General features: G+C 38.8%; 9 protein-coding genes across 13 annotated transcripts in view; 5 read left to right on the plus strand and 4 right to left on the minus strand.

The window, feature by feature from the left end:
* drd4b (dopamine receptor D4b) overlaps nucleotides 1-5,556 on the plus strand; it is a 12,067-nt gene extending 6,511 nt beyond the window's left edge. The window contains exon 4 of the mRNA XM_084405655.1: nucleotides 4,510-5,556. Coding sequence (XP_084261781.1) covers nucleotides 4,510-4,712 — 203 coding nt within the window. The 3' untranslated portion in view covers nucleotides 4,713-5,556. The remainder of the gene's footprint in view (nucleotides 1-4,509) is intronic.
* Nucleotides 5,557-13,036: 7,480 nt separating this feature from the next.
* sirt3 (sirtuin 3) lies at nucleotides 13,037-21,046 on the minus strand. Of its 2 annotated transcripts, none has more exons than XR_014626746.1 (8): nucleotides 20,832-21,021; nucleotides 20,441-20,534; nucleotides 20,193-20,360; nucleotides 18,734-18,966; nucleotides 18,549-18,649; nucleotides 16,488-16,649; nucleotides 15,306-15,540; nucleotides 13,037-13,327 (listed from the first exon to the last, which is right to left on the minus strand). XR_014626746.1 is itself a non-coding variant. In XM_084404291.1 (8 exons), exons 1-8 carry the CDS (start codon nucleotides 20,920-20,922, stop codon nucleotides 13,304-13,306), a joined length of 1,086 nt encoding a protein of 361 aa, XP_084260417.1. In that variant the 5' UTR covers nucleotides 20,923-21,046; the 3' UTR covers nucleotides 13,037-13,303. The 2 variants fall into 2 exon arrangements, 1 of the variants encoding a protein (XP_084260417.1); XM_084404291.1 differs by having other exon boundaries at nucleotides 15,306-15,518; nucleotides 20,832-21,046.
* Nucleotides 21,047-21,750: 704 nt separating this feature from the next.
* On the plus strand, nucleotides 21,751-28,580 carry LOC311288038 (uncharacterized protein). The gene is made up of 3 exons (XM_084405244.1): nucleotides 21,751-21,796; nucleotides 25,788-26,044; nucleotides 27,013-28,580. Exons 2-3 carry the CDS (start codon nucleotides 25,963-25,965, stop codon nucleotides 27,894-27,896), a joined length of 966 nt encoding a protein of 321 aa, XP_084261370.1. The 5' UTR covers nucleotides 21,751-21,796; nucleotides 25,788-25,962; the 3' UTR covers nucleotides 27,897-28,580.
* A 6,022-nt stretch (nucleotides 28,581-34,602) lies between these two features.
* On the plus strand, nucleotides 34,603-47,684 carry jph3a (junctophilin 3a). Its single transcript, XM_084404563.1, has 5 exons — nucleotides 34,603-35,784; nucleotides 38,641-39,403; nucleotides 41,052-41,176; nucleotides 42,657-43,972; nucleotides 46,176-47,684. Exons 1-5 carry the CDS (start codon nucleotides 35,406-35,408, stop codon nucleotides 46,254-46,256), a joined length of 2,664 nt encoding a protein of 887 aa, XP_084260689.1. The 5' UTR covers nucleotides 34,603-35,405; the 3' UTR covers nucleotides 46,257-47,684.
* Nucleotides 47,685-49,479: 1,795 nt separating this feature from the next.
* Nucleotides 49,480-55,150, plus strand: znf319a (zinc finger protein 319a). Its single transcript, XM_084404462.1, has 2 exons — nucleotides 49,480-49,671; nucleotides 51,504-55,150. The coding sequence occupies exon 2, from the start codon at nucleotides 51,744-51,746 to the stop codon at nucleotides 53,499-53,501; it is 1,758 nt and encodes a 585-aa protein (XP_084260588.1). The 5' UTR covers nucleotides 49,480-49,671; nucleotides 51,504-51,743; the 3' UTR covers nucleotides 53,502-55,150.
* A 1,624-nt stretch (nucleotides 55,151-56,774) lies between these two features.
* On the plus strand, nucleotides 56,775-81,026 carry csnk2a2a (casein kinase 2, alpha prime polypeptide a). 2 transcript variants are annotated; one of them, XM_084404465.1, is made up of 12 exons: nucleotides 56,775-57,673; nucleotides 59,052-59,163; nucleotides 59,767-59,868; nucleotides 61,349-61,399; nucleotides 62,358-62,417; nucleotides 62,497-62,580; nucleotides 62,673-62,783; nucleotides 63,385-63,486; nucleotides 63,573-63,673; nucleotides 64,442-64,590; nucleotides 66,013-66,100; nucleotides 80,249-81,026. In XM_084404465.1, the coding sequence occupies exons 1-11, from the start codon at nucleotides 57,573-57,575 to the stop codon at nucleotides 66,084-66,086; spliced, it is 1,047 nt and encodes a 348-aa protein (XP_084260591.1). In that variant the 5' UTR covers nucleotides 56,775-57,572; the 3' UTR covers nucleotides 66,087-66,100; nucleotides 80,249-81,026. The 2 variants fall into 2 exon arrangements, with proteins under 2 accessions (XP_084260591.1, XP_084260590.1); XM_084404464.1 differs by lacking the exon at nucleotides 80,249-81,026 and adding an exon at nucleotides 68,003-68,501.
* Nucleotides 72,292-80,579, minus strand: kiaa0895l. The gene is made up of 6 exons (XM_084404463.1): nucleotides 79,814-80,579; nucleotides 78,174-78,317; nucleotides 77,955-78,087; nucleotides 73,645-73,950; nucleotides 72,693-72,790; nucleotides 72,292-72,595 (listed from the first exon to the last, which is right to left on the minus strand). The coding sequence occupies exons 1-6, from the start codon at nucleotides 80,546-80,548 to the stop codon at nucleotides 72,434-72,436; spliced, it is 1,578 nt and encodes a 525-aa protein (XP_084260589.1). The 5' UTR covers nucleotides 80,549-80,579; the 3' UTR covers nucleotides 72,292-72,433.
* Nucleotides 81,027-87,081: 6,055 nt separating the features above from the next.
* nqo1 (NAD(P)H dehydrogenase, quinone 1) lies at nucleotides 87,082-106,344 on the minus strand. 3 transcript variants are annotated; one of them, XM_084405592.1, is made up of 7 exons: nucleotides 106,217-106,344; nucleotides 96,436-96,590; nucleotides 95,879-96,046; nucleotides 93,467-93,597; nucleotides 93,172-93,285; nucleotides 92,966-93,067; nucleotides 87,082-87,968 (listed from the first exon to the last, which is right to left on the minus strand). In XM_084405592.1, exons 2-7 carry the CDS (start codon nucleotides 96,449-96,451, stop codon nucleotides 87,660-87,662), a joined length of 840 nt encoding a protein of 279 aa, XP_084261718.1. In that variant the 5' UTR covers nucleotides 96,452-96,590; nucleotides 106,217-106,344; the 3' UTR covers nucleotides 87,082-87,659. The 3 variants fall into 3 exon arrangements, with proteins under 3 accessions (XP_084261718.1, XP_084261716.1, XP_084261717.1); XM_084405590.1 differs by lacking the exon at nucleotides 106,217-106,344 and adding an exon at nucleotides 104,150-106,140 and having other exon boundaries at nucleotides 87,117-87,968; XM_084405591.1 differs by lacking the exon at nucleotides 106,217-106,344 and adding an exon at nucleotides 96,697-97,006 and having other exon boundaries at nucleotides 87,117-87,968.
* Nucleotides 106,345-143,516: 37,172 nt separating this feature from the next.
* Nucleotides 143,517-144,179, minus strand: part of LOC311288018 (beta-1,3-galactosyltransferase 2-like) — a 2,905-nt gene continuing 2,242 nt past the window's right edge. Inside the window, exon 2 of the mRNA XM_084405225.1 lies at nucleotides 143,517-144,179. This exon is cut by the window's right edge and continues 1,504 nt beyond it. The gene's annotated coding sequence lies outside the window, so the exon portion shown is untranslated.

The raw sequence follows: 144,179 nt of genomic DNA on the forward strand, positions 1-144,179 counted from the left end.
CTCAATCCCAAAGACCCCCATGTTAAAATGCCCAACTTTACTGTAGATATAAATTTGTTTACAGCCTGGTACAAAAAGTGGTTTTGTCTATATAGCTAATTTTGCCCTTCATGACAACTGTGAGGGGGGTGAATTTTTTTATAACTCATCCATTTAAATTATATTAAGTCTTAAAGTTCTGCATAATTAAGGGCGTGGCCACTTGAGTGACAGGTGGATTGCCGCTGATGTCACTACTAGCCGTTTGTCTGCTGTCTGTTAGCGTCACGTCACCTCAGCTAATCCGCCTGTTTGCCCATTTCCGGTTATCCGGGAGTGACGCGCTGCCAAGATGGCGACGGCCGGCTCCACCCACTTTGGGCTTCAATAATGCTCTTCAGAAACACTATGGGTGACGTCACGTACACTACGTCCATATTTCTTTACAGTCTATGCATCAGACAAACGGCTAATAGTGACAGCAGCGGCAATCCACCTGTCACTCAAATGGCCCCACCCCTAATTATGCAGAATTTTAAAGCTTAATATGATTTAAACCAGTGGTTCTCAACTCCAGTCCTCGGGACCCACTGCTCTGCACATTTTGTATGTCTCCCTTATTTAACACACCTGAATCAGCTCATTAGGAGAGACTCCATGAACTGAACTGAGAGTGTCAGATAAGAGAGACATACAAAATGTGCAGAGCAGCGTGTCCTGAGGACTGGAGTTGAGAACCACTGATTTAAACGGATGAGTTATAAAAAAATGCACCCCCCTCACAGTTGTCATGAAGGGCAAAATTAGCTGTATAGACCAAAAACACTTTTTGGGCAAGGCTGTAAAAAAAAATTTTTCTGTCCTAAAGTTGGGCAAATTAACATGAGGGTCTATGGGGTTGACTCTATTCTGGAGCCGGTCTCTAGTGGCCAGTCGATGAATTGCAGTTTAAGTCACTTCCATGTTGGATTCAAGAGAGACACCGGAAGTTTGCCGCTTGGATGTGAGCAGAATGAAAGAAGACTTTAAAATACAACTTTTGAGCTTTTATCAACAAAGCAGTCTAATTAGTTTGTGGATGTAATTATAAATGTCTAAGCTTTGCAATGAAATTGCCACAGAAGTTGAATTTCCCTGGACCGGCGCACAGATAAAACCAACTACACGCAAATCCCTCTATCCAATTATGATGTCATGGTTCACCTGGTGCCTTGACCTCATTTCTGGGACACCATTCACTAACACAGCAAAGACTAGAGTTGCATTTTACAAATCTTTGATCCAGATCCTATTGTAAATAATAGTAAAAAAATAAAACTGCTGTTCCAATATTACCCCTTAGCAGATTTCGACTCGTATACAAATATTTACGTATTTTAAGAGCGTAAAAAAAGATAGTCATTCGCGGTGCTTCATGTGAGTGGGCGGAGCTAAAGAGCTCTTTTGGTGTGTTTTGCCTGTTTCGACTCTCTGATTGGTGGAATTTTCTGTACAGCATCTTGGGTAATGTTGTTTTTCACCACGAATTCCACTTTCAAACTCAATTATTTTAAGAATAAGTTGAAATAATGCGGGCTCACGGCATCAACAGAAGAAAACACCATTGATTAACAACTTAGGGCTGTCTTTAAAGATTCATAATTTAACTTTAAAAATCAATTTCCCTATGGAGAAAATAAATTGAGTTTTTACTTTTGGAACTGTTGCACTCTATTCTGAATATTAAACCACAGCTGATTCCTATCAAAGGATAAGTATATTTCTATTTCTATAATCCCATATATTATTATATATTATTATATTAGGCCTATATTATATTACATAGGCTTTCTTTGTTCATAGCAGACATCCTTGAAATATAATTTTACTTAGTTGTGACCTCATTTTTACTAGATTAGAAGAAAACCTAAATTGATACTTTACTCAAAAATGAAAATTCTGTCATGATTTACTCCAAACCCATATGACTTTCTTTTTCTATTCTGCAGAACATATTTTGATGAATGTTAGCCAACATTGGACCCTATTTACTTTAAAAAAAAAACAGACATTCTTCTTTTGTGTTCCACAGAAGAAAGAAAGTCAAACAAGTTTGGATTGACATAAACGTGAGTACATAATGATGGAGTTTTCAATTTTGGGGGAACTATCTCTGTAAATAAAAAGTGGCACAGCTTACCCCACTATATTTCTAGGACATCCTGAAATGTTTGTTGTGTTCTGTTAGTCATCAGACAATATATATCATATTCAGACAATGTAAAAAAAAAAAAAAAGTAACATTTAACCTTTGTCAGGTAACCTAAAATGTGCTTTATGTGGTAAAATCCTAATGAACAGTTCCAAGCCGAATTTGGAATGTTGTGGAATGTTTTGGAATGTTGGAATGTACACAGTACAAAAAACATGGAGAAACGAGCGATAAAAGCATTGCTAATACACGCTGTAATCTTATTAAAGAACACAATTTTCTCAACTTTCTCAAAAAACATATGTCTGAATATGACCCGGTTACTGGTTACATCAACATGTCAGAAATTACTCCTTTAAGTAACAAGACATTTTCCATACTTTCCGTGTACAGTAGAGGAATGTGTAGGTTTTCACCTCCTCATGAGGATTTAAAGGTTGGGGGAAGTGATAACTTTTCCAAAGATGTAAACATTTCTTGCATCACAGAAACATGCAGTTATGCTGATGATCTGAAACTTATTTTAACTCCATTACTGGGTATTTATAGAAATACCATTAATATACTTGAATAATTCAGCAGAGCAGAGGCCACTGGAGGAGCACATTAATATCCATAACATACATAGGTTGATTTATATGTGCAGCGTTCGTCCCGCGTTCTTCATAACATTTGACTTAGTTTGGTCGCTTTCGCAAGAGATTCTAATTGCATAATGCAGAATGAATGAGTGTGATTTTGCAGGTTTCTGGGTTATCCTAAGCTTTCCAGAGCTCTTAAAGTCATTCTTGAATATTTTGAGCCCTGGCTGCTCATTTTTCTTGCTTTATCAGAAAAGAAGCAGGACTCTGACCACAACGTTCATGTTGGCATGTTGTCATCTAACACAGAAAATTATTTTCAATTCCTTCAAGCTTGTACAAACAAACAAAAAACAATTTACAGTAATGGACAATAGGCATTCCAGTGGGTTTAAAAGCAAAACTGTGCAACACTTTATTTTAAGGTGTCTGTATTACAGTGTAATTATACATTTGAGTACTGAGTAATATTAATGAACTACATGTACTTACTATAGGGTTATGGGCTGTGGTTGCATGTAATTGCTACACTGAAAAAAATAAATGGTCTAGTATTTACTTTGAAACAATTTGCACAAATAACTTCTTTTTTTTGTGTGTGTGTATAGTAACTACAAGTAACATTTTACAATATAAGTAAAATATATATTTTTATACACTTTATGTAATGGTAAAAAATGCACCAAATGTCTTGTGCCTTAATTCGACTGATGATAAATATGTGATGCAGTTTTATTTTAGTTTTATTATTATGAATTAGCTTTTATCTTTGTATTTTTAGTTGTCATGTTAATCATAGTTGAATTTTTTGTGATGTGCTTTTTTCATTTTATAAATGTATTCAGGTTTAATTTCTTTTTATTTCAATTTCACGTGTTTGATTCAGATTCAGTCAGATGGTCAGTTTACACCCAGATGGATCAACTTACCCCTAACCTGGGGTAAATTGAGCCACATAAACACTTTTTTTTATAGGAAGCCATACTTTTAGAACCCTTTGTCATAGATGTTCTCTGGTCATTTAAAAATAATAGGAAACATCCTGAGATTTCTTTAGATACTCTCATTGTACTTATGCCTAATTTTCTCTTATCTTGAGGACCACATAAGTAAAAGATGGCTCATCTTACCCCACTCTCCCCCAACTTTAAATCCTTTCAGTGGGCTCCTCCCATGGGCGGAGTCATGTTTCATATTACAAAATTTGCTACACTATTTTATGATCCAAACAAAACACATGTTGTCGGAAAGGTCTGAAACTCAAGGTTCCATATTTAGCGACTGTTTTGTCATAGAAGTGTGGATGTGACAGAAATGGATTAATTTGTGACAGGACGATGCATCAAAAGAATGTGTGCGTCACCTAGTAGTGGCTACTTCAGTTTTTGTGATATCAACTTCAAATTTGGATCACAATTTGGTTAGACATGTGGCTTTAATTTTATAGCAATATTAGAGTCTTCACTATTTTATAAAATATATATTGTATTTAAAAAAATGTTTAGTACAGTGCATTTGCTTTACAGTATTTTCAACTTCTTTTCACTTCAGCAATAATCTGCTGAGTGTTTTCTGTCAAAAGAGACCAACCTTTGGGTAGTGCATTTTCACATCAGTGCTCAAAAAGCGACCTGACAGTTCACAGGTTCATATTTCATTTTATTTCAGCTTTATTTCAAATACCAGAAATGTTTCTAGTAGTTTTAGTGTTTAGTTAAAGATAATAACCCTTATGTGATGTGTGATCTCCACCTGCAGGTGTCTTCCTCTTCTGCTGGACACCGTTCTTCGTCGTTCACACGACTCGAGCCCGGTGTGAGTCCTGCCGCATCTCTCCAGAGCTGATGAGCACCGTGACGTGGCTGGGTTACGTCAACAGTGCTCTCAACCCAATCATCTACACGGTCTTCAACACCGAATTCAGGAAGTTCTTCCGAGGATTTCTCCCCCGCTGCTGTTGACATCCACCAAGCGCTTCATAATGCCATCGTTTATGCTAAAGACATTTGTTCTTGAGTGCAACTGTTTTATTTTGTTGTTTTGTGTTAATCCTGCCAGTACTTTCTTTGTGCCTACCATGTACTACATCCATATTTTATACATAGTGGACTTATTTTCAGTAGTGCCTGGAACATTTGTGGATCATTTTATAATGTGCCATGCTCTGTTAAAATATGCCTCAGTCCGAATTAAGCTAAGATTAATGATATAAAATATATAATGCATTGCATATTTTAGATCTGTGACGTGTTTTTGCCCATAAGAAGGATTTTAAATAAATAAATAAAAAAAACAATGTACAAGCCCTCATTCGGCACTGCATATTTTGGTACATTTGATTTTTGGTAAAGCCTTTCAAATATTCTGTAGATACCGTAGAGCTTTGAGTTTGGATTTCATTCATTTGAACTTGGAGCTGAAAATGACTATAAACAGAAATGTGCGATAAAACCACTAGACGGAGGTTTGAAACGGGTTAAAGCTTCTCCGTGAAGGTTCAAAAACATCATTAGAAAGTGTCTAATGAAGTTCCAGAAAAGCCCTAAGGATTTGACCATAGTTGGTTTCTAACCTTGTAATCTTCGAGCTCATCATCTGTGCGCAGTGAAAGAAGGATCAGACACCTAGGCAGAATTCTCACTTGTCTCTCTTTTTTTTCCCTCTCTTATTGAATTATAAATAAAATGTCTGCATGATCAAGTGCAGCTTCTCCAGTATGCCTGACGCTGGCATTTCTTAGAGAATTAAGAATCACCAAGATCTTGTCCTTTCCAACTATCCAGCCCTGTTGACCAGGTATCTTCCAAAAAAAAATTACTTTTATTGAGTGTCTATCCATCATGGAGCTCACCAGTCTATGGTCTTTACTTTTAAAATAAAGCTTCCAAAAAGCAAGGGTCTGAAAGCATGATGCCATATGATAATGGTCATAAGTTCCTTAATTTGCTGTGATGCCATTGTAGAACCTTTCTAAGTTCTAGGGTTCTTTAAGGCCGTGACACACCAAGCCGACGTCGAAGAACTAGAGGCGACGAAAGCTGAGCGCGTTGTCTTTTGAACACATCGCAAAGACTATAGCCCGACTGCCAACTAGCACATGCGTTCGGCGCCTGATGTAAGGAAATAACTGTCTATATCAGCAGGTGTCAATAGTCTATATTTGCCATTCAAAAAGGAACACCGAAACTAGGGCTGCAGATATACAAAGCAGCTCTTGCTTAACATTATGAATATCAACAACTCATGTAATGAAATATTCATGCATTTGAAAATTTGAATGCTCAGCTCAGATGACTTGAAATTAGATCAGCTTTCTGTCTATGTCGTCTTGACTTCTTTGCTCGCTTTCATAACTTCAGATTTTTTTTCTCATGCACTATTCGCTAAACTGAACAGCCAATCAGAGTTCTCTCTCTCACTGACGTCCCAATGCTGATTCAACATTTTTTGTGGACGTTTTGTGGACTGTTTTTGAGCGTCGGCAGATCTAGTTTTTCGGTGTGTTCCGCTCTGTTGGCTCGAGTCTAGTCGGACTATTGGGGTTTATTTAATTTTTGGGGGGCCGATTCAACATGTAGAATCATCGTCGGTGTGGGAGATAACTCTGATTGGCTGTTCAGTTTAGCAAACGAGTCAGTGCACGAGAATAAGAGCAAAAGTAGCAGCATTTCCATTACAGATTTGCGCAAAACTTTTGCGATATTTTCTAAATGTCGATAAAAAAACTATTGCGAAATGACGGCGTTTCCATTAACTGATGTTATGCGACTAAAACATCATTTATTTTTCTTGCGATAAGTCATTCCAAATATCATGACAACAGATGTTAGTAGGTTTACGTATATAGCAGCCACCGCACTAGCCATTATTATTAATGGAAGGAGACGTAGGCGTGTTATTCAAGTATTAATGGCAAGGAAAGCCTCTGTGAGCGGCACATATGAGGTGTTTCTGGGTGTTTCTCCCTCATTTCTGCTTCAGGATCTTGATTGTGGCATTTCTTTGAGGTTTATAATCCAGTATTCCCGTAATTCCTTTGTCTTTTATGAGTTTAATAAAGAACTCTGTCTCGTCTTCTGTCCAAACACACAGCGCCGCCTTTAAAGAATGATCGACTGTTACGTACGTCAGGTGACCTGTAAATGTGAAAAAACTGTCTACATTGCAGTTTTGCGAAATATAAATTTTTCAAATTGCCTGAAAAACCACCTCATATGAGCGTAAAAACATTTTTGCGCTATATTGGAGTTTTTGCGAAATTGACGTATTTCCATTGGGCGCATTTTCAATGCACAATTTAAGGGTAATGGAAACGCGGCTAGTGATGAAAGCGAGCAAAGAAGTCAAGATGGCACAGACAGAAGGCTGTTATAATTTTACATGAACTTACCTAAGCATTCCAATGCGCAAATATGTTCATAACATGAGTGGAGCGGAATTAAAAACGTGATCAGCACGAATGATATTCAAAACGGGAAGTCTAAGTATCGTCTTCCCTTTCTGAATGACGAGTACAGATGAATATATCTGCTTAAACAGACGACCATCAGCTTGGTGTGTCGGCCCATATATTCACTGTGAAGTTCAGTTTCATTCTTCACTTAGGGGAAAAATAAAGTTTGAAATATGTAACCAGCGGTTTACTGTTAGCAAACATCCCAACACCACCTACTCCGCAGAGAGCGCCATTTAGATACGTATGTAAACATGTGCCACGCGTTTTCCTTTCCACAACTAAAATACACACACAACTAAAATGACAGCGGTGAGAAAACAGCAGTTAAGAAAGCATCTGATGTGGATACGTTTGCACGAGCTCTGCGATTCAGCTCTCCAGTCAAGTCAAGTCATCTTCATTTACACTCATCTAAAGGATTATTAGGAACACCTGTTCAATTTCTCATTAATGCAATTATCTAATCAACCAATCACATGGCAGTTGCTTCAATGCATTTAGGGGTGTGGTCCTGGTCAAGACAATCTCCTGAACTCCAAACTGAATGTCAGAATGGGAAAGAAAGGTGATTAAAGCAATTTTGAGCGTGGCATGGTTGTTGGTGACAGACGGGCCGGTCTGAGTATTTCACAATCTGCTCAGTTACTGGGATTTTCACGCACAACCATTTCTAGGGTTTACAAAGAATGGTGTGAAAAGGGAAAAACATCCAGTATGCGGCAGTCCTGTGGGCGAAAATGCCTTGTTGATGCTGGAGGTCAGAGGAGAATGGGCCGACTGATTCATCTGATAGAAGAGCAACTTTGACTGAAATAACCACTCGTTACAACCGAGGTATGCAGCAAAGCATTTGTGAAGCCACAACATGCACAACCTTGAGGCGGATGGGCTACAACAGCAGAAGACCCCACCGGGTACCACTCATCTCCACTACAAATAGGAAAAAGAGGCTACAATTTGCACGAGCTCACCAAAATTGGACAGTTGAAGACTGGAAAAATGTTGCCTGGTCTGATGAGTCTCGATTTCTGTTGAGACATTCAGATGGTAGAGTCAGAATTTGGCGTAAACAGAATGAGAACATGGATACATCATGCCTTGTTACCACTGTGCAGGCTGGTGGTGGTGGTGTAATGGTGTGGGGGATGTTTTCTTGGCACACTTTAGGCCCCTTAATGCCAATTGGGCATCGTTTAAATGCCACGGCCTACCTGAGCATTGTTTCTGACCATGTCCATCCCTTTATGACCACCATGTACCCATCCTCTGATGGCTACTTCCAGCAGGATAATGCACCATGTCACAAAGCTCGAATCATTTCAAATTGGCTTCTTGAACATGACAATGAGTTCACTGTACTAAAATGGCCCCCACAGTCACCAGATCTCAACCCAATAGAGCATCTTTGGGATGTGGTGGAACGGGAGCTTCGTGCCCTGGATGTGCATCCCACAAATCTCCATCAACTGCAAGATGCTATCCTATCAATATGGGCCAACATTTCTAAAGAATGCTTTCAGCACCTTGTTGAATCAATGCCACGTAGAATTAAGGCAGTTCTGAAGGCGAAAGGGGGTCAAACACAGTATTAGTATGGTGTTCCTAATAATCATTTAGGTGAGTGTATATAGCGCTTTTAACAATGTAGATTGTTCCAAAGCGGCTTTGCAGAGATAATAGGACATTAAAGTAACAGAGATTGTTTTGGCTTTACAGCAGCTCTAGAATAAAGTTATTGTCCAGCTAAAGTTAGTTTTGATTGATTCACTTCCGTCGCAACAATCATTAGTTATTAACCTAGGGGCCGCTAACATGACACCGTTTTAACAGAAAACTCTTAAGTTCTTTCTGCGCAAACTTTAAAAACGCGAACCAGTGAGAACGCTGATGGTGTGCACATGCATATTACGAGTTCAGTCAATAGGTATGTGCGTTTGAATATATGTGTGCAGGCGTGTAGTCCTTCCCTACAAACCAACCCTCAACAAACTATTTGTCTGGCCTTAAAATATATAATACAGAATTTGTATCGCTGCTGCGTAGCCACGTGAACCGGAATTATCCCGACAACGCTTTATCTGTAGAGAGGTAAAGGGAGGGGAGGGAGGCCTTCACAGGGGAGAGACTAGTTGACACTTCAGGACTGCGTTGTCGTCGCGTCCAGGCGCAGGTCCTTCATCAGATCTGGATACGGCCTGAATCCAGCGTACTGCGGTAAACCTCGGGATAAACAGAGAGACTAATATTAGCGTAGACGCCATTCTCCTTATGATGTAACAAGTACATCAGGATTTATGGGAAGTGTTCCCAATTCTGGCTGACCTAATCTATGCAGCCTAACATTGAATTATATAAGTCTATAATGTGTTATGTGTATGCTAGGTCAAAGAGATGTGTTTTTAGTCTAGCTTTGAACTGACAGAGTGTGTCTGCTTCCCGGACAATGTTAGGAAGACTGTTCCAGAGTTTTGGTGCTAAATAGGAAAAGGATCTACCGCCAGCAGTCGATTTTGATATTCTAGGTATTATCAACTGGCCAAATGATTCTAGGTATAGGCCTTTATCTCAATCGCCAAGCAGTGTACTCGCACTTCCGCTGGTTACTTAGTTACCTTTAGATGAAAAGTAGGTCAGTAAACTGAAATAAAATTGCGATATAGACCAGTGTCTGTCAATATTAAACTGCATAAAGACTATTTAAATAGGAATCATGCATGTTCTGCGCGTCTCTGTGAATGAATGGCACAGACGCGCTGTTTCATTTACCACACACACACTGAGGCACGCATGACGCTCGCGATGTTTTCAGCTTATATGGACATTAATGCACTTCATCAACAGCCGCTCTGAGAGTCACTTCAGCAGCATTTTAGCTTCATTTGAGAAAAACTATCGTCATACCATAAAACACAGGAAGACTCAAAGGTCTACACCGCAACCCGTCAAAATAAAAGTTTGGTTTAACCTTTTAAGAAAGTTTAGCTTAAATCATTACATTTCAAATAATTGGTTATAACAATTATAATTAAATTTAATAATTTTTTTCGCGGCTACTTCCGCCGTTCTATTGTGATGCAATAAAGGCCTATTATCAACTCTCCAGTCAAGTCACGTGATGTTTATTTATAAATCACTTTATACAGTGTATTGCTTTAAAGCAGCAGATGTACAGTATTAAACATGAAAAACAGTGTCAGTGTCTCTTTCAATAAGAATTACAGCTTCAGTTTCTACTATAAAGCGTCTCTCCAGTGTGTTCATGTTTTTACCATAGACAGTATATAAACTGGACACAGCGACCCCATAGGTTTCAACGGAGAGAAGTGAAGCACATTAGAAGCCCTCATTTCCTGATTGCCGAGCGTACTGCGCAGACTCAAACTGAGCTTGACGACGTGGATGTGACGTGAGCAGCCTGCCTGACAGTTGTAAGTTTTCTAGTAGCTGTGCCAAACGAAATCTGAACCATTCCCTTCCGAATCTTGCAGAGACGGAAAGCGTGAGTAGGAGCTGTCCATGAGCTAGGAGCAGGAGCAAGGTCATGACTCTCTATGGGCTTCTCCCTTGACTTTATCGGACTTTATGCCTCCATTTCCCCCCGATTGTCTGTGAGCTTTTCTTCCTGTCTCTACGGTAATTTCCAGAGAGTCGCGTGGTTATGACGCAATCGTTAGCCTACTTTTACAAAAACTGCTTCTACGGGCCATAACGTAAGATACAAGGTAATGGAGCCTTTTATACATTTTTGTGTTTCTTTAGAAATAAACCATGGACAAATGGAGTCTTTAAACGCCTCAGATGTAAAGTTATTCGCTGTCAAAGTGGCGCCAAAATGAATGGGAGTCAATGGGATGCTAACAGCAGGTGAAGGCTTGTTAGCCAATGGCGGCTCCCGGGGGTGGTACGGAAATCGAGCGCTCAATTACCCCCCTGGTTTTTACTCTCATCTCTGACCTTGACCGACTGAACAGAAGAAATGAATCAGAGAAGATTTCCACGTCAAAAGAGGCGGAGCCTCAGAGCCACACCCATCTATTACATCATCACAATGGACCAATCATAGTTTGAAGTTGTTTGCCAGGTGGAGTGAAGTTTTCTGAAAAGTTACTTTGAACTCCCAAAACAAACTCCAACTGGAACTTCATTTTGGCCTGATTTTGTTCATTGACGTCACACCACTTCGCTCTTTGATTTTGCCCTTTAGTATATCAGGGCCTTTAGAAAAACATCTGTGTACCTGCACTTCAGTAAGGCGATGACAAATGGAACCAATAGATATTAAATGAAAAACTTTTTTCCATCTCCCAAGAATTATATATAGTTGACAACTCAAGATCCCAAGATATATAGAGTTATACTACAGTTTGTGTGTGGGATAATCATGTTTTGCACCACATTATGACAACAGTCATTCAGGCCCTACTGCTTCATTTGGAAAATAAGGCCATTCTTCAACACTAAGCTATTAAGCTCTTTTGTCCGGGCCACAGCAATCTCATGGCTTTCCTCCATGACAGCCAACCTGCAAATTTATACGTGCCCGTAAGTGCATCCAAAATACCGCTGCTCGACTTTTGTTTAACCTCTAGAGATCCTGTTGTATCATTATATTATATATATCTGCTCCGGTCTCTTCACTGCCATCATGTCAGATGATTTTCTTCCTGAAACATGGATTTTTGTTTCTTGGCATCTTGAATTGTCGGATAATTGAGGGCATTGTTTTGCTTCAGACCTTGTATAGTACCGAGCAACAGACCGAACTGAATTAGCTAGACGTAGTGTTCGTCACTTACTTGGCATTCTCAGACATTGAGACAATGAACTGATCAGTTCACCTTCGAAACGGACGAAACAGACAAACAATGAGTCCTCGGCTTCTGAAAAAGTCATTATCAGCCTCCAACTATTTTCCTCATTGTGTGTCAATTCATGGTCGTTTCTGAATGCGACAAGCACAGAGCTTTTCTTTTGCCTTCAATCAAGCGTTGTCAAAACCGTCATGCAAGGCGTTACATGTCAAACCAAGCTAGCTAGACATTGTTATTTTTACTGCAGAAGTGACGCATCTAAATGTGGGCAAGGCCAGTAACTTGAGCTGTGATATTAAGATAAAGTAAATCAACATCAAGAATGGTTACAATACTGGAAAATGTACAGGGCAAAGTATGTGAGTACATTTGGACACTTAAATGTATGAATGACAATACATTAGCCAAGAGAACATATCAAACCAAGTGTGTCTTTAATCCAATGATGATAGAGCCATTTCTGGAGTTGCCAACTGGTATCAAAGTGGTTTTTAGTGGATGTTTTTATGACTGTATCCAAACTCACAGACTGCGCAATCCTTTAAGATCATTACAAATCACACTGTACAACATGGATCTAATAAACTTGAACGACATGTGTGTAGACTGTACGATGATGACGCCTACCAGGCTAGTCTATCCTTTACAGCCTTGTATTAACCCATGTAAAATTCATGCCCTGACTAGTGTCTATTGTCAGCTACATTATTATTGTATTTATCATTTTAAACAGTGCTTGTGAATTTTTACATTGCTTACAGTATGTAGAGTATGTACTTAACCCTTAAACGCATACTTCGGGTCTTTATTGACTGGGATGTCATTCACTACACTCCTAAAGTTAGATATCAACCTTGAGCATTCCTTAATCAATTCATTATAAACAACATAACAAGATTTTTTTTTTTTTATATATATATATATATATATACATTTTGTGTCCTTATTTTTCAATATAGGAGGTATGTAATAGTGTAAGTATATTTTTTGCCCTACAAAAATACAATCTCAGACTCAGTAAGAGCAATTCACCTTTATTCCTCAAGGTGGCGATGTCTGATACACAATGATGAGCCAAATGCTGAATGTCAGATACACGTATCATGCAGATTCATTTAAAACATTCACGCATTTATGGGTTAATTAGTACACCTAGTCAACAAATGAAACTCACTCCCACATGTGCACTTCTGCTCACTACTGAGAAAGAGCTCAGCGAAGGGGTCGACGAACAATCAATCCCATTCTGGGTCTCCAGATCCGTGTCAAGATGAAATTTGGTTGTTCACTCCTCCTTGTTTATTGAAGCCTATCAGGAAGGACAGAAAAAAAACTTCAGATGCCCGGGGCTTCCTCACAAAGAAAGAAACAATTCAAGTTAAGCTTTAAACTGTTTTATCAATTGGACTAGTCTTTAATATTAAAGGGATAGTTCACTTTGAAATTAATTTTTGATATGTTTTAGCTTACCTCAAGGGCATCCAAGATGTAGGTGTCTTTTTTTCCGCAGTAGTTTCAATTTTGATATTTTTAGGTCAAACCGTTCTTGTCTGTCAGTCATATAATGCAGGTCTATGGTCACTGTCTCAAAACACAAGCACAGAGTCCAAATTAAAACAATTCCCCATCGTCCAAATGAAACAATTCCCCATCATAAGTACACATTGATGGCCTAAGACACGAAACGAGCGGTTTGTGTGAGAAAACGAACAGTATTTATATCGTTGTTATCTCTTGAAAACAGCACACGTCCAAATGATCTGACGGCGCGGGCGGGTATACATATATACATAGATGTCGCCTTGGCTACGGTTTCGTTCCAATGAACTGCAGTAGCGAAGGCGACATCTAGTGTATACATCTATACCCACCCGCGGGCGGGTATAGATGTATACACTAGATGTCGCTTGGCTACGGTTTCGTTCCAATGAACTGCAGTAGCCAAGGCGACATCTATTTATATATCTATACCCGCCCGCGCCGTCAGATCATTTGGACGTGTGCTGTTTTCAAGAGATAACAACGATATAAATACTGTTCGTTTTCTCACACAAACCGCTCGTTTCGTGTCTTAGGCCATCAATGTGTACTTACGATGGGGAATTGTTTAATTTGGACGATGGGGAATTGTTTTAATTTGGACTCTGTGCTTGTGTTTTGAGACAGTGACCATCGACCTGCATTATATGACTGACAGACAAGAACGGTTTGACCTAAAAATATAAAAATTGAAACTACTGCGGAAAAAAAGACACCTACATCTTGGATGCCCTTGAGGTAAGCTAAAACATACCAAAATTTTATTTCAAAGTGAACTATCCCTTTAAGGACATGAAGAACATTCTGGCAAATAATATGCAGTCAAACCTTCAACATTTCTCACATTATCACAGTTTATTCGCTATAGTTTAGAAAATGGTAATAAAATATGACAAGAATCAGTTGATATTTCACTGGTTTTGTCCATCCTTCTGTTAGACTGTCTCACACATGAATTATGTTGAACATCTGTCAGCTGTTAAATTTAACTACACAATTTAGCTCCACCAATTACCAAGCAATGCTTAATTTTGTTCAGTCTGTGGTGTAAAAAGGTCACATTAGCAATTAAAGAAAAAACACTTCAGCAAAACATGTTCATGTCAAAGTGTCTGAGGAATTTTAAGTCTCAAATTTGTATAATTTTACTGGTAGTCACTTTATGAAGAATTTTTGGGTTTAATATGTCACAGTTTATTTTGCTCTCCTCACTTACATAAGTGAACTATATTGTCCTGCACACACTAGTAAAAAAAATATAAAAAATTATATCTGGTGTCTGAATAATTGGTAACACTTTACAATAAGGTTCATTAGTTAACATAAGTTAATGTATTAACTAACATGAACTAACAATGAGCAATACATTTGTTAGAGTATTTATTAATCTTTGTTAATGTTAGTTAATAAATATACAGCTGTTCATGTTAGTTCACAGTGCATTAACTAATGTTAACAAACACAACCTTTGATTTTAATAACGTATCAGTAAATGTTGAAATTAACATTAAGATTAATAAATGTATTGTTCATTCTTAGTTCATGTTAACTAAGGATGCTAACTGATGAACCTTATTGTAAAGTGTTACCGAATCATTTTTTGGTTTGACTGTATATGAAAGATGACAGCGAGAGGAGCATAAAACATTTATTCCTCCATTATAGAATACAACATTTCATGAATGTTCAGCTGAGCACAGGTATGATATGATTTATATATGTAAGAACAGAGATTGATTATAACTCACCTTGTCTCCTCCGCCAGCATTCATTAGGGTTTCTAACTCCTGCTTCCAGCCAAGGAGCTCCACCAGTTTTTTTACTCCACTAACTACGTCTCCCAGCTCGGCCACATCAGTGTGACGGGACCCCCAGGAAAACGGCCCCACAAGGTCCCGATTTATTAAAAGCCGTGACACAGAACCACGTACGGCACCGGCCAAGCTGGCGAACGGCTCCACCTAACAATTCACATGAACAGGCCTGTGTAAAAGCAGTCACCAGATTAATCAACAGTGACATCTGCTGGTGATGTGTTTCCTTAAAGTCCTTCCTGTGGTGAAAATCCAGCTTTTAATGTTGTTTATGTGTCTATGTGGTGTTTTTAATCTGCTTTAAGACAAACCATGTGCAAATTCATAAGTCGACACCATTGCTGAGTATTTTCTCCTTAAAACTGCAGTTTTAGACAGTCTCAAAAACACACGGTTTGAAATCGCTGGTGTTTCTGACGTCACAAACTACCTTGTAACCAATCAGGTCAACTAATTTGTGCATATTTAAACGTTTTTTCCTTGAAAACAAATGTCTTCATGACATAAATTAGCTTTGAATGTAATAGACACCCTTGCCTCATTTAGTATACGTGGTTCTATGAATATGCAAATGAGCCCCGCCTCCACTCACTCACTCAGCTCAGAGATCCACTGGTTGACGATCACACGTTGATCTGATTGGTTAGAGACTGTCTTTGGTTCACTGCAGTTTTAAGGAGAAAATACTCACCAATGGTGTCGACTTATGAATTTACACAAGGTTAGTCTTAAAGTATATTAAAAACACCACATAGACATATAAACTACATTAAAAGCTGGATTTTCACCACAGGGGGACTTTATTTATTGAATTTGAGTACTTAACTTTGACTTTATATGTCATAATTTTTACTCACTATGTAATAATATTGACTTTTCGTTTAATAATTGTGACTTAGTATGTCATAATTTCAACTTTTTATATCCTAATGATTTACCAGAGCATTATTCTGTTCTCGTGTGGCAGAAATGGGCTCCCATACGATCCAGACATGGCCCACAGACACATAAAACACTGATTTTATATGTAAAGTATGGTCTCGGTCTCACACTGCAATTCATTCACTGCAAATCTTTCCAAAGAGCTCATGAACAGACGCCGCCGCTTCTCCTCACCTCTAGAGATGTTCCCATGACTATGAGTAGATCTGCTATTGGGAAGTCTCTCAGGTAACTGAAGAACGGCTGAGGAAGCTCCTCGCCGAAGAACACGATGTCAGGCTTGATGACTCCTTTACAAGTGGAGCATTTGGGTATTTTTCCTTCCATGATGTCATTCTATTGGGAGACAACCATACGTCAGGAGTAGCTTCACAACCATCAAAAATACATTTCCAAATCACAGCAAAATATTTAGGTTGTGACATGCTTGTTTTTAAATGAGTTGGTCAGTTATGGGTTTATTATGTTGTCTTTATTATATCTATCTATCTATCTGTGCTGTTAGCAAACATGTTAAAAAGTGTTAGCAATGTATTAAATCACATTACCAACATGATAGCAGTGTACTAAATCATGCTAGCAACATGCTTAAACATTTGATCAACATGCTGAAACATACTAACATGCTAAATCATGCTAGCAACATGCTAAAACATATTAGCAATATGCTAAATAATGCTAAAACATGCTAGAAAAGTGTTAAATCATGCTAACAACATGGTAAAACCATAGATATAGAAATAGATATAGATATATACATAGATGCCTCATTAGCGGTTGTTTCTATGGGTCGCTATACGTTAGCCGTCTGCCATATTGGAACAGTCAAAGCTGGTCCGTAAACATTCGAGAGCAAGTTGACTGAGCGTCTGCAACTGTAGTTAGACGCATGTATGAATAGCAGAAGATTTTGTTAAACTAACATAATACAACATGAAGGTGTCAGCTAACACGACAGTGTAAGTTACCATAATAAAAATAAAAACATTAAAAAAGTACCATAGTAAACGTGTAATATTGAGTTCATATATATAAAAACGAAACATGCTAGAAATGTTCTAAATAATGCTAGCAGCTTGCTAAAACATGCTAGCAACATGATAAAACTATCAATGTGCTGAAACATACTAGCAACATGCCAAATCATGTTACCAAAATGCTAAAACAGCAATTAAATCATGCTACAAACATGCTAGCTATGTGCTAATCACGTTAGAAACATGCTAACAAATGGGCTAAATCATGCTTACATGTTAAAACATGCTAGCAAACGTGCTAAATCATGCTAACATGTTAAAACATGCTAGCAATGTGTTAAATAATAATAAAACATGTTAGCTATGTGCTAATCACGCTAGAAACATGCTAGCAAATGTGCTTAATCATGCTAAATCATGTTAACAACTTTCTAGCGTTTTAGTAAGTTGACGGCATATTTGAACACATTGTTGACATGTAATAATGTGTTAAAATATGTTAACAACTTGATAAAAAAATTAAACAATAGGTTAAATCATGCTAGCAACATACTAGCAACGTGTTAAATCATGCGAGCAAATCTTGCTAAAACATGTTAGCAATGTGCTAAATAATGCTAACAACATGATAAAACATTCTATCAATGTGCTGAAAAACTAACAAGATGCCAAATCATGTTAGCAACATGGTAAAACAGTAATGTGATAAATCATGCTACAAACATGCTAGCAACAAGCTAAATAATGCTAAAATGTTAAAACATGCAAAGAATGTGTTAAATTACACTAAAACATGCTAGCTATGTGCTAATCACGTTAGAAACATGCTAGCAAACATGCTAAATCATGCTAAAACATGTTGCTAAAAAATGTAACGTGTTAAAATATACTCGCAAATGTCTAAAATATAAGCAATGGATTAGAACATGTGAATAACATTTTATTGACTTCTTTGAGCAAAATCTCAAAATTCGTTGAAAAAGTTATTTCAAACTTTCAGTTAAGGATTTTGTCGAGCCAACACCAAAGTTAGTCATCAAACTTTACTAATCTAGTTTAAAAAACTGCAGTTCCAGGGATAAAATATTCAATACCATAGATTAATGTAGATAAAAAATACTTTCAATTTATCTTCAATTTGGCAGTCTTGTAACACCCTGAAGAGTGATACTTTTGCATAACTATCTACTGTAACATAACTATAACTATCTACGCCCCCCTCAGAAACCACTGCCATAGTTCAGCGGAAAATACTTACCCGGAGTTCCTCTCCCTTGTAATCCCTTCGGCAAACTGTGCATGTGGCCGTGGCAAATGTTCCATGTGCCTCAACCAGCATGTTCGGGGGAATGCCAGCCACTGAAATCAATGAAAGGCAAATAACATTTATAAATGATTTACACCGATTCCAGGCATACACATGTGGACGTCGGTGTCACTCACTTCGTTCCAGTCCATCAATGTTTTGCGTGTACATCCTGAGCAGTTGCCCCTTATCGTGAAGCAGGCGAATGAAGTAGTGTGTCAGATTGGGTTGGTAATTACCGGGATAAAGCTCTTTGGCTAGAGCGAAAAAAGGGTTTGGATTGTGATGGAAGTAATTTATTTCAAATATGGCCTCTGCATAGGGCAGATTGTACTGTTGAAGGTTGTCATAAAGGCCGCTGCCAGGCGATCTGTGGGAGAAATACGATTAGAGAAAAGTCACAACCATCTCAAAGGTGCATTAGGGGTGTAACGGTTCACAGAAGTCACGGTTCGGTACGTATCTCGGTTTTGGGGTCACGGTTTGATATGAGTTCAGTACAATAGATAAGATAAGATGAGCTACATTATCATTATCACATATTATAATTACATTATATGTAATAATTATACATTCTTGCATACAGAGTTGTGTACAGTCATAATAAAAACAAAACATTGTGCTTTTGTAAAATAAAGAAAAAAACAGGATGCAACTTTCTGCCATCCCGGGTCCTTTCCATGAAGTTTAAATTTAAATAAAAATTAAAAAATGAATCGAAACACAGCGTATTGGCTACTTAAATTAGTAACTAAATCAGTAACTAGATAATAAATAACTAATTTGTTTACTGGATTTACTAAATCGTGCGGACGATTTAAAAAAATGTTTCCTTGATTTATAAATCATGGGCACGATTTACTCTTTTTTTTCTTGCATGTCATGGGCGGGGAACTCGTTTTGAGTTTGTGCATAGATTATCTCTTCTTCTGCTCTTTTTCCTGTTGTAGTGGTTAGCAAACAACGTTGCATTACCGCGCGCGCCCCCTTCTGGATTGGAGTGTGGATTGCCTGTAACTGATTCTATTCGTTGTCTGACTTAAAGCAACACTATGGAACTTTTCCTCTGCGGCCCCCCTACAGGTTGGAAGCGGAATTGTCCATTACCGCTGTCGTAAATCATTTAGCCTACCGCAGCCTGCTGTCGCACGCACGCCCACTGTTTATCCAGCACCGGCTTTGGAATGAACGATGTCCACAGACAAGGTAGAGTATGATGCATGATTTCATGAAAGTATGATGTATTGCTACATCAGAAACGAAGAAAAACTAAACTAAAAAGACTATTGTAGCGCTTGCCGTAAAGCAAGTCAAATTTGTAGTTTTCTTATGTCTCATTAGAACTACAGAAACGCTACCCGATCTGGCATCACCATATCAGTGTGGTAATAGCAGATAAAGGACCGCAAAGCGGAGGCATAAGTGCCTTTCCCTGTTACGACTTGAACCACTGAAACGATTTTGGAAACATTATTTTAAGGTAAAAAAATGTTACATAGTGTTGCTTTAATGCACCGAACCGTGACAGTTTGGATTTAATTCGTGTACCATTACACCCCTAATTAGGGGACAACAGTCTTTTGAGTCCTACTTTACCTGAAGTCTGGGATTCCACTGGGAGTGCTAATGCCCGCTCCCGCCATCACCACAACTCTTTTGAACTTGCGTTCTCTGATATGTTCTGCAATATCCTCCAGGGTCTGCTGGTGAACATTGTCACGGCTTCCTCCAAACAGCCCTCGTCGTGTTCCCCCACATGCAGTTCTATCAGGTCAAAATGTTTCAAAAATTCACTTTCACTGAGAAATTTCTGTAAAGAAAGAAAGAAAGAAAACAATACTCACGGATAAATGAATTGTGAAAGAAATGCAGCATTCTTCTGTGCATGAGGGAAATGTGTCAAAATCTTTTGATGGGGAAGGTTTGTCCTTGACAGATCTGAGGAAAAGTATTATTGTAAGACTCTGGGTAAAATAAATAAATAACAGCATTACAGACCAACCACCACCTACATTACTGTCTGTGCACACTACACAAATTAGCAGTTTTGCTGCTTCTCCGGTAGGTTTACCTCGTTTTAATAATGTTTTTACTCGAAGATAAAGACTAGTGCAGAAACAGTTATTAATAATCACAATGTTCTCTATAAATGTGCACGGCTGTCACTAATGACATTGCTATCTGAAACATGACTGTACAGCAAAAACATAATGACTTTTAATAACAAGAAAATACTTTGTGTAGTTGACAGTCCTCTTCTCGACAAGAATTTCTCTGTAAAACACCATCTGCACAGATTTAAAAGGGAGGGTTTATAGTACAGCATAATTGACAATGGCGAAGCTCGTTGTTTGTCAAAAAGCGTACATTATTTCGGCGAATTTATAGTAGTAAACATATAACTGCAGGAATGGCCAGCGGGTTGCCAGGTCTGCACAACAAAACCCGCCCAATTGCTAAGCAAAACAATCCCAATCACTGCAACAGTTAGGTTAATTCCGTAGGAAAACCACGGACTTGGCAACACTGACATCAGACTGGTGACGCACTTATTACCGTAACAGATCTATCGCGTTTTCATCAAATTATGTGTCGGTCGAATAACACATATTGTCCATTCATTGACATTTATGTATGCACTAAAATAAATTCTATCGATAAAACGTGGTTATTTTATGGTTACTGCAGGCATTTAAATAAGCTTAATGTTTGACTGATTTATGTCAAGATTTAAAGTTCGTAAATACTACAGTACTTACGACTGGAAGTCGTTCAGCTAATGCAGTCTGACAGTTTTTTTTATTTTTTATTTTTTATTATCATTCTTGTTGATGGGATATTGCAATTATGATAAAAATAAACATTTAAATAGATGAATTGTCAAAAATATTAAATCAAATAATTTTTCATTAAATGCCATATGTTTGTAGGCTAGTATGTGTTTTTTTAAGTGGTAGTTGTAGGTCACGGTCCATATTCTAATAGTTAAATATTTGTTTTTCACCAAAAACATGCGCCCTTTGGTACCCTTGTAGTTGTAGACAATTATGTATTATGCTTAATGCGATTTTGGCTATATTATCAGCTGAGTAAAAGTCGGACTTTAATTTTGCTTTTTGGGCCGCTTGTGCTGTGACGTCACTACGGATGCTCCGCGGACGGTTGGTTGGTTGGTTCATCAGTCTGAGGAAGTAAGCGAGGTGAGTATTCTTCAGTGTTTCCAAGTGCATAAATCGACAGAAAACGTTTAAACGTGGTTTTGCTTTTTATAAGTGTGCTCCAGCAACATGGCAAAATTAATGAAGCTGTTTTGCTTTTGTAATGTAAAATCAATGTGGAAGTAATATTGCATTGCCAAAGACTAAAAACATTGATGCCTTATAAATAATGACTAGCACTTTTATTTTTCTTGTATTACCTATTTCCATCAACAATATGGTTTAATTCAAATCATTTAATTATTGTCCATGCGGAGGCTATTCCATTTTATTTATCCATAGGACTTATTTAAGCATTATTTCATTTATTTGTAAGGACTTTTTTTTTTTATAAAGAAAGTTGGGCAATAGGATGTAAAATTAATTTTAAAACTTACACTGGTTAAAACTAGGCTACTGTATTATGTTGGATTTATGTTGAAGTGCTTGGGACATGGCTTAATGATGACACTTTTGTTTTTGTAATCAGGCTCTCAAACATTATATCAAAAAAATATATATATAGTAACAGATAAATCATAATATCTGTCTCCAAGTAGACGACCAATACAGGGCTCCAGTGCTGTTTGCAAGACAATTCCAGGCTGATAAACAATAGGCGAATAAAAATAACTCAGGACTCCAGGGCTGTGTTTAACTCCACTTTAGACATACACTCGTAAACTTCCCTAAGCACTTCCCCTTGGGGAATACAGTGAATGACAACCAGTGATATCCCAGTGGTTTACATCATGGCCAGTTTTAATTTAATTTACAACTAAGCAAAAGAAAACATAATGCATTGTTTTTTTTGTTATTATTTATTTCCTTATTGCCATATTACATTTTTAAAATACTTGCTCTGCAGTGCTATTGCAGGAAACTTGGGTGCGGCTTCACCAAAGGCAAATGTGAAAATAGGAGTACCATACTCATAGAAACTCCCACATTTACATGAAAAGGAATCGCCGGTGCAGCACAGATGTCTTCTTATTAAGTCCTCTAGTCCTCGAGGACTCTGATGAAGATGTAACTTTACATCGAAACGTAAGTCATTGTTATGCACCTTAAATAAATTAATTAATAAGAAGACATCTGTGCTGCACCGGCGATTCCTTTTTTCTGCTTTGTTTTGTCCTGCCCTGGTTGCACCAGATTGTTGTGGATTGCAGAAGCGCAGAGAACCTTCTTTTTCATTTTACCACATTTACATATCAGCTGCTCTTAGACCTCTGAAACCCATGATGAGCCGCATAAGTGCTTGGATTTCATGTCATTAGTCGCTTTTATGCACCAGTTTTGAGGCCCACGGAGGAGCTCCGGAAGGATAAAAAGAGGAGTGGCGACAGTGGAAGATGAAAGCCTTCTCGCCTTTTTCTTCCCTAAGCTTGAACTTTATTACAGTGGTGCCGAAACCTAGGGCTGCACGATTAATCGTATTTTAATCGCGATAACGATATCTGCCTCTCTCGATTAATAAAAAAAAATCGTTGCGATATTTGCCCGCTCGTTTTTTATCCTGAAAACGCTTTTTTTTTATTAGACTTTTGCATTATCTTGCATTGTTAACAAGTCCCCACTAGCATTTATGTTTGTGGTTGCCAGATCTAAATAGCTTAAATCTCCCAAATCACCCAAACAGAGCTTTACTCTTACATTTTATGCCCAGTGTTTTACTTAATCAGTGCAATCTGGCAACCCTGCGCACACTCGCTCTACACTACGGAAAAAGCTCTGGGGCCTCATTTATAAAACTGTGCGTAGGAACCTTACTAAAAGTGTACGTACGCACAAAAGCCAAAAATGGCGTACGCAAAAAAATATTCATACTTATAAAACCGTGCGTACGCCAGTACCTGCGCAGAATTCACTTTATAAATCCCAGTCAGCGGAAGATTGTGCGTACATGCGTCTCCACCCGAAATAACCATATATGGAGCTTACAACGCCTAGTTTTACTATGCAGATCCTCATCTACATATCATTTGCATATGATTATTCATCCACGTGATAACTTAAACGTTATCACGTGGATGAATAATCATATGCAAATGATATAAACGGTACAAGAAACATTACATTAATACAAATCAAGTAGTTATCCTTGCCTTGTTTTTGAATAGCCTACATAAATCAAATAGTGTAAAATACATTTCAGAGAAAGTTTTTCTCAATCTTTTCCACTTGCCGAATTGTATTTTTAATTGATTTATATTTTTAATGGAAACAGATAGGCCTTGGGCATTATTTGCACGAAACTATTTTCTCAGACAATCTGGTATTATCATGATAAGCAATTATCTCTGTGGTTAAAACATTAAAACGCAGCACGCCACAGGAAAAGTGTTCAAAAACAATCGCATCCACAACAAATATTTCTATTGATTGAATTGAATATAAAAAAATGTTGTAACTTTTCAGTATGATTTCATGTTTAAGTGTTTAACTCCATAATTTGAATGGCATATTTAATCTAAATGTTTATATCAGAAGTAAAACATAGTTTAAATCATTATTTTATTTATTTAAACTGCGTCAGTTTCACTAAACGGCCCAACGCGCTCGCTGGCGCGGACATAAGAAGGAATGGATATTTGCTTCAAGTGACAGGCTTGGTGAGGGAAATTATATTTGTATTATCTTTCTGTATTATGTTTAATTTTAGTTCTAAATTCTAAAAGTGACCAAAAAGACATTTAACTCCAACTCACCATCGGTGTCGCCAAACTGCTCCGTCTCCAAAATGTGCGTACGCATGGGTCAGAGTTTGCGTGTAGGTGCGCATATTTTCACGTCAAGTTTTTCTTCATAAATCCCACCTTTTGCGCAGGAACTGGCGTACGCATGTTTTCAGCTCCGTTTTGTGCATACGCAAGCTTTATAAATGAGGCCCCTGATCTCCACAGCGATTGAAGATCTAAGCGGTGTCGCTTAGAAGATCTAATGTGAAGACGCATCACAAAGCACTCATCTAACGTAAAATCATGCCATTTGTATTGACTTGCTGTCTGAGGAAGTTGTCATAGTTGGTTAAATGAAGTCTGATGCTTTGAAAATAACACCCGCCAACCCGCCAAATGTGCCTAAAAATGAACTTTGGCGGGTAACGCTGTCAAATCACTGGCCAATTTGTCATGTTATTATGTTTACTCACTTTGCTGGGGAAATTCGTGTAAGCCAAATCTGCGCGTATTTTGCGGTTTATATATATTAACCGTTAACTGTCTCTTCTCTTTCTCTGTAGTTTCTCAAATGAGAATAATTTTGAGCAAAATAATCATGATTATCAGTTTAACCATTATCGTGCAGCCCTACCGAAACCCGGGAAGAAGGAGGCGGGAACCAGGATCGCTCCGTTCCCACAGCTCTCGGCCACAATTACTATGACAAACAAGTTGGCATTTAAAAGAACAGCAGGCACTGCACAATTTCTATTGATGCGAACAGTTCTACGTCAACGCTTCCAAATGCCTCCCAGATCTGTTTCAATACCTGTGGGAGGTACTGAAACAGATCTGGGAGGCATTTGGAAGCGTTGACGCAGAACTGTTCGCATCGATAGCAATTGTGCAGTGCCTGCTGTTCTTTTCACTGAGGGTTCATTATGAGCCACTATAGCCACTGACACATCTGTTGCTTTTTCTCTCTGTAAAGTCTACATGGCAGCTATCTGCTATTTGCTATCTGCATGCCATGTGGTATTTGAAGTTGGTATGGGTACAGTACATCCATTAGTGATTCATGAGGGAGGTACACAGCATACACCCTAAGTGTCGTAAGTACATTTACATTTATGCATTTGGCAGAAGCTTTTATCCAAAGCGACTTGCATTGCATTTCAAGGTACACATTTACATTCTTATCAGTTCTTGCTTTCCCTGGGAATCGAACCCATGCACCAACGCTCTACTGTTTGAGCTACAGTAACAATGTCATCCGACTGCATGTTAACAGGTGGCAGTATAATATAGGAATTGGTTATTTATTTCCACAGGTTTGATCCTGTAGTCCTCCATGCCAAACAGCAAACACAATATGGAGTGAAGCAACTCACACCGCAGTTCGCCAATAAATGCTGGAAGTATTCCCTCCAAAGGGGCCAATTTGGTTCTAGCCAGCAAGAATCAAGTCTGGTGTTAAAACACATTCTACGTGACACTGTCCTAAAGATGGAATTCGTTGAAGAGAGTGGAGAGATCAATGATGCTGAATCATGCGAAATGAATGATGAAGATGTGGAAGAACAAAGAGGTTGGTGTCCATTTATGATTGCTTAGTAATCACTACTGTGGAGCCATTAATGCCTCGTTCAGACTGTCAGTCCAAATCAAGATTTTTGTGCATATCCGATTGAAATCAGATCAGATTTACCAAGTGTGAATGGCAAAACATCTCATGAAATGTGATTTTTACAAATCCGTTTCGAGCTACATTTACATGTGGTTTGAAATCCTATTCAAATCGCATTTCTGGAAATCCTTTTCAGTCTGACTGCTTTGATTGGATTTTGCTTAAATGTGACTTTCTCATGCCACATAAAACATAAAGGTCAGATGCTGTTATAGGAAACATACTGAAAGTCTCTGCAGGAACAGTGCTGCATTGTCAGTCATTTAGATCAGTTTCAAATCGGATACACAATCGGATTTGGACTGCGTGTGAACGTAGCCTAAGGCACGTCTCTAACACTCCTCCTTCATTGTGGAGCTCCAGCCAGCTTTAAAACACCAGGCCGGGAGTTTTTAGTAATCCTGAAGACCTTGATTACCTGGTTCAGGTGTGTTTAATTAGGGCTGAAGCTAATTAGGGTTCCCTTCCAGGAACTGTTTGACAACCTTGCATTAAGGCAGTGGTTCTCAATTCCAGTCCTCGGGACCCCTTGCTCTGCACATTTTGTATGTCTCTCTTATCTGACACACTCAGTTCAGTTCATGGAGTCTCTCCTAATGAGCTGATGATCTGGTTCAGGTGTGTTAAATAAGGGAGACATACAAAATGTGCAGAGCAGCGGGTCCCAAGGACTGGAATTGAGAACCACTGCATTAAGGTAACAAAGTTTCAGGCTGTTTACCAGATTTGGTGGCTTTAGTTATAAGAACTGTATTACTTGAACTGCATCAGTTGAATATGTGTTTATGTTTATTGCTAATAAACTTCCTTTAATTTAGCATTTGTCCTTCTTGAATTGATTATTGATATGAATACTATGTTTATTTTAGAACCGATGGAATCGAACGAGGAAAATCAGGCCGAGAATCATGAATCTCCCACTTTCATGAATGGAGAATTCTCTTTTAGTTGTTCACAAACTGAGGTGGGTTTGAATCAAGAAAGCACAGAAGCCACAAATTCTTTCGCATGCCACCATTGTGGAAGGACTTTCTCCCAAAAAGGACACCTGAATTGTCACATAAGGATCCACACCGGTGAGAGGCCTTACAAATGCTCTCAGTGTGATAAGACTTTCACACAAAAAGGCCACCTTAGGGCTCATATAATAACTCACACTGGTGAGAGGCCATTCACATGCCCTCGGTGTGGAAAGGGTTTCATGAGTAAAGGAAACCTTAACGTTCACATTAAAATTCACACCCGAGAGAGGCCTTTCATGTGCCCGCAGTGTGGAAAGACTTACACATCTAAAGGACACCTTAAGGAACACTTAGAAACTCACAATGGTGAGAGGCCTTTCACATGCCCTCAATGTGGAAAGAGTTTCACACGGAAAGGAAACCTTAATATTCACATTAGAAGTCACACCAAAGAGAGGCTTTACACTTGCCCTCAGTGTGGAAAGCGTTTCATATCTAAAGCACACCTTAGGGAACACATAGGAATTCACACAGGTGAGAGGCCTTTTGCATGTCCTCAATGTGGAAAGTGTTTCACACGTAAAGGAAGTCTTAATATTCACATAAAAGGTCACACTAGTGATAGTCCTTACACTTGCCCTCAGTGTGGGAAGACTTTCCCAACTAAAGGACATCTTGATGGTCACATAAGAATTCACACTGGAGAGAAGCCGTTCACATGCCCTCAATGTGGGAAGAGCTTTACTCAACGAGGACATCTAAAGCATCACATAAGAATTCACACAGGGTAGAGGCCTTTCTCATGCCATCTGTGTGGTAAAGGTTTCACCCAGGTGCAAAGTCTCACATTTCACCTGCAGTTTCACTCTGGAGAAAAGTCATTAGGCTGTGGGGAGTGTGGTCAAAAATTTGTTTTGGATTCACTGCTGAAAAGACACCTGAAAACGCACTCAAATGAGCAGCCTTATTTGTGCTCTATATGCGGGAAAATATTCCTATTTCTTGACTATTGTAAACAGCACCAGAAAATTCATAGCGGTGTGAAGTCTTGTGTGCTCTGAATGTGGAAATTCCTTCATGAGAGCCAAAGACTTGGAGCGGCACAAAAGAATCCATATTGTAGAAAAACCTTTCAAATGCTAAAGGGGTTCTCGGAGTCTGGAAACCTGAAAAAACATAAAAGAGTGTACAATGGAGGGAAGCCGTATCACTGCCTTTCATGCTGGAGGCGATTTAGACAATCACGTAGTCTACAGGCTGTCCGGAAGTGGTCACAGTGACCAACTTTCACATTGTGGGAAATTCAGATGAACCCGACAATGGAAAACGTAAAAAAGTAGGATTACGGCCTGTTCACACCAATTCAGATGTTCGGTGTTATAAACTTTAAAATTTTAATGAACGGCTGTTAATGCATCTGTTGTAGTCTTTCTACAAATTTCCTGCTTGCTCATTCTCTCTTCGCACCCATCGTGAATGGATACGCCCCCTATTTGAGCATCATGAGCGTATACACCCACTATTTGAGCATCATGAGGGGGTACGCCCACTATTTGAGCATCATGAGCGTATACGCCCACTATTTGAGCATCATGAGGGGGTATGCCCACTATTTGAGCATCATGAGTGGATACGCCCCCTATTTGAGCATCATGAGGGGGTACGCCCCCTATTTGAGCATCATGAGCGGATATGCCCACTATATGAGCATCATGAAGGGGTACGCCAACTATATGAGCATCATGAGTGGGTACGCCAACTATTTGAGCATCATGAGCGGATACGCCCCCTATTTGAGCATCATGAGCGGATACGCCCACTATTTGAGCATCATGAGCGGATACGCCCCCTATTTGAGCATCATGAGTGGATACGCCCACTATTTGAGCATCATGAGTGGATACGCCCACTATTTGAGCATCATGAGCGGATACGCCCCCTATTTGAGCATCATGAGTGGATACGCCCACTATTTGAGCATCATGAGCGGATACGCCCACTATTTGAGCATCATGAGTGGATACGCCCACTATTTGAGCATCATGAGCGGATACGCCCACTATTTGAGCATCATGAGCGGATACGCCCCCTATTTGAGCATCATGAGTGGATACGCCCACTATTTGAGCATCATGAGCGGATACACCCACTATTTGAGCATCATGAGCGTATACACCCCCTATTTGAGCATCATGAGCGTATACGCCCACTATTTGAGCATCATGAGGGGATACACTCTCTATTTGAACATCATGAGTGGATACGCCCACCATTTGAGCATCATGAGCGTATACACCCCCTATTTGAGCATCATGAGCGGATACGCCCCATATTTGAGCATCATGAGGGGATACACTCCCTATTTGAGCATCATGAGCATATACGCCCACTATTTGAGCATCATGAGGGGATACACTCTCTATTTGAACATCATGAGCGGATACGCCCACCATTTGAGCATCATGAGCGTATACACCCGCTATTTGAGCATCATGAGCGTATACGCCCACTATTTGAGCATCATGAGGGGATACACTCTCTATTTGAACATCATGAGCGGATACGCCCACCATTTGAGCATCATGAGCGTATACACCCCCTATTTGAGCATCATGAGCGGATACGCCCCATATTTGAGCATCATGAGGGGATACACTCCCTATTTGAGCATCATGAGCGTATACACCCCCTATTTGAGCATCATGAGCGTATACGCCCACTATTTGAGCATCATGAGGGGATACACTCTCTATTTGAACATCATGAGCGGATACGCCCACCATTTGAGCATCATGAGTGTATACACCCCCTATTTGAGCATCATGAGTGGATACGCCCCATATTTGAGCATCATGAGGGGATACACTCCCTATTTGAGCATCATGAGCGGATACGCCCACTATTTGAGCATAATGAGCGGATACGCCCCCCTATTTGAGCATCATGAGCGTATACGCCCACTATTTGAGCATCATGAGGGGATACACTCTCTATTTGAACATCATGAGCGGATACGCCCACCATTTGAGCATCATGAGCGGATACGCCCACTATTTGAGCATCATGAGCGGATACGCCCCCTATTTGAGCATCATGAGTGGATACGCCCACTATTTGAGCATCATGAGCGGATACGCCCCCTATTTGAGCATCATGAGTGGATACGCCCACTATTTGAGCATCATGAGCGGATACACCCACTATTTGAGCATCATGAGCATATACGCCCACTATTTGAGCATCATGAGGGGATACACTCTCTATTTGAACATCATGAGTGGATACGCCCACCATTTGAGCATCATGAGCGTATACACCCCCTATTTGAGCATCATGAGCGGATACGCCCCATATTTGAGCATCATGAGGGGATACACTCCCTATTTGAGCATCATGAGCGTAAACGCCCACTATTTGAGCATCATGAGGGGATACACTCTCTATTTGAACATCATGAGCGGATACGCCCACCATTTGAGCATCATGAGCGTATACACCCCCTATTTAAGCATCATGAGCGTATACGCTCACTATTTGAGCATCATGAGGGGATACACTCTCTATTTGAACATCATGAGCGGATACGCCCACCATTTGAGCATCATGAGCGTATACACCCCCTATTTGAGCATCATGAGCGGATACGCCCCATATTTGAGCATCATGAGGGGATACACTCCCTATTTGAGCATCATGAGCGTATACACCCCCTATTTGAGCATCATGAGCGTATACGCCCACTATTTGAGCATCATGAGGGGATACACTCTCTATTTGAACATCATGAGCGGATACGCCCACCATTTGAGCATCATGAGCGTATACACCCCCTATTTGAGCATCATGAGTGGATACGCCCCATATTTGAGCATCATGAGCGGATACACTCCCTATTTGAGCATCATGAGCGGATACGCCCACTATTTGAGCATAATGAGCGGATACGCCCCCCTATTTGAGCATCATGAGGGGATACACTCTCTATTTGAACATCATGAGCGGATACGCCCACCATTTGAGCATCATGAGCGGATACGCCCACAATTTGAGCATCATGAGCGGATACGCCCCCTATTTGAGCATCATGAGCGGATACGCCCCCTATTTGAGCATCATGAGTGGATACGCCCACTATTTGAGCATCATGAGCGGATACACCCACTATTTGAGCATCATGAGCGTATACACCCCCTATTTGAGCATCATGAGCGTATACGCCCACTATTTGAGCATCATGAGGGGATACACTCTCTATTTGAACATCATGAGTGGATACGCCCACCATTTGAGCATCATGAGCGTATACACCCCCTATTTGAGCATCATGAGCGGATACGCCCCATATTTGAGCATCATGAGGGGATACACTCCCTATTTGAGCATCATGAGCATATACGCCCACTATTTGAGCATCATGAGGGGATACACTCTCTATTTGAGCATCATGAGTGGATACGCTCACTATTTGAGCATCATGAGCGTATACACCCCCTATTTGAGCATCATGAGCATATACGCCCACTATTTGAGCATCATGAGGGGATACACTCTCTATTTGAACATCATGAGCGGATACGCCCACCATTTGAGCATCATGAGCGTATACACCCCCTATTTGAGCATCATGAGTGGATACGCCCCATATTTGAGCATCATGAGGGGATACACTCCCTATTTGAGCATCATGAGCGGATACGCCCACTATTTGAGCATAATGAGCGGATACGCCCCCCTATTTGAGCATCATGAGCGTATTCGCCCACTATTTGAGCATCATGAGCGGATACGCCCCCCTATTTGAGCATCATGAGCGTATTCGCCCACTATTTGAGCATCATGAGGGGATACGCCCCTATTTGAGCATCATGAGTGTATACGCCCCCTATTTGAGCATCATGAGCGTATTCGCCCCTATTTGAGCATCATGAGGGGATACGCCCCCTATTTGAGCATCATGAGTGTATACGCCCCCTATTTGAGCATCATGAGCGTATTCGCCCCTATTTGAACATCATGAGCGGATACACCCCCCTATTTGAGCATCATGAGTGTATTCGCCCACTATTTGAGCATCATGAGCGGATACGCCCCCTATTTGAGCATCATGAGTGTATTCGCCCACTATTTGAGCATCATGAGGGGATACACCCCCTATTTGAGCATTATGAGCGTATTCGCCCCCTATTTGAGCATCATGCGCTTTTTTCGCCACTTTTTGAGCATCATGAGCATATCCGCCACTTTTTTGAGCATTATTAGCAGATATTCACAAAATTGTTTGTTTAGGTGATGATTTAATTTTCAACTGCGCTTCTTAGAAATTGCTTTCTGCACCTTTAAGATTTGCACTTTTGGTCACATTGCCAGAGCCACCGCTGTTACATCAATACATTTTTTTTTTATATATATATATTTGTTTCAGTGCAATGTACATAATTGTCCAAATAAAAGACAATCATTGAAATGTGATGGGCTGTGCTGGACATTTTAAGTAGAAGGACCTTTCATTTTTTTGTGATGTATATCATTGAGAAAACTGTGATAAATATTTGATTGTTTCGCCCAACCCCCATTAGTGGCCTCAAAACCAAGGCCACTAATGTGTAGTATCAGTTTACTGAGTGTAGAGAACAAATATTTTCAATGGAGAGTTTCAGTAGTGTATAAACATTGTATTCAGCATGGTCGAGGTAACCATGTAGTAATATTCTTGAGGATTTCGGGGCAGTATCAAATGCTGTCCCCATTTAACCTGTTCTAGTTTATTACAACATTGCAAACTGGAGCCTGTAAGTCCCTTCTGCAACACCAGGTGGAGCAACTGCAGATTTTCATTGTGTTTTTGCTTAAAGGCATAGTTCACCTAAATATGAAAAATCTTCATTTATTCACCCTCATGCCCTTCTAAACCTGTATGACAGTGTTTTCTTCTGTTAAAAAAAAAAAAATACTCTGAGAAATGTTAGTCGATAGTCAACAAAACTGTCAACAAAAAGTCATGGAACTACATGCAGGTGAGGAAATGATTGCAGATTTCTAATTTTTGCCTGAACTATCCCTTTAAGCAAAAGTCTTTTTAGGATTTATCTGGTTGGTTTTATGTTACTATCAATTTTCTTATCAACCCTGGATTTGAATTATAGCTACCATTTTAATAAACCAATACAGATTCAAATTTGGTCTGTAAGCCTGATCCATTACAAACCAAGACTGACTTTATTTAAACCATTTGTTTTATTCACATTCAGAAAGAATTTCGGATTCTGATTATTCATGTTCAATTGTTCTGTATGCCAAGAATTTCCACTAACTTAAGAGACTTTTTTTTGTTTATACTTGTTTGATAAATATATATATCTACCAAATGGTCATTATCAAGCTCTACATATTGATATTTTCAGCTTCTAATGACAAAGATTACTGCCAAGCCCTCTGAGTCCATTTGCCTGCATGTCAGATATTTTATCAGTCATCTGAGCCATTGAGTGTTTGTTGCAAAGTCTCATCCATGTGAAAGCTCTCCCAATCATTTAGTATAGAAGTCAAGTGAGGCCAGAATACATTGATTGAAAGCCCAATGTCAAATAATCAGATATTTTGTTCTCACACAAACGGCCTACATTGCCAGTCAACAACAGTCAAAATGGCATTTTAGAGGCTGTTTAATAATCTTATTTTTAGTGCTGTTTCGGCATATGCATATACAACATTTCAATATTGGTTCCCATGAGCATACCTGATCCAAGATGCATATAATCTTTCTTTGTCTGATGAAGGTGAATGTATCTTTGAAACAAAATAAGTTATCTGTCTACAGAAAAAAGTGCTCTACTTCATTTTTTATAGACAAATTTTTCCTAAAAATGACACCCTAGAATGCATTAATACCAGTAAATGAGGTGAAGTCATAACTGTGCATGTCACAGTTTATCCAGCTTTTTTATATTTAATCTAAAATGTATATAAATAAGATTTAAAAAAACACATTATTGAACAAAACAAAATAAGAAAATAGGGTAACACTTTATTTTACAGTGTCCTTGTTACATATGTTACATGTACTTACCATAAGAGTAAATTATGCATCATTACATGCAATTACATGTTGTTAATTACTATTACTCAGTACTTAAATGTATAATTGCACTGTAACAATGACACCTTAAAGTAAAACTGTAACCGAAAACAGTCCTCTCTCTCTTCAGGGGTTCGCTTTAACTCGGGTTATGCCTGCTAAATGTTGCATCGGATGTTTTTATGCAATTATGCACCGGTTATTGCATTTCAAATGCCATGAGATTCTATAATACACTTGCATTTCTAATGTAATATTTGGTGAAGGGCTGAAAAACGAATTGCATTATGCTGTTATTTAGAGAGTGTCATATGGGGAAATGGATAATTAGGCAAGCCATTGTATGCATATGAGTTTCTTCGCCTCTATCCCTTTAAGAAGAACGAGGAGAGCATGAGTGGGGGAGGGGAACGGGTTGGGGTGGAACAGTCCTGTAATGAGCATATTGTACAGACACTCAGCATCATATGGCTTCAGACCATCATGGATACACACCTTTAAAATATGCACATGAACATGGAGGAGAGGACCAAAGAGCAGGACTAAACTGATTTTTGACGCTTTTATCCAGTCTTCCAGGAAAGAAGCTTCACCTCTACACCGCAGAAGGGAAAAAGAGAGCGAGAGCGAGCAGCATTTGGGAAGATTCTGTGGCAGATTGATCTTATTTAACACATAAGCGAGGAAATGCTGTCGAAAACATGATCTAGAGGGAAGGCCGTGACAGCATCCGTGCTTCGAGTCTTCAGATGCTCTCTCGTATTCCTGTATTTCTGAGAGCCGTGTGTTTGGGGGCCGTGTAATGTCTGATTGAGTGTATCAATGCTGATGCTGCTGTGTGGATCTTTTCGGCTGTGGAAAATAACTAGGCCTTGTTTGCCTGCTGATCTCCACGATCGAGGCTGTGTGTCTCAGCCTGTTGGGAACGAGCGGAGAAGAAGGGAGAAGCTCGCCATCTGCTTTCCCGTTAGCATGCACAATAAAGACGTCCATTACCAAAGGCCGTGCACAAACCGGCAGGAGCTATAACATTAGGATGGTATAGCCTAAAATCTGTTTTTTAACCCCTTTAAAAACGCATGAACTGCTTTTTTTCCGATGCACACGAAATCTACTTGAGGAATATTGGTGCAACACTTCCTGCCTGGTTCATCTAAGTCTTCCTTTTTTCTTGTTCTTTTTTTCGTGCATCTTTCCACAAGATTTGGCTAAACCTGTTTCATGCATGTCCACTGGAGGCAGGTTTGACTTTGATGATGGGGGGTCGTACTGTGGAGGGTGGGAACAGGGCAAGGCTCACGGTCGAGGGGTTTGCACGGGCCCACAGGGACAGGGGGAATACGCCGGAGCCTGGAGCCATGGGTTCGAAGTTCTCGGAGTTTACACTTGGCCCAGTGGGAACAGTTACAGAGGAACCTGGGCTCAGGGAAAGAGGCATGGCATTGGCGTGGAGAGCAAAGGGAGGTGGGAGTATAAGGGCGAATGGACACAAGGGTTCAAGGGAAGGTATGGGAAGTTGGAAAGCACTAGTGGTTCCCGATACGAAGGCACCTGGAGCAATGGATTACAAGATGGATATGGATCGGAGACCTACTCGGATGGAGGTGAGAATCCAATGGCATCCTCTATACTAACCATATATCGGTGCATACAATTAAATAGGCTTATACACTATGATTCCTATAAGTTGATCTGAAAGGCTGTGCTTCCAATCACATTCATTTGATAGTTCAATTATTTCTAGCAGTGCTGAGTTGTGGAAACCAACCATATATCGGTACATACAAATAAATTAATTTCGGCTTTGAAAAAAAAAAAAATAGGCATTTTTTCATTCAAACATTCAAAAGACAGCGGAAAACTCATCTCTTTTCTTTAATAACGCCCTTGTGTGGCTTAAGCAATATCTGAAACTTTGTATTCTGAGCACTTCTTGTGCTGTTTGCCTCTTCATGATGAATCACTTGCTGTATTCCTCATTTGTAAGTCACTTTGGATAAAGGCGTATGCTAAATAAAAAAATAAATAAAAAAAAAGGGTTATACACTATGATTCCTATAAGTTGATCTGAAAGGCTGTGCTTCCAATCACATTCATTTGATTGTTGAGTTAGGAAGATGCCTGAAGCAAAACCCCTTATCTTTGCAAGTGCATAAGCAAATACACATTTTTTCTCTTATACTCTCTATTTAAAAATATACATATACTGCGTTAGACTAAACTGGGAAGGGTCACAGCACTTATATATTGTTGTCCTATTGTTAGTTTAACTGTTATTGCTCTCCTCATTTGTAAGTCATTTTGAATAAAAGCGTCTGCTAAATGATTACCGTAAATGTAAATGTAATTATATCATCTGTGAGTTGATAATAAACATCTACAAAGTCATAGGAGAAAACAGCAGTTCACTATTAGTCAAGTATGAGTTATAATATGACGGCTTTGGTAATTAATATTCTACAGCATGCTTAAATAACATGATTTAAAGGATAACATTTCACCATATGAACTGTAATTTACAGCACACACGCCTCTGTACAGTATATTACCATGGAAACCGACCGACAGCAGGTCATTGTGTCACTAGAGACTATTTTCTGTGCTCGCTGATTGGCTGTTTCACATTCTTGTGTAATCACTCCTGACGTGCTACGGAGATCAATGCGGAAAATAGTGGGATACTGTGATTTGGGCATGAATCATGTCGTTTGTACACGCGGAAACATAAATCAACATAATGTTTGCATCACACGACAGGCGTCCCTCTTTATTGTGAAAGATCGGGTTAGACTACCTTCCAACGCTGAATGCGATCGATGCTGTCCTTAACCATGTCACTCGTTAACCGATCAGGACTCATAGGCTGTCGGACTTATCAAACAACAGCGAGATAACGCGCGCCAAACATTTCAGCACCCTGGACAGTTCCTGTCGCTCAGAATCTATTAACTGTCATTGTAAGAACACACACACTTCACATTCGTTCGAAAACGGAATCTCACCTTTTCTCGAACGTTCTAAATTATCGTCAAATGTCTAAACGGTTAAAGCGTTCAGTACTTCAATGAGCTCATTGATTCTGCCTTAATTTATTACATTGTTTAAATTAATACATTTTTAGCTAACTGTGATTTTGTATATTTACATTTCTGAGACAGTCACCTCTGATAACAGATCACTCTAAATTGTAATGTGGACTCGTGCATTTTCTGTAAAGCTGCTTTGAAACGGTGCGTATTGTGAAAAGCGCTATACAAATAAATGTGAATTGAATTGAATGAACACAAGTCACTTCTTATATTACACTGATCAGTAGAAATGTGTATTAAGGAGTGTGATTAATTGCAAATGTTAATTAGTTGCTATGGCGATTTTGAAATTCGCCCTGTCTTTTGTTTGTGCACGCACATTTCATTTCCATTTTAAACAGAAAATGATATCAAATTATTTTATTTTTTTTACTTGTTTATTTATGAAGGTTATTTATTATTAATATTATTTTAAAAGGTTAACAATGAACTCTGGATCCTTTTTGTTGATGCAACGAGGTTAAAGTGAAAAATATCCCATGATTCACTCACCGTCAAGCCATAGGTGTATATGACTTTCTTCTTTCAGCCAAACACAGTTGGAGTTATATTAAAAAAATATCCTGGGTCTTCCAAGCTTATGGATGCACTTTTTTTGGGCTTTAAAAATCTAAGGTACCATTCACTCCCATTATAAAGCTAGGAAGTGCCGGGATATTCAGGAGAGATGATTTTAGACAGCTGAATGTTTATCATGAAGTCCTAGAATCTATATTTGCAACGTTGTAAACATGATTGCGTGTTAGATCAAATTGTCATTGCACACAGTGACCTCATGAATCAGGAAGATTTTTGCAGTGCATATATGTTTAGGAAAGCACAGTGGTGCTGTTGTCATTTAGTGTTTTTGAGATGAAAAGGGGCTTTTACCCAGATTTTACAAGTGAATCAGGAAGATCATTTAGAAAAAATTGCCCCTTGTGACTGGTTTTGTGGTCCAACTTTAAAGGTGATTTTCTCAATGTTTCTTTTTTTTTTGCACCCTCAGATTCTCTGCCAAATATTGTCCTATCCTAACAAACCTTACATCAATGGAATGGCATAATTTATTCAGCTTTCAGATGATGTATAAATATCAGTTGACCCATGTGACTGGTTTTGTGGTCCAGGGTCACATATGTCCTTTGCTCTCTGTTGCTTTCGCAGGCTATGTGCATTTGCAATGTTTTAAAACTTGATTGCATGTTAAATCAAATGAGCTTTTTGCCATTGCACACAATGACCACATGAATCAGGAGGATTTTGCAGTGCAAATAAGTCTTTAGGACAGCACAGTGGTGTTGTTGTCATTTAGTGTTTTTGCGGATGAAAAGGGGCTTGTACAAGTGATATGAGTAATGATATGATCTTTGCTCTCTGTTGCTTTCGCAGGCACGTACCAGGGCCAGTGGTTGAGCGGGATGCGTCACGGTTATGGAGTGAGACAGAGTGTGCCTTATGGCATGGCAGCCATCATCTTCTCCCCGATGTGCACCTCCATAAACTCCCTACGATCCGATCACAGCGAAGGAGCCCCGACTCCAGAAGATGGCTCCGGTGTCAGTGGCGTATCTGGCAGTCCGGTGGGACGAAGTGGCTTCGTACTCTGTGCTCACAGTGAAGCCGACAGGCATAGGAAGAGGAAAGGCCGATTTCGACAGTCTATACTCAGTGGTTTAAAGTTGCGAAGGTCCGAGTCCAAAAGCTCTCTGGCGAGCCAGTTAAGCAAGCAGAGCTCGTTCTGTAGCGAGGCCGGTATGAGCACCGTCAGCTCCGCCGCCTCAGATATTAACTCTAACATCAGTTTAGGTGAAGCAGAGGCAGGGGGAAGCGTAGATGCCACTGTCACCGAAACATACGCTGGCGAGTGGAGGAACGACATGCGATCGGGTTGGGGTGTAAGTCATCGCTCGGATGGGCTTCACTATGAAGGTGAGTGGTTTGGGAACAAGCGGCACGGATATGGATGCACCACCTTTCCTGATGGAACAAAGGAAGAGGGGAAATACAAGCAGAATGTGCTGGTGAGTGGCAAGCGGAAAAACCTTATACCGCTCCGGACCAGCAAAATCCGGGAAAAGGTGGATCGTGCCGTGGAAGCGTCCGAGAAAGCTGCGGATATAGCCAAGCAGAAGGCAGAGATCGCATTGTCCAGGTAAGAGTCTCTGACAAAGAGTCTCTAAAATTTGTGATGATCCAGAAAGAGTTACTGAGATGATCATTTGAGCAAGACACAACTGTATAAATCCCAGTCCGAGCTTGCTTATGGTTATTATGGTAACACTTTACAATAAGGTTCATTAGTTAACATGAACTAAGAATGAACAATACTTCTACAGCATTTATTAGTCTTTGTTAATATTAAAGGTGCTTTTTTTTTTGGCAGAATTTTTTTTTGTCACATACAACAAACAACTCCTCACTATCCGCTAGCTGCCTGTCCCCTGAACACACTGTAAACACACGCGGTCTCTGTAGACAGCCCAGGCTCCACAAACGGCAACACAAACAAACTGGCCCAGCCTGGACCATGAAACATAACAAACAGTGTTCCAGCCAATAACCGACAAGAATGATTTGGGGGTGGGGGGTGGGGGGGGGGGGGGGGTTAGTGCACGTGCACATGAAGGGGTGTGTGGGGAGTGGAGGAGAGAGACGCATAAAGAGGAAAGTTAGCTAGAGGAGAGATGTCCTAGACGACAACAATGACTAACGTTGAAATTATATTCTTGAGAATTTTGATGTGGCCGACACACGACCAAAGAGACGACGTTCCGATGAACAAATAGCAAAGAAGAGGGAAAAGGAGAAGGAACGCGCGAAGTCCTAAATTTACATCGAAAAAGCCTTTGAAAGGTAGCGAGAAGGGAGGGGGAGGACTGAGGGGGAGGGAGGGTCGAGCTAGCCTCAAACGTCCAACATCGCTTAAAGCACCTTTAATTTCAACATTTACTAGTACGTTATTAAAATCAAATGTTGTATTTGTTAACATTAGTTAATGCACTGTGAACTAACATGAGCATATTAACTAACATTAACAAAGATTAATACAATTAATTAATTAATAAATACTGTAACAAATGTTTTGTTCATTGTTAGTTCATGTTAGTTAATACCAAGCAGCAACCTGCCGGTTTCTCTCTTGAATCCAACACGGAAGTGACTTAAACTGCAATTCATCGACTGGCCACTGGAGACAGGCTCCAAAAGAGAGTCAATCCCATAGACCCCCATGTTAAAATACCCAACTTTACAGCAGAAGAAAAAATGTGTTTACAGCCTGGTCCAAAACGTGGTTTTGGTCTATATAGGTAATTTTGCCCTTCGTGAAAACTGTGAGGGGGGTGATTGTTCTTTATAACTCATCCGTTTAAATTATATTAAGCCTTAAAGTCCTGCATAATTAAGGGCGTGGCCACTTGAGTGACAGGAGGATTGCCGCTGATGTCACTTCTAGCCGTTTGTCTGCTGTCTGTTAGCATCACGTCACCTCAGCTAATCCGCCTCTTTGCCCGCTTTTCGTTTATCCGGGAGTGACGCGCTGCCAAGATGGCGACGGCCGGCTCCGCCCACTTTGGGCTTCAAAAAAGTTCTTCAGAAACCCACGGGTGACGTCACGGACACTACGTCCATTTTTATTTATTTTTTTACAGTGTATGGTTAATAAATTAACTAATGTTAACTAATGAACCTTATTGTAAAGTGTTACCGTTAAATCTACCTTGGAGGAATGGATGTTCCAAAGTGGAGCATCAAATTGAAATCAAATGCTATTGAGCCAGACTTTCTTGCTCTGTTTGCAGGATGAGCCACGCCCGAGGAAAGGCCGAGGCTGGAGAGGGAGTCGCACTGAGAGCCCTGGAGGAGTGTCGACTGGCCCGGGCTATAGCCAAAGAACTGTCCCCCTCTTTCCATCACTATGGGAACGGTCAGTCAAAAAAATCAATAAATACATACAGTACAAGCCATCATTGAGCACTGCATCTGTAATGCACATACGAATGTGACGCTTACTATATTACATGTATTTAAACTCTTTCCCCACCAGCGTTTTTGAAAAAAGTTCCCAGCCATCATTTTCACAACAGTTTCATGGCCCCCTGAATATTTAGTTGTATGAATATCTGAACATGCAATATAACAAAAGAAAGAACAGATACTCTGCTTTTAAACAAAAATCTGTTTTATTCTAACTTCATGCATTCTTTTTCATAAGTTTCATAAAAAAATCTACATTTTGAGCAAGCTGATAAAATCGCGTTTTTGTCAAAGACTACGTCTGGATGGGATTCAGAACGATGATCAAAACATAGATGGAGTCGATCGAGTCCATCAACATCCCAAAGCTTCACAGTCCTAAAGCTCGTCCTGGGTCAACATTTCACTCAGTAATATTAGGCAGTTTTGATTTATGTGCTGCTTAATGTTAATGATCACGTTATCTTACATATGCATCTACTTATATATATGCTATCACTTGTTTCTGTTTTTTCTTCACATGTCTTTAATCTGGAGATTCTGTACTCTTTCAGAAGACGTGTAATAGCACTCTCCTCCTCCCCGTATAACAGTGAAAACACATAAAGCCGCAAAATTAAGTCAATGGAAAAAGTTACAACAAATGCGAGTAAAAAATCGGTGTTGGCCGAGTATATGAAACGGTGTAATCGCTAGTTGGCCAGTAACATTTTTATGAATTCTAGCACTGCATTGTTGTGAGAACATGAATGTGAACAAACATGAACAACGCTCGGGAAAGGGAGCTCAATTCATTATTCGTGAGCTGTGTGGGAAGTTTAAATATCCGAAGCGCACCCCCAGACAGCCGTGTCTCAGACAGTGCGCAAATACTAAACTGAGCTCTCTTTCATTCCTTCCTGCACTGAAACGGACAAATTAACTCAAATTATGTAAAAAATACACATTTCTGTGATTAGTCGGTTGTGTGTTAAATGAACATAAACAGTTAAAAAAGAAAACGCATGTGTATCATTATATTGGATGTGTGCCTTCGGTCTTAAAGTGACAGCAGCCTAATATTCCGGCCGCTGTCTGTGTTTTTAATGTTTAAAAATCACTCACTGCTCTTGACTAAATAATATTTGTAACTTTATAAGGATTAATCTATGTTTAATTTATACAGTGAAGACTATGCAGTGCTATTTTACATTTGATTAGCCTAATTTATTCAATTTCTGTACCTGAAAACCACTGTTAAACCTACCTGGAAAGCACTGTTTATTTCATCTTTATCAATGTATTTATTTTTGCTATTGCTTATAATTTGATTACTTGTTCAAAATTCTGTGTGAGGGCAATCTAACTTTGCCAAAACACCTCTGTTGATCGAGATATTACATTAGAATGCGTTACTTAATTTGACCATGTCCTATATTTCCGTTTACTAGGACTGGAGTGCCAGAGACAGAAGCATCAGGACCGGAAAGAGAAAGACCTGGAGGGGGTCTCCACTGGGACAGACAGTCTTGAGCTCTGCACACCAGACACAACACCCCCGGCCCAAACGCCCGACCTGAGCCCGGTTCTGAGCAGCCCCTCCTCCCCCCCCTGCAGTCCACCTACTCATCGCACTAGGAACGCTTGTTTCATGCGGCAAAGTGCTGTGGACGAACAAGGAGGGGCAGAGATTCAGGTTCTAGTTGAAGGTAGAGGCATGGACACCATGAGAGCTGGGGCCAACAACTGGACTGCTGAGATGTATCCTCACAGAAGAGGGAGCAAAGGAGAAAGCAGTCGCTCCACAACGCCATCCCTTCTGGAAGAGGAGATCGGTCACATAAATGGACATGAGAACTCCTCAGCTCATCACCCATGGGAGAACGGCTCCTCGAATCACAAGCCCATTGAGCATATGGCCCCCGAGAAGGTCTGGGATCAAATGTCCTCCGGTCAAAAGCCCTGGAAGAAGCATGTTTCCTTGAATCAAAAATCCAAGGAACATACAATTTCCAGGAAACAAGAACGGGAGCATAAACCATCCAATCACAAGTCTGTTGATTGCGACTCTTCCAAGTTCAAACCACAGGTGCACATTTATTCCAATCACAAGTCCGCGGGTCATAATTTATCCAATCACAAGACCAATGAGCATGCTTCCTCCAATCACAAACCAAAGGAGTTTATTTCTGCACACGAAAAACCACACGTTTCTTACCATTATAACCCCCAAGAGCATGTTTCCTCCTATCACAAACAACACGAGCATGTCCACTCCAACCACAAGCCAAGAAAGTCCTTTACTAATCATACGATTGGTGAGTCTAGCTTGAATGCCTACCAGCTGTCAGATCGTGAAGCCAACAACTCCACTCTGGAATGGACTGTTGAAAACAATTCCAAGTGGATCTCTTCCCATTCACATCTGCAGGAGAAAGAAGGGGAAAATGATTATCGGGTTGACATGAGGTTCCAGCCCCTAGACTCCGTTTCCCAACAGAACTTTGGCTCTGGCACGAAATGCTCGGGTCCCCAAGGGCACAATTTGCAGAGACTACGTCAACGAAACCACGAAGGCAAAGAGTGGGGTCTTGCAGCCAGGGAAGGTTCGATGGACTCTGTGCAGATGCTCGACACCTTGAATGTTGGGGTTGACGTGGAGGAATGGCCTTTGCACAGGGACATTACTCTTTCACCCCCTTTAACGTCTTCTCCAGAACCACTGGACCAAGAACTAGAGCATCTGAACCTGATAAAGGCAAACTCAGTAAGTAAACAGACCTCTGGGAACGAAAGGTGACGATGTTCTGTATACCTTGTACTGTATACCAGTGGTCCAACGTTATCTCACGACCAATTCGTACGAATTCGTACGATTTATTAAAAGGTGACTAATTCGTACGAATTTGTACGATTTGTCTAAACCCATGTGATGGGTAGGCTTAGGGGCGGGGTCAGGGGTAGGTAATTCGTACGAATTCATACGAATTAGCCACCTCGTAAAATTCGTACAAATTGCCGTGAAATCGGGTTGGGTGGTCTCAAACTCATCTCCTGGAGGGCCACTGTCCTGCAGATTTTTGCCCCAACCCTAATTTAACACACCTGAACCAGCTAATCAAGGTCTTCAGGATAACTAGAAACTTGAGGAAGGTGAGTTGGAGCTGGTCGGAGCTTCATTCTTCAGGTCCAGGAGCTTCAGGAGCTGAATTTGAGACCACAGCCTCTGTTGCTCTTGGCGTGTCGGTCAAAAATGACCGGATTTTTTTTTTTTTTATCAATGAAATGAATGTACTATATTTTAGTTCGATAATGTTTTTTTATTTTGTATTTTTAGGGTTTTTATGGTACTAAATTATATTTACACTATATTCAAAATCCATTTATTTACTTTCTGAGCATAGACCTGAAAGTTAAATTTCCAACTTAAACTGTCATAAATCTTGAACACTGTAGAGCATAGACTTCAGTCTGATCTCTTTTCAAAGAGGACACTTGGCAGATTATTGCTGAAGTGAAAAAAGTTTAAAAAAATTTAACTGAAAAAAGTTACAGGATTGTATGTTTATTGTTATTAAAAATGCACAAAAATACTATTTAAAATTTTTATATGAAATATATTTTTTCAAAAACACGTTTTATTGCAAGAAAATCAAAGTCATAAATCTAAACAATTTGTGTTCCAAATTTGAGCTTGATATCTCAAAAAATGAGCTTTTAGTAAGATTTTGTTTGGCTGCAATACCAAAAGTTTTCACTAGATGAAATTCTTCTCCTATTCATTTCCAATGCGACCATATAATCTTTTCAAATGATGTCCATGATTTTTTTGTGTGTGTTTACATAGCAAGTGCTAAAACATTTACCAAGTTTACCATTCTGATCAAGTAAAAAAAAAAATGTTTTTTAACTTTTTCGGTCAAAAAAGAACGAAAAGCACCAGAGGGGTTTAGGAGCACATAACATTTAGGTTCTGATAGAAGAAATCACATTCATTTTTCACATAAACCTTTCAAGCCAGACATACCTTGAGCTCTGAGGCGTTTAAGTGATGATATATGCTTCCGTAGAAGCCACAATGCAATGTGGCTTAACTTTATTTTTCAAACAATTGTGTTTAGTAGCTCAGTTTCTGGTGCAGAACTACACTTTCCATAATTAAGAAGAAAGCTCCACCAATCAGAGTCCAGCATAGAAATGCAGTCAAATACACTCAGAAGTTACCGCTCACTCCCATAAAGCACTATCAATGACAATTTAATCAGTCTGATCAAGCAACAATGGAGTTGAATATTTAACAATAATATTGTATTTTTGCATATAGCCTAATAACTGTCAGTGTCCCAGATTGTATCGTATCATTTGAAAGCTTAAACACTCAAAATTCATCCTGTGAAAACCTTTAATGCCTTTTAGTGGGCTCAATGTGTGTGATGTCCACTTTAAATTTGGAATACAACATAATTTTTTTAATTATTTCTGAATATATTATTGTGGTTAATCAGATTTCAGAGCTGGTTGGTTTCATTCAAAGCTTAGAACTCTTTATTATTTCTTTTTAATTCTATTTATTTTATTTGCAGTGTAACATGCATCTAACACGGATCTATGCTTCCAAACATTTTAGAAACTGATCTTTTGAAATGCTACATTTAGTGGTACAAGGAATAAATAAATAAAATTACACTTTTTAATGGTTTAAATTAGTGCTGGGCAACGATTAATGGCGATTAATCGCATGCAAAATTAAAGTTTGTGTTTCCATAATACATGTGTGTGTACTGTGAACTTTTATTTTGGATGCGATTAATCGTTGCCCGGCACAAGTTTAAATACGTTTAAGTTTAATAAATAAAATAAAATGATACGTTTTAATGGTTTAAACATGTTTAAAGCTGGTGATGTGATTAAAAGCCTTTGAATGTGCAATACCATGTTTCTAATGGCAACATTTTACTCTCTCTCTACAGGGCTCCAGCTCTATCCTGGTGGTCTTGGTGATATTACTCAACATCGGTGTAGCCATTTTGTTCATTCATTTCTTTATTTAATCAAATGGCCTATAGAATGTCAATAACAGCATTGATCAAGAGTAAGATATGCACACAATGCACACTTTAGCACCACTTCTTAATATAAGGAACCCAAAAATTACAGTAGTAAATGTCTGTGTAAGTTGGACAAGTCCATGTAAATTGTAAACTTCTTTTATGGTTCGATTTATTATATAATTCCATTATAATCCATTAGTTAAACTTTGCTTACTTTTTTCCTCCAATCATTCACAATAAAGGTCCATTTGCAATATTCTGTAGAACTGAAGTATTACGCACATTTAGGTTTTTAATATACGGCTCGTCTGATATGTTTTACCACAGTTACAAAAGGTTATTTCACTTTTTTTTTTTTTTTTCAAATGCACATCAGGCCCGAGACATTATTGAGTAGCGCGACTTTGAAGACGGTCTTGTGGTTTTATGTACTATGATATATAGTTGATGTAAGGTGCAGTTCACACTAATATATAACCACTCTCCCACTGTATTCCAGGGTACAGCCCTAAATGATCGCTGCACACACTCATTGCATCGTCCATACAAAACAACTCTCTCATCTACACAGCCAGATTTGACACACACATATATAGGTCTGTGGTAACAGCTATCTTCAAGGGCTTCATCATTCTCGTTCAACTCACACACGTTTAATCAGACAAGCCTGCAGAATACTTTCCACACTTTTCACTGAATTTCAGCACAATCCAGTCGTGTAGTTCGTTTCGATGCACCAAAAACACATTCACCATTGACACAATGCTATGCTAAAGCAACTTCTGTGTTTTCTCGTACACCACATGATGTCACATCTGCTATATGACATAAAAGTACAACAGAGCTGCAGCAGTGGTTGAGTAATCCGGCTAATACTCGATAAAGTTTGAGACTGTTTTCAATATATTATTCTATACTACTGAACATATTTTAACAAGTTTGCAAGATATCATTGATATGCTGAGTGCCTTTTTTAATTGAGAAACCATCCCAGCGAGCAGGTTATGTACAGGCGACCGCTCATACAGAGGTCACGTGACACGGTTTGTCTCTATCCCGCCCAACCTTTGAACAAATCAAGTTGGCTTAAGAACTGAGCCTAAGCCTGTGGAGATTTTTACAGCATGTTTGTTAGCCTGTTCTCTTCTGCTGTTACTCTGTGTGATTTTCTGCCTGTCTCTCTGTCCAGCAACTTAGATAACAATTGGGACTGAAAGCAGTGTAAAAATACCAGCTTATGTTTCTCAGTGGGACCTGACTGACATTACCTAAATTAATGAATGATAAACTGCTATTGTATATTTTATACTACTCATCCGGTGATATCATGTTGTGAGATCATTGCATGCCTAAGCATGCCCTTTCTTACGCAATGATTTATGAGATTGTTTCCAAGTTATGTGGAAAATTAATAAAATGTTTGAGGTTATGTTGTGGCTTGTGGTTTTCGAAGAACAAGTGCATGCAAAACAAAACAAAAACAATGAGCGGGTTAATACCGATCCCAGCACCAAAAAGACATTATATGAGAAGACGAGCTACTTCTGAGTTACATATGAAAAAGTTTATGGAGGCTTAAGCTTCACCTAAGTTAAAGTCCCTTTGCATCAATAATTTTATCCCTTAAAACTCAACTTTGATCATCAAAATTACATATTTAAAAATAAATATGAATAAAAAATAATTTCTTCATGCTTTAAATTAGCTTGAATGTAACTCTACACCCATGCTTCATTTAGTATACGCGGGCTCATGAATATGCAAATTAGCCCCGCCTCCACTCACTCACAGCAGCTCGGATTACCTGATCCAATCGCTCAACTTTACTGTAGTAAACGCTACACAATGACAATTTTGGTTTAATTCAGCCAAATGTGTTTGAACCAGAAACTGATTTAGAAGAGGAAGAGCGAATCGTCTACAAGTCGATGTATCAGAATGGTAAGAGTTTTATGTATCGCTCTCTATGATGTCGGTCACATAACGGTAATTGATATGATTAGCCTCTGGCTTGATTACATTATTTGCACATGATTTGAGTTGATGCTAAAACACCACCTTTCAATCCTTCCACCTTCAAGATGAAGCTTCCTCAGGGCGGGAATTACCAGTATGGTCACCAAGTGGACTGACTGTATTTAAAAGGACTCAAATTCACCTCGCTAAAAATACGTTCTAAGAATGTTTAGCTAATGTTCTCGTTAAGTTATGAAAACGTTAATTCTGAATGTTCTCAAAAAAAAAAATTCTTGGTTATGTGAATGTTGTGAATTTGTCCTTTTGCAAATATTATGGGAACGTTACTTTAGATAGATAGATAGATAGATAGATAGATAGATAGATAGATAGATAGATAGATAGATAGATAGATAGTAGGGGTGTAACGATACCCTCATGTCACGTTTCGATACATATCACGATACTGAACTCACGATACGATATTATTGCGATACTCCAAGACATATGGTAAAAGATTAACAAAAAATGTACTGTTGATTAAAATGCTAAATTTGGTATTACAATGTGTGTAAATGAATAGGCTTGGACTAGGTGCTGGAAACCCAAAGCACAGGACAATAGAGACACCAGAATAACAATATTCATGATTCTGAAGCTGAAAATACAGAAATATTTTAGACGAACATGCTTGCACTCTTTCTAGATATATTTAAAATAATGTAAGCAACTTTTTTACTGGCAACAAGACATTTGGCATTATCAGAACCCACAAATATTCCCCCATTGCATTATTATACATTTTATTTAACATTATAGTAGTTTAATGTAGTACTGACACTAAAACTCTGAAAATTAGATTTTTTTCACACACAGTAATTTTTATTTTGGGTGAACTATCCACAATACTTATTGTCACTATCCATATTGTTGCATTTTTGTATTGCGATATATTGTGACACGATATATTGTTACACCCTTAATAGATAGATAGATAGATAGATAGATATAGGATCTACACACATGTAACGCTAATATATGTACAAGTACAACTGGAGGCGAACAAAAATATTTACAAAATATGTATGTAGGTAGCCTATATCTAAATTGCACATGAAACCATTCCATAATATCTGCACGTTGCAACGCCATGGTGAGGAGACACACTTACTTCATGATCATTTGGTTATTTTAACATTAAACGGCTACTTTACAAGGTCAGACAGAACGAGCTGGTATAAAATCAGTGATTTTCCATCGCGTTGATTCCGCCCATCTCTTCATCGAGGGGCTGGTCGTAGAGGTCCGATGCGTCACGTTTATTTGGGCCTTCTGCATGATCCCACTGGCAGGGAAGCGCCCGAATTTTCCCTCCCTGCCTTAAAACGTCCTGCATATATTTATTGCAAGTGTGGATCTTCGGGATAACAAGGTATCGAAGGGGAAAACGCGACGCAAAGTAGGTTAAAGCCCGCGAGGTGCGGCTGAGCCTCTTTTAACGCAATAGCTACAGTTTAGCGTGCTGGTAAACACACACTTGCATGGGGCTTTGCGTATCATTTGCATGCAGATCTGCAGACGCGTTATGAATGGTTGTAGATTACGTCTTTATTGCATGTGTTGTTTGTGATTCTCAGTAAATGTGGCGATTGCAGAAGGTCAGATTGATAGAGGAGAGCATTAGCATCGCTGGCTAGCTCTGGCTGCATCGAGCAAAAGCTAGCTGAAGTTTTCTTTAACACAAACTGCGATTAAAAAGCGAGGTGGTTTAACGACATGTCTTACGGTATGGCTTTGCATATGGATCTCTGATATCCAAAGCATGGCTTATATTCTGCACTGGCCGAAGAATTAAAACGATCAAAGGGAATTCCGGATTTCTCCCTTTTTTCTTTTCTTTTTTCTCGGGCCAGCAGGCAGTCGGCTTTACAATTCGTGCATTTTAACTTCAGATTTACATTGTGTGTATTTCATGGCATGATTATTTGTGTTGTATTAATAATGCAATTAATTAATGCAAATAATTTAAAACAATATATTGATTTTTGTTGTTAAGAGTGTGTGAGCATGTTGTAATGGGAATCCTGGTTTTCTATTTGAAGTCAGTTACAGATTGGATCACATCAGTGCTATTCTTGTGATTGGTGTGATATAGGATATATATATACTGTATATGCATGTGATTGGTGTAGTAAATACTAGGAAGGGAGTCTTTTTCGAATCATTATTAACAGTATCAAGGGTTCTGTATTTAGAGTCATGGTAAACCTGGAAAGATCAGAGAAATTAATACAAACGTGAAAAGTGTAAAAGGAATTATTTATTTTTTAGTTGCACTTGGCTCATAATTTTATGAGCTTAGAAATGATAAAAAGGGGGGAGTGTAATGTATATAAATATAATAACATATACACATATATAAGCAACAACTTTTTTCTTAGATGAGAGTAATCGAATTTGACAGCACTAATATATACACCACACACACATACTAATATAGCCTAGTAATTAACGCAACGACCAACTATGTCAGTGTTAAGTTGTGGATTTTTTCAGCAAAGTTTGCTTCGTACATTCAGTTCAGCTGCATTAAAGAGTGCAAATTTTATCATTCAACTGAACTGTGTTTCTGCATTTTAAACGCGTTATGTTTTTATCCATGCAATAAATGAATGTCCCTGAATGAGCGCGGTTTTAGCCAATTTAAAGGGATAGTTCTCCCAAAAATGTTAATTTGTCATCATTTACTTGCCCTCATGTTGTTCCAAACCCATATGAATTTCTTTCTTCTGTTGAACACAAAAGAAGATATTTTGAAGAATGTCAGAAGCCAAAAAGTTAAAGGCCTCATTGACTTCTATGATATTTTTTTTTTGTGTGAAAAATGCTAGAAGTCAACAAGGCCCATAACTGTCTGGTTACCAACATTCTTTAATATATCAATATTATATAGAAATATAATATATTTAATATATCAATTTTTGTGTTCAACAGAAGAAAGAAACTCATACAGGTTTGGAACAATTGAATTTAATCATTCTTTTTAAAGATTTTATTTCAAATTCACCTTGTGGACCCCTTTGTAAGTTTGCCGAGGCCCCCATGACTTGTACTCATGTTGAGTATAATGTTGACAATATATTGCATTGTTAGGATTTATAAAAAATGTATCCAGTAATTGGACAATGCATTGAAATTAATTTTTCCAAAAAATGCGGGAGTCTTGAGTAATTCTTGCATGAATGAGCTGCTTTATGTAATGACGCACTGTTTTTTTCTCTCTCGTTACAGGTATGCAATTGGAGACAATTCTGTGTGGTTTGCAGGAGAAAAATTTCAGACGTTCCCCTCGGATTGGTATTTAACATTAACATCGAACCGTCTCACAATGATGAACAAGTTCACCCAAACCTCCTCTACAAGCCCATTTTAGTATCATACATGACTTTTCCAATGAACTGACCATCCCCTGTTGGAACGTTTTTGGTGCATTTTGGTGCAAGTGCTGATTCCTGAAAGCAGAATTCATACATGTACAGTGGAAGAATGACCGAAGCATGGCAACAGCAACATGCAGTGGCCCCTCCTCCCGTCGGGCATCCTCTTCTACAAGGGGCTGAGAATGCATTGGGCACGGCCGCTTATGGGATAGTCCTACAAGCGGATCCTGCGTTACAACAGTCTCAACACGGCCAACATGCACAACAGCATCCGCCACCTCAACTACAGGTGGGCAGTGAAGGTGGCCACAAATGTGGAGCATGTGGCCATGATATTTCCCACTTGGCCAATCCTCACGAGCACCAGTGCATGGTTAACCAGGACCGTTCTTTCCAATGCACGCAGTGCATGAAGATCTTCAATCAAGCCACGGATCTCCTAGAGCATCAGTGTGTCCAGGTCGAGCAGAAGCCGTTTGTGTGCGGCGTGTGCAAAATGGGATTCTCGCTTCTCACTTCCCTGGCGCAGCATCATAACGAACACAGCACCGGAAACAATCCAATGAAGTGCTCGATCTGTGAAAAAACATACCGGCCAGATTCCTCGTCTAACCCTCAGCAACCTTCAACTGCGGAGACGTCCAGCGACGGAGCAGCCATGGGTTCCTCGTCAACGACCGCTTTTCAAGACTCGGATCGTCCTTATAAATGCTCCGTGTGCAATAAGGCGTTTCGTCATCTTTCCGAACTCTCGCGTCACGAACGAGTGCACACGGGGGAGAAACCCTACAAGTGTGACACCTGTGATAAGACGTTCAGTCAGGCTTCTCATCTGGCACACCACCAGCGCACTCACAGCGCCGATCGCCCTTATAAATGCGCCGTTTGCGAGAAGACCTTCAAGCACAGGCAGCATCTCGTACGCCACATGTACGCTCACTCCGGCGAGCATCTTTTCAAGTGTAATCTATGCGAGCTTCATTTCAAGGAGTCATCCGAGCTGTTGCACCATCAGTGCCAGCCGGTCGGAGAGCGACCGTTTCGATGCACCGCGTGCGGGAAAAGCTTCAAACGCCCGTCGGATCTTCGGCAACACGAGCGCACGCACTCAGAAGAGCGGCCTTTCCAGTGTGAAGAGTGTCAGATGAGCTTTAAACAACAGTATGCGCTTGTGCGCCACCGGCGTACGCATAAAAACCCAGCCGATCGGCCTTTCAAGTGCAACCAGTGCGACAAGGGTTTCCTTCAACCTTCCCATTTGCTGTATCACCAGCATGTCCACGGGATCGAGAGTCTGTTTAAATGCGCAGCTTGCCAAAAGGGCTTCAGACAATCTGGAGAGCTTCTGAGGCACAAGTGCACCGAGTCCAACTCCGGATCCAACGCCGTGGAGAAGCCCTACAAGTGCGACGTGTGCGGGAAGGGCTATAAAAAGTCCTCGACGTTACAACGCCACCAGAACTCGCACTGCACCGAAAAGCCGCTCAAGTGTTCGCTCTGTGGCAGACGCTTCCAATCCTCGTCTGATTTCGTGCAGCACCGATGCGACCCGGCTCGCGAGAAACCCATGAAGTGCGCCGACTGCGAGAGGCGTTTTAAATACTCGTCCGAGTTGCAGAGACATCGGAGAGTCCATACCGGAGAGAAACCCTTCAAGTGTCCCACATGCGACAAGGGGTTTAAACAGCGCGAGCACTTGGCGAAGCATGGCATCGTTCACTCGCGTGAAGCGCAGTTCAAGTGTGTGTGGTGCGGAGAGTGCTTCGGAGAGCTTGGCGCCCTTCAGGAACACACGGTTCAACACACTGCAGAAGGAGGAGGTTATCCAGCGTCATCATGCATAGAGTAGTGACCGTCTGCTGTGAGCGAAAATACACACGCAATAGCGATATTTCTTACATGTATATTGTACGTTTTACGTATCCCATTGCAGTACTTGTTGGACTGGTACATAAAGTGTCAGCTTGTTAAAGGGATAGATCACCCAAAAATGAAAATTAGCCCATGATTTAGTCACCCTCAAGTCATCCTAGGTGTATATGACTTTCTTCTTTCAGACGAATACAATCGGGAGTTATATTATAAAATGTCATGGCAGTGAATGGCCGTTTCTGTTTTGAAGTCCATAAAAGTGCATCTATCCATGATAAAAGTGCATCTGTCCATCATAAAAGCACAACTATCCATCATAAAAGCACATCTATCCATCATAAAAGTGCATCTATCCATGATAAAAGTGCATCTATCCATCATAAAAGTGCATCTATCCATGATAAAAGTGCATCTATCCATGATAAAAGTGCATCTATCCATGATAAAAGTGCATCTATCCATCATAAAGCGCATCTATCCATCATAAAAGCGCATCTATCCATGATAAAAGTGCTCCACACTGCTCTGGGGGGTTTATAAATGCCTTCTGAAGCGAAGCGACACGTTTGTGTAAGAAAAATATTCATATTTAAAACTTAAATAGTAATAGTAAAATAACTAGCTTCTGGCCAAATGAACATGCGCAGTCTCTACTTACGACTAATGCACTACTTGTGACGTCAGAAGTAGCGTAGTGCATCATGGCTTATACAAACGCATCGTTTCACTTCATCAGGTCTTTATTAACCACTGGACCCATATGGAGTTAGTTTATGATGGATAGAAGCACTTTTATGATGGATAGATGCGCTTTTATGATGAATAGAAGCACTTTTATGGACTTCTATCAAATGGACTTCTTAAAACAGAAACAGCCATTCACTGCCATTATAAAGCTTGGAAGAGCCAGGACATTTTTAAATATAACTCCAATTGTATTCGTCTGAAAGAAGAATGTCATATACACCTAGGATGACTTGAGGGTGAGTAAATCATGGGCTAATTCTCATTTTTGGGTGAACTATCCCTTTAAAGTCTTGATGTACCTCTGTGTAGAGATTGGCAACATCGCATCTACTCTACAAGACTCTGCCTCACGTACCGACCGCCCCGACGAACAGAAACGAACACGTAAATGGGCGCAACTCCTAAATAAGCTTGTAAAAAAAAAGAAACATTTTGTCTCATGTGCAACTCATTATACTTAAGACTGGTGTTTCCAACAGAGAAATCATGTCGTTTGAGTTCTGCTTTGTATCTAAAATCCAGTACATCCAGTTAAACAAGAGGAGAATGTCAGTGACCTGCTTTTCCAAAATGACTTCAATTGGTACGCCATGAGATTGACCGCAACTTAGATGTTTCATTGTCTCTTTTTCTTTCTAATTATTTGGCCTTGTAACTTTCAAATTCACTGCCTTTCTTCTTCCAGTGCTCTCCATATCATGCTTCCATGAACTTGAACACTGTGTGGCCATCTGGACAATATACAGTAGTGATTGTATGTATTCGTAATGTATATCTCCCATCACCTAACCCATGATGTAACAGGGTATATGTATGCATGATTAGCCTAAATAATTTATACAGTTTGTCGTAATCTGTCATGCTAACTTGTAGGCAAATGACTACAAAAAAAAAAAAAAACTACAAAAAAAAACACACACACATATTAGCCATTCTTTTTCTCTTGTGCATTTTAAATCATCTCCAATAAGTTTGCAAGCAGTTACATTTACAGTAGTACAAAGATTTACAGTTACTTATGAACTGCCAGGCAACTGAGAAAAACAATGAAGTATTTTTGTTTGCGGATTGCAAACAGATGGTGTTGCGTTAGCTAAACAATGCTGTAGAATTTGTAAAGTTATATATATATACATGGATGTTTTGTATCGCTTCGACACGAGTACAGTGCTAGGATTTAGTATCTGTTTGTGTTTCTTCATACTGTAGACTGTGCGTATGTGATTGTTTCCTCTTTGGAGGATACGTTGTTGTTTTTGTTTTCTTTTGCCACGTACAACTTGTACGGTTTCTATGCCACAGATTCTTTGTTTGCTTTCTGCTTTAGAAACAATATTTCATAAATCAGTTAGCATTTTATTTTGTGTTGACAGTAGAATAATTTTTTTAATTAAACCGCAAAGAAAAATGCAAATTGGGACGCAAAATTACAATGCAGGCAATCAGCAGCTTTTGTAATTAATCATTTGAAACAAATTCAAGTGTACAAATACAGGTAATACGTTTAAAAGTATCCAACACAGTATTAAGTAGTAGTCAAGTAGTAAAAACCTCCTACGATGCAGTGTCTAAATAGTAATTAAATCCATATTAAATAACGAGACGGTGTATGATCCTAACAGCTTGAATGTAAACATTGCAAACATTTATTTTTCCCTTTCGATGCCTCTGAAAGCCTTATTAACGTTAATGGCTTATGTGTCAGTATTGTTTGTTCTGTTACAGATATGTGTACTCTTATTTTCATGTGCATTAAATGCAGAGACTGAATGTTGTCGTTGCTTGTGAAGCAATATTCTTGACGTTGAATCGAGTAAGTTATTTCTTTTTTTTTTTTTTTTTTTTGAGCAAAAACAGGTTTTTCCACCATCTAGCACCTCCTGTATGTCCCTTTAAACGTCTGTGGTTTTAGATAAGGTAGTGAAGAGACTCGAGTTGTAAATATGCCATAATGTGTTGTTTCTCCTCCATTATCACAAAGGTGTGGCATGTCATAACTACAAGGCATTTACAAATTAAATGTTTGTAAACATAGATAACCCGTTGTAATTATTTGTGAACCAAATGGTGAAATGACTACAGGCTGTGTGACGTTGATTTAAAAGTTCGCAATATAGCGGGAATAATAATTCAGCTTAATTTTTAATTGCGTCTAACATAAAAGTTTATTTACATATATGTGTGTGTGTGTGTGTATGTATATATGTATGTATATGTCTATATGTGTGTGTATATACTGTTATATATATGTATGTTTATGTGTACATATATACACACACAGTATATAAAAACTTGTATGTTAGATGTGATTAATTGCGATGAATCATTTTGACAGCACTACTTACAATCAATACTAACAAATGATAGAATTAAAATATAATTGTTAAAGCAAAACTGCTGTTCAGAATTCCACATTTTAAACATTCAGTTGCTGCTGTTTAGTGTAAAGCGACACAGCAACAATTCGGGGGCTTTTATTTTGAAAAAGACACCGGAAGTCCACACAGTATTTCCGATGACTCCATCTAAGAAGCGATAGCAAAATTCGCCAGGAGTGTTCGCTATCCTAGGGCTGATATCCGCCTACCTGTCAGCGGATCCCTCGATCACTTGCTGGGTGTAATTGCTGGATCACTGGGAGGAATTAAAACTCTCAATTTAAAGATTCATCGGATATCTGGAGACGCGCGTGTCGAAGTGGTAGTGGCCAATTAAAGCCATCCATCGATATCGCTAGCTTAGCGCCGTTATCCAGAGGGAACGGGTTTAAAGTGAAGCTGCTGAACCGCTGTAATGACTATTATAATAAACAGTGATGATCAAACGCTATTCGCACTCCGAGATAATCGATCAATTCGGCTGCTTCACGTTGTTTATGTTCCGTTTAACCGCTTAGCTGCATTCGGTGGGCTCGACAGGTATTGTTTTTAATTTTATTTAACGTTACAAACGGACACATCTGATTAGGCTGGTCATGAAATCCTTACTTTAGTTTTTTTTTAATAAACTGGCGGTCCATCAGAAAGCAAACCGGTTTCTGTACCGTTTCGGACGCTCTCTGCTTTTTGCTTTGGCTTTTAGTGGCGCGAGCGTCAGCGCGAGGTCATGCGCGCCGCCGCTGAGCAGCTGTCAATCACAATTGCTCGCGAGAGATCGCATTGAAGCGGCTTGCTACAGTGTTTTAGGGTACCATAATACTTTCTGCAGTGTTTCACGACTGAGACGGTCGACTTGCAGTCGTTTGGAGAGTCTCGTAGTTGTAGGTGGAGGGAAGAAGGCGTATCGACTGGCCAAGCCCGCCATGCCCGGTCCGGTGAGCAGTAAAGCACGGGTGTATGCTGATGCCAACACTGTGAAGAGCAAGGAATACTGGGACTATGAAGCACATGTGCCTAGCTGGAGGTACAGAGATGATAGTGTGAATGCAATTTTGGAAAACGTTAGGGATGCACGATATATCGGTATCGGCCGATATTATGTTCATCGTCGTTATCGGCCCGATAAAATTTGGCCGATATAATAAAGCCGATAAATAATTATCGTTCACCATCATGGTTTTGAATTGCTTTAAATATGATTGGAATCACTTCAAAAAAGGAAAATACAGGAAAGTGCAACATGTGCATTACAAGTCATATCGGTTACATAAAGACTATGATGAGAACTTTATAATTGTTTGCTTGTGACATGGCTTTTAATGGTGAGACTTTTGTTTTTGTAATCAGGCTCTCTAAAATTAAATAAAAATTTGGATTTATATTTATCTGCCAATATATCGGTTGTTAGATCTAAAGAATTATCCGTTATCAGCCAAAATTTTCATATGAGTGCATCCCTAGAAAAAGTACTGTGGTGTTACTGTTACTATTACTTGATTGACTACCATGTTTGTGTACCATAGTACATGCAGTTCATGTTTCTCAAAAATATTGAATGTATTTAGTCAGTATTCTTGATATCAAGAATTCAATTTCTAGTAAAAACAATAATTCTTGATATCTATAATTGTATTTTCACTAGTGAAATGTCACCATAGGCTGCCATTCAAATTCAATTGTTGATATCAAAATGTTGTATCTTACTAGTTTTAGAATTTCAGAAATATAATTATTACTAGTAAAAATCTTTAGATATCAATAATTATGTGGTTACTAGTAAAAATGTCTGTTCTTTATATCAACGATTGAATTGCTACTAGGAAAAAGTTTAATTTTTTATATAAATAATTTCATTTGGCACTAGTCAAATTACTCTCCAAATTATTGATATCAGAATTAACAATTGTAACATGTTGAAATACATTTACAGATATCAAAAGAATTAACATTTAAACTGAAAATTGAGTTCTTGCTATCAGGAATTTATATTTTTACTATTAACTAAGTAATTGTTTATATCAAAAATGATTTTTACCTGTAAAGAATTGTATTTCTGATTTGTGAAACTGGAATTTGAACTAGTAAGAATCAACAATTGAATTTGAATGGCAGCCTACGAGTTGAAATTTAATTCTTGATATCAGAATTGCTATTCTTACTAGTAAGAATCCCATTCCTGATATCAAGAATTAACATTTTAGCGAGTGAAAATTGAATTGTTCATATTAATCCTGGGAATGATTCAAAGTAAAATGGCTTGCCATGTCGACAAAAACATGAATGTGGTACGTCATGTCAAAAAGTCATGGTGTTGTTACCCCACAGTACTTGTTTAAAATGTTTTCATGTTTGTGTAAGTCATTTTGCACAGTTTTATTGATATGTTGCTTACTCTGATTCAGCAATCAGGATGATTACCAGCTTGTACGGAAGCTCGGAAGAGGCAAATACAGTGAAGTGTTTGAGGCCATCAACATCAACAGCAACGACAGAGTAGTTGTTAAAATACTGAAGGTAAGAACGCCTGCTCTCTCATCGTGTGACGTCTGAACATCAGGAAGAAGCAAAGGGATAGTTCACCCCAAAAATGAACATTTTGTTATCATATACTTATATATACATTATATACTCAACCTCAAGGTGTTCCAAACAATGTCTATTTTTCTCCATCTATTGAAATTGTGTAATTAACACACATTAAATATGGTAAACAAAAAAGCCAAATGTTTGCTTGGCGAACGAAAACCTTTGACGTTTGTTTTTGTGGGGCAAACATGCATAGCTGAGTTTACCCTATTAATGTGCTTTATGTATTTGAATATGTGAGTAAAATACTATATTAAGTCTATTCTTCATATAAAGCGATCAGCCCCACAGTGGGAAATGAAACCATATCCGTACGGGCTGAGCCCTTAATCAGAACGGGATTAAGAAACGGATTGGCTTTTGATTAGATTGAAAATGTTGAATTCATAGAATTTCAGTGGATGGACAAAAATGATGAGAGAATTATTACAAATATCTTCATTTGTTTCATAGATGAGCGAAAATCATTTTGGGGGAATTGTTATTTTTGTGTGTGCTAACCCTTAAATGTGTATTCTTTACTTTTGCAAGCCTGTTAAGAAGAAGAAGATTAAGCGTGAGATCAAAATTCTGGAGAACTTACGAGGAGGAACCAACATCATTCGTCTTGTAGACACAGTGAAGGACCCTGTGGTAAATTTGGCTATGTCTGTATATGCAACTGTTTTCTGTTTTTGCATCATTTTAATAAATAAATAAATATATAAAGTAGGAGAGAGGCCGCACTATGCATATATACTTTTATTTTATTTGTGCAAATAAAAGTATATATGCATAGTGCGGCCTCTCTATAATTCTAATTATCTAGGCTAGCACACTTATAAGTATATGCATTGAGTGAAGCCTGCTCCTATCCTCACTTAATAAATAAATATATATAATATTATCAGCAGGCCCACACAGAAACTGTGTCTAGAAATTTTGATACAATAAAATTTTGTGACACGATTTGCAAAGCCTTTTGTTAACCCTGTGTTGTTGCTCATGTGCTCATTGTCAAAAATGACAATTTCAATGAAATTAATGTACTATATTTATAGTGCGATAATGTTTTTCAGTTGACATTTTGTAATTTTAAAGGATTTTATGGTACTAAATTATATTTACGGAAAATGTATGATCCATTTATGACCTGTTATTCACGTTTTGAGCAACTTAAACTGTCGTAAAGTCTCTTTTTAAAGATAACACTTGGGCAGATTATTTTAAGTTAAAAAAGTGAAACTAAACAAACGTTATAGAACTTTAAGGTTATAATTTTGAAAAATGCACTAAATGAAATTAAATTAATATTTTCCAAAACATGTTTTACTCTAAAACTGTGAGAAAATCAAAGGCATAAATCTAAACAAGCCCAAATTTGAGGTTGATATCTCAAAAAATGAGCTTTCAGTAAGATTTGTTTGTGCGCAGTACCAAACGTTTCCACTAGACGAAATTCGTCTTCCGTTCATTTCCAATGTGGCCGACTGCAAACAATTCAACCGTGACTGTTTTTTTCAGGACCATTTAACCTCTCTGAATCATGTCCATGAATTTTTTATTTTTTTATTTTTTTTTCACAGAGCAAGTACCGAAAAGTTTTGTACCTTTCCGATGAAGTAAAAAAAAAAAAAAAAAAAAAACATACAACGAACAGCACCAGAGGGTTAAATATTCTGCCAAAATCATAAGACTTTTATCTACCCGTAAGAGTTTAGTATTCTCAGCTCTATTTAACACATTAGGAGTGTTATTTTTGCTCTATACTATGTCATTTTGTAGTATAAAGTGTGAATCGTGTGTTAACGTTGAAAATTCCAAACAGAAAATAAGCTCATACTAGACGATAGAGGTACGTAGTGCATAATGTATAGTGTATCCTTTGGGACACAACTGTTGTATGATATTTAAATCCATTCCAGAATCGGCAGTCCAATTATAATATTAGGGCTGATTCATGTCAAAGTGCTTAATCAAGGAAACCAACAGGCGGTGTCTATTTTTGAGTGTATGCGTTCCAGCTTAAATTTGCATTGGTTATACTTTTTATTTGATTTGATTTTTTTTATCCTGTTTAAGTGTTGTTGTTTTTCCCCCTTTCTCTTTTTCTTTCTGTTTTGGTATTCCACAGTCTAGAACGCCAGCCCTTGTGTTTGAGTACATCAATAACACGGATTTCAAGGTACCACTTTCAGTTACTACAACTATCAAACTTGTTAAACTGAGGATTTTCAACAACAGAAATTGGTCAGCTGAGCCACTTTGACCTGAAATAGTTGCTTGATGTTCTCACTGAGACTTTTAAGTTAATATTACAAGAATTTAACAACACATTCACTGTTCTCTGATGTCAGTTAAGGTCACATGATATGCGGGTAAACAAATAAAATAATACGTTTTTATATATATATATATATATATTAGTAATAAAAAATTTGTATAGTTTAATTACCGTATTTTCTGGAAAATAAGTAGCACTGGGATAAAATTGCAGTGTTGAGGAAAAATATATAAACAATATTTATTATAAATGCCAAGCCTAAACAAATTTACGAAACAAAAGTTCAGGCCAACAGACTATATGTGCCTGATTAGCTTTAGTCTTCTTCATGTCATTAAATGTACAATAATTTTATTAATTATTCATTAATTATGCAATATTTGACGATTTAAAACTGGGGAAACGCAGCGCTGTTTTACTTGATCAAAACAATCATACTAAAAAAACTTTTGGGTTGACTGTGTTGAAAGTTAAGCTAATGTTACTCTGTGCGTTCGTTCGTTCAGTGGCTGCTATGAGGCACTTGTTGAACATCGCAGTAAGCTAGATTGATATCAGAATATCATATTAATAAAAGCTGGATGACTTGTTGTTCAATGGCATGCAACTAATTTTAAAACCTTGTATGGCGAAGAAAATGCTGTATTACTGTTACTACAAATAAAGCTCTTTCTGATTATCCTGTTAGCGACAAAAGTGTGTTTTTGGGTACAGACATGTTACTCGTGGGAAACCAATAAAACAAGAGATTCCAGTAATAAGACTGACTGAGTTGAGCTATGTAACAATGATTTGTTTCCTGTCGATACATTTAAATGGGCCATTTAATGTCTCACATGATCTTGTTCTGCTTTTTTAGGATCTCTATCAGAGACTAACAGACTTTGATATCCGGTTTTACTTGTATGAACTTCTCAAGGTGAGCATGCTGAAATAAGATTACTCTTTCATGTGTTTTCAACAGGAGAGTGTGTTACGCGTGTGCTTTCTCTTTGCAGGCGCTGGACTACTCTCATAGCATGGGCATCATGCATCGGGATGTCAAACCCCACAATGTCATGATAGACCACCAAATGAGAAAGGTGAAGTCAGATACCAGCATTGTGGATTTGCTTTTGAATGTGTTGATCAGTGTTGGTGACCTGTTGTGTCTTTTTATTTGTACGTGGTGTAGTTGCGGCTTATAGATTGGGGTCTTGCTGAGTTCTACCACCCTGCACAGGATTACAACGTTAGGGTCGCCTCAAGGTCATATAAGGGACCAGAGCTGCTGGTTGACTATCAGGTATGTTGTGTGCTTCGCTATGTTATATCAAATACTTAAAGTCCCCCTGTAGTCAATAATTCTATCCCTTAAAACTCATCTTTGATCACCAAAATGACATATTTAGACGTTTATTCCGTGAAAAAATGTGTCATGCCTTAAAATATCTTGAATGTAACTCGACACCCTTGCCTCATTTAGTATTCACGGTTCTATGAATATGCAAATGAGCCCCGCCTCCACTCACTCACTCACTCAGCTCAGAGATCCACTCGTTGACGATCACACGTTGATCTGATTGGTTACAAGGTAGTTTGTGACGTCAGAAACACCAGCGATTTCTAACCGTCGCTTTGGTTCACTGCAGTTTTAAGGAAAAAATACTCAGCAATGGTGTCAACTTCTGAACTTACACATGATTTGTCTTAAAGCATATTAAAAACACCACACATACATATAAACAACATTAAAAGCTTGATTTACACCACAGGGGGACTTTAAGAATTACAAAGATGGTGCGCTCATATTATCCTCACTCATACTATGAATGGAAGAAAGTGCAACACGCAATATATTCCCACATTACCATCAGACATTGCAGTTAAATCTCCATGATTTGCAGATGTATGACTACAGTCTGGACATGTGGAGCTTGGGCTGTATGTTAGCCAGTATGATCTTCCAGAAAGAGCCATTTTTCCATGGTCAAGACAACTATGACCAGGTATGACTTATCATTCTTCTGTGAATACTATTGCAGTATGTAGTCTTAAAATATACAATGTGCTAACAGAATAATCTGTGCCGCAGTTGGTCAGAATTGCCAAGGTTCTGGGAACAGAAGAGCTGTTCAGCTACCTGAACAAGTATCGCATCGAGCTGGACACGCGCTTCAAAGATCTGCTTGGACAGTGAGTCTGTTAGTTATCTAGATTGGCCATATTTTGAGGTAGTGATGCACATAATGTCATAACCACTCATTTAGCTGCTATGATCAGTAATCAGTCGGATGTCAAAAAAGTCAGAATTGCGAGTTTATTTCTCATAATTCTGACTTTATAACACACAATTGTGTTATAAGGTCAGAATTGTGACATATAAACAGTCATTTTGCCTTAGAAATGGACTTCATAACTCGCAATTGAGTTTATATCCCACAATTGTGAGAAAAGATGTCAGAATTGCGAGAAAATAGTGACTTTATAACACGCAATTGTAACTTTATATCACACAATTCTTGCAATTCTGACTTTATTTTTCAGAATTGTGAAATGTAAAGTCAGAATTGCGTGATATAAAGTCACAATTGTGAGATGAAAAAGTGAGCAATTATATTTTAAAATGTTTTATTCTGTGGCGGAAACAAGCTTCCATAGAAAACAGCCTTGACTAAAAGGTTCATCAAAATGAAGATCGATTATAAACGAGAAGCTGAGCCCTAGTGTCCATAGAGCTGACATGGTTATAAGTTGTAGCTTATCCATGTTTGTGTGCTAGTTTCGACCCTTACGCTGTCGAAGCGTCGCCGTTTTGGTCAGTGATTTCGCACATCCATGCATTTAATCGGCCAAATATTTTCAGATGTCATCCCCAATGGCAGATTGATATACACACAGCTATATATTTTCTATATTGACTTTGCTAGACTGTTTTAATTTTGTAATCGTCTACATTTTCAGGCAGACACGCAAGCGCTGGGAGAACTTTGTTCAGCCCGAGAATCAGCACTTGGTGAGCCCAGAAGCTCTGGATTTGCTGGATAAACTCCTGCGTTACGATCATCAACAGAGATTGACTGCCCAAGAAGCCATGGAGCACCCCTACTTTTGTGAGCCAACTTACTTTCTTGCTCGATGGTGTTTTAAGCCCCCAATGGCTCCTTAGAGGCAGCTAACCCTACCCTCAACCTTAAACCTACCCATCCCCTCGCTGCCTGGAAGGCGCCGTTGGGGGCATAAAACACCAAAGACCTACTTTCTTCACTATGATTTATGAAGTTAATAAATGTGTATATATATATATAAATATAGATGCACCTCTTGGTGGAAATAAATGCTGTGATGTTATTTCCATCAATTTTTGTTCAAGATCTTGTATTGCCAATGCAAGAGTCCAGCGCTCTGTAAAGTCTCCTCCAGAACATCCCAAAGACTTTCAATGAATTTAAGGAGCCGATTAATGTGTGGAAATGACTCTTCATGCTCCTCACAACCATTCTTTCACAGTTTGAGCCTGATGAGTCTTGACATTGTCATCCTGGAATATGGTCGTGATGTTCTTCATACATGGTTGTTTAAGAAATGAAAAGCTGCACACTTCATCAATCAGGTTTTGAAGAACTGTTACAAACATATAACATGATAGAAACATAATAATCACTGCAATAATGATCCAATCATAGACTTAAGAATGATTTAAATCCAAACAGCCACTTTTTTTTTTTTGGGCCGGTCAGTGTATATAATCCTGCATCAAGTGAAATCACACATTGAAAACCACTAGGAAATTGTTTTTTCTGCATTCATTACTCATATTGAGACCATTTCTTAACTTGCTACCAGCATATAAGGGTTGGACAATGAAAGTGAAACACCTGGTTTTAGACCACAATGATTTATTAGTATGTTGTAGGGCCTCCTTTTACAGCATCATTTCATCTTGGGGAATGACAGATACAAGTCCTTCAACAGTGGCCAGAAGGATTTTGAGCCGTTCTTCATCCGGAACAGCAGCCAAGTCATTGCGTAATGCTGATGGAGGAACGTTTTCTGACTCGCTCCTCCAAAAATCCCCCAAAGCGGCTCAATAATATTCAGATCTGGTGACTGTGCAAGTCCATGGGAGATGTTCAACTTCACTTTCATGTTCATCAAACCATTCTGTCACAAGTCTTGCTGTGTATTGGTGCATTATCATGCTGGTACACGACACTCCCTTCAGGGTACAATGTTTGAACCGTTGGGTGCACATGGTTCTCTAGAACGGTTCAGTAATCCTCGGCATTGACACGACCAAGCAAAATAGGGAGTGCCATGATATTGCAGCCCAACAATTTGTCCTCTTTTGAACTCTGTGGATTGCAATATTTTATGTACAGCTATGATGGAATGTAAGATCAGTAAAGATTGGCACATATATATCATGAAACCTCCAACAGTGTTTCATTTTCATTGTCCAACCGCTGTATATCACCTATATATCCCTAGTTTCAGTATTGTGGTCTCCTAAAGATGTTGATGTTCTTCTATAGATCCTGTGCTGAAGGGACAGCCTCTGTCAAACTCAGAAGGCGCTCTGGCAATAAGCAGCTCGACCACAACATGATGGGCTAAAAGCAGGTAAGAATGATGTAACATCCGGTTAGGGGTGTGCGATATTGAGACGAAATGATAACTCGAAATATTCCGAGATTTTCTTAATAATTGGACGATATATTGCTGAGTGTGTTTATTGTGTTGGTACCTTGGCAGGTTTAGGACTGCTGTGGAAATCTGACTCCATATTCTGTGTGGTGGTCAGTTCATAGCAGTGACACAAATCATCTTTTCCAATAGGTTTAAATTGATTTTTACCTTTAGAAAGCCATTTGTAACCTAATTAAATGGATGCATCATCTTTTGTGTCAAATTCTTACATTTAATCAAATTAAATTAGAATAATAAGACACTATTGAGCTGTTACAATCAAATGAAATCAGTATCAACAAAATGTTTCTTTGTAATGCAGAGGAAACACAGAATGTGCATCTGAAGTGGCATTTAGATGCATTTACACACAGTTTAAAGGGATACTCCACTTCTTTTGAAAATAGGCTCATTTTACAACTCCCCCAGAGTTAAACAGTTGAGTTTTACCGTTTTCGAATCCATTCAGCCGAACTCCGGGTCTGGCGGTACCACTTTTAGCATAGCTTAGCATAGATCATTGAATCGGACAGGACCATTAGCATCTCTCAAAAAAATGACCAAAGAGTTTCGATATTTTTCCTATTTAAAACTTGATTCTTCTGTAGTTACATCGTGTACTAAGACCGACGGAAAATGAAAAGTTGCGATTTTTCTAGGCTGATATGGCTAGGAACTATACTCTTATTCCTGCGTAATAATCAAGAAACTTTGCTGCAGTACCATGGGTGAAGCAGACGTAATGATATGACGCAGCGCCTGAAAATAGGTCTTAATAGGTTAGACAAACTTAGTCCCGGTCACGTTGGAAGTTACCGAGCTGGGGACTATTTTCAGGCGCTGCGTCATATCATTACGTCTGCTTCACCCATGGTACTGCAGCAAAGTTTCTTGATTATTACGCAGGAATGAGAGTATAGTTCCTAGCCATATCAGCCTAGAAAATCGCAACTTTTCATTTTCCGTCGGCCTTAGTACACGTCATTTTTTTGAGAGAGATGCTAATGGTCCTGTCCGATTCAATGATCTATGCTAAGCTATGCTAAAAGTGGTACCGCCAGACCCGGAGTTCGGCTGAATGGATTCGAAAATGGTAAAACTCAACTGTTTAACTCTGGGGGAGGTGTAAAATGAGCCTATTTCCAAAAAAAGTGGAGTATCCCTTTAATACAGATCAGAGGGACATGAATGCATTTACACATGCATAAATAAAGTTTGTATGTTTTAAACATTTTTAATGTTGAATATTGATATTTTGAAATGAAATATACTTTAAATGTGAAATTAAAACTGCCAGTAGGTGGCATTGTCATTTGAGATTCATTCAAGCTTCTGATTCGTACAGGAACGAAGCATTGTAGTGAGTCATCGAATCATTCATTCAAACGATTCGTTCATTCGGTAATGAAACAGCCGTGTGTTGCTCAGAGACGCAAATCAGTCCTGTGGTTTTGTTCGGAACTATTTTCGTTGGCAAAATGTTGTGTCTAAAAAGTAAGTCGCTTAATTTTAAATTATTGGTTATTGAAATGTTGTATAAAACCAATATCACATTTGTAATCATGCTGATATTTGGAGAAAAAACGGCACTCTTCGTGTGATATTGATTAACTATGTGAAATTATATAAATCTAAAATCCTTATCTTGAATATTGAGGGAATTAAAAATGCATTTTAATAGACTGTTTTTGTAAAGTGTCGATAATGTCAGATCACTCATCGTTAAAACAACGCGATATTATCGTACACTATAGATATCGCACACCCCTACATCTTATCTAAAATGTTTTGGTTTTTTTACTGATATCATTCATTAATTTAGAATCTTTCTTCTAGGAAAACCTTTTTACCTCAACATGTCGTGCAGAGACATGCTGCCTTTCAGGTGTGAAGCTTCAGTTTACTGGAGCAAGAAGTTATTAAGCAACACAAGACTTGTACAGAATGAACACAATGGGCTCTAGTCCTTCTCCTACATTCACTTTGTATTAGTGCTGCTTGCCATCGTTATCTAGGTACCAAACTGGTGTTTTTTGTTTTTTTTTCTATTCCCCCCCTTTTGAGTTGGACATCTCCATTTCGTTTTTGGAACAACACTGAATTAAGCTATAATGTTATGAGAGGGAAAGAATGCCTGCTCTTTCCCCATGATTCTCAGGCTGTAGATGATTGATGGAGGCCCCCGATCCTGGTTGCATTATGTTCTGGAAGATTGTGTTGTTCAATGACTTGCCCTGCTGATATGAGCTCAGATTATAAACTATAGTATTGTCGGGTATGGAGGCTTTACTGCAATTTATTGAAAATAAGATATATTAAATGAAACTGTTTTTAATCAGTCTGACCTGGTTTTTTTTTTGTTTTTTTTCATAACTTTGTGATCATCAGCTGTGAATGATTACGTGAAAGGCAGTTATTCTCTATTTCAGTGTTTCTGAACTCCCTGAAACGCGTCTCCATTGTAGTCTTGAGTTTTCTTCCGGAAACAAACACGTCACAATATTCCTAATTTAAATATTTAATACGCAGAATAAAGGGGCGGGGCCTGGTTGAGTTAGTTAGTAGTAGTGTGTTGAAACTGGCGGTTATGGTGAGGGGCGGGACAATTCCCAAACACACTCAAAAGCGCTCGACCAATCACAACACACTGATCCGGCTGACCAATCAGAGCACAGTGTGCTTTTCAGAAGGAGGGGCTTCATAGATGAACTAAACAGGGGTGTGTTTCCCGAAAGCATCGTTAGCCAACTATGGTCGCAAGTTCCATCGTTATCAGCATTTTTAAAACGAGTCAGTGTTTCCCGAAAAAATTATTCCAACGAACATTCGCAAACAACATCGCCAAGTTGTGTGATTGGAACGACAGCTCTCGACCTGTGGTTAGAAGCAGAGTTTGTGGACATTCAGTACAATATATATAATTTATTTCGAATACATATAAATGTCATTTATGTATTTTAGTTTGTCAAGAGATTTAAAGCACGGTTTTTGAAGAATGCGTACGTGCTCTAGTACGAGCATATGATTGAATCTGGAAATAAAGTAACTGGGAAAAAAAGTGAGAAATAGTCCTCAGATGCCATGTCTGTAATTTTTTGCAAAATATCTGGCAGTAATTCGATCTCAAACGTCACAAACTACCTTGTAACCAATCAGATCAACGTGTGATCGTCAACGAGTGGATCTCTGAGCTGCTGTGAGTGAGTGGAGGCGGGGCTCATTTGCATATTCATAGAACCGTGTATACCAAATGAGGCAAGGGTGTCGAGTTACATTTCAAGCTATTTTAAGGCATGAAGAATTTTTTTTCAAAGCAAAAATGTTTAAATATGTAATTTTGGTGATCAAAGATAAGATTTAAGAGATAAAATTGACTACAGGGGGACTTAAAGAAATTACTCCACCACCTGCGTGACATCATTAACCAACGTGGTTGAATGACAAATTTGCGACTAGAGTTTTGGGAAACAGTCGTGACTATCGAGTTGATCTCTTCAATGATGCATCGTACGATGGTAGTTCAGCAGCGAGTTACGTCGTTGTACGGGAAACGCATCCCGGAGCATTACTGGGAAGAGCTGAACAATGTCAAATATAGGAAAAATATATATTTTCTTAACATTCAAGCATGAATACCTAAACAAAGCCCCAAAACAAAATCAAGACTTTGTAAAAGGGCATATCTTTAATATAGTGAAAATTGAATATGTTGTACTTAAAATTCAGCACTCAAGACAATGATTCTAGGGTCTTCAGTGTATAATTTTAATAAGATAACAGCAACTTATTGTGAAATGTGCAATATTCGTGCAGTACTGACAATGATAATAAATACAAATGGATATGTAATTTCAAGCATATAACATGACACGACACATGAGTTTTGAACCCAAATAAGGCACATCCACATGACCTCCTACTTTTCTTCCTGAGTCCGTCACAATCTTAACATGCACAGTGAGGAAGCTGGCCAGCTGGACTGCGTTACACAGGTACGAAAGGCTGAGGTTACCTACGAAGGTGTCACGTCACATTAGCACGGGTAATGAAGACCACCAAGGGTGCTCTCAGAAGAACACTGATTATCTGTAGATACAATAGTAGCACTTCATAAGGCCTGATTAGAAATAAAAAAAGTGACAAAGGAGGCCATTTTTTTTTTATTCATAAGAGATTGTGGAACTGGTGACCTTATGAAGCTCCGCCCCTTTTCCCAGTAGCACCTCCCTGCAGTACACGATATCCAGGGGGCGGAGTTGGCTCCAGATATAAGGGGTGGAGATTGGTGGGTTTAGGGATCAGGGGGTGGAGATGGGTAGGTTTAGGTATATGTAAGGTGGGAGGAGTTGGATCTGGATCCAACTCCTCCCCCTGGATTTCGTGTTCTGCAGTGAGGACCATCTCCCTTTTTCAGCACTGCGCTCGTTGTCTTCCAGTTTGTAATTCCACAGCGTGAAGGTAAGATCTTACAAAATGTAAAATCTTCCCTCTCTACTGACATTCGTGACATCTGCTTTCAAACATTACAATACCCATGATAACTTTCCTTAACTCTACAATAAGTAAATCCACTTCACCAGCTAATTACTCTTCAATGGCGATGCCATAGAAATATTTCCCACAAAAACGGAAGTTCAAAGACAAAATTCTAAAAATCTTGTTTCTCTGGCGCATAAGGTCTATAGGCCCACTAAGTTGAAAAAAATGCATTTGCTACTGCGTATAAAGCTAATACCACAGACATTCAGTGCTTAACGTGAATACAAGAAGCAAATAATAAATACATAAATAATAGAGAAACTAAAAAGGAATTCACTAGTAGAAGAACCTCAATGAAGTGCTCATAGGTTCACGAGTGAATTCCTATATAAATACTGTGTCAGGGTGGATTATATGATTAAGTGCTGATATAGTTCTGCCTTGTGTGTAATATAAATACTAGCTAGCATGATAGAATATGCCCATTACATTATAAATGCCATTAAAATGCTACATGACCATCTTTCAGCTTCTCACGAGTATGGCGGAGTTCGGAGTGGAATACTAGTGTGTATTAAAACAGTATGCAATGCAATAGACGTTGCGTCCGATGATCTCTGCATTGTACGTTTTTAAATCGGCACATAACATCCCATTGAAATAATTAGGACTTTTAGCAGTTGCATTATCCTATTTTGTTCAGTCTGATCAACTAATGAATCAAGAAAGAAACGACGGTTCCGTCATAACACTGAAAACCGGGTCAAGTCAAGCCCATTGCGTTACAGTACTGACTGTATACTGCACATTTTAGCATAATGTACTTCATCCTTCATGTACAGTATTCCATGCATTCAGAAAATTTGCATACTGTGCACAGTAGAGCTGCACGATTAATCGTTAAAAGATCTCGATTCAAACACAGGATTCGGCTATGTCTATTAAACCTTTGACGGTATCCGCACAGTATCATTATTCCTGTTTTACAATAATTAAAATGATCTCAGATAAATGTTTATAGGTCGGATATAAACTCTGATGCCGATGGTAGCGATCAAAATCAGTAACTTGACGCTTCAAATAAAGATTGTATCATTACATCGTTACACCAGTAGGTGGCGACAAGTGACTGTTAAAAAATGCGTTTGTCATTGAATCGTTCATTCAAGAGATTCGTTCAAAAACACTGAATCATCCAGAAATGAAACGAGTGAGTGAGTCATTGAATCATTCACTCAACCTGATTAAAAATTAAAAAATTAAAAATTTTATTTATAATTAACTGCATTCTAGTAAATTACGTAATATTTTTAGTTGTCTAATTAGAATCGTGGGAGAATCGTAATCTCTATTTTAAACAAATAATTGTGAATATCAATTTATCCAGAATCATGCAGATCTAGTGCACAGTATACCACAAAAATAGTGAGTATGGTAGTACGCTATTCCGAACATACCTTCGGTTTGCAAGAATCCAAACATGTCTTTCATGCCTGAGATTCATGTTGTTTTTACAAAACAGACAATCATTGTATTTGTAAACAGACTTGCTGAGTAATATGGCACTTGATGTAGCAAATTACTCCATCAATCATTGGACACAACCATGCTGTATGTAATACTTTTTTATGGATGATCATCATGAATTACGTTTTCATGATAAACCATCCAAGATTATATCAATCGTACGTTTTAAAAATCCCAGTTTTGCAGACACTTTTTTTTTTTGGCCTGGGAAAACCTGAAAAAATGGTTTGGTGGATTGTAAATGGTGTCCGATCCAGATCTTCATGGAATGAGCTCTTGAAGCTCCGCGTCACTCAGTTCATTCACTGTGACAATGTGGTCGAGGTGTTGAAGATAGCGCTCTTCATCCTGCATGAAGTGAGGAATCCTGGTTCTCTTTAGTACGGCCAAATGCCGAAGTCTCTCCACATCTTCATAGGAAACCTAAAAACAGGAAATACAGAAAGTGGTATGTGTAAACACATTCTTAAAGGGATAGTTGGAGTATTGCATTAAAACAGTTAGCATTAATAGGACCTGCCTTTCCAAGAGCGGTTAATATCTTAAAATCAATGTTCCTCCTGTGGCGTAAAATCCTTAAAATTCCATCAAGGTAGACCTGATCTTTACTAAAGCAACCTGTACACACACATATGCAAAAACATATTAGTTACAAATATAGAGAGGCAATATGAAACCAGAGAGTAAAGTTTGACACACACACAAAAAATGTTTTGCATGTTTTTGCTAATATGTTTCTAGCATGGTTTATTACATTGCTACCATGTTTTTAACATGTTGATAACATGCTGCTAACGGTTTAGGATGTTACTAGCATGTTAGATGTCTATCTACAGATAAACAGATAGACCGATAGATATAGATTGATAGACCTATAGATAGACAATAAATAGATATGCATATACCGATGGATAGACAGAACAATAAATAGATAGATCGATAGACTGATAGATAGATAGATAGATAGATAGATAGATAGATAGATAGATAGTTAGATAGACTGATAGATAGATAGATAGATAGATAGATAGATAGATAGATAGATAGATAGATAGATAGATAGATAGATAGATAGTTAGATAGACTGATAGATAGATCAATAGATAGATAGAACAATAGATAGATTGATAAATAAATAGATAGATAGACCGATGGATAGATAGAACAATAAATAGATAGATCGATAGATAGATAGTTAGATAGACTGATAGATAGATAGATAGATAGATAGATAGACTGATAGATAGATCAATAGATAGATAGAACAATAGATAGATAGACGCAGACAGAAAGACAGACCTATAGATAGATAGATAGAACAATAGATAGAGAGATCAATAGACGGATGGATAGACAGACTCAGAATAGTAATAAAAAGCTTAAATAGTAGATCATAATGTTTGCTTTCTCAAGAGCAATAATCTTGCATTCCACACATCTCTCCTCAGCTCTATTCTTGGCGATTATCTCACCTGGTTTTGAGGTATCAGTCTGTCCTCGTTTGGCGCGCAGGCAGTATTCCCAGCGAACAGCGGGATCTTGGACGAAGCGAGCGATGTGTCTGAACAGTTGGCTGAAGCTCATGCAAGTGGCGTGATGTACAGTGTAGTACAGCAGCGCGGCGCGCCACAAGAAGGGCTGTTTCCGTAGCAACACACTGTGGAGACTCGCGAGACCCTCTTCGGTGGGATTCGCTGGTTTCAGTCCAAACTGCTTTCTCCCGACAGAAGTGGCCCACGGCTGCAAGCTGTTATTCACACCCCGCAAGTAATGTGTGCCTGCGAGGGAAAGGCATTCAATCGCTGGACCACAAAACCAGTCACATGGGTACATTTAAGATGTATACATCATCTGAAAGCTGAATAAATGAGATTTCTATTGATGTATGGTTTGTTAGGATAGGACAAGATTTGGCCAAGATTTGAAAATCTGGAATCTGATGGTGCAAAAAAATCAAAACACTGAGAAAATCTCCTTTAAAGTCCATTTATGTTCCCGATTGTGCCGCATTCACTCACAAAAATAAATGTTATATATATTTACGGTAGAAATGTAACATGATCTTTACTTAATATCCTAATGGTTTTTGGCATAAAAGAAAAATCGATAATTTTGACCCATTCAATGTATTGTTGGCTATTGCCACAAATATACCCGTGCGACTCGAGACTGGTTTTGTGATCCAGGGTCACGTATGATTAACACTGAAAAATGATCAATTACCAACTAGATCCTACCAGAAGAATGTCAATACAATATTACAAAACAACAACAAAATAAAGTGTTTTAGTCAGTCCAAACCAGCTGTGACCCAACAGAAACAAGCGTTGTCCGTCTAAACCGAAGGCTGAAATGCTGCGCAATGTGACAAAATGAAGCCGATTAGAACTGATATCTCATATACTATATATATTGCTGCTGTTATGGAGAATTTTTGTTGGTCAAAACCTGGAAATTGGTTGAGTTTTAGCACTTCTGGTTCCATCAGCCTAAGCAGTGTTAATTTTGACAGCAAATTTTGATTTAGTTTTCGTCATATTTTAGTAATCTGAATCGCTTTAGTTTTAGTCGACTAAACTCGAATGGGTTCAGTTAAATTGTAGCCTAACTCCTGTGACATATAACATGTCATTATTTATCTTAAAATTAAATAAAGCCACTTCCCATAAAGAAACAAAAACATGTTTTATTTATTATTTTGTTATCTTATTTTTAATTCTTTATGTCAACTTGCATACAACATTATTCATTCTTTCAAGCAGACATATTTATTTGCACACATTTCCTATAGATTAATTCTTATTAAAGCTGTTAAAGTTGTTGAGTCGAGCATTAATTGATTTTCTCTTTTACTTTTGTTGTTTGATTAACATTAATGACGAACATTTTTTTATTTTTCATTAATTTAATGACTTTTTTTCACTTAATTTGTCCTTGTGTCTGCTGTACGTGTTTTGCAGCACGCCTCAAAACTGCGCGTCTAATGATGATGACCTTGCTTAATCAACCATCGATAAGTTTTATCAATTAAATTATGAATCAATCGCTGATTAATCATTAGCAACACTAAGGAACTTTTCCTCTTCAGTCCCCCTTCAGGTTGGAAGCGGAGTTGTCCATTACCGTTGTCGTAAATAATTTAGCCTACCGCTGCACGCTCACTGTTTATCCTTTAAAATGAACGACGTCCACAGACAAGGTAGAGTATGATGCATGATTTTATTAAAGTATGATGTATTGCGACATCAGAAATGAAGAAAAACTAAATAATGACTATTGTAACGCCTGCCGTAAAGCAAGTCAAATTTGTAGTTTCTTATGTCTCATTTGAACTACAGAAACGCGACCTGATCTGGCAAACTTGCATAGTGCGGTTATAGCAGATATAGGGCCGCAAAGCGAATGCAGAAGTGCCTTTCACCCTGTTACGACCTGATGAACCACTGATACGATTTTTATTTAAGGTAAAAAATAATCTTTAGTGTTGCTTTAAAGGTATGCGACCGCGGTGTAGTTATGTAAGAATCTTTTTGATGGGATTTTTTTTTTTTTCTGTTGCAATAATCCAATTAGGATTTTGTCAAGGAACCAAGATGATGCTAAATTCTGCACCATCACTGCAGCTCTTAATTATAGTGTAGTGTTTACATTTACGCTAAACGTGATCGGGTTGATGTGCGCGTTTATATGTCACAAGATTCAAATCGGAGTATGTTTTTTTGACATGCACACACTGAACTAATATACAGAGTTTCCTGCTGTTTGTGCATAATAACTATTCTCCTACATTGGTTCTTTATTTGTTTTAAACAGCAGACTTAATATTTATCCATTTCTGGTCATAATTTGGAGACCATGAGCAAATGAACCGTTGTGCCGCTGCTTATATTGATCACGCAGTAAAAATGCCCAAAACCAGTCGTCTGTGGATGAGAATCCGAAACAAGGACTGGTGGGCCGTTGTCCTGCTCCACTTCACAGTCTCTGAGGGATGTGAGAATTTTCCCGAATGACGGGATACTAATTAATATGACACCAGAGCCCGTCTACGGAGAGCCTGCCCACTCCCTATTAAGTCCTATTGTACCGAATTTTGGTTCTAGTTCCACCAGAGTTCCTCTGGGGGCGATCGCCCATGAGTGCAAAATGAATGGGAGTCTATGGAGCTAGACGGCTAAAGAAATCTCAGATCTGATTGTAGATTTTGCAAGTTCAACATGGGTTATAGGTCGAAAGTTGAATGAACGAGTACTTATGTCCTTTCGATTTCTTACAGGTTGAGTTGTTGTTGCCCACAACACGCTAGCATTCTGCTAATGAACGCTGATTGGTCAGTGAAGGACTGATTACGACCAGAGATACCGCTTGATGGCATCGTGACATCCGAAGCTGGACCAGAAACAAACAAAACAAAAACTCTTCTAGCACGTGTATTTAGCTGTGTTGTCGATGCCTCGAGAGAAAAGAAAGTGCAGAGCGCGAAAGCACCAAAGTGAGTGAAGGATTGCCGTAAAGCAGTATCTCTGGTCGTACGATGTGTATGACGTCATTGACACTTTAAAAGACTTTTTAAAGCAAATAAGTGACTCTAAAAAATCTAACACCCAGCAATGTGTAATTTCTTTGCATCTCCTTTCGAATACAACATTCAAATTACTAGACAAAAAATTATATCCTGAGAAAAGTGGATTTTGAGGGGTATAGCGCCATAGACCTCCATTCATTCTGCACTCGTCCTGTGAGCGCCCTCATGTGGAGCCAGAGTGGAACTGCAACCAGTTCAGAAGCCGGAAGTTTCTGAGAGTGGAAGATCTCCCCTTATTAGACATTCTCTGATGACACTTTATTCAACAGGAAGAATGGTTCGTTCCGCGCATCATACGTCATTACGCTAGTTTAACGTCATTGCACATGCGCAGTCCTTTCAGTTTCGGTTTTCAATCCGATCAAGTGTTCACATGTTTTCTCGATCGGATTACAAAAGGAATAAACCACCCCTTTCAATCGGATCGAAATGTCGTTCGGATCGAGCTCAATCTGATCGATTAAGGCGTTTACATGAAGGCTTTTCAGTCCGATTGAGCCGTCGATCCAATTACTAACGGATTATTTGGATGCATGTAAACTAGGGCTGCACGATATTAAAGAAAAAAGCGATATGCGATAACTCATTAAATAATGCGGTATACGATACGATAATGCTTCAAGTGTGTAAAATAAACTTAAATTATCTTAAAAATATATTTAAAATGATATAACCTACATACGCGTTTCACATTCTTTTTGTGACAAGAAAATATCCCTACAGCTTCTGAAAGTGAACATCAGTGTTTTACTGTAGCGTAAGAAGTGTTATTTTAACATCAGTGTAAACCACAGGGTTCAGGTTATCCTACATTAGGGTTATTTAACAACACAAACTGAATAATCAAATGTAATAATAAAACACTGCTTAGTTTTCACTGTATGAATTAAATATATACTAATTCTTATTAAAGCTACAAAAGTTATTCAGCCGAGAGCAGCGAGTGATTTTCTCTTCGTCTTTTGTTCATGACCCCAGTTATTGCAAGCCGTCGCGATATGCATATCACGATAGATACATTTGCGATATTTCGATATATTGTGCAGCCCTAATGTAAACGTAGCCGATGTGGTCGGGACTACCTAGCCCTACACAACAGCGACATGAATGAAATGACTGACAACATGTCCTGTTGTTCGTCACAGTCAGACTGGTTAGGACATGACTTTCACAGTCAGTTTAGGTTAAAGTTCATACCAATCTCATGTCTGAGCATGCCCTCAAGCCAGTGCTGGCGTGCTCCTGACAAGTTAATAGTTAGTGTTGGTCGACAACTCTCCACCATCATTACCGCCTGGGACAGAAGCTCATCGGAGAGACTTACAACCACCTGTGGACAGAATCTGACATTACTATTCCTGTTATTTGGCAGGACGCTAATAGACAAGCACGTATTCTCAAATGATATCCACACACCTCACCGACACAGCCCTCCTTCTGTAGGTACTTGCGTGTGGCGGCCCACACTTGACTCTTCGGTAGCAAGTTTCCGCCTGTGACCTCTTCAAAGTTTTCATAGGTCTCATACTTCTTCAACACACACTCCATAATCCCAACTGCCTAGAAAAAGGCATGAGGTAAGACCAATGGCAATAGTTTAAAGACTCAACCAGCATTATGGCTGCGTTCCAAAACCTAGCAAGCTGCCAATATAAGCAACATTTTAAGACATAATTGCGCTTAGAAGAAGAACATTTTGAAAAAAATAAATAAATTTGAACGGTACGTTCATTTACAGCCTATTTTCACCACTAAACTACTGTATTATTTATGCATTATGGTTTTGTACTGTTGCACGCAATGCATTGTGGGCTTGTCTAGTGCATCTGAAGCAATTTGAAAGCAGATCACCAAAATTAAGCAGCATATAAATCAAAACTGCCTAATGTTACTGAATGAAATGTCGACCCAGGACGAGCTACAGGAGCTTTAGGGGTGTTGATGGACTCGATCGACTCCATCTGTGTTTTGATTATCGTTCTGAATCTTGATGATGTTGATTTAAAAATAATGCATGAAGCTAGAATAAGAGCAGAGGATCTATTCTTTCTTCTGATGCATGTTCAGATATTCATACCACAAAATATTCTGGCGGTCATGAAACTTTTGTGAAAATGGTCAAAAATGCTGGCGCTGGCGGGGAAAGAGTTCATTTCCAACCTATTTTGGGGTTCCCTTTTTGACCCAGGGCAAAAATTGGTTTCTCGTTAATCCACCATTTTAGAAGGCAATTGACCCTTTGCTAAGCCATGCCCGAAAACCGCCACAGGCCAATCGTGACTTAGCAACCGTAACCAGGCGCGGGAGGTCTGGCAAGCTTTCGAACGAGGGAAACATGCCGAAGAGTTGTGCTTATGAATTGTGCAAATCTGATACCCGGTTATCCTAAAAGTTTTTTTTTTTGTGGGACGCCCCATTCACAACTAAATGTCGACAGGATTAACAAAAACACCTACGTTTGCTCCACGACGTGTGAGCGGTAGCCTGGCGCGCTAAAAATATAAGCGAGAGAATGTTATCATTGCAAAGTCGTCAGGCTAATGTCCTGTGTTTATTCCACAGGATTTATGGATAAACTGTTTGATTTATAATTATTAGATTATTTTCAAATTTCACTCACCCTGCTGTGCATGAACAGCTGTTCCTCAGTTTGTGTGTTTCCCATTTGAATGGTCAGCGTATGAGGCGGCTGTTGCTTGCGTTGGGACCTATAGGCTTTAGCTTAAATTTTGATTAAATTATTCTCTAATCGGTTGCATATTATGTCGTGGATATATCCCTCGCACGCAAACTGCAGTCGCTTTAGTCTTGCTCTCTCAGATATTTCACCTGTTCGCCCAAAATTACTAATCATCTCCTTGGGAATGTCTGACACCGGTGCATACATACTGTAATAGACGTGCCAGGCGCGAAAGCTTGTCAGGCGTAGCAACAGTAACTAAGGAGGGCGGGGCTTAGCGAAGGGTCAATTGCTTACGGAGGCAGTTGACAGTAAGGCGGCTCACTAGTTTTTGGAACAGATACCAATTAGTGTTATTTAGATTTAAAATATATACCTGGGACAGAAAGAGACCAGAGCCCTCTCTGTACTTCTCCAAAACACTGATGGGCTCTGGAGGGGCATATTCAAACTGAGGCTCATACTGATAGTCAGACTGAAAAAAGGTCTGACGCTCCTGTTCCAGGTTTGTGGGACGAAGAGCCACAAGGAGGCACGGCCCACGAGGTGTTGAAGGCGAAGGAAGGGGTCCGATGCCCCTGGCAATATGTGGCAAAGAGGTCGCAGGTCTCATTTGACCCCTGCCAGAACGCAAAGGCATCGTGGAGCTCACCGTACATGTGCTCTCACTCCGTCGAAGCCAGTTTCCCGGCCCTAAACTAAGACTTGTCAGGCTTCGCGTGGGTGGAGAAGGGCCACCGCTTCGCCACGGTGGTTGAATCACCTTCCTAACTGGCTGCGCTGCTCTAATTCGCTGTGGTTTTATTTCCAGACTAAGAGGCCTTCGACACGGTGGCTGTTTGGAAGGTTCCCCAGTTTCTCCTTTATTTCCACCGTCCGTCTTCTGGAGCCTTCGCTGAACCTGGGAGCCGCCGTCCCGAGAGGTACAAGGCTGCGTGTGTGGCCCATTGTGGGTCGATTTGTCTCTTTGGGTGATGCTGCCGGTCCTGGCTCGGACTGGTTTGGGTTTCTCCGTGCTGGGCTCTGGTTCTAACATCTCTGAGGCATTGTTTGCGAGCCCTCCTCCTCCATTAGCCTGCTCCATGCAGTTCTCACCCAGATCCAGCACCATCGCTACATCCACACCTCCGTCCAGCAATGCTGCACACCTGAAGAAGAAAACAGATCACTAGCCGATTTAACACAGCAATTACCATAAAATGACCAGAATGAAAAGAAAAACATACCTCCACTTTCTGATTCAACAGTTTCAAGGCTGCAATCTAAAAAATGCTTGGTTTTTTAACCCATGTTTGGGTCAAATTTGTACAAACCCAACCACTGGGTTTAAAAATAGTACAATTGTCCATATTTGACCCAAACATGAGTTAAAACAACCCAGCATTTACATTGAGCGGGCCAAGCCCCTATTGTCCATATTTGACCCAAACATGAGTTGAAACAACCCAGCATTTTTTAGAGTGCAGACATTGAGCAGGACAAGCTCCACCCCCAATATACACAACTGCCAAATTTTCTATGTATTGTTATCATTATGATCACCACTTTAATGAGATCAGATCACTAGCCGATTTAACACAGCAATTACCAGAATGAAAAGAAAAACATACCTCCACTTTCTGATTCAACAGTTTCAAGGCTGCAATCTAAAAAAAAATGCTGGGTTTTTTAACCCATGTTTGGGTCAAATTTGTACAAACCCAAAATTGTCCAATTGTCCATATTTGACCCAAACATGAGTTAAAACAACCCAGCATTTACATTGAGCGGGCCAAGCCCCTATTGTCCATATTTGACCCAAACATGAGTTGAAACAACCCAGCATCCCACTCAGTATCTGCACTCTAAAAAATGCTGAGTTGTTTTAACTCATGTTTGGGTCAAATATGGACAAACCCAACCTTTGGGTTTAAAAATTGTCCAATTGTCCATATTTTACATATTTTACCCAAACATGAGTTGAAACAACCCAGCATTTTTTAGAGTGCAGACATTGAGCGGGACAAGCTCCACCCCCAATATACACAACTGCCAAATTTTCTATATATGGGTCATTGACGAATAAGGTTTTTAAAAGTGTAAAAAAATAGAATGGAGATATAACTATATTTGAAACCATTTTTTAGTTTACCTAGGTGTTAACAATAAGATTGTGTGGTTTGTACAATCAATTAACACTGTTTTTTGTCATTTTTCACAAGATGGAAAAGATTTGTCACCAAAAAAGTCATTCGGTTTAACCACTGATTTGAAAGTTAAAAACTGATTTGACACTGATGTTGAGATAGTATATAGTGTGTACCACAGAAGAAATATGAAATAAAATTATCACTGATCTCATAAATGTAATCATTTATTGGACTACTCTAAACACTCCAACATATTCAAGTAAAACACTGCACAGGGAAAGGAGAAAAAAAAAGAGCCTTATCTGCTTTATATTTGTATTATTGTAGTTCCTTTAGTTATTAAAAACAATATTATTCCATTTAAATATTTACTATATCGGTTTTACCGAATGACCTTTTGACACTTCAAAATCTTTAAAATACCTTTATATGTAGAAAAAATATAATTAAAACCTTTTGGATTCAGTAAAAGAGATCAAGTTGTACTACCTTACATACTTTGGATGTTATATATTTGTTTTTTTATTATTATTAAGGCCTTTGGACAAAAAAATGACCCGTCACGTCATTGACCCATATTGTAATCATTATGATCACAACTTTAATGAGATCATTAGCCCCTTTCACACAGCAATTACCATAAAATGACCAGAATGACGGGTAAATACACAAACATGCCGTTCACACAAGCAACGGCATTCTGGCTTTTTACCGTTAAGAGTCGGGCATCAAGTTCGATACTTTTTAGGCACCCTGACAAGTTAATCTCGTCAATGTCAGTGAGCCAATGAGCATGCAGCGTGATTGGCTGTGGCGAGGCATCGAGGAAAAACACTATTTTACACCCAGAAACGTGTCTCACACATGAGGCTGTGTAGCGTAAGCGTCCCAAACCCCATAGATGGAAAACATCAAAAGTGTGGCTACATGTCACCAGGCTCGATGCCAACAGCGCGCGATGCAAGATTTGCGACAAGATAATTGCTGCCAAGACCGCCAACACGACAAATCCGATGAAGTGCACAGAATAAACTTAAAGGTGCATTGTGTAATATTTAGGAGGATCTATTGAAAGAAATCCAATATAATATACATTTTGCGCCGACATGTTTCTACAGAAGCCCTAAACGGACAAACTACTACAGAGCGCGTTTCGTCACTATGTTGTTCTTCGTGCAAAGAAGCTAGCTAGAGTCAGCGAATAAAACAATGATGAACAAGTAACAATAATATTTGCAATAACATATCGTTTTACTGAATAATTAAGTAAACGTTATTTCTTAATTTATCTTGGTAAAGAAACCTCATTGCTTAACTGGCTACTCTCTGCTGTCTCAGACGACGACATCACTTCCTGTCGGCCACCGTAACTTCTGTTGGGTGCACTTCGCAACCTCACCACTAGATGGCGCTAAAAATCACACACTGCACCTTTAAGACCAGAAAGTTGCTCCGTCCTCGACTGCAAGAAGATCTGGAGCGCGTCACAAGTGAACCGAAACTCAGCGTATAGGAAACTTGCCTGACAGACATGAGAAACAGGCCTATAGAAAGCTTGAAATGTCTACTTTTAAACGAATCCATTCAAATCGAAAACAAATACGCTCTTATTATGTAACCCAAAGGTGCGTGTTTGTTCACTTTACTGCGAAGGGTTCTGCCTAAGTTAATAGGGGTGAGCGGGGCACAAACTAACGCTAGCTAGTTGTAACACAAACGTTTTAAAACTTTCCACACATGCCAGCATAACGAAACTTAGTGTATTTACTAGTTACCATATCAACACTATATAGAGAAAATAAATGCGCCAAAATTAAAAAATCTCTGGAAGATATCACTGAACATTTATTTAACCATAGCAAAAGTACATTTCTTACTTTCTTACTTGTTAATTTTTCATCTCTGTTTTTTGTGTTTATTTAAAATTAGATATTAGAAATCTGATATTATTTTAATCTTATATCTGTTATTTAACAGTTCGTTAATGCTGATCTAACCAGCAGAAGACGCTCGCCGGGTTTAAACCACACTGCGTTACAATGAGCCCCTGTTAGAACTATAATATTGTATTATATTCTATACTTTTATGAATTCTATTGAGAAACCATGAGAAAAAGGTCAATGTTCAGAAATTATTTATCATTATTATGTTTTGAACTATGCTGTATAGCGGTGTTTTGCGGTGTGTTTGTTGTCAAACTCCAAATGACTTAATTTTTTAATTGTTAAAAAAATGGCATTATTTTATATGAAAAAGTTAATAATTGTATTTTATTGAGAAAATATTTTGTCTTGTGTATTTTTTTATTTATTAGATCAGATAACATTTTAATTTGTCATATGATCATGTTATAACTGAACCCACCTATGGGGCATGTTGTCACATTTCACCCAAATGTAAAATCAAGAAAAAAATTGATCAAAACCACATGATTTTACTAGACGTGTGAAATTAATGTGGGGGGAAATAAATACTCTGAAGGGAATTTACACAAACTAAGAAAGTCAAAAAGTGTTAGTTTGTGCCCCGCTCTCTCCTACACGATGTTAGCTAACCTCATGATTTATATTATCTTCGAACTGTACATTTCTGGACATTACTTGGGCACAGTCACACCTGATATAACAAATTACTCTGAATTGTAATGTCGAAACATGCATTTTCTGTATAGCCGCTTTGAAACGGTGTGTTTTGTGAAAAGTGCTATACAAATAAATCTGCATTGAACTGAATATTTGATATTCTTGATGCTGGTCTGTTTATTTTTAGGATGACAAAGAAAAAAACTTGAAAACTTCTTTAGGCTGTTCTGCCTCATCAATGTCAAAATAATTGAGATAGCCAATCAAAGTGTAGTTTGATTTCAGCTACACATCTTAATTAAACCTCGTGGGGGAACGTACAACCCAACACAATAAATCAAAATAATCAACTAAACTATTACATATGCAGAAAGCACATGATTAGTGCCCAAAATGCTAAGTAAGAAGATCAATATCCAAAAGCACAAACATGAATAACATTTAAAAAAAAAATTGGTTACACTTAAGTACTGAGTAATATAAATGAACTACATGCACTTAATATAGTGTTAGGGTTCGGATTAGGGTGTGTTTATCATGTAATTATGCATCATTTATAGGATAGTTATTACTACGGTAATGTAACGTGTAATAATGACACTAAAATAAAGTATTACCCTTTTTTTTTTTTAAGTTGTAATTACGGGAAACAGTACAGTTTACTGTTTGTGGAAATAAAAGTGTTAAATGCTATTAGATATTTAATACAGATAAATGTTACATTTTTATTTTATTTTGTTCTATTAACTATTTTTCACAATGTGATTGTTGGTGACCTGTATTAAAACTAATCTGAGTAAATACCAGTATCATAATAACTAATTGTACAATAATTAATAATGTTAATAATAATAAAGTTGTATTGCCCCTGTTATTTAACTCATAGATAATAACAATTGCTTATTAGAAACTTCAGAAATCTAAACAGCATATGGCTGATTTTTATAATTATAAATACAGTTTTTTTAACCTCATAATCATGAAAAAATGTGATTTTAAAAAACAGCAGCGAGATTTAAAGTATATTGTATAGTACATTCATAATGTTCAATAAAAACTGTACGAAAAAAAAAAAACGTGATCAGTTTAAAACATTGAGGAAAAAACCATGGAGGAAAGTGAAAGATTGGAGCTAAAACAAATACTCAAATCCCAGATAAAGTGAAATGAACAGTTTTTTCCCTAAATAAAAGTCTGATCTTCTACTGTTGGGATACTGTCTTGTTATTGGATAATTAAAATAAATTATAATGGGAACTTTATGCATTTTAAAATTCTGAGATTTGTATTTATTTATTTATTTATTACATTTTTTCCATTAGCACCGTTTATGTAAACAATACTGTGTTGTAAAAGGTCTCGTTTAGTGCATGATGGGAATAAAACAACAATAATAAAAGTATAACCTTGTGATATAGATTCCCGTTTCTGGCTCATTTTAAAATGAAAACATCGATGGCTACAGCTTTGTCAGTGCATGACATCAACAGCTCTGACAATAACACTTGTTTTATCCACAGCGAATGAGACATTTCTATAAAACAAATAAAGCAGTTCGTATATAAATAGACGCAACACGTACCGCGCAGCGCTTCTTTACAGGCAAACAAATAAAGTTCAGTTCATGTTGGACTTCCACCCATAATATCAGCGCTTCAACTTCAGTTCAGATATGGAGGAATAACGGTACAGGACGCCGGGAATACTGGGAGTTTGGGGTGGGATGGCTGGGATTGCGTTGCAGCAAATGACGCGCTGGCGCATCCGAATGACGTGTTCGCGTCGCGACGCGTCGCGGTCAGTGTGCGTGAGCCTGTGGCGTCAGCGCGTAGGGGAGACTCGATCTGTCACCACACCGGGGCACCAAAGATTGTTGCTTTATTAATAACATTATATTATTGGCAAAAATGCTTTATACATAAATTTAGATTCTTTAAATTGTTTATTATAGTCAGAAATGAAATAAAATGATTCTCAGATGCCCAATAAAACCGTGTAATGTGTTTGTATTTTTATAATCGAATCTGTATTTTATAATCTAATTATTATTATTTAATTTGATGTATTATTATGTTTATTTTTATTATTATTTTTATTTAGCCTTTTTTCTTCTTCTCTGTATATTGACTGTTTATGCCATTTTGTAGCAAGTATTCAGATTTTGTATCTGAATCCCATCGACCTTTCAAAAATAAAATAAAAGTCACCACACTGTGGCAAATTGTCAATAAATGTATCTCAAAGTAGATTTAGTTTACAACTGCGATTTGTCTTTAAAATTTTGGTCTGATGTTAGTTCTTTTCTTTTTGCCCCAAGAAAGGTGAATTATAAACGATCTCTAAAAGATGTTATATGTTCTTTCACACACAGAAGCAACATGTTTGAATATGTGGTGAACTTCTACGTGATCTTGCATGCTAAATATTACATCCATAAACAAAAATGTGCAAAACGCATACCTAAATGCAATTCATTCTTCATCGAGATGGAATCGCTAAAGGAGTCGTTACAGTTAATTAAAAATAAAAAGAATGAAATTTTGTTCAACTTTATGGAGAAATTCTTTATATTGTAATGTCCCCACTATGTTTACTAAATTCGATGAATCTTGAATGTCTCAATAGGAAAAATTAGGAAATATTTCGTTTTTTTTTTTTTTTTTTTTTTTAAGAAAAGAAAAGAAAAAAAAGTAGATTTAGTTTTTAAAGTCAGTTTAAAGACACATACATACAAAAAGCTGTTGAACATTTCCACCGTTATTGAAAAAAAAAAAAAAAAAACAGCTAATAAACAAACCGGCTCAGTAGCGGGGCATGTTGTCACAGTGGAAACCAGCTGATTTAATGACACGGATTTTTTTGTGAAGCGTGAAATACTACCTAACGTTAATCAATAATGAAACACAAAGAAATCAAAAACAGCATTGTTATTATGAACACAATTCAACCTTTCAGTTGAAATGTACCTTCATATTTTTTCAAGTTGACATTTTTTTATTGTTCATTTAGGCTATTTACCCAACATAATGTTACATCAATTATTTTAAAAGAATACATTATACAAAGAATAAATAAAAGATTTCTTATATTTATTTATTTTTTGTATTTGTAGTTAAAAATCTCAAAATGTAAACCAACATGATTATGAGTTTATCATAACACAACAGATGCCTTAACACATTAAAATGCCCAGATTTGTCTAATAAGTATTACAAATATGACATCTAAAAAATCAAAATAGTCATATAATAGTCAAATAATCTATATTTGACAAGTTACTTCATTAATACACCAAGATGAGTATAAATACTAAAATAACAATAGATATCAGTAAACATAAGAATTATTGATTAGTCACATTATTCAGTTGCTTATTGCTGGTATAATGTTGGCTATCTGAGGCATAAATGACAGGCTGATATTATAATCTCAAGCACATTTCTCTTAAAACGTCCTTTATTCTGCTAACGATCCTTTGAACGAGTAACTAGCGTTGTTTCGCTGGATCCTTCAGCTTTCTTTAGCTTTGGTCTGGTTGTCAGGAGGGAGAGGTTTTCCTAAATGATGAGCTGTGGTGATGCCGTGAGTGAGAGACGCACACTTCTCTCTGACCTCCGGCCGAAGACGAAATCCTCCTTGGAAACTGAGGTCGAAGTACTCGGTGGGAGCGAAGGACAGGGGCTTTTCGGCAAACACGCCGTGAAGTCGTTCCCGCCACGCTTCCAACATTTGACTTCTCACACTCGCTGGCGAGTGCGCCGGACACCAGAAGATCTGAGGAGCGAGGACCTGAAACCCACAGAAGCGCAGCACTCCATTCTGTGTGCAAGAAAACACAAAAACTCTTTGTAATCTACATTTTTCTTAATCAATGTTAAAAAATAAAATAATAATAATCTCAAAGATGTCGTATCATATCCTCCTGGGACCCAGGAATAGACTTTTGTCCACTGTAGTGGACGTTATATTTTAGTGAATTTCTCTGACACCATACATGTTAGGGCTGGGTATTGACACAAATTTCACAATTCGATTCGATTTCGATTCAATATTGATTATTTTGGATATCAGGTTCAATACATGGCAAATTTTCTCAAGGAAAACATCTCTTCACTAATGCTGTAAACTATGGGAGTCAGTGGTGGCCTATAGGCTTCATTAGCCTACTATAATACTGAAGGTAAAAATGAACTGATTTGTATACAAACACTTAAATTACACTTTTATTTATTTTTAGAATAATAAAGTTATATGAAATATAAACATTTAAATGGTGTCTGTCATAAAAACCTGCCAGATTTATTAAAACATGCATTAAAAATTGAAGAACATTAAAAATGATAATGAATATGTAATATGGTGCATATATTTAGCAAAATGCTCCTTTAGAGTTAATATTTCTAGCTGACTGACGAGTTTATGGCCACTGGATCTGGTTTTTCTGAGGTAAATGTGACGTTACATGACATTGTTTACAAGCTGTTTTACTGACGTCTTTCCACAGTTGAAACACTGAGCGACTCCATGTCACATGATACGGATTTCGATAAGTTGTACTCTGTCTTTTAACACACTTTCAGATGCTCGTTCATGTTTATTTCGCACTGTAACTGGTGTTATTAAGCTGGAAGAGAAGATCATGTGCTTCTCTTGAGCGATCTCATGCTACAGCGCCGACACGGTAATTATGTTTTTGAATTTCATAAGAAAATGGACGTAATTTGAAATCTGAGACTTTGTTTCATATCAATAGTAACAAAGCACAAAGATTATTGCGATTTCTTGGATGGGATGCGCGCTACAATGTCCCAATCATTCATCAACTGAGAACAGGATGACTAATCGATTCTTGGGATTTAAGAATCGATATCGGTTCGTAAAAATGAGAATCGATTAAAATCGAGAAATCAATATTTTTTACCCAGCCCTAATACATGTCACAGTTTTAAAGCGAAACTCTCGCCTAATGCAACCTAGGGTCTTTTTGTTAATCTACCCGAAGGCAAACTTTCGTTTAAAAGCATAATTAGGATGGAAACGCCACTTTTAAGTTTGATCGTATTTTCGTTTTCGGTCAAATTGCCTTGTGAATGGGAGTGCATGGGGCACGACTATGATAGCATTAAAAACGCTATTTTTAAACACTGAGAAGACTCGACACAACATGAAACTTTGCTGGAAGTATCACCAGGGGCTCTACACATGAACTCCAGCACTGAGAACATTGTTTGTGTTCACAGAGTTTACTAAAAAGAAAGATTTTGAAGAACTCACTGCGTTTCCGTCCGCCGGCATTTTGACAGTCAAAAATAGTCGATCTCCGAATGCAAATGAACCGACTCTGAATTTTAGTATCGTTCCTTATATGAGGATCCTTTTTCAAATACAAGGTCAATATTGATTTTTACTAACGACAAAACAACAAATTATCCGTGAATGTATATGGAACTTAGGAGCTTTCCATCTTTACTCTCCTCCCTGTTACGTTGCATTCAGAGATCGACTATTTTTGACTGACAAAATGCCGTGACTTATTCGCGATACAGCACTAGCCTCGAGTACCTTATTGCTTTTATAAAACGGTTACCACACAATGCGAATATTAAAGCCAAAAAATATTTATCAATGCAACTTTCATGAAGTAAAATCACTAAAAGTCTTCCTCCCGCTGGAAAAAATAGTCCCTGACCGTAAACAGCAACAGAAATGACAGTATTTCTCCTTTAGATGGCGGCAAAGACTGTCTTTATGCGTGAGTCAGTCAGTAGAGAAGACTTTGATATTGAAAGGACTGAAACTTGCTGTGAACACGGAGAAGCAAGACGCAACTGACAAATGACTAGCGTGTCAGGGCACGGAAAACAGATTTTTTTATTACGAATATAGGACTGACATGAAGGAAAATGCTTTATCTACTGTAAATGCACGTACACTCGTTTACTCGATCTCTCACAATACTCTATAAGCTTCAACGAACAATATCAATGAGAACAAACATATGTTGACGTTGCTAAGAGTGGTTGCTAGGGGTGTTGTGTAGTGATGCACAGAACCGTTGGGTGAAGCGGTCATAAGCGTTTTATCGTGAATAAAACACAGCTATTGACCAATCAAGGACTAAGGACTGGACCTAATCGTTTTATAATTAGAATTAAATAACTAGTACTAAAATGTATTCTAAATGTACAAAAAATATATGAACATCTGAAACCACACCTATGCAAAAGTCACATTTTCCTGGTGGCCTTATATACTTTATACAATAGATCGATGAATACAATAGAATACATGAAAAAACAGTGTCAGTGTCTCTTTCAATTAGAATTACAGCTTCAGTTTCTACTATAAAGCGTCTCTCCAGTGTGTTCATGCTTTACTCGCGTCTGACCTCGACGGACTGAACAGAAGAAATGAACCGGAGAAGATTTACTCATAAAAGAAGGCGGAGCCTCAGAGCCACACCCACCTATTACATCATCACCACGGACCAATGGCAGTTCAGAGGCGTTTACCAGCTAGAGTGAACACGAACACCTGAAACGAACTTCATTTTGGCCTGATTTTGTTCGAAATGACGTCACACCAATTCGTTCTTCGATTTCGCTTGAAGTGCATCAAGTCCCACTGAAGTGCCTTGGAACAATTTGTATGATGATGCGTTGACGTAATTTCCACTGAAACGGGAAGCTAAGGCGGGACATTTTGAATGGCTCCTCCCCCTTTTCAAATAGCAAATAGTTTAGTTTGGAAGCGAATCCGAGCACTGATGATGATTGAGCAACCGAACTCACACTCCAACACATATTGCCCTGTGACGTGTCAGCGCTCGCTTTGGTCAGGTGGTATTTATAGCATAGGGGGCGGAGCTTTTGAGCATTTGAGAGCATTTGATTGGACAGAAGATGTGATGAGAAGCTGAAGTGATGTCATAAAAATCCGTGATCCATTTTAGCGAAAGTGAGAGACTGAGTTTTGCATGCTTATATCTCCTAAATGTTTTGGGACACACCAGCTTATTCATAACCATAAAGGGGTGGTTCAGGATTTTGGACATCGGACCTCATTTCCAAGTTAGCCTGGGTGTTATTTATCAGTGGAGACCGTTTTCAACATTTTTCATCCAGTCCTTCCAGTTGCATAGTTCGCCGGTGCTAGGCTAGCGCGAATCAACGGTATCTGCTAGCCTGCCATTAAAAACAGTTTTACCCACTCCACAGTACACCAAAAGCAAATAAATTATAACGCCAGACTATCGATGTAAATGTCTGTTGAGAGAATAATGTTAAAAATCGAACTACTCTTGCATCTCAGTGATCGCATTACATTTACAGGAACTAATTTCTCAGCAGCGGCGGAATTTTACTTTGCTCCAGTTAGTAGTACTGCGCCGAAAAGTAAACACAGAACAGAAGCGCACTATGTGATTGTCATGTGGAACGGCTCTCTCGGTTGCCTAGGTAACTGAATATCACTCCGCCGCTGCTGTAGACTGTGCTAATAAATACAGGGAACAAACTATAACTATTGCAATGCGATGAAAGGGTAGTTCGATTTTTAACATTATTCTCTCAACAGACATTTACATCGATGGTCTGGCGTTATAATTTATTTGCTTTTGGTGTACTGTGGAGTGGGTAAAACTGTTTTTAATGGCAGGCTAGCAGATACCGTTGACTCGCGCTAGCCTAGCACCGGTGAACTATGCAACTGGAAGGACTGGATGAAAAATGTTGAAAACGGTCTCCACTGATAAATAACACCCAGGCTAACTTGGAAATGAGGTCCGAGGTCCAAAATCCTGAACCACCCCTTTAAGGCTAACATATTCATACTAAAAGCTAAAAAACTTAAAGGGCAGGTTTTTGGGTGTCTAAAACATGTGACAAAACGCATTCCATATGGATTTAATACACAATGCAACACTGATCCAGGATTGCCTCATATTATAGGGGTGAGCGGGGCACAAACTAACGCGGGCTAGTTGTAACACACTGGTTTTAAATACTTCCACACATGCTATCATGACGAAACCTAGTCTATTTACAAGCTGCCATATCAACACTATAAAGAGGAAAAAATTACGGCAAAATTCCGAAATCTTTGGATGATATCACTGAAGATTAATTTAACCAGCAGAAGACACTCGCCAGGTTTAAAATCCCAGTTGTGCAGGCGGGGCATGTTGTCACACTGCGTTACAATGAGCCCCTGTTAAAACTACGCTATTATATTCTATACTTTTATGAATTCTATTGAGAAACCATGAGAAAAAGGTGAATAAAGACTGAGACTCAATGTTCAGAAATTATTTATCATTATTATGTTTTGAACTAAGCTGTGTTTTGCGGTGTGTTTGTTGTTGTCAAACTCAAAAATTTGTTTATTTTTAATTATTAAATAAATGGCATTATTTTATATGAAAAAGTTAATAATTGTATATTAATTGAGAAAATATTTTAGTTCGTCTTGTATATTTTTTTAGCATTTTAAATCCCACATTTCACTTCCCTTCTTTCAGGGTAAATTAAGAAAAAAGTATGCACTGTATTAATGAAACAAAACCACATAATTGTACTGGACATGTAAAAAAACAACAACTCTGAACCCCAAGTGGATTTACACAAACTGAGAGAGTCAAAAAGCTCTCCCCTACAGGACGGTTGGCAATCCTAATGACCGACAAATTTGCACAAAGATTTGTTTACGCAGCTTAATTTGAATAAATGCTCTGTCTGGGAGGGATGTTTTAAGCTGTGAAACTGGTACACTGGACTGAAAGGTCAAACAAAAGTCATGATATGAGAAATGTATCTCACCTGTAAAGGCCAAAGGAGAACGTTGATGTCTCCATGAACGGCGTCGGCCAGAAACATGGACTCTGTCGCCCCAGTGGTGAATGAAAGTATGGCCTTCTTATCCTGGTGTGAATGGTGCACGACATTTTAACTAAATATGATCACCATTAGAATCACAGAAACAGGAATCAACAGTGTCAGGTGCACAAAACAAGCCTTTTTCAGACCTTAAAAATGCCGTTGTCGTACATCTTCTGCAGGGTGAAGGCGAACCCTTGAGTGAAGACTCGGTCCATCCAGCCCTTCATGATGGCAGGAACACTGAACCAGTAGAGAGGGAACTGTGAATATAATCAAATCATGTTATTGTTCTGAGATCAAGGTGAAATGTACAGTACTGTGCAAAAGTCTTAGGCATGTTAATACCACATTTTTTTGGGGGGGGGGGGGATATTAACATGCCTAAGATTTTTGCACAGTACTGTATGACACTGTACTTTGACATGAGTATGGCAGTATTACCTGAAAGATCACCAGCTCTGCTTGCTCCAGCTTGTGTTGTTCTTCTGAAACGTCGTCACTCAATCGCCCGTCCTGCCATGCCGCCATCATCTCCTCATTGTACACAAAGTGCTCAGGGTTCTTCAGATCACCTGGAATAGTTACAGTAATATAATGCTCCTTTACATTATTTATTCATATAAATGTTTTCATTTATTTATATAATGCTCCTTTCCTGTAGCTCAAACAGTAGAGCGTTGGCGCTTGCAACGACATGGTCATGGGTTCGATTCCCAGGGAAAGCAATGAACTGATAAGAATGTAAATGTGTACCTTGAAATGCAATGTAAGTCGCTTTGGATAAAAGCGTCTGCCAAATGCATAAATGTAAATGTATTCATTTAGCAGACGCTTTTATCCAAAGCGACTTACGAGAACAACAGAAGCAGTGAAACTAACAATAGGACAACAATATGCAAGTGCTATGACCCTTCCCAGTTTAGTCTAACGCAGTACATGTACTTTTGTGTGTGTGTGTGTGTGTGTGAATAGATATAGAAGAGAAGAGAAAGTGTTAGTATTAATTGATCAAGTGTGATTGATTGATCAAAGATGCGTCTATACCAGGGGTGTCCAAACTCAGTCCTGGAGGGCCACTGTCCTGCAGAGTTTAGCTCCAACCCCAATTAAACACACCTGAACCAGATAATCAGACCTTGTTTATCTGGTTCAGGTGTGTTTAATTGGGGTTGGAGCTAAACTCTGCAGGACAGTGGCCCTCCAGGACTGAGTTTGGACACCCCTGGTCTATACCATGGTCTGTCTGAATACTCGATTCTGATTGGCTGGAAGGTGTGAATTAAGTTAGGGATAATCCACGGCTAGCTGTGCATTAAATGAAGTTTTTTTTTAATTTAGGAGCACGTTCAGGTAAACAACCAATCAGAGCGAGAGGAAGCTGGTATATAGTGCACTGAAATGGTTTATTGCACAGATAGCCGTGGATTATCCCGCTTATACCATGGTCCATGGCTTATACCAGCATTGACAACTTAAACGAACACGCCACCGTTTTTTTTTATCACTGCTACTTGGGCGTAGAGATATCAGATATCTTTCCAAGGGGGTATTGTTTCAGAAAAAACTGAAGCTTCCCCGGGGGCCGCCATTGATTAGCAGACCCTCACCTTCTCTTGGCACAGCTACTAGAAGACAGACGGGTTGTTCACGTCACATCTATGTCATCAAGCTCAGTTTGAGTCTGCGCAGTACGCTCAGCCATCAGGAAGTGAGAGCTTCTAATTGACTTCACTTTTCTCTGTTGAATCAAATGGGGTCGCTGTGTCCATTTCTTTTACTGTCTATGCGAATTTCATGTGTTGCGTGATATCTCTGCGCCCAAGTAGCAGTGCTTCGCCTGTGCTTCCCCCCAATATAGTCCCAAGTCAATATCTGCCTAGGAAATCGCCAGTCTTAATCTGCATTGCGATTTGTACTCGTTGTGAATACGCAGGCCACAAGAAATTATTATTATTATTTTTTTTGTTGGATCACTTTTACTCACGACATGCTATCCGGCAACAAAGGATTCCATTCATTATGCTAAGCTAAGCTAGCGGCGGCGCTGCCAGACTAAGACAATGCATGCACTGAGACAAAAATGCGTTTGCCCACCGATCTAAATGTAGGGGAGACGGTGAATAAGCCCTTTTTCAAAAAACGGTGGCGTGTTCCTTTAAAGCTGTTATTCATATTTGCAACGTAATATTTGACCAGAGGGGTAAAAATTATCGTTATTTCCGTCAGTTACGGCTCGTTAGATCTAACATTTGGCCTGCTTTACATCAAATACAGAGATAAAGAAAAGCGGTAAGATAAAAAAAATTTAAAACAAGTTTCAGGGCTCATGATGTTTCTGTGAGTGCACAGCTCGATCTCTGATCTGTGTGTGTGTGTGTGTGTGTGTGAGTGAGTGAGTGAGTGAGTGAGTGAGTGAGTGAGTGAGTGAGTGAGTGAGTGAGTGAGTGATGTGTGTGTGTTTGTGTGATGTGTGTGCAAGTAACGTATGTGTGAGTGTGTGTGTGTGTGTACGAGTGACGTGTGAGTGAGTGTGTATGTGAATGTGTGTGTGAGTGATGTGTGTGTGTTTGTGTGATGTGTGTGCAAGTAACGTATGTGTGAGTGTGTGTGTGTGTGTGTGTGTGCGAGTGACGTGTGTGTGTGTGTGTGTGCACGAGTGACGTGTGTGTGCACGAGTGACGTGTGTGTGTGTGTGTGTGTGTGTGTGTGTGTGTGTGTCACCAAGATACACCTAGCCAGTCTTTTTAACCTATAGCATAGTTGTAGCTTTTTAATATAAATGCAGTTTATATCTTCCTTACATTTGTACATGAAGTAGATATTTGAGGATGTTACATGACAGCAAATTCCTACCCTTGATATCATCTGCAGTAGCTGAGGATTTAAAGCTCATCGCATAGAGATCCGACACCAGGACTTTATAGCCTTGCTTCGTCAAAGCCTCGACAGCGACGTCCCGCGCAGCAGCGTTGAATGAGACGGGACTCTGGTGGGCATAAACTATCAGTGCTGTCTTCTGTGCTGTTTACACACACACACACACACACACACAGGGAGAGAGTTTGATTTAAAGGAGTAGTTCAATTTAAAATGAAAATTAGCCCATGGAAAATTCTCTCACTATCCAAACCTGTGTGAATTTCTTTGTTTTGTGAAACATTTTAAGAAAGTAATGTTTTTTTTGCCAATACAATGGAAGTCAATGGTCACCAAAACTGTTTGTTTTCCAGCATTCCTCAAAAAGTCTTCTTTCGTTTAAGAAAGTCATACAGGTTTGTTTGAGAGAATTTTTGTGTGAACTATAACCTTTAACAGATATGATACAAAAATGGTACAATGAATTAGTTATGGTCAAACACTAACTGACTAATCTAAAATAAAATGCATATATACGAGTACAGATTTCTCACCCATTTCTCGTTGCATGCGATCCTCAATTCTGCACCAGGATGAAGAGAGAAAGGTCTTGGGCTTGTGAATGAGTTGCTCTTATAATCCTTCCAACGCTCGCGTGCGAAGAAGTGTCCGATCCCGTCTCAGGTTTCAGGCTCTGTGAATGTATAACCTGTGAGGATAAGGAAAGGGTTTGACTGATTGGTCAAATGAATGGACATCTTGGTGACAATCTAGTTAAATATGTGAGTTAATGGAATGGAATGCAGTTCTGGTACTTTTGCTTCTTCAGGGAGTCATGCACCTTTTAATTGTTTTCTTGCTTGCAGCTCTGTGTGAAATATAACACTAACACTTAGCAGTGTTAAATAAACATAAACATATATATATATATATACACTGCCGTTTAAAAGTTTGGGATCGGTACGATTTTTAATGTTTTTAAAGTAAGTCTCTAATGCTCACCAAGCCAGCACTTATTTGATAAAAAAAAAATTTTTAAAAGCAATATTGTTAAATATTATTACAATTTAAAATAACTGTTTTATATTTACAAATATTTTAGAATGTAATTTATTCCTGTGATCAAATCTGAATGTTCAGCATCATTACTCCAGTCTTCAGTGTCACATGATCCTTCAGAAATCATTATAATATGATGATCTGATGCTCAAGAAGCATTTATGATTATTATCAACGTTGAAAACAATTATGTACAAAAAAAAACATATTTCAACAAATTTCAGGATTCTTCAAAAAGTTCAAAAATTATTCTAGAAACTTCAAAAGAGCAGCATTTATCTGAAATAGAAAGCCTTATGTAACATTACACACTACCGTTCAAAAGTTTGAGGTCAGTAAGAATTATTATTTTGGTTGGAGAAATAAAAGAAATCATTACTTTTATTCTTATTATATATTTTTTATATATTTTTATTATACGCAAGGATGCGTTCAGTTTATCAACAGTGACAGTAAGACATTTATAATGTTACAAAAGATTCTAAATGAATGAAATAAAACTTTCTATTCATTAAAGAATCCTGAAGAAAAATTGTCCACGACGGTTTTCAACACTGATAATAATCATAAATGTTTCTTGAGCATCAAATCATCATATTAGAATGATTTCTGAAGGATCATGTGACACTGAAGACTGGAGTAATAATGCTGAAAATTCAGCTTTTATCACAGGAATAAATTACATTTTACAATATATTCAAATTGAATTTTCTTTTTTGTTGTATTTTTAATCAAATTAATGCAGCCTTAGTGAGCAGAAGAGACTTCTTTTAAAAAATTAAAAATCGTACCGATCCAAAACTCTTGAACAGCAGTGTGTGTGTGTGTATATATGTTACGACCGCGGCCATAACACAAGAGAGGACATAGACAACTCAGCTCGTACAATAGGGGTTTATTAACAAAAATGATATAGACGTAACGATAGGAAAATGAACTGGGGTAAGACACAACAAGAGAGCACACAGAACCGCCGCCGAACACCCCGCCCGCCACGCAGGTTTGGCCGCTTAGACTTCTTATGCCAAACATACAGGATCCACAGGTGCCAGCAATCAGTGCCTAATAAAACAAAGACAACATACTCGCCCCCTAGAGGATAAACCGATCAGAACATAGAACAAATGAAACACAAATACATGCATATGTAACACCTTCACCCCCCAAAAGTGAACCTTCACCTTTTCATTAGCTTTCTAGTTTACGCCCCTAACCCACCCGGGACAGGGCATCAGCCACCAGATTATCCTTACCTCGAACGTGTTTGATATCGAGGTCATATGGTTGTAACGTCAGACTCCAACGCATAAGACGCTGATTAGTGTTGCGCATTGAATTCAAAAACAGGAGAGGATTGTGATCACAATACACAACAATAGGATGAGAGCAAGTCAAATAGACCTCAAAATGACAGATGGCGAGGACTAAAGCCAAAGCCTCCTTCTTAATAGTAGAATAATTCCTTTGGGCAGCAATGAACTTCTTTGAAAAGTAACAGACAGGGTGTTCTACCTCATCAGAACCCCTCTGCTGGAGAACAGCTCCCGCACCCACGTCACTCGCATCCACTGCGAGGCTAAAAGGTCTTAAGTGATCCGGTGCCATCAAGACAGGTGCTGAAATCAACAAGGACTTAACATTCTCAAAAGCACTCTGACACGACTCTGACCAGTGAAATAACGGCTTAGGGCTTAGCAAATCGGTAAGGGGTGAAACCACAGTTGCGAAATTTTTACAGAACGCTCGATAATAACCGACCATCCCTAGAAAGCGTCGTAGTTGTTTTCGATCGACAGGTGATGGAAACTCACAAATTGCGGTAACCTTTGCCGCAACTGGACGAACCTGTCCCCCACCAATCACTTTACCTAAATAAATTAGGTTAGCTTTACCGAATTCACATTTACTCAAATTGACAGTCAGATTTGCATCTGCCAAACCTCCCTAAGCAAGTTCAAATGCTCATCCCAGGATGAACTGTATAAAACTAGGTCGTCCAAATAGGCTTCACAACCAGAAACGCCGGCCAGAACAGTGTTCACGAGTCTCTGGAACGTGCTAGGAGCATTTCGCATTCCGAAAGCCATTACCCTATAATTAAGGAACGCATCAGGAGTTACGAACGCTGAAATCTCCTTAGCACGATCCGTTAAAGGTACCTGCCAGTATCCTTTTAACAAGTCCAGTTTTGAGACGTATGTAGCGGAACCTACACGATCTACACAGTCATCTACTCTCGGCAACGGATAGCAATCAGCCTTGGTTACAGCATTTACTCGCCGATAGTCAGTGCAGAACCGATAACTACCGTCAGACTTCTCCACCAGCAAACACGGTGAACTCCAGGGACTAATACTAGGCTCTACGATTTGATTCTCTAGCATTCTCTTCATTTTGTCTTCACCACATGCTCCCACACTTTCGACACTCTCACAACATGATTCATCATTGCAAGCAGCCACCCCGTTCACATCCTGTCATTCAGTGCCAACAAAGAGATAGACCTGTTCCCAGTTCCTCACCCTTCCCCTCACTCCTTTCATGCCACCTTAGATAAGAGCACCGGGCCGCACACTGCAATCGGGAAAATCAATTACCCATCTGTTACATAAACATTTGTTCAGTAACAGATGGGTAATTGAATTTCCCGATTGCAGTGTGCGGCCCGGTGCTCTTATCTAAGGTCTATCTCTTTGTTGGCACTGAATGACAGGATGTGAACGGGGTGGCTGCTTGCAATGATGAATCATGGTTGTGAGAGTGTCGAAAGTGTGGGAGCATGTGGTGAAGACAAAATGAAGGGGTGAAAACTGACTGTGGAGGAAAATGGTGACGTATTTTGCCCGTCCTGGAAAGTGTTTGGTGTAACTGCTGTGGTCCCACGTGAGTATTTGCCCTATATTTTTGTAGTCGCCGGGTAGGTTGGACCTGCCACTTTGTTATTTTGCCTTTTTTATTTTTAGTGGTTATTCGGAGTGGGGGTACGTTTCAGTTCACGTGTGGCTGATCTTGTTAATGGGATCGGTGCGCAGGTGGGCATGAGTTTAGCGTTTAAAGGGATACTTCACCTCTGGGAAGATGAATGTGTATTTAAAATAGGTCATTTAAGTAGAAGAAATGTGAAGAAATTTTTGAATTTGGAGCTTTCTAGACTGAGAAAAGCCAGAAAATGTATTTTTGGCTTATGTGGATGAAAGACAACAACTCCCAGAATGCACTTGCTTCGCTGCCTTAGGAGGCCACGCCTACCGGTAAGAGTGCACAGTTGTTGAAAACAACAAAGCTAGCCTACGTGATGAGTTTGCGAGGGATAGAGATCGTCCAAAATGTCCGGGATTCGGCTTTTGCGTTCTACAGTCGCCATTCATCATGTTTACTGTGGCGAGCAGGACGAGGCTGACGGCCGCGGGAGAACGGCGCGAGGCCGGTGGCGTCATTACTGAGACGCGCCGGGTCTCGCATCTCTCACGGAGGAGCGGGAATTTTTCTTAGCAATGGTAAAACGTACATCAACCGATCACTTGTTTAGCGTTCATGTAAACACTACATTCAAATTCACCAATCGGAATGAATTCAGTTAGATTGAAAGGTGTGCATGTAAACAATGAATGGCGACCGCAGAAAGCAAAAGCTGAATCCCGGACATTTTGAACGATCAAGTCCGGGAAAAGGAGGATGGTTACTTACTCAGCTTTCTCCTACTATTCAGCTTTCTCCACAGAACAAGAGCTTGCTAGCTTAGCTTCCAAAGAAAGGCTGACTGTGTGTACATTCTGTGAGTGAGATCCCACCCTGTATGGGCGGGCTGAAAACATGCGGAACAACGCCATCTACTGGCTGTAATCTTTAGCCTCTGTCCAGAAAATCCTCCGATGACGCAAAATGACGATTTTTGCGTCATCGGAGGATTTTTTCCAGACAAAAAATACATAAATCTCTTGTCCCAGGGGGATATGAGGGTGGAAAGCATGGTAATTCGAAAATACTACAGGTTTTCTACTAATACAAAGCTTAATGCTAAATCCTGAAGTAACCCTTTAAAGTCGCCCCGAGCCCCTAACGCCACTGAAGACTAGATGGTAGAAATAAAATTGTTATAGGGTAAATACAATTTTCTGTGGGATCGCTGTTAGTTACAATTAGTTTGTTAGCCGCGTTTGTTTAGTTGTGTAAACGATCGTTATTAGTGAGAGCAAGTTGGTTGCATACGTGCACGTTTGATATTCATTCGTTTATTCGAGTGCGGATAAAAGTTTGAAATGGCTTCGGTGGTGGATATTTTTTAGGAATCTCCTTCTGAGGAACTGCTTTCATTGTATACAAAGGAGCAGTTATTGCAGATAGCAGAGTTTTATAAAATAGAAATAACCTCTAAGGACAGGACTTTAAAGGAAACTTTGCGGAGCATACTGAAATCTAACCTGGTTAAGTTGGGTATTCTAGAAAGGCCCTTAGCAGAGGAAACGGCTGGTCCTTCTATGGGAGATCATGCCATTCGTTTGAGAGAATTAGCTTTGAAAGAAAAAGAGTTGGAGTTTGAAAATGCAAAATTAGAGTTACGAAAACGTGAATTGGATCATGAGTTTGCATTAAAACGAATGGAGTTAGAAATGGCCACTAAGAAGGGTGCCGCCGTCTCTGAATTTGATGTGGGAAGAAATCGGAGGATGGTTCCTCCTTTTTGCGAAAGGGATGTTGAAAAATACTTTAGTCATTTTGAGAGAGTTGCGATTACTTTAAAGTGGCCTGCGGATTTTTGGTGTTTATTACTGCAATGCGTAATCACTGGTAAGGCGCAAGAAGCTTACTCTGCCTTGACCATAGACGAAGCATCAGATTATGAAACCGTGAAATCCGCAATTCTAAAAGCCTATGAATTAGTTCCGGAGGCGTATAGACAGCGTTTCAGACATTATGTAAAACTTTCTGATCAGACTTATGTGGAGTTTGCGCATGAGAAAGAGATATTGTTTGATCGATGGTGCGCGTCCAAAAAAGCTGAAAGCAGAGAACAGTTGCGACAACTGATGTTGGTGGAAGATTTTAAAAATGGTTTGCCTGCTGTTCTTTCTACGTATTTAAATGAACAGAAAGCTGAGACACTTCACAACGCTGCTATGTTAGCTGATGATTTTGTGCTGACGCATAAGGTAGCATTTAAGGAGAAGTCATGGGACCGATCTCCTGTTTCTTCATCAGTTTTAAGTTCGAAAAGATCATCTGGCAATAAAACAGTCGTTCCTTATGATGACAGGGCTTGCTTTTATTGTAAAGCTTCTGGACATTTAATTGCAAACTGTCCCATTCTTAAAAAGAAGTTCATTGCTGCCCAAAGGAATTATTCTACTATTGAGAAGGAGGCTTTGGCTTTAGTCCTCGCCATCTGTCATTTTGAGGTCTATTTGACTTGCTCTCATCCTATTGTTGTGTATTGTGATCACAATCCTCTTCTATTTTTGAATTCAATGCGCAACACTAATCAGCGTCTTATGCGTTGGAGTCTGACGTTACAACCATATGACCTCGATATCAAACACGTTCGAGGTAAGGATAATCTGGTGGCTGATGCCCTGTCCCGGGTGGGTTAGGGGCGTAAACTAGAAAGCTAATGAAAAGGTGAAGGTTTCATTTGAGAGCACACAGAACCGCCGCCGAACACCCCGCCCGCCACGCAGGTTTGGCCGCTTAGACTTCTTATGCCAAACATACAGGATCCACAGGTGCCAGCAATCAGTGCCTAATAAAACAAAGACAACATACTCGCCCCCTAGAGGACAAACCGATCAGAACATAGAACAAATGAAACACAAATACATGCATATGTAACAATATATATATATATATATATATATATATATATATATATATATACAGTGCAATGCATAAGTGAATACACCCATGCTAAAGTTGACTAAAAAGAGGAATAAAAAATCATATTTTGGAAATTGAACTTAATGCCTTAATTTAAAAAATTAGGAAAAATCCAACCTTTAAGGACACCAATTTTCTTTGTGAATGAATAATGTATCGTAAATAAATAAATGTTCTTCCTTAAAATACATGGTGCATAAGTGAGTACACCCCTATGTTAAACTCCCATAGAGGCAGGCAGATTTTTATTTTTAAAGGCCAGTTACTTCATGGATCCAGGATACTATGCATCCTGATAAAGTTCCCTTGGCCTTTGGAATTAAAATAGCCCCACATCATCACATAGCCTTCACCATACCTAGAGATTGGCATGGTTTTATTTCAGTTAGCCTAATAGCTAGTTTGATTTGCATTGAGAGATGATCTTATGGAAAGTACCCCATGCCAATCTCTAGGTATGGTGAAGGCTATGTGATGATGTGGGGCTATTTTAATTCCAAAGGCCAAGGGAACTTTATCAGGATGCATAGTATCCTAAAAAATAAAATAAAATAAAATACTTAAAAATAAAAATCTGCCTGCCTCTATGGGAATTTAACATAGGGGTGTACACACTTATGCACCCTGTATTTTAAGGAAGAACATTTATTTATTTACGATACATTATTCATTCACAAAGAAAATTGGTGTCCTTAAAGGTTGGATTTTTCCTCATTTTTTAAATTAAGGCATTAAGTTCAATTTCCAAAATATGATTTTTTATTCCTCTTTTTAGTCAACTTTAGCATGGGTGTATTTACTTATGCATTGCACTGTATATATCTATAATTTTTTTTTTCTTTTTTTTTTTTTTTTTTTCTGCTGGACAAACAAACAAACAAACCCTTTTTGGCCTGAAATAAGCATGCAATAATATATATATAATTCAAGAGCGCATCTGGTACTCAAAAAAACGAACAAAGAAAAAAACCCTGGGTGCTCCAGAAGGGGAACAAAACGCAAACAATAGTTGCTGGATCCTATTACATAGAAGAGATCAAATTCCACATCCAGGCACTAGATAGATTTTTATCTTTTTATAAAGCCTTTATTTGCAGGGCAGGGCTACATATAATAATCATGCAATGGTCAAGTCCATTTGTCTCAAAAATCCGAGGCAAGACATTTTTGCTTTTAGTGGCTCTGCATTTTAATTGTGGATATACTGATATTTAAACTGCTGGAAAACCGTCTCACATAATGAGTTTCAGCTGATTAAAGCAATTAAGTTCCATTAGGAGCCGTCAAATATATTCCAGAGTGAACATAAGATTTAGATGTAATACTAAAACAACACACTGGGTTTGTCAGAGGGCTTTGGGAGTCTTTTGTGCACAAGTGAGCTGAAGATCAGGTCGAGCAGGAAAGACAGACGCCAGATGTAATGGCCCGTTAAAAACAACACACTGGTTTGTCAAGAGGGAGTTGTTTCAATGCAAATGAGCTGAAGATCAGATAGAGCTGAAAAGATCGACGCCAGGGACGTTGGCTCACTGTAAATTGATCCTCAAGAGTGTAAATGCATCTGAAATCAGTCCCACAAAGAGGAACAACAAGCGTCACATGAGCCAGAGCCTCGTCACGTGATCACAGCGATATTCTGTTGTCATGACCGACAGGGAGAGAAGAAGAGCATCTTTAGGTTTCAGTCTCTTCACTGTCAGCCATTCCTGAGAAAACTTCTTTTATCATTTCATATTTGTCTTACACAGCTGTCGACGCAATAGCCGTGCAATAAAGAATAACACAGGTGAAAATGCACTGTAAATCTATATTCAATTATTATGGGATCTCCTTTGATGCTCTTTCATTTTAAATATATTTTTATATTAACATATTTTACTGACAGTGTGTTAATTGAACAAAAATTTAAAAGTATCAAAATAGTACAAACTTTGCTTAAGTGACTGTTTTAACCAAGTATTAATTTAGACCTTATTAAAAGCATATTATTTTAATTTGATCTAATATCTAGTGTGTCTGTGGGGTAAAAGGCCGTCCTCGCTACCCTTATACATTTATACGATTTTTAAACAAAATAAACCACTTTTATCATTTATTTTCACACAAAATCTGTTGCACCATCAATGTTCAATACAAACATATATATATATTTCTGCAATCTTACACTATGGGAAGAGTGAAAAGCACCAATATTCTGGTGAAAATGCAAGAACTGCAACTTTTATTTTTATTTTCAATAAAAATCTGTATCTTTGTCTTGTTTTTACTATAAAATATCCTTGAAACAAGGTACATTTACTTGTGCATGATAATAATAGACTTTTAGAGGGTGAATACAGGCAAGGTGGACAACTGCTAAAATGGGAAAGAAACAAGGACAATAAATGGCAAAAATATCTGATACATTTCACATATTTCAAAATATTTACCTTTACCTTTTAAATGTATTGTTCTTTGGGTTTTTTTATTTGCACTTAAAACGAGAGAGAAATTATTATTTATTTATTTATGTATATTCAGATATCTACTCGAAAAACAAGTCTATTGAATTCTATTGAGAAGACAGAGTTTATTGACAACACACGAGTTGACGACTTTCATTTATAGTTAAAGGGATAGTTCACCAAAAAAAAAAAAAAAAAAAAATCTGTCATCATTCATCTGCTACACACCCTCAAGTTGTTTCAAACCTGTTTCTTTCTTCTACTGAACAGTGAACACAAAATATATTTTGAACAATATGGGTAACCAAACAAACAAAAAAAAACTGTTTATAGAACCCATTTAAAGTCTATGAAAGTCAGTGGGGTCCATCAACTATTTATTGTTTACTCACAATCTTCTTTTGTGTTCAGCAGAAGAAAGAAACTCACACAGGTTTGGAACTTTGAGTAACTGATGACAGACTGAACAATCCCTTTTAATGTCGTACAATACAGGGGTGGTGTTAAAGCAGAACGAACATAATCACGTGAAATAAACATTCAAAGTGTAAATTAGTGAAAAGAGAAGACATTTGAGAGTTATATAAGCTGTTTGACCTTTGAATCTGGTTTGGATTGCGAGCATGCGCAAACCATGTTGTTTACTTACAGCTTTCATAAACTCCCAACAATAAAAAATGTCATGAACGATAACTTTAAGAGAAAAACATTATTAAGATATAGCCTAGTATGATATACAAATATCGATTCATGCATACGTTACCACGCATGCTTAAACATCGCGAAAAAAAAGACATGCAACTATTACCTAAAACAAGGATTTAACACTAACTGTGCATTAATGCAAAACGCGCTTGCTTTTGCCTGGTCTCTGCTGTCAGCTCTGAAACCGCAGGGCAGATCGCGTGCGCGAGTAAATACATGCAACTATTGCCTAAAACAGTGATTAAACACTTACTATTGCTGTATGCAAAGTTGCAAACACCTCTGATATACTGTGTAGATTGTGTCTCTCTGTGTCACGGCTGACCGCGTGCGCTCCGCGCTGATTGGTCTAAACGCGGATTCTGCGTAACTGGTTTTTCTAGACAAGGCAAAGGCAAGGCAAGACAAGTTTTTTTTTTATATAGCACATGACATACACTATGGCAATTCAAAGTGCTTTACATAGAAAGGAATACAAATAATCACAAAATAAAAGCAAGGAAAATTAAAACAGTTATTCAAAATGCTTTACAAAGAAATGAATTAAAATTTCACACTAGCAATTCAAAGTGCTTTGCATAGAACATAAGCACAAAATAAAAGCAAGGGAAATTAAAACAGTTAAAAAAGGAATGAATTAGAGTAAATTTAATTAAAGTAAGTAAAAAGATGATACACAGAATAAACGTCTCAGCACTGGTGAATCTTATTTTGCATCTTTCAATTTCCCCAATTAAGTGGTTTATGTTTCTCTCTTACCCAATTCTCAGTGCCATTTGAGTTCAGTTTAGAATCAAAAGGAAGAATCAGAAAACCCTTTAATGCGTTCTGGCCGTTCATTTGCGCAACAACAGTGTTTCCCTTACGAAAAAGAAGTATACCTCAAGTTCATTTTATGAAGTAATGTTCAAGTATATTTTTAAGTATACATTATGAAGTATACTAATGTCAATATGTAGGCTACTAGTAGTAAACTTGTAAGTGTACTATTTTAATACCGCTTGGGACTAAATTGGCCCACTTTTAGTATATAAAAGTATATGTTAAAGTGTAGGCTACTATAGTAAACTTTAAGATCACAACTAGTTCATAATTACGTTTCTCATTTGTACTGCAAGTGAACTTATGTGTATACTAGTAGTTTACTATTTTAATACTTGTAGCAACTTTGAAGTATACTCAGTAAACTACTAGTTTAGTAGTTTTATACTGCAAGTATACTTGCAAGTTTTCTTTTAGTGTACTCTCAGTAAACTTCTAGTTTAGTAAAAAAAAGGTACAAAAGCTGTCACTGGGACAGTACCCTTCAAAAGGGTTCTAATATGTACCATTTAGTTACCAATATGTACCTTTGAGGAACTCATATGCACTCTTTAGGTACAAAGGTGTACCGTTTGTAAAGGTACCGCCAGTGAGTTTTTTTCTTAGTGTATACTACAAGTTTTCTTTAAGTGAACTTAACATTATACTTATAGTTTACTATTTATATATAATTTTTGCACTTGCAGTAGGCCTATACTAGCTTACTATGTTCAAATGTTATTTTTTATACTTGAAAAATACCTATAACTGTACTTTAATTTTAAAAACATTTTATTAGCATCATGCATCCTGTTTTATCAACGCTTGAATGTTGGCAAGTTTCATAAAGAAAGGCAACATTTTAAACAAAAAAGATGAGAAAATCTCATTTTTGTCAAAGACTACGCCTTGGTCAGATTTAGAAACGTGATCAAAACACAGATGGAGTAGATCGAGTCCGACACCCCCAAAGCTTCACACTTCACAGTCGTTTTCTCTTCATGGGTTACGCTTCATTTCATTTGGAAACATTAAAGGGATAGTTCGCCCAAAAATGATATTTAAGCCATGATTTACTTACCCTCAAGCTGTTCGAGATGTATATGTCAATCTTTTTTCAGACGAACACATTTTCAGTTATTTTAGAAAATGTCTTAGATCTTTCAGTGGTTATAGTGTGAAGCTATGGGGTCCAGCTCGTTGAAGTCCGCAAATGTGCATGCATCCTTCACAAAAGTAATCCATCCGGCTCCAGGGGGATAAACGAAGGCCTTCCGAGGGTAATCCGTGCGGTTTTGTCGTAAAAATATACATATTTAAAACTTTATAAACGAAAATAACTGGCTTCCGGTCGCGGTCGACGCGCGTTCACGGAGATGGATGCTTGCATATGATGTACGACGTAGCGTAGGAAGCGTCGTGACGTAGAACGAACGTAGAGTTTTGTTTTGCTCTGCTCTCTGGTTGCGCTGTCACGTTCGTACTACGTCACGACGCTTCCATCTCCATGAACGCGCGCCGACCGCCACCGGAAGCCAGTTATTTTCGTTTATAAAGTTTTAAATATGTAAGTTATATGTTTACTACAAAACCGCACGGATTACCCTCGGAAGGCCTTCGTTTATCCCCCTGGAGCCGGATGGATTACTTTTGTGAAGGATGCATGCTCATTTGCGGACTTCAACGAGCTGGACCCCATTGCTTCACACTATAACCACTAAAAGATCTAAGACATTTTCTAAAATAACTGAAAATGTGTTCGTCTGAAAAAAGATTGACATATACATCTCGAACGGCTTGAGGGTGAGTAAATCATGGGCTAAATATCATTTTTGGGCGAACTATCCCTTTAAGCAGGTGTAATTTACAAGCTGTTTAATGTTTGATGATCACTTTATTTTACATTTGAGTGAGCAATCTTCTATCGCTTGTTTCAGCTTCTTCTTCTCCTATGTTTTGATCCGGAGATTCTGCACTAGAAGATGTGTCATAGCGCCTCCTACCGTATAACAGTGAAAACATGGATAGCTGGAAAAGTCTGTCAATGGTGAGAAAAAGTAGAGTAAATTCCTATGTACACTACCAGTTGACTAGCCAACACAAAAATTCAGATACACAGAATTAGAAACATATCTGTTTTATAGCAATATTTTCAAACAATGTAAGTTTCATAAGACTGTGTATGAAAAACTAGCAATGTAAAAAATGTCATGAACCAGGATTGATCTTTCTCCTTTTTCCCTCTCTCTCACACCCACACGCTCACGCACTCATTCACGCACATACACGTATACTCACACCCACTCGTTCTCTCAGCTGATCCTTATCGCAATCAGCGTTCGCGCACACCTGTTTTCTCTTCCCTCCTGATTTTGCCTAGCCTACCTCTCTCCCTCGTTGCCACTTGTCAGATGTCTTGTCTCCTCTTGTCCTGCCTTGTCTCCGACTGTGTACCTTCGCTGGACGGCTGCTACCCAGCCCCGGGGTCCCTGCCGTTTCACAAGAAAATTTTCTGTTAACCAGTCTGACTGGTTTGTCCTTTGTTCTCTTATTTTCACTAACTGACATTGTACCTGCATTCGCTCTTGGGTCCTCTGTTCTCCTTGACAAAAAAAAAAAAAAAGTATATTTAATAGCCTGCCCTACTCGATCAAAAGACTTAACACAACTTCAAGCCAAGTATACTTTGAATAGGGTAGACTGTGTACAGTTGAGACACTTTTTGAGTTTTGATTTTTCACACAAAAATACATACTGAAAAGAATTGAATTTTCACATGAAATGCCACATGACATTACATTAGCTTGTAGACTAATATATTATCAATCAATAATACCCATAAGTAGTTTATATTTTCCACAATTAGCGAATAAAAATAAGGTGCTTTTTGTGTCAACTCTGTCTCAACTGTACCTATGTACGGGACAGCAGTACTATGGTACAGTTGAGACACCCATTTTTAATGAGGGAAATGTAACTAAATGTTCATTGCAAATATAATAAATAAAGACAAATGAAGAAAATAACAATTGGGCAACATGTCTGTTTATTCATCCTTTCTAAATTCATTAATTTGATGTAAATTAGCACCGTTAAAATGTATAAAACATGAACAAGATATTTAACAATATTTATTAATAATATACAGTTTAAATATAATAAATATGAAATTGTATTTTTAATTGCATCCTATGCTGGCCAATTTTGACATTTAACCTGTTATCATAACACTGAACAAATAAACAGCGTGTTTTGTAATAGAACTCTATCGGGGGTACAGTTGGTACACTTGTGTCTCAACTATCCCCCGCTGGCCACTTCTCACATTTCTCTAGATTTTGCATTGAGCTTGCATGACTCAATACCATGAAATATGCCAATTTTTAGGGCACAGAATAACGTTTGTAATGGTACCAGTTACGTTTAACAGTCACATAAGGATAATAAGTTATTCATAGTTGAGTGCGCAAAAAACTATGCAAGCCTTACCTTAGAAAAAAAACTTTTGCAGATATCTTCTGATCGGAGACGCGTCCAGTCTTCAGATTTTGCAGGATAAAAGAGGACACTAATACGCATGTGCACAGCAAAAATCACAACTTGTGCATGCTGCGCACGCAAGTTATTTAAGGTGTCTCAACTGTACACATGTCTCAACTGTACACAGTCTACCCTACTTAATTATACTTTTAAGTATATCTCGATCAAAGGATTGAGTAGGCCAAATATTCTCGGACTTTTCTCTCAAGTAGGCCTACACTTAAGTGTAATTAAGTATATTTCTTAGAAGTACATAAAGTAGCCTATATTTTTTAGATGTATATAAAATGTAGACTGTATGCCTTTTAGTTGAAAAGAAATATACTAATAGAACATTTGAATAAACTTATTTTTCGTATAGGGAATTATCGCTGTGTACAAGATCAGGTTCAGTTCCATGCTTATTTTATTTACTCTATTTATAAGCTATTCCACCAGAAAGCTTGTTACTGTATAAACTTGAACATGTTAGTTTATAAGACAGTGTGTAATATTATGTTAAAAAAAAGTATTTAATAAGCTACTCAATCAAAATAGTAAACACAAGTACAAGCCAAGAATACTTAGAATACTTAATTATACTTTTAAGTATATCTCGATCAACAAGTAGCCTATAGGCCAAATATACTTATAGACTTTTCTCTCAGTATGTCAAGTATACTTAAGTGGAATTTTAAGTATATTTCTGAGAAGTACATAAAAAGTAGACTGAAAGTTTACTTTCTTAATTTTATTTGTAAAGAAGTATACTAATAGCACACTTGAATAAACTTCTTTTTCGTAAGGGTTGGTGGCTCGAGAACACAAACTTTGAAGTTTCCAAGGTGCAAGCGTTGAAAAATGTTGAAAACTTTATCATCTCCGTGTAAACTTCAAAAACGTGAATCTGTGAAAACGCTGACGACATGCACATGCATATTATGTGTTAAGTCTATAGGTATGCACGTTTGAATATGTGCGCTGGCGCGTATTTTTTCTTTACAAATTGACCTCACCAAATTACTTGTCTGGCCTTAAAAAAGTCCAGGCGCAGGTCCTTCATCAGATCTGGATACGGCGGACTGCGGTAAACCTCGGGATAAACAGAGAGACTAATATTAGCATAGACGCCATTCTTCTTACGATGTACCGAGTATCAGGTCAGGTGTTATGGGAAGTGTTATTGTATTCCTATTCCGAGTTTTTAAACAAGTATAATATACCTGTCACTCCACGAGGGTTCATTCTATTGTAATGGATGCCATTCCTTAAGGAGCAATAACTCTTCAATTCACGTTTATTTGTATAGCGCTTTTCACAATACACATCATTTCAAAGCAGCTTTACAGAGAGTGCATGAGTCCACATTATAATTCACAGTGATCTGTTATCAGAGGTGACTGTCTGAGTTATGTATTTCAGAAATGGACATATACAAAGTCACAGTTAGCTAAAAATTTATTAATTTAAACAATGTAATAATTTAATGCAGATACAATGAGCTCATTGAAGTAATAAATACTTATTTGTAAACAAATTTTTATGACATTTAGAAAAAAATAGCATTGGTGCATGTTGATTCAGAGTTTGCGTCATCGAAGTCTTCATAGGTGTTGGGCATCTTAAGTCTTCATAATAGGCTGGATCCAAACTGGACCTGACATACTCTCTAGTTACCTCAGGATGGGCATCCCAAGATAAAACAGAGAAGCAATAAGAAATTAATTAGCGTAGCTGCTGTTCATAACATCAAGAAAGAATTATCATGTGCATTTGATCTGATATAACTGTATAAGGTTAGGAGATTCATTATATGAATGCTTGGCTAAAGAGATGCGTCTTTAATCTTGATTTAAACTGGGAGAGCAAGTCTGAGCCCCGAAGATAATCAGGAAGGCTATTCCAGAGTTTAGGAGTCAAATGTGAAAACGCTCTCCCTCCTTTAGTGGACTTAGATATTCAAGGTACTACCAAAAGACCAGAGTTTTGTGACCTTAAAGAGCGTGATGGATTGCAAGGCGATAGAAGATTAGTTAAATACACAGGAGCTAAACCGTTTAGGGCCTTATAGGTCAGTATCAATACTTTGTAATTGATTCGGAACTTAATAGGTAACCAGTGTAGAGATAATAACATGGGTGTTATATGATCATATTTTCTTGACCTAGTAAGGACTCTAGCAGCTGCATTTTGGAGTAATTGTAGCTTGTTTATTGAGGATGCAGGACAACCAGCTTGTAATGCATTACAGTAATCTAATCTAGAGGTCATGAATGCATGAACTAACTTTTCTGCATCAGAAACAGATAGCATATTCCGGAGCTTAGCAATGTTTCTGAGGTGGAAAAAGGCTGTTTTTGTAACTTTTGAATATGATTTTCGAAGGATAAGTTGCTGTCTTATACAGTATAACATTACAGGTCATCCAATATTTTATATCTTTAACACATTCTGTCAATTTAGACAATTTAGAGAATTCATCTGGTCGTGAAGAAATATATAACTGAGTATCATCGGCAGTGGAAATTAATTCCATGTTTTCTTATAATATTACCAAGTGGCAGCATATATATTGAAAATAGCAGAGGGCCTAACACAGATCCTTGCGGCACTCCATAATGTACTGACATTATCTTCGATATTTTTCCTCATTTAAGTACACAAAATGGTAGCGGTCTGATAGATACGATCTAAACCACCTAATGCCTGTCCCTGAATACCAGTGTAATTTTGTAATCGATCTAAGAGTATTTTATGATCTATAGTGACGAACGCAGCAATAAGATCAAGTAAAACTAGTATAGAGATATAGCCTTGGTCAGAAGCTAGAAGTCATTTGTAATTTTGCAAGTGCAGTTTCTGTGCTATGATGGGACCTAAATCCAGACTGAAATTTTTCATATATATCATTATTTTGCAAAAAAGAGCGGATACGACTTGAGTTGGATCTCTGATTTGTTTGTCAGTAGCTCATCCTTTTGATATCATGATCTGGAATATTTGTTTTTTTATCTAACTCTTCTGGACGGAACAGGAGAATTATGCTTTGTCTACATTGTGATATAAATATTTTATGTAATGGGTATTTTCAACATTAAATGTACAGAGAAATGCAGACTAAGGATGCTCAGGTCAAAGGCCATATATACTTGCTTAACACAGTAGAACTAACAGTCATATGATTATCTTAGATCATTACAAACCAATCACCAGAACAAATCACAGTGAAGAAGACTTGAGTGACATTGATTTTTACTCAACTGTGTGATTTAAATGTACATGTATCTTTCTGTAGCTGCCTGGTTTAAAAAAGGTTGGACTCTTCGACTGATGATTCTCACATACTTTATTTGAATGTCCGTCATCACATACGATCACCGTTGGACACCATTGACTCGTTGAGAATCAACGTAAAAGCTTGTACAAAAGAAAACAAAATACCAAAATGAATAAACCTTGAAATAGACATACATCAAAACCACATAAGTAAAGATTAAATGACTTAAACATACCTAAACATTATACAAAACAACCAACAATTAATCTTAATAAAAAAAAATTAAAAAAAAACAAAGATAGCAGGAAGTCTATAACCGTACCTTGTTCTCCATTTAAACCAGGAGCTAAATCCTTTTAAACTCCTTGCAAACCGTAAACCTTTGATGATACCACAACCATGTACGTCTGGGTCTCGTTCCATACTGAAATGTTTGGACCATATGCGCATTATATCCGCTCACGCGGGCGAACGTCAAAATAAAAGACCTCCGTTACCATAACACAAATGAAACCCAATATAAAAAAAATAAATAGATACCATACAAAAATAAATAAATAAATTTAAGGACTATATTATTTACATTTCAAAACAGACAATATAACAGTCATTAACACTCCCACCAAATTACGAGTGCAAATCTCATACCAAAATGTACAAGCACGAATAATTTCCTTTTATCCCCATTTATGCATTTTTTTTTCTTGTTTTTCACCTTTTTCTATTTTTTTTTTATTTTTTTATTTTTTGACTCAACCAACATTAAAAATTCTAACCCATGAGTTAAATTAAAATGATACTCATTGACCTTTCAATATCTCAATGGGAAATGTTCGAATGAAGAACACTAATGTCCCTCCATTAGTAAAATTAATTTTTGCACTGGTCTTTCAATTATGGACGGTTTGTTAACACGCTTGCCTTTTGCATTAAGCTTTGGGTCGCCTAGACAAATCTTAGCTCTTCTCACAAGCCCGTCGTCACTAGAAATAATTTCCTTTATTCTGCCAAGCCTCCATTCGTTTCTAGGCATTTCCTCTTCTTTGATGATAACAAGGTCATCAACTTGAAGATTTCTCTTAGACATGTTCCACTTTTGTCGGGCGGCTATATTTGCAAGATACTCTTTGCGCCAGCGACTCCAAAATTGTTCCGCTAAATACTGCACATGTCTCCATCTTTTTCGTGCAAATACATCCTCCCTGACGAAATTTCCTGGTGGAGGCAAAGCAGTAGTCGATTTTAACGTAAGCAGATGATTTGGAGTGATTGGTGCTAGACTTTGAGGATCAGTCAGGCAATCAACAGTGAGCGGCCTATTATTCACAATAGCCATTGCTTCATACAAAAAAGCTCGTAAGGAGGAGTCATTTAACCTTCCCGGATGAAGTGCAAGAGTAGCATTTAGCACAGATCTGACTGTTCTAATTTGACGTTCCCACACGCCGCCAGCATGACTTGCATGCGGTGCATTCATGATAAAGTCGCACTGCTTCTCTGATAAGAAGGTTTTCACTCTTTCCACATCCATTTCCTCAAGTGCATTCTTTAACTCATTTTTTGCTCCCACAAAGTTACTTCCTTGATCGGACCTTAACTGTTGCACAGTGCCTCTCATGGCAATAAAACAACGTAGAGCATTGATGAAAGAATCCGCTGTCATATCAGTGAGCATCTCAATGTGTACAGCACGGGAACTGAAACAAGTAAAGAGAAGACCATACCGTTTATGAACACTTCTGCCCTGCTGGATAAGAAACGGGCCAAAGCAATCCATGCCCGTATATGTAAACGGAGGCGATGGAACCACTCTCTCCATGGGGAAATCCGCCATTTTCTGTTCTTCAACTGGTCGCCTGTGCTTTCTACAAACAATACAACTCTTAATACAGGATGTCACAATCTTGTTGATTCCTGGTATCCAAAAGCCATTAGATCTTATCTCATTTACAGTAAATCCTTTGCCTTGGTGCGCAACTTTATTGTGAAAGTGAGCAACAATCATTTCTGTGATCTGATGATTTCTTGGAATTATTATAGGATGTTTCACAGAATCTGGAAAGGTTGAGCGGCAAAGTCTACCTCCCACCCTGAGTAAACCGTTTTTATCCATGAAAGGGTCAAGAGAGTACAATGCACTCCGAGATGAGATATTTCTTCCACTCTTAATCACTTTCAGATCATCCTTGTAGGAAGTATCTTGCAGACATTTGATTATGTGAAGTTCTGCCTTTTGTCGCTCGGACACAGTACTGAGATGATTAGATTTGTCTTTGCTAGCTCTCCTTAGAAGACGAGCTACAGCTCTGATTGCTTTTGACCAAGAAGAAAACTTTGAAAGAAGGTCTATCAAGCTCAGATTCCTTGTGCAATCAGTATTCAAAGTACAACATATTTTTACCTCCGGATCTCCAAGCAGAAGTTCAGAAACATGTTCTTCTGGTACAGACATTTCTTCATCCCACAAGAACTTAGGACCAGTGAACCAGTTTGAGGTGAGTAACTCCTTCGCTGTTAAACCTCTGGATGCATGATCAGCAGGGTTTTCCTCTGTTGGAACATATTTCCACTGCTGGGGAGTCGTACTGAGATGTATTCTTTGCACTCGATTGGCAACAAAAGTGTGAAATCTGCGTGCCTCATTACTTATATATCCCAATACTACTTTAGAGTCTGTCCAAAATGTCTCCTTGACAACAGCATAATCCAGTTCTCTCTTAAGCATACTGCTCACTTTAACAGAAACGACGGCAGCTGTTAACTCTAATCTGGGGATTGTTGTAACTTTAAGAGGTGCAACTCTTGATTTCCCGACAACCAGTGCACAGTGAATATCTCCATCCTCATTTTTAAGTCTCAAATATGAACATTGACCATATCCATGGACACAAGCATCAGAAAAGTGGTGCAATTCAATTTGAATAGCTCTTCCGAAACTAGAGGGTGCATATGTTCGTGGTACATCTATTTTCTGCAGATGGTTTAAATCTCGTCTCCATCGCTCCCACCTTAAATTCAGTTCATTTGATAGAGGGTCATCCCATCCACTGCCACGCTTGCATACATCCTGCAGTATCCCTTTTCCACTCAACAGCACGGGTGCAATAAGTCCCAGAGGATCATAAACGGAAGCAACAGTAGACAAGATGCCACGTCGAGTAACAGGTTGATCTTTTAACTGAACTTTAAACTTGAAACAGTCCGATTCTCTTTCCCATTGTATGCCAAGAGTTCTTTCCAGGGGTAACTCATCAAATGAAAGATCAACATTCTTCACATCAGAGATTCTTTCTGAGATGGGAATGCTATCCAGCACTACTTTACTGTTTGACACAAATTTGTGGAGCCGCAGGCCACCTATAGCACAAAGCTGCCGTGCCTCATCTGCAACTTTAACAGCTTCTTCAGCATTCTCCACACTGATCACTCCATCATCCACATAGAAATTTCTTCTCACAAACTGTGAACCTAGTGGATACAACTCGCTGTTTTCAGTTGCAAGATGTTTCAAGCCATAATTTGCACACCCTGAGGATGAGGTGGCACCAAAGAGATGAACCTTCATATGAAACTCACTTGCGGGCTGGTTGAGATTGCCATCTTTCCACCATAGGAAGCGCAGGAAGTCTCTATCAGATTCGTTGACATGAAACTGGTGGTACATTTTCTCTACATCACACATGAGTGCAACGGGATGTTGACGAAATCGAATTAAGATGCCAATTAGACTGTTTATCAGGTCGGGACCTTGAAGCAGGAAATCATTTAAAGAATACCCCTTATACCTGGCAGAGCAATCAAACACTACCCGCAATTTATCTGCCTTTTTTGGATGGAAGACACCGTGGTGCGGTATGTACCAGGTTTCTCCCTCCTTGCCGTTGTCACGTACTTCCTCCGCATCTCCTCTCTGCAAGATTTCATTCATGAATTCAGTATAACGTTTTTTATACGTCTCATCTTTAGTCATCTTTCTTTTGAGATGGTTGAGTCTGATAATGACACCTTGTTTATTGTTTGGTAAGTTAGGCCTCACTTTAAAAGGAAGTGGCATTTGGTAATGGCCATGAACATTCCTCTGTATACCTTCCTTTAATTTTTCGAGAAAAAGGACATCGTCCTGGGAAACCTTTGCACTCTCTTCTTCAGTATCTTTAAAATCACTCTCAAGGACACGAATGACATCACCTGGCGTGATAGAAGGGAGCTCCTTAACCGCAATGCGGTGACACAATCTACTGATTTCAGGTAGATCAAGGTGTGGTGAAGAACAACCTACTATGCTCCATCCCAAGTCTGTCCGAATGGCGTAGGGTTCATCATCTCCTCCCACTATTACTTCTCTGGGGATCATTGACCTTGAACAATTGTAACCTATTAAGAGAGCAACATCACAGTTCTGCAATGGAGATATCCTGTCCGCAATGACGGTGAGATGATTCCAGTTTTTAGCGACTTCACAAGTTGGAACATGACTACGATTAGCTGGTATGCAGTCTTTGGTGTAAGCAGGTGGTAAATCAATATAATTACCAGATTCATATGCTCTCACTTGGAGTCCTGATACTCTCTCACTCTGCAGGATGGTATCTTTTCCAAGCATGGTGGTAAGCTTCAATTTTACTGGAAACGTTGTTGCCTGTAGAGCATCGCTCACTTCTCTGTCAATAAACGTAGTATCACTCTGAGAATCCAAAAGTGCATATATCAGTTTCTCACAACTTGGATTTTGTTTTACAGATACCCAGACAGGTACAATCATTGAAGTATAAGTATTTCGCTCTTCCACGTTTACACTCAAAGTCACTGCATTCATTGTACCATCAGGGTCACTTTGAGTCTGAACAGCAGAAGATAAAGTCTTTACCACTTTCACAAAGTTGTCGTTGTGTAAACTAGTTGGATGCTTCCTTTTACAGGTATTACAAGTGAGACGATAACGACACTCCTTTGCACTGTGACCAGACTTCAAGCATCCATAGCAAAGCCTCTTCTCTTGGATAAATTTCCGTCGCTCCTCCAATGGTTTACTGAGAAAGCTGAAACAATTGTCAAGTTGATGGTTATCTTTCTGGCAAAGCATACACAACATTTTATTCAATGGCTTGACAGCTTTTTGACTCTCGATGTTTGCGTGAGTAGTGAAAACTCTAACTCTGTTTCTTGTAGTTGTTTTCAGATTTGCCTTTTCAGTGACAGGTTCTGCAACGTGAAGGGCATGAAATGAGGTAACTGGGTTGCATGCAATCTCTGCTTCACTAGACACAAAGGCAGCAAATTCTTTAAAACTGGGATACTCGTGACTTTCAGAGAGAGATTGCGTAACTCGACGATTCCATCTGCTAATTGCCCAATCAGGTAATTTCAGCACAAGTTTCTGATTTTCTTGGTAGTCATTTAAAATTTGAAGGCCTTTGACATGTGGCATGGCACCTTGGCATGCATTTAAAAAGTCAGAGAAGGTTTGAAGACCAATGGCATCCTTTTGATGAATTTTAGGCCAGCTTGCCAGCTTTTCTCTGAACGCTTTTTGTATCACGAATGGTTGTCCATAACGATCGTTCAGTCTGCTCCACGCATCTTTATAGGCTTCATCATCTGTTCTGAAGAATGTTCCTTCCAAAGCTTTCCTAGCAGGACCACTCACATATTTCTTGAGGTAAAACATCTTATCAGCAGGAGAGACAGTTTTCTTGTCAATAAGTGCAGTAAAGGATTGCTTAAACTCAATGAAATGAATGGGGTCACCGACAAAAACAGGAGGCTCTGGCACCGGCAACTTACTCATGGTCAGGCCATCTTGAAATGCTTGAACAAGAAGCGGTATATCAGTTGCTGATGCTTTAACTCTCTCCCTTTTAGTTTCATGACACACTCTTTGAAACGTTTCTTGCCTTTTCACATTTGTTTGAGAGAAATCTGATTCTGATCCGTTTATACTGCTACAATCTTTGGACAAGTTAGTCTTTTCTTTCTCAACCTCTTGATTATAGACTTCTAGTTTAGCTTGAGCTGCTTTCAGATCCTTTTGTGCTTTAATCTGCTCTAGTTCCTTCAACTCGACGTCAAGAGCCCTTTTATGTTGTTCTTCTAACTGCTTTATCTTTTCTTTTTGCTTTGATTCTTCTAGCAAAACATTATATGCAGCTTGCTTAGCTGCCACTTCTGCTGCAGCGTCTATACGTTTGGCTTCTAAGCTTGATACAACAGAGTGAGAGTAATTACTAGTTTTCTGACTAACTCGTGAAACCGTTGAACCAAAGATTGAATGGGCATATTGATGGTCTAATAAGGTACGAAGACGACTTCTCTCCCTTTCACCATCAAAATCTCCATCTAAACCTGTTATTCTTTCATAAATGATTTTAATGATGTCAGCTGTAACTGCTTCACAAGCATCCATTTTTCTCCTCATTTCAATAGCAGGTGATACACGCTCTCTAAAGTCTTTGTAAGCACTCAGAACTTTATTTTTGGCCGCCTCCAAAGTATCAATCAAAATAGCTAATTGAGTCCCTAGTGCGTCTGATTTAAGATGCTCACGTGCACTACGAGCTTCTATTTTCCATTGATTATATAAAGATACAATCTTTTTCTCCTTCTTTGATAGCTCTTCTTGCTGATACACTAACATTTTTTCAGTAGGGACATGCGTGCGCTTTGAATGGCGTGTACTCTCACTTTGAGTTTCTACATGATGGCTATCAGCTTGCCTATCTGCCTCCTTTGCACCTGCATCTGATTTTGACATTTTCAGTTCACCAAATTACATAACATTATTCACATTTAAAATTCAAATCAATTTGTTAAAGTATGTTCAGCAAGTTCACTTTAACCACATGTGCTGAAACATAACCCTTAAAAGTGAAACTCGTTTGATACACTTTAGTCCTTTAGTCCATTAATAGACGATCTACACGCGGCAATGTCCATTCAACCTTTAAATCAGACACGATAAATGAGAAAAGATTTCTCTTCAGAGTTCATTTCATATCTTTGTCTTTGGTACTCACTGCGATCCACCAAACAATTTGGAACAGTTCACTTCCCTTAATCAGTTCATTAAATCGCTCCAACTGCTGCCCGTAGGTTTGTAGAGCCGTCCGCTTGAACTTCACTTGAAACTTGATCCATCTAGAAAACAGTCAATCACCTAGTCCACGACGAGCGCGCCGACATTAAAGTTCCTCCATCAACCATGGCGTTCCTTGAAGCAATACAGCGGTTTGATGATGGCAAGCTTTTACTGTAGCTGCCTGGTTTAAAAAAGGTTGGACTCTTCGACTGATGATTCTCACATACTTTATTTGAATGTCCGTCATCACATACGATCACCGTTGGACACCATTGACTCGTTGAGAATCAACGTAAAAGCTTGTACAAAAGAAAACAAAATACCAAAATGAATAAACCTTGAAATAGACATACATCAAAACCACATAAGTAAAGATTAAATGACTTAAACATACCTAAACATTATACAAAACAACCAACAATTAATCTTAATAAAAAAAAAAATTAAAAAAAACAAAGATAGCAGGAAGTCTATAACCGTACCTTGTTCTCCATTTAAACCAGGAGCTAAATCCTTTTAAACTCCTTGCAAACCGTAAACCTTTGATGATACCCAGGGTTGGGGAGTAACGGAATACATGTAACGGCGTTATGTAATCAGGATACAAAAATCCAGTAACTGTAATCCGTTACAGTTACGTCAAAAAACGTAGTAATCAGATTATAGTTACATTTTGAAAAAAGGGGGAATACTTTCAGGATTACAATGGTTTCATTTAAAACTAAAATAAGTATTTTGGCATAATAACACTATATTAAGCGCTGCTTGATTATACAGTAGTTCCTGGTTCTGTTGCCAGTAATGACTCACGTGTGCCACCCGCTGGTGCATGTGCAAATAACAGCTTTCTACAATCTCCTCAGACGCAGATTGAATCACTGCTGCTAGTAGAAACGATGCTGCCTGCGGGTAAAATCGCTTTTCGTTCATGGAAATTCCGCTGCTATTTTGTAGAAATTAGGAGAGTAGCTTTTTTAGTACCCAAAATGTCCTTTCTTAATCTTTTCTCGCGTAACGGGAAGTTCGGTGTCTAGGTAACGTAGGGGAACTCCCACTGCCAACGCCCCAAGTTCAGTCAGGCAAATTAAGAAAGATCACGGCTTTAGTCAACATGTAGGCCTATTTTAAAATAAACTAATATATAGATTGTGTAAAAATTTTAAATGTTGTGTTTTTATTTTTTTGTTAAAAATTAGTTAAAAATAAAACAAAATAATCTGTAATACCATACATTAGCCACTAGATGTCTGTATAGCCCTTTACATAAATATAAATTCAGGCCTGTGTGTATATTTAGCAAACATTGTACACTGGACCAAATTCTTAATATATATATATATATATATTTTTTTTTTTTTATAATATTTCTTCTTGCTTGACTCTTTATTTATATACGTGACCTTGAAGTAATCCAAAAGTAATCAGTTACATTACTTTCATATTATAGTACTTGGATTACGTTACTGAATACTTTTTTTATCAAGTAATTTGTAACTGTAACGGAATACATTTTTAAAGTAACCCTCCCAAGCCTGATGATACCACAACCATGTACGTCTGGGTCTCGTTCCATACTGAAATGTTTGGACCATATGCGCATTATATCCGCTCACGCGGGCGAACGTCAAAATAAAAGACCTCCGTTACCATAACACAAATGAAACCCAATATAAAAAAAATAAATAGATACCATACAAAAATAAATAAATAAATTTAAGGACTATATTATTTACATTTCAAAACAGACAATATAACAGTCATTAACACTTTCTATTCAGGAGACTCACTTGGTTGTTGTCGCCAGTGATCTCCCGGCCGTGAATAAAACTTAATTTTTACAAAGAGCAACTTGGGAGTCGTGTCAGGTATATCCTGCGCAGCTGAGAAATAGATTAGACGCTCAAAAGACAACAACAGAACATCTATGTGTGATTGAGGTAGTGATAGAAGTATTAAAGATTCTATGCTCAAAAGACAACAATAGAACATCGAAGTGTGATTGAGAAAGCGATAGTAGCTTCTTGACGGGACGCCGTCACCTTACTTCAGGGAAGTATTGTATTGTATTGTAACTAAGTATTCAGGTAGGCCTAATTCAGGGAATTACATCGAGATACTGTAGTTATTATTTTTAACAACTGGAAGTTGTTTAAATTGTCCGTGGTGAAGAAAGTCAGATTAAGTAGGTTGTATTCATATTAAATATTTCCACAACAACATTAATCCGGATACATTAGATTACATTCGTCCACACTCGCGTTTTCAGGCGTTTGAGTGTGGATGAGAAACTTTTGGAAAGCGTCTGAAAACACTAAATTCATCTTACTGCGTATGTGTAAAACCTCACAAAAGCTCACTGAGATGATACAGACGGAAAAATAAATAATAAAGTTATCGCGCAATTCTTCTGACAGTACGATTTCATTTAGCAAAATATCTCACCATTCATTGATGCGTCCAGGTCGCACTCACGTACTCGGTTACTAACGTAACCTCGGTACCTTGAGAGATAAGGCAAACGCATTGGGAAAACTCCTTTTCTCGAGAATATTGAAGCCTTTATTTTTAGACGCAGTGCAGCTGCACAGCGAGCTCAGTGCAGGCTATCTAAGCACCGTGGTTGGCTGTGCTGGGGCAACTTCACAAACCTATGAAGCTGCGAGGACGCGCGATCCTATCAGAGCGCTTCCCACCTTGTTCGCGCCGATGTGCGCCAGAATGCGCGCCAGAAGACTATAAATAGCCCATTCTTCATCATAGAGACAGGTTAAATTGACTGAAGCGAAAGCACCTGACATTAGCATAATAGCATAATCCAGAGAGGACCAATAAGGGACCCTCGAGGAAGCACATAGGTTTGGACCCACAGCGGCCAGTGCCCTTTAAACAGAGAGGACTTGTGCCTGTAAGGCTGGGACCTCCAAATTATAAAACCTCACAAATGTGGATGGTGAGGACCACCCGGCCGCCACACAAATGTCTTTGATAGGAATCCCACTGGACCATGCCCAAGAAGAGGCCATGCCTCTTGTGGAATGAGCCCTGATGCCTATGAGGCAAGAAAGGCCCATAGAAACGTAGGCTAGAGAGATAGCGACCACTATCCAACGTGACAGTCTTTGTTTCGTGACCAGAAGCCCCTTGGTGCGGCCACCGAAACATACAAAGAGCTGTTCTGAATGCCTGAACGGGGCAGAACGCTCTAGATATACTCTGAGGGCCCTCACAGGGCAGAGTGGACTTAAATCTCTATCGTCTTCCGACAGGGGAAGGGCTGATAGTGAAACAACCTGGGCTCTGAACGGAGTTGAGAGCACCTTGGGTACATAGCCATGTCTTGGTCTGAGGACGACTCAATATATAACCTTTATTTAAACAGGAAAAGTCCTATTGAGACACAGTCTCTTTTACAAGGGAGTCCTGTAGGCCTATAGCACAATTTTCAGCCATGAGCTGAAAAACAATACATTACGTAAATTAAAATACAATACAGATTTACACAAAGTTTACAAAATATTTACATACCAAAAAAAATGCAATGAGTTTAAAATATAACAAACGAAATAAGGACTAAAAGTTGAGATCTACCTACCATTAATTAAAACAAGTGCACATGTCCGTCAGCATGTCAGATAATCTTTTTTTAAAAGCAGCTAAGGAAATTAGCGCATCAATCTTAAGCTTAGACTGGAGTTCGTTCCAGGATGAAGGGCCATAGTAAGACAGACTCCTCTTTCCTGCTTCTGTCCTCATTCTTGGTACCTTACAAAGTAGTCTGTCACTAGATCTTAAAGGTCCCATGACATGAAATTTTCACTTTCTGAGGTTTTTTAACATTAATATGAGTTCCCCTAGCCTGCATATGGTCCCCAAGTTTCTAGAAATTTCAATCGGTGTAAATCGAGCTTTTGCTATCTTTCTCTGCCTTTGAGAAAATGGAGGCTCATACGCGCTGATCTTGAATCTCCTCTTTATGACGTCATAAGGAGGAAATGTACCTCCCCTGTCTCCGCTTTGCCCGCCCAGAGAATATTTTCCGCACATGAGAAAATGCGCTAGGAAGTAGGAACGCGCGCGCGCGATTTTAGTTTGTCCACGAGAGATATCATGGCTTTTGAGCAAGCGAAGCATAACAATAGGGTATATGTCGAACGTCGCATGACGAAACCGGAAACCTGGTCTCATCGCATCCGCTTGTCATAGAAAGTGTTAACAGCCGTATGAACTGATGCCGATATCTATGGAATTTTAAGGTAATCAGCTAACCTACCTATCTCACTTTGTTATTGGCTTTTTATTCTATTTAAATATCTAAACGTTAGTGTGAAGATTTTTTTTTTTTTTTACTTTTAAATATCGATCTTCACATGCGAGGGACATTGGTTATGATCATCTTTGCTCGCTCCTTTTAAGTTATCTTGAGTAAAACAGTAAAAAAATGCATGAAGCACATACAAAAGACCTGAACCGGAAGCGATGCGTTCTGTTTTCCGGTTTCGTAATGCGGCGTTCGACATACCCTATTGCTCAATAATTGGATGTACAAATGAACACCAAAGGGTCAATACAGAGCTGGGCTTGCTGAACGTCTGAAACTAAACTCTGAATCACTCTCTTTGGCTCAGCTGCACACCTCGGACAAGTAAGTCAACTAATGATATATAAGTGTGTTGCTTTACTGTTTATGGTTACCTAGATTGTTACACATAGAATGTGGCTGTAACATTAGCTATGCAGCTATGCAGTTTATGTGTGTGAATACACACAGTGTAACACTGGCATGAAGTTTGTTTGACGTTGGACGTTCGATATTCGCATATTTAGGGACCGTCTCAAAATTACATGCGACATCGGTATAAACGTTCCTAACTTCAATAGCTTTTGACGACAATGACTTACAGTCATAAAACCAACTGTACACTGTTCACCCAGGTCTCATGTATGATGCACACCTTTTAGATTTTTGATATTTATGACAATAAACGGCTAAATCATATGCAAATATTGTTATGTATTTCACTACTGTATGGGGTCATGTACAAAATATGACAATATTTAAAGCTCAATAGCTTTTGAAGATAATGACTTACAGTCATAAAACCAACTGTACACTGTTCACCCAGGTCTCATGTATGATGCACACCTTTTAGATTTTTGATATTTATGACAATAAACGGCTAAATCATATGCAAATATTGTTATGTATTTCACTACTGTATGGGGTCATGTACAAAATATGACAATATTTAAAGCTCAATAGCTTTTGAAGATAATGACTTACAGTCATAAAACCAACTGTACACTGTTCACCCAGGTCTCATGTATGATGCACACCTTTTAGATTTTTGATATTTATGACAATAAACTTCTAAATCATATGCAAATATTGTTATGTATTTCACTACTGTATGGGATCATGTACAAAATATGACAATATTTAAATAGCTTTTGAAGATAATGACTTACAGTCATAAAACCAACTGTACACTGTTCACCCAGGTGTCAGGTATGATGCACACCTTTTAGATTTTTGATATTCATGACAATAAACGGCTAAATCATATGCAAATATTGTTATGTATTTCACTACTGTATGGGATCATGTACAAAATATGACAATATTTAAAGCTCAATAGCTTTTGAAGATAATGACTTACAGTCATAAAACCAACTGTACACTGTTCACCCAGGTCTCATGTATGATGCACACCTTTTAGATTTTTGATATTCATGACAATAAACTTCTAAATCATATGCAAATATTGTTATGTATTTCACTACTGTATGGGATCATATACAAAATATGACAATATTTAAATAGCTTTTGAAGATAATGACTTACAGTCATAAAACCAACTGTACACTGTTCACCCAGGTGTCAGGTATGATGCACACCTTTTACACCTTTTAGATTTTTGATATTCATGACAATAAACGGCTAAATCATATGCAAATATTGTTATGTATTTCACTACTGTATGGGATCATGTACAAAATATGACAATATTTAAAGCTCAATAGCTTTTGAAGACAATGACTTATAGTCATACAACACACTGTACACTGTTCACCCAGGTGTCAGGTATGATGCACACCTTTTAGATTTTTGATATTCATGACAATAAACTGCTAAATCATATGCAAATATCACTATGTATTTCACTACTGTATGGGATCATATACAAAATATGACAATATTTAAAGCTCAATAGCTTTTGAAGATAATGACTTACAGTCATAAAACCAACTGTACACTGTTCACCCAGGTCTCATGTATGATGCACACCTTTTAGATTTTTGATATTTATGACAATAAACTTCTAAATCATATGCAAATATTGTTATGTATTTCACTACTGTATGGGATCATGTACAAAATATGACAATATTTAAATAGCTTTTGAAGATAATGACTTACAGTCATAAAACCAACTGTACACTGTTCACCCAGGTGTCAGGTATGATGCACACCTTTTAGATTTTTGATATTCATGACAATAAACGGCTAAATCATATGCAAATATTGTTATGTATTTCACTACTGTATGGGATCATGTACAAAATATGACAATATTTAAAGCTCAATAGCTTTTGAAGATAATGACTTACAGTTATAAAACCAACTGTACACTGTTCACCCAGGTCTCATGTATGATGCACACCTTTTAGATTTTTGATATTCATGACAATAAACTTCTAAATCATATGCAAATATTGTTATGTATTTCACTACTGTATGGGATCATATACAAAATATGACAATATTTAAATAGCTTTTGAAGATAATGACTTACAGTCATAAAACCAACTGTACACTGTTCACCCAGGTGTCAGGTATGATGCACACCTTTTACACCTTTTAGATTTTTGATATTCATGACAATAAACGGCTAAATCATATGCAAATATTGTTATGTATTTCACTACTGTATGGGATCATGTACAAAATATGACAATATTTAAAGCTCAATAGCTTTTGACGACAATGACTTACAGTCATAAAACCAACTGTACACTGTTCACCCAGGTGTCAGGTATGATGCACACCTTTTAGATTTTTGATATTTATGACAATAAACGGCTAAATCATATGCAAATATTGCTATGTATTTCACTACTGTATGGGGTCATACACAAAATATGACAATATTTAAAGTCCAATAAAAAATGATGATACAAAATATCTTAATATATCAAACATGTTTATTTGTATTCATTTTATTTCTGTCGGCTGCCAACAAGACTCTTTTTTGGCCTTTGACTCTTTTTTTGTACTTGTAGGGAACTGTACAAATACCAGTGACCAATCCACAACTATTTGCATAGGCAGCACTTCCACTCAACCTTCTGAACTCTCTTGAGCTCCTTTGGTGACATAGAAAGGCATGCCCCATGGAACCACCTCTTGCAGCGGTGACATTCAATCTGTTAAAAGATCATTAAACCTTATAATAATGCTCAGTAATCAATTACTTTATCACTCAATTCCAATTCAGTTTTCTAATGTTCTGTGACCTAATCTAAAATGAGAATAATTTGCTCATTACCAATTTATTTATTACTACAAGCTGATTAAACAATAATAATTGTGTTACAGTGACAATGAATCAAAAACTTACTATTTTGTATATAGCTTATTAAATATTAACAATATAGAGACTACAATGTATAACCTATGAATTGACTATACATAAATAAATAACAAAAATCGTTGCTAATGTGTATGTACTTTATTACTGTATACTTATTATTTTGAAGTTTTACCAAATTGTATAATCAGTGCTACATTACCCACCCAAAATGTTTCAGCACCACCACTGGGGGGTTTTGAGGCAGCACATAATGAGCAACAATGTCCCCTCTTGAATACTGAAAACAAAGAGTTATATGTTAGCTGTGTTGACAAATGGTGCATACTGTAAATAGCATAACATACATTCCCATATGTTTACTACTTAATTTTTACAGATCTTGTATTCCTCATGTAAAAAAAGAATAGTATGGTGTTACAAAGTGTGTGGTTTAATGTGATAAAACAAATCTACACTTTATGACAGGCGTTTTTGTACAAGAAATAAAAAACCTGAGCCTTTCAGAAGTTCCTCTGCCATCGTCAGTCGCATATGTTTCATTTGCTCCCTGGCTGAGTGTATTGCAAAATGGCAAGGGATACTTGGAAAAGCACCAACAACTTCTTTTGCCATCTATATAATTCAAGATAAGTTAAGGTTTTTATTATTTTCCAGGGGAGATTGTTTCACCACATCAGCAACACATACCAAAAAATACATACAAGTCCATAAATCATATTCAGTAGACTATTTGGATCATCTTCATGTCTTCATACAGTGACTAATTTACTAAATGTAAAAATCAACATTTTGCACCACAAATTTATACAAAACTGTTAGAGTTTATTAGAAGAATTTGATTTCACAGTTTATTGAGGAAAACCAACCTGCATTACAAACACTCCACAGCTGTACCCGTCTCGTTGTTTGGAATGGCTAATTAGCCCTTCATTCCATTTTATGTCCACCCAGTCATTTTTATTGAGACAGATGCGTCTCATCTTGAAGAACTCTCTAATGTAAATAAAGACAGTCATTAACATACACATTAAATGTAAACAATCTTTGTGTTTGTTACTACTTTGTCGAGTCTAAACCACAGGAGTCAAACTCAGTTCCTGGAGGGCCACAGCCCTACAGATTTTAGTTCCAACCCTGCTTCAACACACACACACACACACACACACACACACACACACACACACACACACACACACACACACACACACACACACACGCACACCCACAACACGCACACCCACACACACACACAGTTTTCAAATAAGCCTGAAGGACTTGATTAGCTGATCAGGTGTGTTTAATTAGGGTTGAAGCTAAACTCTTCAGGGATGTGCCCCTCCAGGTACTGAGTTTGACACCCCTCGTCTAAATGTAGAGAAAGGTGCCAAATCAGTTTCTGTTGTTCTACAGTGAGGGGATTTGTCCTGGATCATAGAGTATTTTCCTGATCAAATCCCCACTCTTCTACCCTATATTGTTCTGTCAATTCTCCATTATCCCTACCCCCAAAAAACAACAACAAAAAATACAAATAAACAATAAAAACACATTATTGTTGATTATACATTTTAAGTTTAATCGTTTTAACCATATTGGCCAAATGGTATTACAAAATCCAAACAATCCAATCAACCAATCAGTCAGATTGAAGACCTGATGGTCGAAAAGTTGTGCTTTTAATAAATTTATCTTGAGTAGCAAGCAGTGTGCGGTCTTCACTTTTCTTTTTTTTTCTTTTATTTTGATGTCCTGCACCTGAGCCCTATCTGGGTGTTTGGGCTGTGCATACCAGTTTTGTATTTTTCATTCTACAGTATATAACAAGTAGCCTGACGTCGTCATACTCAATTCTAGTCAGAATGTGAGTCTGATACTTCTCCATTGAGCTTTGATTATGGGGCGTGTTTCAACCGAACCAGGAAAAAAAATTCCTCTGCACTCAATTGGATAGACCTACAACCAATCAGAGCAACGGAGTAAGTGACGTATGTTTTTTCATTCATGTTTCCGATCGCGGTTCTCTGTTCCTCTTTTAAAATTAATGCGCTGTCGATATCTTCTATAACAGACGCGATGGCGGAATCTACACATGATGTTTTATAAACAAATTTCAGGAGGAGCACATTCAAATAATCAATCCAATCAACCGTCTATCAGCATGAGAGGAAAGCATATATTTATTCACTCGGTCAACTCACCTAACATGACAGTTTTCAGCATCCCTGCACTCACTCTTGGCTTGTTCTTCCACAGCCAGGAATACGGGGGAATACTTTGGGTTCGGGCCGAATACCGAGCCCGAAGCCTCTCCTCAGACAGCACGCCAAATATGCATTTATTCTATCTGACTTATTTGTAAGCGTGAACTCGTGAAATCTCAATTCTTCAGCGGCAGTCATTTGAATTCAACCCAAGCGCTCGTTGATGACGTGGATGATGACGTTACCGTTGCTTATCTGTCCATCATCGTATAAAGCCCGCCCTGACAATTTGATTGGTCCGAACAATTTTTGTTCGGGCATAATAGCTCCTCAACGGAGCGAGTCCAGACCGAACTTCCCGACCAAAAAATATTGTGGGCGGGGTTCGGGCTGGCACCCAGGCTATATAACAAGTAAAAATCGAACCGAAATTTACTGGCTGCATGCATGGATTTTGCTTGTTCATCTTGTCCCTTTGGGTCTATCACAAACACCTGGCTGGATGCTGCGTGGAGATACTGTGCAAGATAAAAAAAAAGATTAAACTAAATAGATAATAGATAATAAACAGATAATAGATAACTAAATAGTTAACTAAATTTCATACATGAAACTATGAAACTAAACTTGATTCATTCATTCATTCATTCATTCATTCATTCATTCAACTAATCCAGACTCTTGTGTGTGGTGTAGACACAGCCTTTGTTTGTTTATATTTGAATTATGATGGCTGGTATTTGAAGTCTTGGCTCATCTGAATTCATCTGAATTATGAACATCCTCTATAGAATAGAGTAACTATGTCTAATCATAATGTATTAAAAAAGGACCATAAAATGTATTCACCAAAAACATCCAATGATTCTCGTCAACATTCAGGAAACTTATAATTCCCTCGTAGTCATAAAAGTCCACCTGAAATTTCATTGATTTCATTGATTTCATTGTTTTATAACTGTCTTAATTTTTTAATTATTAAAGAAAATAAAAGATAAAGATTATGTTTACCTTTGAGAGAATGTTTCTCCGTACTTTTTCTCTTTCGTCATTAATTATCACATTTGCTGTGTAGTGATCTAGTACATAAATTCTATGTCCCTGGTCACTGTTATTCACTAACACATGCAAATAGCATTGGATTGTCTAAGATCAAAAGAGAAAAAAATTAAGGATAGTTGCTTCATTCAGTGATTAATTGATATTGATAACATTGTCATCTTTAAATTTCTATATCCTGTATGTTCACAGATTATTTTTCAGTTGCAAAGCATTTCCCAAAGATATGAATAATTTTTTTTCTTACCTCCCCCATCAGCCATTTGTGTGGCTGGAGTGTTTTCATTTCTGAATGATGGAGGATATAAGATCTTTTTTTGTCTTTTGACTGTATGATGGCAACAACTATCTCACATGCTTTCTTAGACCACAGAGCTTTGACCTGAAATTGGATATATATATATATAAAATAAATACTGAGTTACTGTAGTGTAAGCAAGTTTTATTTTCAAATTAAAAATGATCCCATACAGTAGTGAAATACATAACAATATTTGCATATGATTTAGAAGTTTATTGTCATAAATATCAAAAATCTAAAAGGTGTGCATCATACCTGACACCTGGGTGAACAGTGTACAGTTGGTTTTATGACTGTAAGTCATTATCTTCAAAAGCTATTGAGCTTTAAATATTGTCATATTTTGTATATGATCCCATACAGTAGTGAAATACATAGTGATATTTGCATATGATTTAGCCGTTTATTGTCATGAATATCAAAAATCTAAAAGGTGTGCATCATACCTGACACCTGGGTGAACAGTGTACAGTTGGTTTTATGACTGTAAGTCATTATCTTCAAAAGCTATTTAAATATTGTCATATTTTGTACATGATCCCATTCAGTAGTGAAATACATAACAATATTTGCATATGATTTAGCCGTTTATTGTCATGAATATCAAAAATCTAAAAGGTGTGCATCATACATGAGACCTGGGTGAACAGTGTACAGTGTGTTGTATGACTGTAAGTCATTATCTTCAAAAGCTATTTAAATATTGTCATATTTTGTACATGATCCCATACAGTAGTGAAATACATAACAATATTTGCATATGATTTAGCCGTTTATTGTCATAAATATCAAAAATCTAAAAGGTGTGCATCATACATGAGACCTGGGTGAACAGTGTACAGTTGGTTTTATGACTGTAAGTCATTATCTTCAAAAGCTATTTAAATATTGTCATATTTTGTACATGATCCCATACAGTAGTGAAATACATAACAATATTTGCATATGATTTAGCCGTTTATTGTCATGAATATCAAAAATCTAAAAGGTGTGCATCATACATGAGACCTGGGTGAACAGTGTACAGTGTGTTGTATGACTGTAAGTCATTGTCGTCAAAAGCTATTGAGCTTTAAATATTGTCATATTTTGTATATGATCCCATACAGTAGTGAAATACATAGTGATATTTGCATATGATTTAGCAGTTTATTGTCATGAATATCAAAAATCTAAAAGGTGTGCATCATACCTGACACCTGGGTGAACAGTGTACAGTTGGTTTTATGACTGTAAGTCATTATCTTCAAAAGCTATTTAAATATTGTCATATTTTGTACATGATCCCATACAGTAGTGAAATACATAACAATATTTGCATATGATTTAGCCGTTTATTGTCATGAATATCAAAAATCTAAAAGGTGTGCATCATACATGAGACCTGGGTGAACAGTGTACAGTTGGTTTTATGACTGTAAGTCATTATCTTCAAAAGCTATTTAAATATTGTCATATTTTGTACATGATCCCATACAGTAGTGAAATACATAACAATATTTGCATATGATTTAGCCGTTTATTGTCATGAATATCAAAAATCTAAAAGGTGTGCATCATACATGAGACCTGGGTGAACAGTGTACAGTGTGTTGTATGACTGTAAGTCATTGTCTTCAAAAGCTATTGAAGTTAGAAACGTTTATACCGATGTCATGTCGCATGTAATTTTGAGACGGTTCCTAAATATGCGAATATCGAACGTCCAACGTCAAACCAACTTCATGCCAGTCACTGACACGCGAGTGTTGTACATTTCTTTGTTATTTGGATAACCGTTTTCCTGTTGGTTATATGGCGCGCGCGATATCCGCATTTGAAGATCGCAGAGCTTGATGTAATTGTAATAAGATAAATACAGACGTTACAGATCTCTCGTGAAAAGGCAACAGTAGGTTAGCGTTAGCTACATGATAATAACTGTAAACCATCCGAATAAAGTACCGTATCCAGACATAATATTTTAAACTAACCATTCGGAAACGTCCTGCTGGAGCCGCTGAGTTGCAACTTCTTCATCCGTTGCTTCTCCATCTGGATCAGATTCTGTGTCAAACTGAAATGCGTGAAAGACTGCGTGTCTTCGTGCCATTGCAATATATCCAATGTAAACATGCATGGTACCGTTGCGCAAGATGGTCAAGGCCACACCCACCCTCCACCTTGCGCCACCTTTCTCCACCTTTCTCCTCCTCATTATCATTTAAAGCTACAGACACCGAAACGGCCCGTCTGAAGGAAGCTCATTCTGGGACTGGCTTGTAGTGGCTATAATTCTGCACCGAGGCTGAATTTTTGGAAAGAGATTTCAGATACAGTACTAGGGACCACTAAGGCCTATATTAAAGCCTACAAAAAGTAGCATGTCATGGGACCTTTAAATGATAAGTTCTTTGCATATGAACAAATTTTAAACAGATATAAGAAGGCAAAAGACCTAAAATAGCTTTATAAATAAAAATGTGCCAATGTAGCATCCTGCGCACTTTGAGTGACGGCCAATTTACCCTACTATATAAGATGCAGTGATGTGTCTGATAGCCAGCATTTGTGACGAACCTGAGAGCCGCATGATAAAGAGGGTCAAGCATTGACAGAGAGAGAGAGAGAGGGACAAGCAAATTGATAAACGATATCACCATAATCTATCTGAGACAGGAATAATCCTGCAACCAGTTTTTTCCGTGCAGTCCTAAAAAAGCAAGAGTCGTTCTGGAGTCGTTGGGCCCAAACTCAAGGCAAGACGCGCTCATGGAGAGCGCTTGCAAATCGCATACTCTCTTAACCGATGCTAGTGCTAGCAGGAGTGCAGTTTTGAGCGAGAGAGGCTTTAGGTCAGCCGACTAAAGCGGTTCAAAGGGGGGTTCCCAGAGGCCCCTAAGAATCATGGACAGGTCCCAGGCAGAGACAGAAGGTGGTCGAGGCGGGTTGAGCCTCCTGGCTCCTTTAAGGAAGCGAACGATAAGGCCGCTTTTTCCCAAGGATAGACCGGCCACCGGAGTGTGGAAGGCTGCTATAGCCGCCACGTATACTTTAAACATGGAGGGGGAACGACCCGCGTCCAACAGCTCTAGGAGAAACGAAAGCACGTGTGGTAATTCACATTCGTATGGGTCTAGATTCCAAACTAAACACCAGCTGCTGAACACTGACCATTTAAGATGGTAGAGGCACCTAGTGGACGGAGCTCTAGCCTCAATTATGGTGTTTAGGACACTCTCCGGGAGGTCCCTGGATACCCGTTGAGGGGCAATGCATGGAGGGCCCACAAGTCGGGACGAGGGTGCCAAATTGTCCTGTTCGCTTGCGTGAGGAGGTCTTTCCTCAGCGGAATGGGCCAAGGAGCTGTCAGGGACAGCTGCATCCGCTCTGGGAACCATATCTTGGTCCGCCAGAGGGGGGCTATTAGGAGGACTGCACACTTGGTGTCCCTGATCTGTGCGATGATCTGAAGGAGCATCGAGACCGGAGGGAAAGCGTAAAGAGGAAGGCTGGGCCATTCGTGGGCCAGTGCATCCTTGCTCTTTGAAAAGAAGATTTGGCAGTGAGAGTTGTCTTCTGAGGCGAAGAGGTCAACCTCTGCCTTGCCGAAGATGCTCCACAACAGAAGAACCGTCTGGGGGTGGAGAGACCATTCCTCATAGGGAACTTTGTCTTGAGATAGCACATCTGCCCCCTGGTTCAATATGCCCGGCACGTGCGCCGCTCTGAGCGAGCGCAGATTGGCGTGAGCCCATAACAGGAGCTGTTTGGCCATGGTATACAGGTTGTATGACCTGAGACCGCCCTGGCGATTTATGTAGGATACCACTGCCATGTTGTCCGTTCGGACCAAGGATTTTAGGGCTAGAAAAACCGCTCTCATTTCAAGGCAGTTTATATGTAGGCGCTTCTCCGAGTTCGACCAGAGCCCGGAGGCAGGCCTGCCCTCGTACAGAGCCCCCCAACCTAGGTTGGAAGCGTCTGTTGAAATCATCTTCCTCTTCGAGACCAGACCCGTGCTCACACCTGACTGGTACCAGTTGGTGTCTTTCCAGGGGGCCAGGGCTCTGATGCAGCCCTGGTTTACCCTGATATGTAAGTGGCCCGAGCGCCACGCATGAGCCGGAACCTGAGATTTTAGCCATAGCTGAAGGGGACACATACGCAGTAAGCCTAGTTGGAGTACTGATGATGCGGAGGCCATGAGGCCCATAGCCCTTTGGAATGTTCTGAGAGGCGTGAGAGAGCCTGCTCTGAACGAAGCAGCCAGCCGCTGAATCGAAAGAGCTCGGTCCGGCTTGGGCCAAGCTCTCATCTGAACAGAGTCGAGAACTGTTCCCAGAAACGTTATACGTTGGCTGGGGGACAGAATACTCTTGGAAAAGTTCACTCTGAGCCCAAGGCGTTCTAGAAGGCCGAGGAGCCAGATCCTGTGAGCTAGTGACTCTGCCTCCGACTGGGTCAATATGAGCCAGTTGTCGAGGTAGTTCAGGATGCGCATTCCCCGCTGTCTCAGGGGGGAGAGAGCCACATCCATGCATTTCGTAAATGTACGAGGTGCTAGAGACAGTCCGAATGGTAGGACTGTGTACTGATATGTCTGCCCCTCGAAGGCGAATCTCAAGAATGGCCTGTGGTGGGGGGTTATTTGGATATGGAAGTCAGCATCCTTCAGATCTACTGAGAAAAACCTGTCCCTTGGGCGAATCTGCGCATGTATGTGTTTGGTTGTTAGCATCCTGAACGGCCTTATCATAAGGGCCTTGTTCAGGTGTCTGAGATCTAAAATAGGCCTGAGGCCGCCGTCTTTCATCGTAACGAGAAAATAATATCTGTAGAACCCTGACTCGAATTTGTGACTGAGGAATCATCTTGACAGCTCCCTTTGTCAGCAGACTTGCAGACATCCCAAGTCTCCCGGAAGTTCCGGGAGTCTCCCGCATATTGATAGCGGCTCCCTGATACCCGCAAATTAGTTAAAGGGTAACTAAACCCTAAACCAACTTTTTTTAGTTAATGATCTGTAAGAATGGGGCTTTATTAGTGCTGTTCATTGATTCAAGTAATTTTTTTGACATTTGTGTTTAAAGTGTTTTAATTTTACAAAATATGGTGTAAAAACGTCTGAGTGCTGCCCTCTTCAGGTTGAACAGTGGCTACTGCAGTTGAATTTTCCTATTGGAAGTTATGGTGGCCGGTGATGTCAGAGGGTACCAGCTAACCACGCCCTTGCCTGCAAAGAGATACGTCTCAGATACACGCCCCCTCTCCACTGGGCTCTGCCTACTTTTCTAGCATTTTTCAAATTTGCCAGTGGGTGGAGTCAGGCTCTGACCAGGGGTTTAGTTACCCTTTAAAATCTCCCGGAATCTAAAGCGAGCGAGCAAGAGCGCGCATGCGAGACAGAGAATGTGCTCCAAACCGTGTAGCGCGCGCACGGCAGTGAGGGAGAGGGAGCGAGAAACCTTGCGTGTGTGCCTCATGAAGTGCATGTAAGACAGAGAGCATCCTGATTGGCCTGTTTTGGTAAATCAACCAATCAATTGTCAGTGTGGGCGGGCTTTTATCTCTTCTCCAGAACCGAATTAATCAGTTCAGTGTATCTAGAAACAGGAGTGCCATGGCAGAGGGAGAGTGCCCCAAAAAACGAAAGTATAAGACACATTTTACGCCAGACTACTCGAAAGTGTACCCCTGTCTTATAAGAGTAAAACATAATGACAGCCTTGCACGCTGTACAGTTTGTAACAGTGACTTCAGCATTGCCCATGGCGGGTTAAATGATTGTAAAAGACATGTTGAGGTGAGTTCAACAAGTTTCATTTCATGTGCATGTTATTAAGGCCGGCTATTTTCCAAGGCTACATGAAAACAACAAACTCCTTAGACCTGTTTAAAGTTGCAATGGAATATAAATAAAAGCAGTTTACATAAATAGTATAAGCAGCTTATGTAAATGGTAAAAGTAATCTACATATTTTAACATAATTAACAAATAATGGCATAGGCCCATAGCCTAAATGTCATATCCCTGTGGGGGAGGGGGTTTGGGATACCTCCCTGAAATGACATTTTACAGGTTGGGATGTCTGGACTTGTCACCTCGGATCGGAGGACGTGAGCCACGTTGCTCCTTACGATGTGTTGACTATTGCGCGTAAAGGCAGGGGTCTGCGAGCGAACTGAAGCGAGTAGCCTTGCTTTATAGTATTCATTAGCCAAGCTGACACTCCGGGGAGAGCTTGCCAGGCTTCGGCCCAAGTGGCTAGGGGTTGAATGAAGTCTAGGGGCGGGCCGCCAATACTCGGAGACCCAACCTCCCAAGTGTTTGGGAGAAATTTGCTCGTTTTGTGGTTTATGTGGGTCGCTGTTAAAACAGCGTTTTATTGCAGGGGTGTGTGAAGAGAGACGGGCCCATGTTCTGCAGTTAATACAGAAGCACTCGAGCAATCTTCGGGGGTTGTCTGGCTGCGGAGAGACATGGCCCCCTCCTTTTTCTGGCTAGGATGGCTTCCTAGGCTCTGGGTCCAGCGTGAGCTTCGGCCGCAGGCCCAGGTGTTTGGGGAACGAGAAGCGTTTCGTTGGAAGCTTGGCATCGGCGCTCGCTCTAGTGTCACTCTCTTGAGCAAGACACGCGGGGAAAGACCCGGCATGTGCTCACTCTCCTCTGTGTGCTCATTGGTCTTCTAACCGTGCCTCTTCTTTCTCCGGGGCTCGAGGAGGGCCGGGCATGGAAGGGGGGCGGGCTCACTCTCCGACGTAAAGAGAGTCAGCGTGTGATTGAAGTGCTGGAAGAGGCATGCTGTCTTAGAAGGAACAGCCACCTTTTCTGAGTGCTGCCTCGGTGTGCTCAGGACCGAGGCAAGCAGCACACAATTTGTGTGTCTGTTTGAAATATACAGGGGGACCTCGCATGTTTCACAGACTGGGACCGGCATTTGAAACAACACGCTCTGCTCTTTTTGTGAAAGGCTTTAAAGTAAAAAGGATACTCTGCCGGATGCCACAGGGAAACAGCGATCAGCGTCGACAGCGTCGAGTTAATAACAGGAGCCGCCAGTTGCTGAGCTGCAAGCAGGTCGCTGCGTTCCGCTGCTGGGCTGGTCAACGGCAATTGTCTGAATACACATCTCCCTACTATATAAAGCAATATGTGAATAAGTACCAGCTCCTTCTGCCATGATACTGAAGTTCACATCCAGTTTACTATCATTTTGATACCCTTTTTTGGTTTATGCATTCTTCAGAAACAATCACAGAATATGACCGAGCTCACGTTTTAATGCGAAACACACACTGGAATGAATAATTAATTGAAAACACAACATGCATCTGCATTATCTCTGCCATCTCTGATGTAATAAGCCTGGTTCCCTATCAGTATAGAATAGGAATCTCGCTAGAGAGGCCAATCTACTTCGAGTGAAACTAAATGAGCCAATGCACATTAGCGTGCAATCATTTGCATCAGCTGCTCAGCCACGCAGCGCGGGTATATAATGAGCAGAAGGTGCGATTGCACTTCAGTTTTTTGCTGAGGAGCCGAGCTGATGAGCTGGCTGCCCCGGTGGGTCACAGCAGATGTGGCGACGGGACGTACGTCTCCGTTCCCTCCTTCAGGGAACGAGGGTTAACATAACTAACCGAGACGTTCCCTATCAGTCGGTCACTCTCAGCGTACATCGTGACTGACGAATAGGAATCCCTACCAAAGCGCCACAGCTACTGACCCCATCCAGCGCCCTGTACGAGCCTCCTGCCCCTTCTTGCCTGGAAGGGTCAGCTGCTCAGCCACGCAGCGCGGGTATATAATGAGCAGAAGGTGCGATTGCACTTCAGCTTTTTGCTTCGGAGCTGAGCGTTTCGATGCTGTTTAATCTACTGAGTGATCAAACAACGAGCCAACGCTTCAGGAGGATCTCACGTGTCTGGTGCGGGCGATACAGCGCGGCAGCTGGGTCGACTTTCTTTCTCTCTCTCTTTTGTTTTTGTGTTACTGGGCAAAACAAAAAGGCTGTTTTCACAGCTGGCAGCGGTGCACCAAGAGTGCTGAATAGCCATTCTTATGCTGGCAAGACCACCGTGAAGAGAGAAAGCGCACGACAGGCTGCACATTTCCTGTATGTCCGCTGCGACCGTTCCCCTGCGTGCTTCAGCACCAAGGAGAGCATTCCCCTGAAAGAGCTTACATGGGTGTGAGTTGCGTCTTTCTAAAGATGACATTCCGCCTGTGTGTTTCTGGATGCGGTCGTTTCCTGTCCTTACTGACGGCCACGAGGAAACATGTGAGACTGTGTTCGTGGATGGTTCATGTTTTCGCACGGGAACATGACCACGTCGGCACACCAGTCGACTCTTCATTCTCCGGAAAGCTTGAGTCCCCTCTGTTGTTGGCCAGCCGCTGCTTGTGTGTAAAAGCACAGCTGCAGGTCTGCTCAACACTCTGGGAGACCGTGGAGATCAGCGAGAGCTTCCGCCGGGCAAAACCCGACGGGTCAGCGTGTCGTGTGCCGTCGAGCTGGGGGGCTGCAGCGCAGGTTGTCATGGCAACCCAGCACTCGCTCTGCGCTTTAGGTGCGTAGTCTCCTTGTCTATTCTCCGTTGTAGCGCCCTCCCTGGTGGCCACCAGGATAGGTCTACTTCAGTAGAATAGCTTGTGTGATTTGAGAGCTGAGGAGTTCTCTTTCGGGGAACAAACTCCCTAGGGCCCCTCCCCCTCCAGCGCATCACAAGCTGTGCAGCTTCTGGATGGGATTGCTAGTCCTTCAAAAAAAAAAAAAAAAAGAATGGAGGAACCTAGCATTTCTTTCAGGGCTCCAGCTGAGGGCAGATGTCGATTGCTGCATCAGAGAGAGGGGCTGTTTTGCTCTGGAAATGAGGATGATGCTGAGTTCCCACTGTAATAGTGTGTGTGCTTATGCTGATTGAGATTCAGACCTGACAGCCATGCTTTCCCGGGTCTTTCTTGGATGTGCATTGAAAACTTAGCAGTATGGAGCTGTATTGGTGCCAAAAAAACGCCTACATGGACTGAAAACATTCCTGGAATTTAGCAGCTTAACATGATCTGATTACAAACAGAGAAGCAAAATCGGGTTAAAGGGATAGAATAGAAACTTCCACGTACCAGGGTTACAGGTGCTTGTAGAGGTTCAGTGTGATAAACTCCTGACTTCTAAGGCAATACATACTTTATAGGGCAAGTATGTGCTGAACACCTCTGAAGTAAACTAACCCTGAAACATGAGCTTCTCTGGAGCAGATAATGTTCTGAGAATAAGTTAGTATGGCTATTTACATACCAGGAAGTTCCCTCCATTTTTGGAACTGAAACTTGAACTATGTCGCCTGCTTTCTGGAAAACCTGGCTGACTGACTGGCTGACTACAGCCTGACTTTATTTATATTAAAAAAAACATGGGGGGGGGTCTGCGTTTTATCAAAAAACGCACCTCCTCTGCGGTTCTGGGGGGGGGGGGGGGGGGGGGGTTCAAAGCTCTGCGTTTTATCAAAGATATTAGAAAGCCTTATTAGTGAACAGTTGACATCCTATTTGAATGCAAACAAAGTGTTGTATATCAATCAATCAATCAGGGTTTCGCAAAAAACACAGTACTACAACGGCTATTTTGAAAGTTTTAAATGATATTGTAGGGTCAATGGATAATGGTGAATTTTGTGCCTCGCTTTTTATTGATTTATCAAAGGCTTTCGATACAGTGGATCATGGAATATTGCTGCACAGATTGAAGGTTGTTGGTTTATCAAGTTACGTTATTCCTTGGTTTAAAAACTATCTGAGTGGAAGAACCCAGTGTGTTCAAGCCGAAGGTAAACAATCTGATTTATTAGAGATTTCCAAAGGTGTGCCCCAAGGATCGGTGCTGGGGCCCCTTTTATTCACCATTTATATAAATAGCCTTGATTATGACATTCAGGATGCCAACTTTCATTTTTATGCCGATGATTCTGTCGTGTATAGCAGCGCTTCCTCTGGACAGCAAGCCTTGTCTAAGCTTCAGTCAGCCTTTAATATTATTCAGTCAAGGCTTCACAGTTTAAAACTTGTTCTGAATACTGATAAAACCAAGTATATGTTATTTTCCAACTCAAAAAAACTTGAAAATAATTTAGTATCTCTTCAGACCCTTCAAGGTACAGTGATTGAATTAGTAAAAGAGTACAAATATCTAGGCATTATAGTTGATGATGCACTATCTTTTAGCTCTCATATCACTCAACTGAAGAATAAACTGAAAATTAAGCTTGGGTTTTATTTCAGGAACAAGTTTTGCTTTTCTTTTAATGTAAAAAAGAAATTAGTCTCTGCTACTTTTCTCCCTGTCCTTGATTACGGTGATGTTGTATATCAGTTTGCACCTTCTTATCTTCTTTCTTCCTTAGATGCCGTTTATCATGGTGCTCTAAGGTTCATATCAGATTGTAAATCTTCAACTTATCATTGCACTTTGTATCACAGAGTAGGTTGGCCTTCTCTGTCTACCGGAAGAAAAATGCACTGGTACTTAATTATTTACAAAGCCATCTTGGGGTTGTTGCCTTCTTATCTTTGTTGTTTTATGCAACAGAAAATTACCAAGAATTATTTTCTTCGCTCGCAAAACTTTTATACTCTTTCTGTTCCTTTTACTCGAACTGAGCTAGGTAAGAAGTCTTTTATGTATGCAGCGCCGTTTGATTGGAATTTCCTCCAATCTAAATTAAAACTAGAAAATCTGCTGACTCTAGACCATTTTAAATCAGTTATCCGGCAAATGGAAGTTGATCTAACAATATGCAACTGCTTTTAAGTGTCTTTAATTTGTCTGTGTGATGTTTATCTGTGATGGAATTGATTGTACTGCTGCACATTTTGGCCAGGACACTCCTGTGAAAGAGATTTTTAATCTCAGAGAGCTTTTTCTGGTTAAATAAAGGTTAAAAAAAAAAAGAAAAAAAAATAGCTGTCTGATATGTAGGCTACATCATTTTGAGAAGTTAGAAAACAAAGGTTATTTTTTGGCATCGAAAACAAAGGTTCTTTATTGGCATCTATGGTTCCATGAAGAACCTTTAACATCAATGGAACCTTTTCAACCTATAAAAGTTTTATTTTTGTAATTTTTAAAAACTACATATATGTTCTTCTTTTAAGAACTGAAAGGTTCTTTGGGGAACCAAAAATGGTTCTCCTACAAAAAAATTTTTGTATCTGTGGTAGAGACCAGCGCGGGACGGATTTTTCCGATTTATCAGATTTTCCTTTGTTTGATTTTGTAGTTTTGCATGTTCCTTTCTGTAATAACGAACTAATATCTGTAGCACTAAACGATCCACCTGAGTAATGCGGTGCAGAGCAGTTTGCCTCTGTGTGGTAGGGCTGTTCCCCGCCTTTGATCCACGCGAGAGTTAGCTTCCGACCTTGCGCCTGTAAATCGTTTTTATTTTAGTTATCCTTGTTGCTTGTGCATTAGATAAATAACGGTTTATTTGTTTCTAGTTATTTTATTTTGTTACATATTTCCCGCAAATAATTGTATTTTCCCGCAACCCGCACACAATAATATATTGCCGCCCGCACCCGCATTCACCCATCAAATATGTCCCGCGCCGCACTCGGTTGCGCTGGGTCCCGCGGTAGTCCCGCGGGAGTGCAGATCTCTAATCTGTGGCATTTATTTACTTATTTACATGCATTTTTGACTTTACAACAAAATGAACACAATATAAACTAAAATATAAACAGAGTGCAGCCATTGAAAGCTTTATTAATTCCACCACTTTCTTTCAAAACCATAGCAATACATTTTGTTTAACAAATATCTTAGCCCATCTATGGCCTCTTCCTTGCATACAGATTTTGATTTTTTTTTTAGCCGACCTGTGCTGCGTTTCTCAAATGCATCATTGGCCAACAATGGTCTCTATACAATCAACTTGGATCACAATGCTTTTGAGAAACGCAGCCCAGGCCCTTGATTCTGAAATAAGAATGTAGGAACGATGAGCTGTCATTTATGACAAAATATTTACAAGATGTCTTTTACTAAAACGGACATTATAGTTCTGATCACATCCATTAAAAATTATTATAAACAAATAAATGTAACAGCACAGCAACAACAACAAAATACTGAAAAAAGTAGCCTAACTCATGTTAGTCTAGTTCAAGTTATTTACTTCCCTTTTAAGTCGTTTTTAATCATATTGAATTAATCTTGGTCTTAAATCATTTATTTGGCTGTTCCTCATATTAGATCTGACTCTTAATGAACCCAGGTTTTGTGTTTTTGGTGTTTCATTAATAACAAATGACCGGCAAGCCTTGTTGGCCACATCATGTACAGTCAAACCAAAATGTATTCAGACATCTTCAACATATCTCACATCCATAAATTATATTGTGAGA

The sequence above is a fragment of the Rutilus rutilus genome, assembly GCF_951802725.1.
Source record: "Rutilus rutilus genome assembly, chromosome: 3".
Classification (NCBI taxonomy): Eukaryota; Metazoa; Chordata; class Actinopteri; order Cypriniformes; family Leuciscidae; genus Rutilus; species Rutilus rutilus.

Excerpts from the sequence above, each read along its gene's own strand:
- csnk2a2a (XM_084404465.1), top strand. The coding sequence starts at position 57,573 with ATGCCCGGTCCGGTGAGCAGTAAAGCACGGGTGTATGCTGATGCCAAC. Across the intron at positions 61,400-62,357 it reads TCAATAACACGGATTTCAAG|GATCTCTATCAGAGACTAAC; the intron begins GTACCACTTTCA and ends CTGCTTTTTTAG. Across the intron at positions 62,581-62,672 it reads TAGACCACCAAATGAGAAAG|TTGCGGCTTATAGATTGGGG; the intron begins GTGAAGTCAGAT and ends TACGTGGTGTAG.
- LOC311288038 (XM_084405244.1), top strand. The coding sequence starts at position 25,963 with ATGGAATTCGTTGAAGAGAGTGGAGAGATCAATGATGCTGAATCATGC. Across the intron at positions 26,045-27,012 it reads AGATGTGGAAGAACAAAGAG|AACCGATGGAATCGAACGAG; the intron begins GTTGGTGTCCAT and ends TGTTTATTTTAG.
- kiaa0895l (XM_084404463.1), bottom strand. The coding sequence starts at position 80,548 with ATGGTGCTGGATCTGGGTGAGAACTGCATGGAGCAGGCTAATGGAGGA. Across the intron at positions 78,088-78,173 it reads AGGAGGGCTGTGTCGGTGAG|GTGGTTGTAAGTCTCTCCGA; the intron begins GTGTGTGGATAT and ends TTCTGTCCACAG. Across the intron at positions 72,596-72,692 it reads TATTAACCGCTCTTGGAAAG|GTTTCCTATGAAGATGTGGA; the intron begins GCAGGTCCTATT and ends TCCTGTTTTTAG.
- jph3a (XM_084404563.1), top strand. The coding sequence starts at position 35,406 with ATGTCCACTGGAGGCAGGTTTGACTTTGATGATGGGGGGTCGTACTGT. Across the intron at positions 41,177-42,656 it reads TTTCCATCACTATGGGAACG|GACTGGAGTGCCAGAGACAG; the intron begins GTCAGTCAAAAA and ends TCCGTTTACTAG. Across the intron at positions 43,973-46,175 it reads ACCTGATAAAGGCAAACTCA|GGCTCCAGCTCTATCCTGGT; the intron begins GTAAGTAAACAG and ends CTCTCTCTACAG.
- nqo1 (XM_084405592.1), bottom strand. Across the intron at positions 93,598-95,878 it reads TACTGCAGATGATATCAAGG|GTGATCTGAAGAACCCTGAG; the intron begins GTAGGAATTTGC and ends TAACTATTCCAG. Across the intron at positions 93,068-93,171 it reads ACGACAACGGCATTTTTAAG|GATAAGAAGGCCATACTTTC; the intron begins GTCTGAAAAAGG and ends CATTCACACCAG.
- sirt3 (XM_084404291.1), bottom strand. The coding sequence starts at position 20,922 with ATGCTGTACTATAAACCCTCCCTTTTAAATCTGTGCAGATGGTGTTTT. Across the intron at positions 20,535-20,831 it reads AGGACTGTCAACTACACAAA|ATCTGTCAAGGACAAACCTT; the intron begins GTATTTTCTTGT and ends ACTTTTCCTCAG. Across the intron at positions 13,328-15,305 it reads ATGCTGGCGGAGGAGACAAG|GCTTCAATAAACAAGGAGGA; the intron begins GTGAGTTATAAT and ends CCTTCCTGATAG.
- znf319a (XM_084404462.1), top strand. The coding sequence starts at position 51,744 with ATGTACAGTGGAAGAATGACCGAAGCATGGCAACAGCAACATGCAGTG.